Raw genomic sequence first — 144179 nt, 5'->3', positions numbered from 1 at the left:
TGTGCTGACAGTATTTTAACCCAAGCACTGTATTAAATACTATAGTCAGTACAACAGCCAATCTCTCCACTAAGAATTTTCTGTGCATTTCAAGAAAGATAGATATCTGTCAGGTCATACACACAATGCATACATCAGATGAAAGTTGTGGCAGGCTGGGAAAGTTTCCACTGCCTTGAAAAGAGTAAATATAACACACAAACCCACATAAAGGAGGATCCAGAGCACTATAGGCTGGTCAGTCAGTGTAAGGCAAGATCATAGAGCAGATCTCCCTGGAAATTACTCTAAGGCACATGGAAAACAGGGGTTGGTGATGCCAACAAGCCTTCACTAAGGGCAAACCATGGCAGGTGACATTCTACAATGGGATTACAGTATTGGTGGATAAGGGGGAGTGACTGATATAATCTACCTGGACTTGTGCAAAGCATTCAATACTGTCACATAAAATATCTTTAGCCCTAAAATGGAGAGACAAGGATCTGCCAGGTAGAGCACTCAGTGGATAAGGAGTTGTCTAGATCCTCACACTCAAGAATTCCTGTCAATTACTCAGTGTCTGGGTGGAAGGCAGCAATGAGTGCTGTCCCTTTGATTGTTTAACATCTTTGTCAGGAACAAGGACAGTGGGATTGAGTGCACCCTCAGCAAGTTTGTTGGTGACACTAAGGCAAGCAGTCTGGTAGATTCTCTAGAGAGAAGGGATACCATCCAGAAGGACCTTGACAGGCTGGAGATGTGGGCCTGTGAAACCCCAGGAGGTTCAGTAGGGTCAAGTGTATGGTCCTGCATCTGTGCCAGGGCAATCCCAGGCTGGGAATAAGAGAATTGAGAGGGCCCTGTGGAGTAGGGCTTGGGGGAGCAGGTGGATGAGAAATTGAACCTGAGCCAGCAATGTGCACTCACAGCCCAAAAATCCAGCTGCATTCTGGGCTGTGTTGAAGCAGTGTGATCAGCAAGTCGAGGGACATGACTCTGCTCCTCTACCTGCTTTTGTGAGAACCCACCCAGAGTGCTGCATCCAGCTCTGAGGTCCCCAGCACAGGAAAGACATGGACCTGTTTGGGCAAACCCAGAGAAAGGCTGGAGCATCTCTGCTGGGAAGACAGGCTGAGAGACTTGGGCTGTTCATCCTGGGGAAGAGATGGCTCCAGGGAGACCTTACAACACTTTTCTGTACCTAAAGGGAACCTATAAGAAAAATGGGAAAGGACCCTTTATCAGGAATAATATTGACAGAACTAGGAGTAATGGCTTAAAGTGGGAAAGGGTAGATTTAGATTAGATATTAGGAAGAAATTATTTAGAGTGAGGGTGGTGAGGCACTGCACACATTGTCCAGAGAAGTTGTGGATGTCCCATCCCTGTCAGTGTTCAAGACTGGACTGTGTGCTGAACAACATGGTCTAGTCTAAAGTGTGTCTGCCCTCAGTACTAGAAGTAGGTGACCATTGAAACTCTTCCAACCCAAACCACTTTATTATTCCATTCTGTGTTTTCAAATACTCTAGAGGGGGAAAAGAGTCACTTAAATGTGCAAACAACATAGATATTATGTTTACTGAAAAAATTATATGCTGCAGGCACGTTGTCAGCTTCTACAGAGACATTAAAATCTTTTTTAGAAAGCTGATTAATTTAGTTTTACTCTAGACTAAAGTACATAGGCCTTTTTGTTAATGTTACAAAAGCATTATGAGAAAGTGTTTTGAATTAATTTTCTTCTAAAGTGCTACAAGCCAAAGTCTGCTGGCCTGCAGCAGTTGGTCAAACACACTTGTTCCCTTTTTTAAGAGCTATGAGAGAGCTATAAAACTCAGAAACATTAAAAAGAGTAGAATTCATTTCTTTTTTTGGAGATTGCAAATGGGAGGGCATTTCCCATATTCAAAGAGAAGAAAGTAACATCTTCCATGCCCCACGCTGCAGGAATGTCATCTGAAACCTGTCCTCCACTCTAGTCTTGAAGTCAGCAACTGAGGTACTCCTTCAGCATGCAAGTAAGAGGGAAAAGACAACAATTCCTAGAAAGGCAGCAGATTCCTAATTTAAAATTCTGTTTTAGAAGCTTCAATCTATGTCGAGCTAACTGATTTATTTCAAAGACTTTTTCCTTCTTCCTTCTTGAATTCTTGAATACTTTATTACTTCAATATGTTCTTCACATGCATGTGGGAAAGAAGGGAGAGGGAACCAACTAGAGAAACTATCTTTTTTTTTATTTTTAAGGTTTTAAGCAAATCTCAAAAGGAAGTAAATATACCACAAAGCATTTGCTAGGAACAAGCTAGATGGAAGTAAGTAATTGCTAACTAGCTTTATGATATTTTCACTCTGTGGAAAAACAGTCAGGATGCAGATATTTACCACCATGGAAGGAATGAGTAGTTATTTTTGCATTCAGATATCTAGGAACAGTGAGATAGACTCTGTAATATGTAGTGGCAAAGACAGCTTCCTTAATCTAGTATATCTTTTCAAATCAGATTATATTCTCCACAGCAAATTCCCTTGACTCCTTCAAAAACAGCACAGAAACATTAATGAGCCAAGATGTTCAGAGATCTGGTTAATTAATTTGAAAGGCCTAATTTTGGAGACCTATTATCCATAAAATGTGATACTAAACAGATTTCATAAGTACACAAATGGATAATTGCAGGGATGATAGACTGCTGTTGTAAAGTCTTATTGTCAGAGAGATTTTTCTTCATTGTTTTACCCAATAGCTGAATCATTCTCCCCAGACTGAATATTTCAGAAGGAATATGTCAGGTGAGCAATACCAAGCCAGGTATCAACTCTTTCAGCTGTGCCTTTTGCCTCCTGATAGATGATCAGCAGCAGAACAAGACAGGGAATAAGGGCACATTTGCATTGCTCAGCATACCTGCTGCTGATTTGGCTGCATATTTTAACTGGGCTTGCTCACTGCAGAGACTCTAGTCTCACAAATATCCATGGGACTCTGAGCAAAATAGAAACCAAATAAGTTATTGAAGGGAATTTTGCAAGTAATAGACAAAGATATAGCAATAACAGCATTTCCACATAAAAATAAAACCTGAGAAAACAGCACCCTTCTCTACAACCTCTCTTTCATTCTTTTATGTTTCCTCCCTCCTTAAACATTGGCATTGTTTTTAATTCCAGTGGCCTAGTTTTTAACAATGTAAAGTGAATGGAACCCTGCTATTTTCTGGCAACCAGATATGTAACAAAGCGTATTTTTCTCATTCCCAGGTTAAAAAAGTTGCAATAAACAACAGAACATCCAGTGGTACTGCATTCTGATGCACCAGATGAGTGCCATGGGTTGTCTGACAGAAGTGTAGGCTCTGGCAATATGTCTTCATAGTTTCATAGTTCACCCAATAATCACTCATCTGTGTTAAAAAGTTATTAGAAATATTTCATAGGATTATAAAGAATCAAACCCTAATCCTAACTCTAATTTAACCCTAACCCTAATCCTAACCCTAACCCTGACCCCATTACAAGTATGAAGCTGTAAGATTGTTCATACTTGCCTTTTTAAAAAATTCTTCTTCAAGAGGAGGAGATGCTTCAGTCCCTTCATCATCTTTGTGGCCCTTTGCTGGACTCTCTGCAGTGTGTCCATGTCTCCCTTGCTCTGGGGAGCCCAGAACTGGACACAGCACTCCACACACATGTGGCCTCACCAGGGCAGAGCAGAGGAGGAGGATGGTCTCCTTTGACCTGCAGGAAACCCATCTTAACTCAGCCCAGGACACTCTTGGCCTCTGTTGCTGCAAGAGTGCATTTCTGCATGGTGGGCTCATTGAATTACATTTCATTATTGTAATTCCACAGTATCTTTATTCCATTGAAAAGCCATGAGTGTTGCAGACTAATGCACTTCTACTTATCAGCAAAATCCTTTCTTAGAGTAGGCAGAGAGCCTGAAGTGTGATGGGGGCTGTCTGTGATGACAAGATACATGTACCACAAGGATATTCTGATGCACAATAATCTGAATGTTACAAACACCTTGGACCTACACCCTGTTTAGCAGCATTTTAGCTTGGATTAAAAACATAATGAGTTGGTGCCTAATTTGTCCTTTACTTCATTTGTAAAGGTTAGACTTTTAACATTTTTTAGACTTTTTGAAATTTTAGACTTGTTGACTTTTTGACATTTAATTGCCAAATCCCACTCCAAAATAATTAGCTCTGTGAAATTTTAGTTTGCTCATTAACCTTATCTGAAGAATTTCTGCCATGTAAATAAAGAAAAAGGCTTATTTTTTTAGGATTTTCAGTGGTGGATTACAGATAACCTTTATAAAATCATTGTGGCCATTTAGGAATATTGAGGACATTATTCATTCTGTATTATAGTTTAATAAGAAATTGCTACTTAATGGAAGCTCTAAATGCTCTTTGGTAACCTGTTTTGATGACTCAGAAATAAATGACCTTTGGTGAAACATCTCTGATGTAGTTCCATGGTCTGTTGCTATGTCTAATGGTTTAGAGTCTAATGGAATGTGGTTCCAAAAATTTTTAGGTTGAAAATCTCAGGCAACCCCTACAAAGGAGTGATGCAGAGGTTTTAAGTGCCCAGATCTATAATCTTCCTGTGAGTGGAATATATTTCTAGCTGGAATTTCCAATAGCTTCACAGAGAAAAAAAATTACTAAAATAAAAGTAAAAAAAAGTAAAATTTTACTATTGTATAGCCATTTATTAAGACATCTACCCACCACAGTTTGGAATGTCTAAAAAAAGAAAAAATTCCATTTTCTAAAGCAACTAAATAAAGGCAATACAAAAACCTGGGTTCTGTTTTAGCTGGAAGAAATAATTTTATCTTTCTATTCAGTGGTATTTCATTGATTCAGACCTTCTGGCCACCACTTTCTGCAGTAAACAAAAAACTTGCAATAGAGATAAGCAGAGACTCAAGACCTTCTGGAAATCTTTGCATACAAGACATGCTTTTTGGTAATGGTGGAGGTACTTGTTTAATATTCATTTAATCTTTATTACACTGGATTGAATAGGCAAAGACAACTACTGCAGCATTCTACAGCTACAGGAAAAAAAAGATTAGCCATTGAATATATTGTCAGGATTGCTTTATTTTAAATTCTAAGTGTCTGCATATTTTGCTTGACCACTAAATCAGTAATTAAATTAAATAAAATTAAACTACTGAGGCAATTAAAAGTGATTAAAATTACTAAGTAAAATTGCAAATGATTGTAGAGTAGGAGGGAGCTGTCAGCTCTGTCGAGGGAAAGGAAGCCCTGCAGAGAGACCTCAACAAATTAAAGAGATGGGCAATCACCAGCTCTGTGGTGTTCAAAGGGAAGTGCTGGATTCTGCACCAAGGGAATGGTGGGAAGCAGAGGAGATTTAGGTGGGATGTCAGGAGAAAGTTTCCATCCAAAGGGTGGCTGGGCACTGGAACAGGCTCTCCAGAGAAGTGTCACAGCACCAAGCCTGACAGAGTCCAAAAAAGTGACAACACTTGATTTTTGGGGTGTCCTGTGCAGGGCCAGAAATTGGACCCTGTGATCCTCATGGGTCCCTTCCAACTCAGAATAGTCTATGAAAATGAAAAATAATTGCATTTATCTTTGGTGGATTTGAATCATGAGTCTTTATGTACTAAAGATAAAAAAATAGCAAAGTGTTTGGGCTAAAGATTGGTTCAAATGATAAAGTGCAAGTGGTACTGCAAACTTCTTGAAAGTCTGTGGGTTTAAACATTTTTGGTCAGATAGCAGCTCTACAGACCATTTTGTGCAACATTTTCCTTTAATAAAGTAGGGGGGTTTTTGCTAAAGCTCTTTACTGTTTTGCTAAAAAGAGACATGACAAGAGCTAATCTATTAAATAGTTTGGTTGTGTGATGTAGTCTCATGGTTAATATCCGGTAACATTACTAGGACAATAGAAATTTTTGGCATAAATCTTTATTCTTCTTTAGTACCACTAGCAGTGAAGGCAACAATGGTGGAAAAGAAAATGTGTAGGGCCTTAGTCCCTACACAAAGTCATGCTGTGTGACATAACATAGCTGTTTCTCTCAGACTCTTTTGCAGATGCCCTGGAGGGGAATTATGCATAATGGGGCTTTTTTTTATTTACCAATAAAGTAATTTACCTTAGTCCTGACAAGACTAATTATATTTTTGTGATTTGACATTTATTTACCACAACATTTTCCCTTTTATTTGGGCTAAGAACATCTGACTCAAGAGTTCTTTATATATTAAGATCTCATTCTGTAAATTTATAGATAATAAAACAAGCTGTGATCCTTGGTGAGAGTTCAGTTTATCCTAAATAAGCAGCTGGCACATGGCTTCATCAGATAAGAGAGTTTGGAATCTACCTCATGCACAAGATAGAAGTTACTCAACCTGCTTTCCTGCAGCTCCTTATTTGCCCAGGCAACAGGACAGAGGAGATGAATCACATTCCTTACAGGCTTTGCCAGAAAACATCCTTCCTTTCCAGACAGAATATCTCACACAAAGCAGAACCTCTCTTTGCCACAAGAAATCCATCCTGAGTAAATATTTACATATTTAGCTTTTAAAGTAGTGTAAACAAAGGGGCTAGCTGTGATTTAAGAGCTTTATCTGCAGCAGAGAATGACATCAGGTAAAGCATGTTACTGTAGAGGCAGCTTCAAGTTTCACTTCTGCACCAAAGGGTTAATAACTTGGATTTTTTTTTTTTTTTTTTTTTTTTTGCTATTGTTGCAACTTTGTACTATAACTCAAGAAAATAATTCATAAATAAATTGACAAGGAATTGTTACCAGTGCATGGTTTATAGGCCTTCTGTGTTTAGAATGGTTTATTTTTATGACAGTTGCATCCTGCACATGACCTGGGAGGATATCTGCAGAGGTCAGTCACAGTAGATGTGAGAGATAAAAATGGATCAGTATGCACACTTCTGACACATGAACAAAAGGGAAAAAATCTGGGAACTTAGGGAGCTGTGAAGTTCAGACTGATGTAGGCTGAGAGTAGGCTTTGTTTGGAATCACTGATATAGATTATCCTGAAACTCTAACAATTTAATTTATAATGCATTCCTCCACATTACAGAGAATGGGGATCACTAGATCCAGGTGAGTGCAACAATGTCTTGTGGTTATTGACCACCTGAACAACAAAATGAGGAAGGGCATTACACATTCTGTGGCACAACTGACTCCTGCTTTTACCTGGGGGAAGATGCAAACAGCACACAACTCACAGAAGGCAAGGCTGGGATACATTAAGCACTAAATTGTTTTGGCAAAGGAAAATTTCCAGAGATTATAGGTTTTTACTATTGCAGATAAGACTCAAGTCTATCTTGTAGCTGTGGCTATGCATTCTCAAGCACACAGTCTAGTGTGAGATGGGAAATATAAAATCTCATAATCTTATGGTGATTTCAGTTGCATAGCATCCTTGAGAATTATTATTTTATTTTCTTCCCCTGAAAGACAACAATATATTCCCTGCACATAGACCACAAAGCACTTTGGTCCTACACATGTGTCACTTTTTCTGGGTCTGACAACTGTGCTCTCTCCTGCTTTCAGTAACTGCTGAAATTTGTCCATCTTTGACTGAGTTGTTGTGGACACTGTTTGGGGATGGGGAGACAGAATTGAACTTTATAAGCTTTCTGTATTTAGAATGGTTTATTGTTAATGATGCCTACATCCTGCACATAAGAGGACAGATCAGAGATAAAAATGCATTATTATTTTCCACACAGATACTGGAAGTTAAACTGCATTGCTGCTACTCTTGTCATAATCTCATTTACAGCTGGAGTATATTAGATCAGTTTCTGTAGGAACACCATATGGATTCCTAGTAATCATTACTTTCCTGAATTTTATGTAGAATTAAAAGCTTGTTGACCAGCTTTCAAACAATAAACTAAAATTCCTCCTTTCCTTTTTACTGCCTGAAACAGCCCTCCTTTTTACTCCTTGAAATATTCCTACACATTAGAAATGGAAAGATATTACAAAGTGTACATTGAAATAATGAGAAATGTTGATAAATTTATCAAATTATGACTGTAGTGTTTTCATATACTTTATCTTGTACTAAAACAGTGTTCTAGGGAATGTACCCATGAAAATGAGTGATGGTGATTTGACTAGAAAAAGGCTTTTTTTGGTCACCAAATATCTAGCTTTTAACTAATGCATATATAATTTTCCTCTTCAACTTAGAATGCTCTGAGGGAAAAAAACCCAAACAGTAACAAAAAAAAAAAAAAAAAAAAAAACAAAAACAAACAAAAAAAAATAAAAAAAAAAAACCTCCACCAAATAAAATACCCCAATCAAAATAAGGTTAATTTTCCCCTTTCATTTTGTGGACAAATAGACACATGCTTTTTTAATCCTTACACCTTCTATATTCTTCTATATGCACATAGACATCCTTATCCATTTCACAAGCCTTGCACAAGCAAGGCAGCCAGAACCAAATCTTTGAATATAGGGATACAAGCAGCAGGGCAGCATGTACATGTCTTCAAAGATTCTACTCCTGAGTTAACCAGTGCCCCAGAGGTGGCAATAGCATCATCTGAAACATTCACAGCATGAGCAATTCAGCCACTCAAAGCAGTGCTCTGTGCTGGCAGACAGCCCTCCTGGCACAATTACCCTTCAAACCACCTCTGCCAAGAGCAAGACTGAAGCCAAGAGCAGGTGTTAAATGGCTGATATAGCAAAATTCTCCAGCTCAGAGTCTCTGTGCTGAAACTACTAAATGTCTTTGATCATCTTTTCTACACCATGTCAAATTTTAGAGACGTGAGAGCGTACTGCAAATTAAACATGGGGAAGGTCCCAAATCTAAGCACTTCTCTTCCTGACAAGTATTTAGATCTAACAGTGTCTTTCCCAGGAACTCAGACGAATGTTGAAAGATATTCACATATTCATTCAAAATCTTATGTGCTAAAATATGATTTATTCTATTAGCTGGAGCTGCCAGAAGAGCATCCAGAGGAGAACAGAAACGCCTTTCATTGCCTCCATCAGCCATCTGGCAACGGGAACATGCTCAGTCTGAGACAAAAGAAGAATTTGGGAGACCACTACCCAAATGCTTAACAACTCTCAGGGGCTGAGGAGTGTGACCACATGTATTCTGCTCATCTCCTTGGAATCTTGTTTCTGTACCACTGCTGAAACAGCAGGGAGGTGTTACAGAAATCATATGTGCCTGAGCAAGAAAGACAAGAGATGAAGGGACTGAGGAGGGGGAGAGCAGCAGGACCTGTAATGGAGGAGGACTGAGAACCCAAAGAAGCCAGCATGGTTTTGTGAAACTGAATTGAATCAAAAGCCTTGTGCCACCCCAGCTTCAATCAAATCTTGTGAGGCAGAAAATTAACCCCCTGAGCAATAACCTCTTGTTGCTATTGACATTTCAGCTGCAAAAGCCTTCCAGTGCTGAAGATGGGGATGAGGCTCCCTCATGCTTCATTCTTGAAGCTTCTTCACCTGCCTTGCTTCCTTGTATAAACTTGAAATGACTAAATTAGAATGTTCCTTTTCTTTTGCTAATTATCCTTACTATCCTTTGTCTCCCTAATAAATGTTTCTTTGCTGAAATGGATGGTGGCATTCCTGAATAAATCAGAAAAAAATACCTCCCTGCTTCACAGCTGCATTTAGATCACATTTCTGAGTTTATGAGAGTGGGTGACTTGGAGAACTATAAAGAAAAGTTTAATTGTTTTCAAATTTGAAAATAATGGGAACTTGAATCATCCCTCCCTAAATTGACTTTTTGCCACTTCTTTTTGTCCTAACAAATCTGCCAAGTTTTTCAATCTGTTTTTACAGCATTGAATTTGTTACAAAACATTAAAGTGGAATTAAGTGACCATAAGCCTTTTTAGTAAAAAAAAAAATCTTGCTCCAGAATTAAAGCTGTGGTGTTTGATTTGATCCTTAAATATGCACTTGCACATCATTTTGTGCCAAAACAAGCATGCATGCAGAATATCCTGTGTTGCCAAGCAGAGCAGCAGCATGCAAGCCTACCTCCTCTATCAAGAGAATCAAAATTTCAGTTTTCTTCCTTAAAAATTATATGCTGCATGAGGTATTGTTCAAAAAACCATGCAACTAACTCTGTAGTGGCCTGATTGAATAAGTGCCTTCCCAGCCCTGGTGATGAACTCTGTATTTCTTCCACAAGTCATACAGCTGGTTGGTGGGACCTGGATGGAAAGATGGATTCATTTTTATGCTCTTCTGTACCTTCAAGTCACCTTGGGAGGCAGGAGGATCATGCTCCATGGTTGGGACAAATAAAGATTATGTAAGGGAAAAATGTTCTCAGCAGGCAGCAGCTGGGAATATAAACCAATGCTCCAACTGATCCTGTTAGTGTAGGAGGAGAGTACACAGGCAGGACACAAAGCCAATGCAAAGAGAAAATAATAGTGTGTTTGAGTTGGCTAGAGTTTTGTTGAAGAGAGGGCTGCACTCTCATCCTCTGCTTGTTCTCTCATTTCTGAGACTGATTTAGGAAATCTGTCCTTGGGTGAAAAGGGCACTCCCTTTGCTCTCAAAGAAACAAACACTGACCAAGTCTCTCTAATCAAAGTTTACAGAAAATTCTGAAACTTGATTTAATTCCAATTGCAAGCTCTGTTCATGAGGTTTTCTTGTTTTAAGTTAAGAACCACATTTGAGAGATTTAAATGTCACTATCTTCCTTGCTCTTACTGTCCATAAGCTACAAGAATAGAGGGGTTTTTATTATCATACTCTTAATTACTTAATGCAATTACTAAATAAGTGTTCCTTAGAACTTCAGTGAGTTTTCATTTACGACTCCTGTGACAAAGTCAATGCAAGAATAATTTTATAGAGGCAATCTGATATACTGAGATCAAGATTCACAAATGGAGAAAGGAGTATTGCAGACAGCCCTAACAGCTTTGTAGCATAAGCAGGCTGTCTGCTCAACAGCACCTCCTTAGAACAGATGTTCCTTGTACACACAGAGGTCAGGTTTTTCTCATTACACACTTTCAAGGACAAGGAGGGGTCCTGGCTGCAGACCAAGCTGCAAGAACTCCAACTGCTTATCAGCTCTGGATGTGTTTTCTTTCATGTTGCAAGACCCACTAGCCTCCAGCTTCCACCCAGTATTTTCATGGCTATACCACACAACATTTCAAACACTTAGGATGCTTATGTGATGGGGGCACTCTCAAACAACCAAAAAAGTGAGAGCCCTCTTGCCCTCCCTCCATCCCTCCTGGATGTTTCCTTACCACTTCTGAATTTCAGTCTTTGACTCTCAGTAGAGTCTGTGCTCCATTAAGATTAATATCCATGCTTTCTTTGGGGCTGAGCCTAAAGTAGCTGATTGTCCTGTTCTGTGAATTTAAATCCACACCATAGGATTTCTGAGAGGTTTTTATGTATTGTTCCTTTCTCTCTCTCTCCTGTGCTTCACAACTCCTCCTGTTTTGCCTTTATTCTTTCCTCGTTTATCTTCAGGTTCTCATTTAAACCTTCACCCTGAATCATCTGCTGGTTACTTTGATTTTGTTTCTTTTTCAAGCTTAATTGATGTTTACCCTACTCTAACACAATTCTTGATTCTGCTCTATCATGACAGGAGAGTAAACACCTGACAGTACATGAATAAAAGGTAAAAGATTTATTTAGACAGAAAATCCATTTCTCTGTCCCTCTTTCCTTCTCCGTGAGTTTTGAAAAATTTCCTCATCTTCATGGCAACAAAAAACCTCTGTGAAATTGTTGCACTACATGTCAAGGTCAACATGACTGATATTAGGAAACAGCTGTAAAATTAGCTCTTGTGTTTCCTAATACATCTATTAATAGACCAATTATTTTTATATCCAAATGTGTTTGTAAATCAAGCAAATGACACTTATTAAAGCACTTTCATATAAGGAAGCTATTTACCAAACTACTTTTTTTCATATTTCTACCTTTTTTAAGTCCTTTTATGTAGCATCTTGTGTGCAAGTATTTTTAATTCTTTAAGGAATGTGTGATTCAAATTGTTTGGCCAAACCCTGAGGGCTTGGCTCTTTCTTAATGACTCTTAACATCCCAGCTACTAAAGGCTATACTAAATACAAAATATCATAGCACAGCCCAATAAATTGTTGTCAAAGTGTTTGTTCTCTATGGGCTACCATTACTGACCCAATATAAACATACTCTGTATCTCCCTTGGCAGAAACTACATTTAAAGTGTCCTGTTTATATGCTTTGATTTTGAGAACAAAAGAGTGTCCATGTAAATTCCTGTGTTTGTTTAACCTATTTACATGCTAAACAGCCACACTGGTACATAGAGTGAGGCAGAAAACAAGAAGACAAGAAATATCCAAACAAAGCTGCCTTATTTTTGAACCTGTATCCTTTTCTCTGTGGTACAGTCACCAAAAAGCAAAACCCATAACCTGAGGACTTTACCCTTTAGCCCAGTGTTGTCACCACAAGGGAGCAAATGCTGAAACCCTGTCCCTCTCTTGCAGAAAGAATTATGTGTGGTTCCTGTACCTCACAAGGTACATATGATTCCAGATTAGAATAATCCCTGTAAAAACCTATAGAAGAGAAGGAAAATACAGGAATGGAAGTGACCTTTTACAATGACAAACCATCCATAAATGCTGATGTGGTAATCAATGCTTCATATTTCAGAGAAAAAAACACTTGCCTGTAATGTTTGAGACTGCATAAGAGCTAAATTTTTATTCCAAACCACAAAAGCTGGCATTCTCTTTCCCTACCCACTTCCCCAAGACAAGGAAAATCACTAATGGCTACAATTACCTTTTCTCACACACCTGAAAATTCAGATATTCTATCACTGGCACCTACACAAACCAGAGTGGGAGATTTTCAGGCATTTAGACACCAAGTAGTTGCCACAGTTTATGATAGCCTATTACTCAAGGAAAGAACAGTTTACAGTGTCTATTGGCTAAACTCTTAATGTCCTGGATTTCTTAAGCAAAGACTGGCAGGTTTTAAAGATTAGTTACACATTTGCCTTCGTGGTGGGGATTATCACCTTCCCTGATAGAGGAACTCACCCAATATTTGCCTTCACCACTCTAGTGAAACATCAGGGGCACAGTGTTATTGTAAGGACTCAGAGAACCAAGAAATTCAGTAGATGACACATTTTCTCCCCTGCAAGATATGTGTGGTTTAACAGGAGCAGATAACTCAGAATGAATGTTACCAACTTTATCCACAAAATGTCAAGAGTGTCTGAAACAAGTGGAGCTAAGCCAATATAAATTCATCATTATTCTATCCAAGTTTCCTGATATTTTCAGTTATTTGTTTTCTGTATTACTGGAGCTTTGAATAAAGAATGCTTAGGTTAATATTTAATTCTCTAGGTCTGAGTCTCATGTGGCCTGCATAATATATGTATACCTTTATGTGTATTTTAGAGTAGTGTGCAATCACAAAGCAAAAATCAGTGAAAGACTTCATCCAAAGACACTGCAAATTCAGGAGTTTTGCAGTTTTTCTATCTAATATGTATTTCTCTTTTAGAAGCCATCCAAAGTGACTCTTATTTGCCCTCTAAAATTAACTGTCTCCTCGTTATACACTATGAAAATTATTTTTCACTCACCTTACTGTGTTTTTTTTTTTTTTTCATTTCTTAATTTAACAAGGTGCTAAATATCATTAAGAACTGATGAAAACTTCAGGCATCACACATCTGGCCTCTGTGGCATACTGAGAAGTCAGATCACTGTGGGAACTGTACCAAGACAGGCGAAAAAGCCAGTCCCTTGTGACCAAAGCCACGTGCAAAGTAAAAAGCTTCCCACAGTCAGAGTTCAAAGAAAACAAGAGGGGAAGGGTTCCTGGATAGCAGCACTGTTTCTGTTGACGTCTCTGCTGTACCATTTGACACTAGAAAGCACCATGAGGTTTCCCAGAGATAGATCATGGCTTAGTGACAGATCTGATGGTCACTTGGATCTGGCAACGTGACCTGGAGGTGGTGGGCTGAAGAGAAGCAGACTCTGTCACAGTTTTCAGGAAGGAAAGCACAAAAATTGCTTCCTTTGCAGATGAGACTTAGAGAATAAAGAGATTTAGCAGGGGAGTTAACACTGAACTCTTCTGCCAGGCCCTGACTGCAATCCCACTGCTGCCAACATCAATCAAGAACTGTTGTGTTCTGACAGAACATTCAAAACTGAGTTTAAAAGTTGGTGGCACCTGGTTTGCTCGCCAGTGCTGTCAAACAGCAACAAAAATCTTCCCTCCCATTGGAAAAGTAGGGCTTTTTGTTTGAAAGTCCTTTTTGCCCATGTAATAGACCTCTTCTTTTAAGACCTCTGCCATGGCCAATGTCTCACACTGCACACCTTCACCTATCCTACTTTGAACATGAAATTAACATAGCATCCTCTAATAATTAAAGAAGCTGACAAATCTGCTTCAGGATCTTCAAGTTTTCTGTAGAAAAATTCCAGACTGGTTGTATTGTTTGAATTTAAGCACTATAAAAAGGCATATACTGCAGATGCCTCTTAAAAATATATATTGTTTTGCTGTAATATAACAAAAAATATTCCAGATTTTGGAAAAAATTGAAGATTTCACTGTTTTCTTTATCTAGTTATAGATAAAATCATAGGATCATAGAATGGCCTGGGTTGGAAGTTACCTTAAAGATATCTAGTTCCAATTCCCCTGCCAATTACAGGGACAACTTTCACTAAACCAGGTTGCTCAGAGCTCCATTAACCCAGCCTTGACCACCAGATTCTCTGAGCAACCTGTTCCAGTGCCTCACCACCTTCTTAGCAAAGAATTTCTATCTAATATCTAATCCAAACCTACTCTCTGTCAGTTTAGAGCCCTTGTCCTGTCACTACATGCTCTTCTAAAAGGTCCCTCTGTATCTTTCTGGTAGATTCCCTCCTGAATAGCTGGTGTTGGGGACCCAGAGCTGGATGCAGTGCTGCAGCTGGGATCTCAGCAGAGGAAAGTGGGTGGATCACCTCCCCTGCCCTTCTGCCCACACTGCTTTTGATGCAGGATGTGATTGGTTTTCTGGGCTGTGAGCACACATCAATGGCTCATATTCAATTTCTCATCTGCCAGCAACCTCATGTGCTTCTTGGCAGGGCTGCTCTTGCAGCTTTCTGCTCATCCTCCAGGCTGTGCTTATAGCAGGAGTTGCCCCAATTCATGTGCAACACCTTGCATTTGGTCTTGCAAAGCCTCATGAGGTTCCCATGGGCCCACTTCTCTGTCCAGGTCCCTCAGGATGGCATTGCAACCCTCGGGTCTGGCAACTGCATCCCTCAGCTTGGTCTCATCTTCAAACTTGCTGAAGGTGCAGTGAATTCCTTCATCTATACCATTAATGAAGACATTAAATAACACTGTTCCTAATTTGTACCCCACAGGGACACCACTTGTCATTGATTTCCTTTGGGATTCTGAGCCATACAATCACTTCCTTATCCATCTAACAGTCTGCTCATTAAATCCATCTCTCTCCAATTTGGAGAGAAGGGTATTGTAGAAAACCATGTCAAGGGCTTTACAGAATTGATAAATAACATCCACAGCCCTCCCTTTGCCCACTGATGTAGTCACTCCATCATAGAAGGCCACTAGGTTTGAGTTTCTTATGCATTGAAATTAAACTATAATAGTACATAAGCAGTTTCAATGGATGATCTTAGGTCAATTTAGAAATGTTAGGAGGTGATACAAGCTATTAATTTAATATCTGCAAAAAGGTAATTCATAGATAGGGTACTGCTGCTTCAGGTCCCTCACCATAACTGCATCTTGCCCACATCTTTCCACTTGTCTAGCTGTTGCTATTTTCAGTTCTTATCTTCTCTGCACACCTGAAACTGGGTGGAATATTGGTCATTGCACCTTAGGTTAACTCAGCATAACATGCAAAATCCATGTTTACCTCTAGGGATGGGATTTTAATCCTGCTGCATCTTGCCCAGAGATAGGGAACAACCTGTTCCCAGTCACTTTATCATGACATTCCATTAATATCAACTGTAGAGATAAAGCTGTCCAAGCTGTCCAGCTTTCCTAGAAACCACAGGTCTTCTACTTGAGCTTCAGGATTGCCATAGCTCAACATTAGCAAGAGACATTTTTATCAAACAAAAGTCTGTCCTCTGCAGGAAAACATTTCCAGAGGAAGGAGCTATTCATCTTTGCAACTAAAATCTTAACTTCCTTTGTCCTAGGATTAGTTTCACATTCTTTTTCTTTTAGCTTCTGTCTCCATGTTTTTTATTCCCTTAGAAATGGGTTGTCATTGAAAGCTCATATACAACAATTCCACGAAGAACGAAGTAAAATAAGGTATTTTCCTCACCAGTCACTGTTAAAATGAAAATAAGTCAAAACTCAGGTAGCATAAAAATAAAGCAATTTAGTGTTGTTCGCTTTCATCCTAATCTGTAAATAGTGTTAGGGTCAATTTGTTTCCCAAATTCGTAGTGAACTTTCATAGAAATTTCACAAATTATCACTTTGATGCATTATGTTGGATATCAATTTGATATCTTACTCAAGGAAAATGGTTTTGTGACACTGAATGCCAATTCCATTGAGCATGAAGAAATAGATATTCTAGCATCAGTACCAAGAAAAGTATTTAGCAGAACACAGATACCACAACTAGTTTTTTTGTTCTTAATTTAGAGCAACCTAAGGTAAAAGAGTGTCCACTTTAAGATTATCTTTAAAATTTTCTTAGCTATTTCACTGCCCTTCTTAAAAGAAAAATTAGTAAGTTGAACAATCTCATGTTTAATTTTGTTTCCAGAGAAACCAGAGCACACCTTTCATTCCCAGCAGAAGCAAAGCCAAATTGATTATTATACTGATTTCCTCTATAATCAAAGAAAACTTACATTTACACCCTTACAAATGAAATGGGAGATCAGGAATTTTTACGAGGTCTTTTATTACACAGATGTGATTAAACACTAAATGTTTGGCAAAACAATGATTATGTGAATAAATATGTGCCATTTTTAGTTATATACTAGTTTTTTGTCTGATTTAATTGTTTTTGTCACACTATCAAAGAACAGAAGCAGTGCTGTGAGTTACATGACCAATCAACATAATATGGAACAGCTGGAGCGACTTAAACATGTCTGGAAAGTGTTTGTCTTGACTATTGATCAAACATGGCAAACAAATACAACAGTTCAGAAGCAGTTAATTGGCCATTAAGCAAAACCTGTAGCTGGACTTACATTCCAGGTCAAGCTGAGCTGCACAAGATAGGACTTGCTCAGAAAAAAATATTCACTCACATCAAGGCTGGCAGGCAGTCTTGAAAGGGCTCCAACTTCCATCCCACTGGATTACTGAAGATGAAAGTAGTGTTTCAGCCAAGTGTTCTCCCCTGGTGCTGCTCATTTAAAAGAGGTTAGGAGCAGGAATGTATATCCTGTTCAATCTATTCACCATTGGGTGCTAAGCAAATTCCTTTTATGCATAACCCATTTGGCAAACAAATGACACAGAGGTATTCTGAAACCTTCCATCAGCTCTGCTTTCTGCATCTCTTCCTCAAGAGGAGCAATCTCTTTTTATATTCCTGATTGTGCTTATATATATATATATATATATGAATATATAAAAATATTTTCTCATGATATATACATATATATTTGTAACTTCTGTGTATTTTCAGAAACTAGGAATCAAATGCTATTCCCATATTTTATTTAACGGGAAAAAAATTGTTTATCTCATAAAGCTCTGCAAAATAATCAAGAATGCAAGTCTTTGACATTATTGTTGGATAGCTCCTCTTACAGTTTCATTTCATGGCAGTCTAAAGGGTTTCACTAAACTGGTTCAAGATTAAAATTTGCTCAGATGATGCTCCAATGATCAACCTAATTTGCTAAAGTACTTTTCAATTTTAAATGCATTTCCAAGTATTGTGCAGAGAAAATTGCAGAATCTTGTTTATGCTCATTCATTCATCAGTAAACACTTTTCTCTGACTACTCTTCAATGATATCAATGTTTTGTTTTTTCTGAAGCACAGCATTTTAGAGTGAAGACTTCTTTACTATGAATAATCTTCTATCATTACCTGCTTTTTTATATAGCAGCAAAATACATATATTGAATTTTGCAGTTCTTTTTCCCTCTAAACACTTTCAAAAGGGGAAAAATGTATTACTTAACAGCAGCTGAAAGGCTTACTTTTTCACTTTAGACATCTTCTTCATCTCTTTAGTCATAACACAAACACTTTTTTTGTGCTATAGCTACCAGGATCCTTTCCAATCCGAGTTGGACAGGCATCATTCCCAGCTATGACAGGACCACAGTCCTTGCCCTCAAAACTGGTGGGATCATTGTTTTCTTGGGGACCACAAAGTCTCATACCAGCCCTATCTCCCATCTAGCACAGCCAAAAAGGAAATAGAGCATCATTTCCCAGGTCTAACCTCCCATGTACATATTCAAAACAGACAATAAGCCCATTAAAGTCAGTGTGAGAATGGGTCTGCTCCTCAGGGAGACACTGGCTTTTCCCTAGGTACCTCTGCAAACCAACTTGCCCATAGGAAGGGTCCCCATCAAACAAATTGAGAATCAGAATATGCAGGTAATTTTTTATGCATCAGTGTCAGATGCCTTCTTCTTGCACTTGTCCCCCTCCAGAAATACTTACAGGCTTCTCAGAAGCAGAAAGATGCCTCTTCACCTCTGGTGTTAAACATCTGGAATGTCTTTTCCAAAGTCTATCTCTGAATATTGTGAATATTAATTTTTAGTTTAGTCTGAACAGCAAGCCATATTTGTTTATCCCTCTTCCCCTCCAAGGAGAAAGCAAAAAAAAAAGAAAGAAAGAAAGTTCACTCAGAGGTTTGGGTTTTTTTATGATGTTACTTTCTTGCTATCAGAGATTGTCTGAACTGTCATTTTAGAGGTGCTTTGGAGACACAACAAATACCAAATAAAGAACAAAGCTTGTGAAACAAACCAAAAAAGGTTTTTTATTACCTTATCTTCACTGGTGTTAGTAGTGATTATCACATCTTATGAGATGAACAGACTAGAAAAATAATGTTTTACTGCATGGTTCCTTGCCCACTGCCCTCAATTGTCACTATGCTTAACTGCAAAGAATAAACACTGAAGCTTACCAATAATGAGCTGTCCATTCACTGATTTTTTTGAAGTGATGAACTTGTTTTTGACCTCCATCTGTTTAAATTTTCAGTGTAAGGTGGCTACTTCACTGACATTACCATAACAGAAAGAATAAGTGTACCTGACAAGAGAAATTGCTGGTGCAGGGTTGAGCCTGTTGAGCCAGAGTAGGCTGGTGCTTAGGAATTCATTCCCAAGAACAGACATGTCAACAAAACCTAAGCACTTAAATAAACAGAAGATGCAAAAAATATACAAAAGAGGAATGCAAGTTCATTTAAACAAAGGAATAAATATTTCTAGACTGTTTTGCAACTGCTGCCTCCAGTTAACTTTCATCAGAGCTAACACACAGAGGAGCAAAGTGATGAGAATAAATTATCAGTCGAACTCTGAACTGAGAAGTCTTCAGTGCTTGTCTTCATTTCAGAGCAACCTCATTGCACATATTTGGCAGATCTGTTAGACAAAATTATCACGTTCCCTGGACTTCCAGAAAGGTTATGAAAATCAACCTGAAATAATAATAGGAAAAAACACACTCCTCACAGAAACTTCAAAGCAACAATAACAAAAGTTGTGATTTTTCACTATGAGAAAATCAGCCATTGAAGTAATCCTCTCTAGAAGTGGTGGATTCTTCAACATTGGAATCTTTTAAAATTAAGCTGGACAAAGTAGTTCATGTTATCTAGACCATGTTTTTTTACAAGTAAAGTTGGACCAGGTGATCTGTGAGATTTCCTTCCAACCTGGTATTCTGTGACTCTATGAAATAGGGTACGTGTACAAGCTAGAAAACATAAGCCAAAGAATAGTTAAACAACATGTTTTATAGGTGGCATTACATTTCAATATGTTAGTCTTGGCTAAATTCTGACCTCAAGCTGATTTTAACATTTTGAGACAATTCACATAATATATTATTAAACAAACTGAAGCACAATATGCAACACTACTCCTTTTTAAAACCTTGCTTAATACTACATAGATAATATAGTTAGTAAAATGATTTTATCTGGTTTTAACTTTTAACAATAATAATTTTTTTTGCTATTTCCACTGCTGAGTACTAGTATAGTCAGTGAAATTGTCAGAAATCCTATTTGCAGTAGGAGAATATGACAGAATTTACAGAATTTTCATATTCATCTGCTAGAAACGACTTCAGAAAAGACAGTCATGACTTCTCCTAAAAATGAGAGTTAATTTTTTAATCCTTCTAAGTCACTCTCTCCTGGTGTTTCTCTTCATGGATATATTGAATTTCACAGCCCAGTAACTGCTTTGAAATGTCACTGTTCAGTGTGTGACCATTTAACTGCTCTGAAACTTGTGTGAGGCCATGCATCAGGGGTCATCAAGGCTCCTTCTTAGTCACAGTGATCTCAAACTTCATGGACTTCACCCTTGTATTTTTTCTCTTTTAAGCCATTCCACAGGAGGAACTTTCACTCGACACTCCTTCCCCCGCTCCTTCCCCCTGCAGCAAACCCATAGAAAAATAAAATTTCTTTCAACATGGTGTCATACCATAGCAAGACAAGTCTGTGCTGTCTGCTTGCAGGCTTATAAATGTCTCTGTAAGTGTCAAAGTGTTATAAGAGACCTTCTTCTGGCACCACACCTGGTTAAGGTATTTGCACTGGATTTATAAATCCAGATTTCAATAACATCAAGGCAAATGGCAATGCTTTCCAGAAAGGGGCACTAAATTAACATTACAATGTGCAGTTAATGCTCTTCAACCTCTTTATTTACCCAGGTATTCTCAGTGATCATTCTTACTCACATTCAACCCCTTCAGGCAGTGAGAAGCATCATTTTGGAAGATGCTTTCAGTTAAATGAGAACCATGTGTTAGCTGTCTTCATTTCCACTCCTGCTCAACACTGACCCAAAAAATATGGGTAATAATTTGGCTAGTCATCCTCAGGATATGCAGGGTCACATTTGAAAAAGTCCTTCCTCATCAGTGTGCACAACTCTTCTTTCCCTGGCACTCCTACCCAGCATTTGTGGATTACACCAATGTCATCTCTTCCATATGTGTTGAAAAAAAGATGTCTTAAGAAGACTCAATCACAAGGAAAAAGGTGTCCTTTATACTATCCTACACATTGCTCCTGAATTCTACTGGAAGAATAAAGCATAAATTACTGCATATTTAAAAGCATTTAGCCAAGAGTGAAGCAACTGCAGGTCAGCCAAAGGCTTTATTTTCATTTACTTGCCTCTTCCAATAATGAACCCCATCAAGAGTCATAGGGAATCCAAGTTTCTCAGACTAGACTCACCAATGTGATAACCCTTCAAAGGAGAGGGTGCTCTGATCTTTTGGGCAAAGAACAGTAAAATATAATGTTAGGAATCAATACCACCCTTGCTTGTCGTGATCCTGGTGTCCCCCTCTATCTTCAGTGATTCCCACTGATTCAGGCACACAGACACCACAACAAAAGCCTTTCTTTCACACTGTTCTGCTTCATCCTATAACAAAGCATGCTGCAGCATATCCTCTCACTGCCCTGACAGCAAAGCATTTACAGCGAGGAGGCTGTAGCTGCAGTCACTCATCAGGTTGAGGAGATGATTTTATTTTGTGACAGAGGGTTATTTAAAATGTTTTGCAGTAAATGTAGTTTGATGTCAAGACTGTCATTCACTTGGTGGTGATGGTGTCTCTCTACAACAGACAACAGGAGTTATTCTTTGGGCAAATGGACGTGCAGTAAGAATTCCTGAGTGCTCTTGAGAACTCCAGAGTCAAATAAATTATTTCAAGATGTCCTTTCAGCCAAAACATATTACACTAAGTAACATCCCAGATTCCTAAACAGAGTTCTGTTTACACAATTGCCTTGCTCAAGTATAGTTTCATCTTGTTTTTGCCCATCCAACCATCAAGCATTCTTCAAAGGAGTTCTGCAGGCACAAATGTTGAGAATTGTGAAGAAGTATGGGCTTCTCTGCATGCTTTTAAGTTCACTGAAAGAAGACAGCAGAAGAGTAAAAGCTGTGAGACAGCTATGTTTTCATCTGTCACTTCTCTGCTTGCCAGAGAGATACAGATAATCCATCCTAAAGTCTTGGGCTCTCATTCCTGGCAGTACAAGTGTACGCTTCACTCTCTAGCATTAAAGGTTTAGGGATTGGTGAGAGGAAACTGCTTTAAAGAAATCCATTGCTAGTAACACTTGCAGTGTAATTTCCATGTACTCTGCCACTGACATTACGTGGTAGGCTAGTCATGAGAATAAAAACCATCCTCAGGAGGAAAAACAAAGACTTTCAGCATAAATCTATAAAAGGAAAGGGAAATATATTTAAACATGACTATAATTCATAGCCACATCCAAAACCAGCCACAAAAATAAATTTGTCTTTTCTTGATTGAAAGACTTAGTGAGCACAATAAGCTGTTAAAGAAATCTAGATGCTTTTTGTTATGTGCCAAATGTTAATTCTGTTGAACTGAAAGAATAAACTTCCAAAAGAAGCAGAATTTGCTCCTAGGACTATGTTTTCAGAGTAAATTCCAAATCACTGTCTTCATGATACACTACTTCTTGTAGATAGGATGAACTAAGTTCCATTCTGATTTAGTGTTTACTCGATGAAATGTGATTCTCCTTTTCTACAACTTCGTTTTTTAAATTTACTCTATCTCCTCTTTCAATTATTTCATCTATGCCTATTTTTGTCTGCATTGATATTCTTATATTCTGCATTTTTTTGTGGATATAACTCAGCATAGATAAGAGAGTTAAGCCAGCATTATGAGTCAGTTAAAATGCATTTAGCCTTCCAGTAGTCTGATAAGATTTGTATTTGGTACCCAGTTTTGTCTATCTGCTTAGGAAGGTCATTCAGAGCTTTAGGAGAATGATAAAACTGTTTATTCATTTTACAGTGTATCCCAGGCCAGCATCTGTTCCTGATATATGAACCAGTTTTATTGTTTAGGACAGCTATCCAAACACTGTACTGTAAAAATGTAGTTAGAATTTATAGTTGAAATGAGTCATGGTAAGAAACTGATTTTTTTCTGTTTCTGAGGGAGTATTATATAAATATTCTTAAATCAGTGAAGTTCACTCAAATGTAACCCAGAACAACAGAGGCTTTAAATCCAATGAGACATTTGTAGCTTCACTTCCATTCTTATTGCCACTTGGTCTGACCTAGAGGCAACCTAGTGCTCTGAGACACGAGACTGTTCTGAATTTAGCCTTTCTGGGGCAAACCTGTTTTGCCATTACACAATCACTGCATGTATTTGAAACAACACGCATATATTTTGTAAATGCATATTTGAATGATGCATGTGCTTTTGCATTTTCCTCAACACAGCAGGCAACTGCTCCATTTGATAACTGTTGGCTTAACAAGGGCATGAATTTGTCTCAGCAACCTCCCCCAGCAGTGTGAAAGCCAACACTCACCAGCAGCAGTCCAACAAACAGCTCTGTGGGTATTAATCCACTGTCTTTTTGGTAATCCCCTTCCAAAGAGTCACTGTGTAAAAGGGCCAAGTAACTCACATATCTGTCATGGTCTTTCTAACACATAACCAAGGGCAGAGGAAGTGTCTGTCACAGCTTCCAAAGTCCAAAATAAGGAGTCTGGCTAGACTATTTTGGGACTCAAAACCTTCTTCAAGAATGAAAAGTCCTTCCCATAGGAAAAAGGGGAAGGACATGTAATGTATGCTTAAGGAAATAAACCATTCTTACAAAATGTATCACAGTTATGGTCATCTTTAGAAAGGAAACAGAGCATAAAGGGATAGTTCTGTAGATCAGAGCATATGAAAGCTCTGAAACTGAAAGAAACCTCATTTGATGTCAAAAGTGTCTCTATTAATTGTCCTCCTTCAAAGATCACCACCCTCTAACTCTGATCTCAATAAAGTGACAGATCCACACCTGCCTCCAGGAGCTATTACTTACAAAGGCAGCAGCTTTACTAATTAGGTGGAAGTAAAGGAAAAAAAAGAGAAAGAGTGGAGAGGCAGATGTGCACATCCTTACAAGGTAACATCACAAATTATACTTACCAAAACCAATTATTTTTGGTGATTTTTGAAATATTTACAGTTTGTTGTATTCTTTCTAAACACTGAATAACATCAATATGCTTCACAGTTTTCATGCTACCATCCCACATCTCATTCAGTTGCTGTAAATGTTTTTAAAACCCTCATTTTCAAAAGAAAAATACAATAAATCTCTTTCCTTACAGCACCTCCTAAGGGCCATGATGTGTTGTCAGTTTATTTTGGTTGGTCTCCAACGTGCAGGACAGAGAGAAATTTACTTCAGAGTAAAAGTTTTGTTTGAATAGCTAAAAGTCTGGGCTGTCCTACAATGGATTTTAGGTAATTGAATGGAAATATATTTCATCACAATACCCTTTAATGTGTTTTGTATTTGTTACAGTGATGGGCAAAATGGAGAAAACCCCAGCCTGTGATTGAAAGGGAAAAATTTTATAAATCCTTAAGGTTACTAATCAAACTTTTTCTTGGTTTAGTGACATCATTATTTCAAAAAATCAAGTACAATTTCATAAAGTATCTTCAATGCTAAATACAAATGTATAATTCCTTTCCCAATTAAGCTATTTTTAAAAGAATATATTCAGCATTGAATAGATTGCTGCCCACATAGGAGCTTAGTAGACAGTGAGATTTGTTATAATATCTCAAAACAACTACTAGATAATTTATATTTCTCAATGAGCTTGAGAGATGTTAACAGTATTCAAACAATTATTTAAAAACAAAGGTTTATATTATATAATTTATTCAACAATCAGGAATTTCCATATCTTGACAAACAATGATGAACCTAATAATGATCAGACACTTGTAGATTAACTTTCCTATTCTTCAGGCAGCTTCTTCTCTGACTAAGGTCATGAAAATTTTTAAGGGCTTCCAGATCAGAGGACTACCACCACATGCAAAGACTCATTATTAAATTTCTCAATTGTCTTTGAGCTAAAGAAAATAAAGATATAAGTGAAATGACATCTTCAAACTTTTTAATGATATTACATATCCAAGAAGCTGCTATACTTCAAACAGAGCTTTACACAGGAGATTTTGCAAATTGAGAGTGGGAATCTATAAATATCTACATTTGCATATGTGTATTTGTATGTTTATTAAATATCTGTAGCTATAGCTACTGACATAGCACACATTTTTGTTCCAAACAAACACTGCTGTGAAAGTAAGTCTCCTCTATGAGTGGAAGCTATTTCTATTCCCCAAAAGCATTTTACTCTACCTCTTTTCATCCTTGCAGTATGTAATGAATAGCAGTTTGTTAGCACACAGCAGAATATATTCTCTCTGGAACAGTTCCATGCTTGTAAAACATCTCTTTTCCTCTCAAACACCATTAATTCTAGAAATATAAAAGCCTATCACTGGGTGATAACTCTTTATCCCCTAGATTCCCTGTTTGTTATTTCTGGTCTGCAGGAGCTCTGAGCTCTCACACCTGACAGTTCTGTAAAAGCTCTCCTCTAAAAATATGAGCATTGTGAGGCATTCAGAGTGGCCTGACCTGTCTTAAAATTTCAGCTTTCTTTCTGCAATCTATGTGTAAAGGGGGTGGATGACCCCTGTGTTGGACAAAGCATTTAATTTGCCATAAGGTCTCACAGCAAAAACGGCAAAGAAATTATTAGGACGTGCAGTTCTTGGCTTCATTTCCATGTACTAACACTGTGATGACTCCAAAAATCTCCACCCTCTCTCAGATTACCCCATCTCTTCTTCTAATTACTCCTTATTTTCCACTTAGACTCTGATTCTTGTTTTTATCACCCTATCACAGAGGCCTCTGCCCTGTCTTGTGATCTCATTAGCTTCTCTATCCTCAACACTTTCATCTCTGTTGTTCCTCCTCTGTGTTCTTATTTTTTCTCCAATTTTAAACTCTCCCATGTCTTCCTGAGATCCTCTAACCTCCTCTGGTAGTCCTTATCTCTGTCCATGAGTAACCCTGACAGCATGGAGAAGCAGTTCCACCATGTCAGGAGATCCCCAAAAAGTGAAAAAATGGTTTAAAAGGAAAGTACTACTCAGGCCAGCTGCAGATTAGGTTGTTGTGTTAAAGAGAAGATTTGCTCTATGATTGCTGCAGAAGCACCAGGGGAGGATGGAATGTTTGTGCTGCACACATGAATAACACTGAACTTCATTTCTCTCAATTTTTTAACAAACTGGTCAGATTTTTAACAGCTACACTAGGATGATATGATTTTTTTTTTTTTTTTTTGCCTAAGATCAAGATCCTACTTCTACTCTCGTGAATTTAGGTGCTGGAAATTATCAGAATTATTATCCCTTTCCACAAGGCAAAACAAGGCTTGCTTTAGTCCAATCTCAATTTAAGAAACAATCAAGCTAAATTCTCCTTGTCCCACTGTCAGGAGGAGGTAATTTGAGGCAGAGAGCTGCCATGGAAGGTGTGGTGGTGGTACAAATGTTCCATGAGAGCAGAGCCTAAGCTGAGCAGCCACAGGCACTTTGGATGAGAAGCATGGGACTGCATGCCCTTGAGGAGTGCAGAAAGAGAGATGCTTTTCATCCCTCCTGCCTCACACCAGCATCAGCTCTTCACACAGCAAGTCTGAATCCAGAATTTTGTAACCCATCAGCTGCTGGTTTTATGTAAGCACAGCCACTCAGAATATCTGCACTATGCTCTGCTCTCTGTGAGAGCTTGTCAGTTCAAATCTGGTGCTTTGGTGACCAATGTGTGTCCTGGTTTGGAGGACAGGTGTCTGCCAGTAAAGGCAGGGGCTTCTCTTTGAAATGGAGAACGTAGATCCTCTCCCTTCAATTTTCATTTTGAAAATAAGGGGCTCTCAGGCAAAGACATGGAAATTAGGAATAACAGTTCTTTACTAGGAAAATTAAAATAAAAATACAGTATTACAAAGAATGATCCCAAAACACTGACAGAGTCAGAATACAACCTGACACCCTGTCAGTCAGGGTGTTGGTAGCAGTCCCATTAAATGGTGGCTGCATCCTCCTGCAGTGGCAGATGTGGTTCAGCTGAAGCAGTGCTCCTGTAGAAAGTGCAGTTTTCCTCTGAAGGTCCAGGGATGATGTGGAAAGGTCTGGCTTTCCTCTGGAGTCCAATGTAAAGAAGGTATCTTGCTGTCCAAAATCTCAGTTTTTATCTAGGTAGGAAAGGCTTCGCTCCTCCCCCTGGCTGGAGCATCTCCCAGTGGGATGATGTAATTTTATCAGTCACACAGTGGGACTCAGTGGCCCAGCAGCAGATGATCTCTTCCTGGAGGGAGGATGGGTTGTGGAAAAGATAAAGATGACTGCCCCACCTTGTTTTAAAGATGGCCCATTAGCAGATAATATGTGCCGTGGAGATGAGGATCACTGCCACACCCGGCTTCAAGAGATGGTGATAGAATACACTTTTCTGGTCACATCTTGTATTGCAAGCCAAGACAATGTGCTAGTAGGACCAGTGTGTCAGAAAGCACAGGCACTGAACAGGTTCTCTGGGTGCAACTCTTGGCAGCTGCACCTCAGCTAAATCCTGTTGGAGCCATGTTAAATCCCTTCAGTGCCTGCACGTACCTCTGCTTCTTAGTGGCAGTATCATCACCCTTTCCTGTCCTTTCAGCAGTGCCAAAGTTACCCACATTTTTCACCTAATTTTTTTCCAACCTTTATACCCCAGCACTGAATAATCTGGCTTAGATTCTAAATCAATGCAACTAATTAAAATTTCATGGGATAGAATCTAAGAAATCCACTTTATTTTTAAGAGAATGTTCTGATCATGCAGTCATTGAGGCTTTTTTGCCCATTAAAATATCACTTTGCTTTCAATTCTTCCATGAGGTAAAATGATAGCTGTATTTTACCTCATCCATTTCTCCTACTAGGTGAATCCTGAAAATACTGGGAGTTCACCCTAACTTTTTACACCATTCTTCATGCTACAAACATCAGGGCACAATTTCTCCATTCAGCAAAGTTAATTTCTTCGTGATATAAGCAAATGCAATTCCCTGCAGATTTAGTGAAACTGTCAAATCCATTACTGCCAAGTCTGGATAAATTCAGCTTTGGATAAAGAAGGTAATGGGAGAGTACAAAAAAAGAAAGTCATGAGGGGCATATTTCAAGCAAACATACTAAGATGCTAACAATTAATAAGCAATATGGGCTGTCATGAATAGGGTGATTTTGTATTTGGTTCAATCATCCTATCATCTGTGATAAACAGTCCAACTCTAGAATAAGTAGATCAGTTCAACTTTTAAATGGAGTGTGGTGGCAAAGATGTTCAACAGAACTGGAGAGACTTGAAATGATTGACAGCCAAAGCTTCCACTGAAAATTCAGAGAAAATTAAAATTTCCTTGAAGAAAGTTAAAGAAACATTCTCTGAAGTACATGTAGCTCCAAATTATGTAAGGTTTTGTTCTGTTTTTCACATCTTCCTATAACAAATCTTGAGAAACAGGGCACTTGAGAACAGAAAATTTGACACTTTGGAAGGAGGAGAAAATGAAGCCTGTTTGAGAACTAGTGGAAAACTTTTGTATGCTTGGAAAGGGAGAGAAATCAAGAAGCATAACTTAAATGTTTTGGTTTCAGTAGGCAGAAAGAAATTACTTCAGTAAGAAACTGAGAAAAAGCCACAAGTTACTCCAGTAACTGCAGATTTAAAGAAGGAAAAGTGAAGGTAATATAGAGTGGTAAAGGTCAGCTTTTTCTCAAAGAATGCTTCCCAGAATTCAGCTAAAAATGAATGTATTAATATTACTTCTTTCTCTTTTGACAAGGGATGAGGACATGGAAGAGGAGGAACTGAGGTTGGCAGTAGTTCCTAATTGCTTTGTGCAAGAAGTTGGGAGAGCTTCTGAACTTAGGGAGATGATAGATGATGGAAAAAAAATAAGATGTAGCATTAGCATCCAGTCTTATAATCCTCAAGGCCAAATATCCTGACATGTTAGCAAGCCCTGGTATCACTGGGATAAAATACTGTTTCTTGAGTAACTCTGGAAAGAAAAGAATTTTTAAACAAAGGGGGTTTTTTCTTATTGTAATGAGTTATGGCTTTGGACAAATCTTCAAATTCAAGTTGCACACTGCTCAGTCTACTTATCATCTTTGAAAGAGTTCTTGGTCCTTCTTCCTTTTTAGTATATAGATCAGCTGGTCTTAATTAACAAATAAAAACTATTTGTCTTAAGCTTTTATTTGCAATATCCCCACCTCCTGGAGTCCTGAACACTTAAAGCAGACAGGTTGGTAATTATCCTGCCCAGTTCTCCACATATGGACCTGCATGCAGAGCCCCAGACGTGTTCTGTACAGCACCAGCGACAGAAAACCAGGAAAACTGGTACCAGAGCTCTCTCTTTCACTCCACACATATTCCAGAACAATATCTGGGATCTGAATCTCACTCCCTTCCAGGAGACTGATGGTCAGTGAATAAAAAGTCAGAACAAAGTCAACCTCAAAAGCTAAAGGGTTTTTTTTTTCTTAGCAAACAAAACTTTTAAAATAACACGTTTCATGTGATTTCTAGCCGGGTGCATCCAAGTTAATTTAAAACATTTGTGAACCCTAACAACCCTTTTAACAAACACAGTTAAGTTTGTTAAGAAACCTAAAGGAGGCAAGCTTCACTTGATTTTTAGCAGAAGTTTGGCTGAATCTCAAACACAACTTCACGATGCACGTAACAGCAGTGACAAAGGCATAAAACATCAGGGTTTCAAAACAGTCTTGTGACTCTGCTGCTCAGTTTTCCCATTTTTACAAAATCAATAGCAAAATTTAAGTTCTGATCCTTCCTTGGTCTCCAATCTCATCTTCTTTTTATCTTCTTCGTTTCATCACAATATAAGATATTTATTCCTGAATATCTCACAAGTCTTATACTTTGAGATTTCTAGACCAGAAGAAAAATTTCAGCATTTTAGATCCCTTAGAGAAGCACCTTTATTGAAACTGAATAGACAGCAGGCAGTTCATACACATTAGTCTTCATTAATTTGTTTTCCCATATTTCTTCTTACTGTTGAATCTGGGAATAATTCCCAGTCACATTTTAGGTACTATTCCAAACTAGAGCTTAAAAATTATCACTGAATCCAATTGTTCAAAATACATACATAAATCTATTGTCCTACCAAAAATTCTGCTTGTATTTGCAAGATATACATAAGTAGGTGATTTATATAGAAAAACTGGCAATTTTAATTTTAAAAGTTAATTTCTTACCATGATTTCTATACCAGACCTTGAGAGTTTCTCATCATCTATATGATGGAAAATTAAGTATAAGAGATAACTTAGGCCATAAGAAAGAAAGAAGTTCATTTTGAAAAGACAGACTTTCTATCAATATTAATTTTATTCTTTAGAATTAATTCTGAGGATTTCTTCACTTTTGTTGCTGAACATAGTGAGTTTTCTGACTTTTGAGTGAATGGTTTTTAATTTAAAAACATTGTGTCCTTCCAGTGTTCAAATAGTTCTTTCAAGAAACACCTCACTTCTATTTGAAGGATTACAGTTCTCCAGTGATTCAATCTTGCATTTATGTCTCTATAAGCTGTATAAAAAATTATTACAGTGTAATAAATACTGGACTCCTTTATGTCTGAAATGCATAAATATTTTTGTTATCCCAGTATTATAATGAATTGTTTTCAAGACTTTTGACTAATCACCAGCCTCACTGAAAACATCTGAAACTGCATGCCATTTTCAGACAATTTGACAGACAGATAGTAGCTCTGAAAGCAAACTTCATGATGCCTATTTCCTCTGACCAGGCAAGAAGCATGTTTATACTCTTCCATTAATATTTAGGTTATATAGGGAATAGTATATAGAATAAAGGATGAATTTGGAAATTAATACTGTGAGATGAGGGAGAAACATTGACTTCTTAAAATATAAATATACATATATTTCTGTCCCTTGGACATTGTTTGTTTCTTCAGTCACTCAGCACTGCTTCTTCAGTTATGGGTGATTGCAGACAGGGAGAGTGCCCAGACAAATGGCATAAAAGGGGCAAGGAATATGCATTTTTACAGAAAACAAGGGATGAGAGAAAACAGATAATTGCTTAGATTATTCTAAACACTACTTATTTGAGCTCAAATTACCAAGATAATCATGTTAGGAATTAGTGTTTATATCATAATTTCAAACTGAATCTTTCCCATTCTTTATCTATTGCATGCATTTGTGTCTGGGCTCATGATAATCTGAGACCTTAAAACCACTCAGAATCTGCAGCAGCACCACAATAGCTGAGTAGCTCATACCACACTGAGAACTTCAGCAAACTGAAACCAAGTCATTTCCTTGAGATTCTGCACAAAGTCTTGCTCCCCAAGTCCCAAACTAAGAATTTAAATCGGGAAACAATGCACTTCATTAAATTCTTCCATTTAAGTCCCTGGAGTTAAGAGAATTATTTTGAGCCACTGTGAAAATGCCTCATTTTAACACACATTTAAAACATTAGTGCATGTTAAAAAGAGAACAGCCAATCCCATGTTCATCCCATTTGTGGTAGCTAGACTGAACCTTTGGTCCATGCTCCCTGATCACGGGTCTTACTGCAGAGCCTATTGCACTGTGTGTACAAGTGAGATTCTGGAGAGAGCACTGGAGGGTTTTCTTGCTGTCCTAGTCAATGAGGAGGTCAGAACTTCAAATATTTCCTAATTAGATGTCACATTTTGACTAGAGCTTGAGTTTCACTACTATAACACATTAGCACCTCTTTACATTCCTCAAAATTGGCAAAACTTCTGGTGAAGACCAGAAAACATCCTGAGCAAAAGGGTAATTGATACTTTATAGGCATTTAAACTGAAGAAATGTTAACAAGCCACTGCCAAAAAAAATATGCAAACATGGGGACTGTACCTGAAATCCAGTCTTATACACTTATGAAAATAGAAACAAGGAAGGGCCTCATGGAAAACTTCCACTGTGGACTAATAGTACATCTAGGTTTTGTAGAGGTCTGAGAGTTAAAACAGGGCCCTTGGGGCAATTACACATGGTACAGAAGTATTTGCTGTGTTTTCCTATTGCTCTTATTTTTTCTTTCTTCTTAACCACCACCTCTTTGCAGTGTAGCATCATCTCTTTCCCACCTTGTCTAGCATCTGTCAGAAAGTTATATCAAATCAGTCATTCTTTAAAAATATTTTCTACCTCTCTTTCTGGTCCTCCCTTCCCCAGTCTCAATAATCCTTCAAATATTTCATCAGTTGTTTCTTCAGATAATTCTTCTGAATTCAATTAAGTGCCATGGTAGACCCTCAAGCCTTGAGAAAAGAAGTGATGCCCTGAAGTATTTTCTGCAAGATGAAAAGGAAAAATCTAGTAGCCTAACAAACTCCTGCAGTCATATAGGCAGGGAATGGGCAGTCTCTGGATATGGCTTCCTTTTGATCATCAAAACATAGATTTATGGTTTCACTTACCAATTTTAGGGGGTGGATTTGTTGAGAAAATGTACAACTTGTTACCTAGATTTGTTGATACGACTTTTTGATTCACAAAAATCTCCTTGTCTTTGCCCTATAAAAGCAATCCACATACTTCCTATGAAGTAGATTCTGAATTTTGAATTTTTCATCCACAAACTCTCCCAAGTCCTTTTCCTCAGGACTGCTCTCAATTCATTATCCACCCAGCCTGTATTTGTGCTTGGGATTGCCCCAACCCAGGTGCTGGATCTGGCATTTTGTTTCATTGGACTCCATGAGGTTTCACAGTGCCACCTCCCCAGCCTGCCAAGGTCCCTCTGGATGCCATCCCTTCCCTCCAGTGTGTCAGCTGCACCAGGTGCCTGGTCAGGTGCCTGTTGGTCAAAGCCCCTTCCATGGATTTGTTAATTTGTTCAGCTTTGTTCATCTTGATCAGCCTTCTGTTATTTGCTTGCCCACAATCAAACTGTGTGGCCCAACAGAGCCAACATGCAAATTCAAATGCTCAAATTATCAAACCCTTCTAAACTACTCTGTTGCTTCAGCAACTTCAAACCTATAGAAACTGCTCATCCTAGTCACTGTGAAGAAAATTAACTACCCCAGAGCAAACTGGCACACTGGGAAAGCTGCAGGCTGCCTACTGAAGGATCAGGAAAGTGCCTGGGCTGCCATGGTGCGTGGCAGAAACCAGCTCAGCTCAGATCTGCATCCCAGGGGACACCCTTAGATCCCAGCTAACAGAGGCTAACAGAGCCAGGCAGATCTCAGCAATTTGTACCCAGCACAGAATCTCCTCCTTGCACAGGAACGAGTGCAGAAGTTGTGGTGTGTAGGAGGGATGAGCTCTGATCCCATGGCAGCTTGTTTTTGGAAGTGGGGGAGAAAATCAGTGTATCAGCCATCAGTTATTTCCTTGAACACCCATATTCCAGCATCAAAAGGATGCTAGAGAACTCCTCTGTCACCTGCCCCATGGTGTACAGCTCCAGCCTGAGTGTGTGGCTGCAGGGTGGCTGCAGGAGCAGCTGGTAGAAGATTCTATTCTCATAGACACTCACAGGTGCCATCCATCCCAGTGGCTGGCTGCATCTCTGGCATTAAACTGCTTTTGCAAAACACTCAGCAGACACCAAGAAGGTCCCACACCAGGTTCTTCAGATCCTTACAGTTACAGTAGTACCTGTATTGGCAATAGGATGGGCCAAGGACCTGACACCACTGTGTGCTCCACTGAAGATTTCCTCCTCGTTGTTCTCCTCACTGCTGCTGGAGCTGTTAGAGACAAGCTTCATTTTCCTGGTCCAAATTGACCACTGCGGCCACACAGAGAGGAGTGTATCTTCTTCCACAGGCCTGCCCTGCTCAGTATCCTGCAGCAGCCACCTTGTCTCCTGGTGCAGTGACCTCCTGCTCAGCATTTGTTGGGTACGTGGGTCAGGTGTTGGTGCTCCAGCCTGGGCAGGAAGGCCAGCACAGCCAGGAAGAGTGCTGTTGACACAGCATGGCCACCCAAGCAGCTTTTTTCTACTGGATTCCAGAGAAAAACTGGACCTTTTCTACATCTCTGGACCTTCAGAGGAAAACTGCACCTTCAGCTGAACCACATCTGCCACTGCAGGAGGATGCAGCCACCATTTAATGGGATTGCTACCAACACCCTGACTGACAGGGTGTCAGGTTGTATTCTGTCAGTAGTTTTTCTTTTGTACTATTGCATGTATTTTATTTTTCTATTTTTTCCTATTAAATTGTATTTCTGACTTGGAGTCTCTCACTGGTTTTGCTTTCAAAACCATTACAACACCTATTTTTAATTTTAGCCTTGGCCTTCAAATTGACATTGATGTTTAAAGTAGAAGTCAATATGATTTGAGTAAAGGACAGATTTTTTTCACAATTACTCAAAACAAAGTGGTACTTTACATCACCACTAAACCTCATTGAATATGTGACTGAGCATCAGTAGGAAAGGGTGACAGAAACCCAACCTGGTCCTTCAACAAGCAGCTTCCCACAAAGTTTTTCTGACAGGTTTACTTATCCAGGCACACAAATAACCCAAAGCTAAGGCTAATACTAGATGCTTTTTCAGAGCAATATCCAGTACCATATTTTTAATGTAAATATATTAATATAAACAGTGATATTTAAAATATATAGCACCTCTTTTTTTCATGTTTCAAAATCAAACAAAAACAGTGTCTGCTTTTTCACATTCCCAGACTTTGTGCTTTCAGAGATAAAGTATTGTACAAAACCTTATCCTTTTGCCAAACAATGCAATGGTGTGAGAACAACAAAGCTGGCAACTAATGCAGGCTTTCTGAGCCAGAGATATTGCCACCCATTACTAATTGTTGGGATGGTGCTGCTCATAGCCCTGAGAGAAAAATGTGAAAGCACTAATGATATTTTTTCCATAAGGATAGACAAAATTAGCAATTAGCACAGGCTCTGAATTTTGCTGGTGGCACTAATAGGGCACTTTTACTATTCATGTTTAGGAACAGAAAAGCTCCAAGAAAAACTGATAATGAGCACTCATCTCTGAAATATGAATATGAAGTGTTTCACAATGTCTAGCATCTCCCTGCTCCCTTTAATGTCTTCCTGAACCACTTTTCTTCCCATCTCACTACCCATCACTTATTTCTACATCCTAACTCTTACCACCTCCATTTACTTTCTTCTTGACCTTGTGTCCCTATCCTTCATTTTTTTTTCTATCCCCAACATTATCACCCTCTTTCAACACCCCAGTATTTAGTCTTTCATTTTACCTTTCTGAAGTTGCCATAATTCCTACATTCATAACATTTTAACATCTCTCTTTTTCTAACACAGGTTACAGGATTCCAAATGCCCAAAACACGATGACAACAGACAATCATATGATCACAGGCAATTTCAGGTTGGAAAGGTCTCATGGCCATCCTTTTACTCACAGCAGTCTGAGATCAGATTGGGTTGCTCCAGGCTCTCTCCACCTGTACCTGGAAAACCTCCAAAGATTATGCAGCATCTCTGAGCAACCTGTTCCACTGCCTGTTCCTCCTTGTGGGAAAATGATTTCCTTATATCCACTGCAAAGCTCACTTCTTTCAACTTACACTTGTCATTTCACATTCTCCTGTCCTGCAGCACAGTGATGAGCCTGGCTGCAGCTGCTCCATGACATCCCCACAGCCCCAGGGGGCTGCTGTCATATTCCATGAAGCTCTGTCTTCTCCAGGCTGCACAAGCCCTGGCACATCCCGAGGTGTTTCCTTAGACCTGAGATCACCTCTGGAGGACATGCAGGTGGTTTGGAACCCAGCTCTTTCCAATGCCTAAAGATGAGAGACTGCAGGAGGCTGTTCTTAGAGGTTTTCATGGTTGTTTATTCTTCCTTATCTCAGGAATGCTTTGTCCAGCTGACAGCAGTCTGCTCGCCAGACGTCCAGGGCAGAATCTGCCTGAGAAAGGCAGGACTTATCTTTTACACTCTAAATTAGATACTAGGTATTTACAAATGACCCCCAATACAATACAATCTTGTTACATGGTCCAGCTCTGTCCTCATCCAATCTGAAAGTGCCAGCATGTCACCCAGCATGGATGACACGGAGAAGAAGGAGGAATAAATATCCACGCCCCAAATTCTCCATGTTGGCCACTGTGTCCCTTATCACAAACATTCTAGAAATCTGCTAATTCTACATTCTAACAGTCTAATTTACACTCTATTTATTTTTGCGGCTTGCATTTCTTCTCTCAATGTTGGTAAATTGTTCCAAGCAGCTAAATCCAGCCCCTGAGACACCTGGGTCTCATTCCAGGGTCTTTGGGGACCCCACCAGGGGAGTCTTAAACCTCCCAGGGAAGCCAGAGGAATACTCTGGACTCCCACAAAAGCCCAGGTCTCCCAGCCTCACCTGACAGGAAAATTCCTCTGCCCCTTCCAACCTGCAGACCAGGGTCTTTGCCACAGAGATGCTTTCTAAACAGGCAGTCTTCAGAGAGAAAAAGAGTCTGAAAAGTGTTCATGCATACCAGGGGTAGCACTTGCCATCTGTCAGTGCTGACTTCCAAAATGTTCTTGTCAATCCATCCTCTGGCCTGCCCACATGCTGAGGTGGGAGGCACAGAAGAAGCAAGAGGAGCAATGCAGAGCAGCCTGCCCAGGGCTGAGCCCCATAATCCAGCCCAGCGTTTGGGGTACAGAAATGTACAGCATGCCAACATTTTTCATGTACACCTCTAACCATCAAGGACAGAAACTCAAGAAACAAAGATGAAATACCACTGCTCAGAGTGATGAGATGGCAGCAGGGCTGCAGCATGCCCTGCAAGACTTGTCAGCACTGAGCACTGTCCATGTTCAGACCTAGTCAAACACATCCAGACCACCAAGAACAGGGGAGTCAATCACTCTGCAGGAAATTTGCACATTCCCTAGGAAAATAAAGACCTGCAACCAGTTCAGATTGAGGGTCCAGGGAATGGCAGAGAAAAAGAAATGCTGGAAACATTCAAAGGTTCAGATATCCAAATTCTTATCTAATTTGAAATAGTAATCTGGAAAAAAATGGAAAACTGCAATTTCTGGGAACTGACATCAGTGCCCTGTTACCAATAAATTATTAACTATGTGGGAGAAAAAAAAAAAAAAAAAAGAAAAAGAAAAAACCAGCTATTTTTTAATGTGTGCAGTAAAAGCACCACTGGCAGGTTCTAAGGAGATATCTTGGAAGAAAGAAGGGATTCATTAGGCATTTACAGCCAGAACTTGCATTAGCACAGCTGTCCTGATTGTGCTTTTCCTATGTATGCACTCTCATCCCTTTCCAGATACAATAATTACTTGTTTGTACTTTATTTATTTTGTAATCATAGATTTCAAGATACCAGATAGATGAGCCAGTCATGTAAACATCCTAGAAGGCTCAAAATTGAAAACATAAATCAGAGATAGGATATAATCCTCCATGCCTTTAATAACAATTCCAAGCAAAATGGCATCTGTTCATGCCAAGATAAGGTTAAGATCTTGTGACCAATTTGATCAAAGTTTCATGGGCCAAAATATTTGCATGAACATTTTTATTTGCATTTATCCAATTTCTGCACTGTGCTCACAGAATTGCATCTAGCTTTATTCAGTAATTAATTCACTAATTACAATTATTAATCTATCAGCCATTTAGTGAAGGAAATATTCTCAGACAAAGTTGCTGTAAAGCTTCTCAAGTCTTTCTGTAATTTAACAACCTAGATCTACATTTTCAGAGCCTACTTTGAAAATACTGTTAATCACCTAAACTCCACAACATATTTGAACTACTGCATTACTTCTGTTCTCAGAGCTTTTAGAAGTTTCTATATTGTGCATGCTCAGGCTTTTAAATGGTTAGGGATGCCCATAAAGCACCTAATGAGACTGGTACACAATTAAGTGGAACATTCTTTCAAAATTCAAACCACAAGGTTATATTTTTTAAAAGATCCAAAGGCAGTTCTGCCTGCAAGTTGGCAGAAACTCACCCCTGAGCAAAGCAGGGTATTTCTGCCAACTGCTGAGGCACCGTGGCTGCAGGCACTCTTGGATGGGAGGCTCTATGCAAAACAATTACTAGTTTTACTCAGCAGGTCCAGGGGCTGTATTTATATGCAGGAGGCAGAAGCTCTGCAGGAAACTCTTTAAATGGACCAAGAAGAATCTATGAAGTGCTCTATCAAGTGCAATAGCCATGATGAGCATTTTACAGTGTCATGCAGGCTCTATCCCCACGAGTTTTATTATTGCTGTTGTCATTATTATTTCGCTGTACTGGCCAGAAATAAGAAATGAAGAGAGAAAAAAAAAGAAAAGGTGACAGGAGGGGTGCAGGGAACCCTGATTCTGTGTCCCCTCAACAAAGCAAAGCACAGCAAGGACAGATCACATTAAATTAACAGGGTTAGGAAGGTCAGAGGTGGGGAGATGCTCAAGCCTGAAAATAGACAAATGCTGAAGATCCTGCTGGAATTGTTGAACAGACCTCAGTTTATGACAGAATACAGTCCAAAATGACTGCTGCACCACATTTTAATCCTCCAAGAGATTCTTTCCAGAAAATGGACTACTCTGTTTGGGAGTAGGTTGCAAGAGATGACATAAATCATTAATTAAAATAGAAAATAATTTCATTTTTTCACAAGTGAGGTTCCTGGGCCCCTGGGAAGATGGGGATCTCAGGCAAGGCTGGTCAGGGCCTTAGGACATGTCAGAGTCCTGATAGTTTTCTCACAATTTATGGTATTTTAATTTCAAGTTAATAGCAATGTTTCTTTCTATTTTCAATACATATGGTTATTATTATTTACTGCTATAATCAAGAAATTATGTAGATTTTCAGCACTAGAAAAAGGATCATTAATTCAGAGTTTAAGTAAATTTAAAAAAGAAAAGAGAAAATTGTCCGTAATTTCCTTCAAGATGAGAAAAAGGGGGAAAAATTATACTCCTGGCTAGGGGTTAGAACAGTGATCTCTGAAGTGGGGTGAACACACACCCTAGAGTCTGTGCCAGACAAGCCATTCAGGTCTGGGAAGTAAATATTCCTTGTCCTGTAAAGTAAAGTAAAATAAACTTTATTAAAATAAAGTAAGTAAAATAAACTAAGATACATTTTTTAAATTGTGTTTATTTCATCCTTATCCACTTCAAATTTCCATTTTGGGTGTATTTTTTAAAGTGCAAAATAGGAACCAATTACCATTTTTTGTGATTTGCCTGACAACAATAACCATAGCAAGGTTGACCTGATCTCTGCAAAACCCTTCTGGGACTGATCTCTTCTCTTCTCTTTTCTTCTCTTCTCTTCTCTTCTCTTCTCTTCTCTTCTCTTCTCATCTGAAACAGCAATTCAGGTTAGGATGAAAGTCTGGGACCTTTCAGTAGGGGAAAAAAACAATCTGGGAATGGATAGGATAGCATTTTGTATATGGATGTTCTGAGGCTTATGAAAATTTTAAATTAGGAGCTATAACTTCAACACTAATTATAGGAAGACAATCTTGGAAATACAATTTTTTGGAAATGGTTGCATGCATAATTTCTCTTAGGGGTCAGAGAGAAGCTTCCAGTAAAACATCACTGCTCCTGAGAACAAATTGCAAGAAAAATTTTTCTCCCAGTATTTCAACTGAGTCATGAAGTTAAATTCTTTCCATCACTTGCCACTGCATTTTTCCTCATAAGATGGCCTAGGTTAAAAGCAGCTCCATGTGAAAAACATTTACTGGTGTCTTTTTCAGATGAGTTTTCAGAAGGGTGGGGGTGTGTGGAGTAATGTGTTATGATTTGGGGACTGCTCCAAGTGAATCCTCAGCATGAATACTGACAGGATTTTCTGTTCTTCCAGTTCAGGTTTTGTCTAAGAATCCAAAATCCACCATTTATTGTATACTTTCCCCTTAAAATGGATTCCATGACAGAAGAGCTTCTGTTCTTGTCATGTCATAACATTGTTTTAGATTTTCTCCTTTACCTGGACTTCCTAAAGAAGCTTGAAAAGAGCATTTATTAAAAGCACATGCCATGAAGTTACTGCAAATCAGATGCTACTTTTCTATCTGTACTTTTCTATCTGTATCCTAACAATCTAAGAAATGAAGCTTCTATATAAAATCTTGCACTTTTTTTCTGCTAAAATCTATATGAACAGATGCCTAATCCAAAACTCAAATGAGTTCAAAGTTGGTCACCTGAGTTTGAGACCAGACAAAAAAAAAAACTTCCCTTAAGCTGCTCGGCTGAGATAAGAAGTTTTATGTCATAAAGACTCAGTAAGACTCATAACTTCAGTTGTTCCTCCCAGGGATCACTGATTTTATTGCTTTTGATCTTCTTGGTCATTTTTGCAGCTTTCTCTCTTGGAATAAAGAGATCTTTCCCTCAGAGGTCAGATTATTTTGCATGCTCATTTTCACTTTTCTGTGCTGCATTTTTCAGAACATCTGATGCCTTGGTACTATCAGGCAGCACCTGCTGAAAGTGATTACTTCATGTGACACTGACAAAGATCTGAGCTCTGACCTCCATATTTGCTTGAGAAGAGAGAAATATGGTGATCCATATTTCTTAAATTTGACTGTTTATTTGTATATCTAATTTTTTTCAGAAATTTGAATTAAATAATCATCATTCAGGTGGCCAGAGGGTTAGCAACTGTGACTCCTCAGACTTAGCTGGATAGGTCTTTCCAAGTGAACTAGTCTGCACAATTCTGCTAACAATTTCAGGCAAATGAAGGGAGCTCTCCAAAAGAAAGCACTTTCAGCTGAAAGTGCCAACTATCTATTATCTCTGTTCATTTAACTTCCAGATACAATATTTAATAGATACAATAGAATCAGCAACTCATAAAGTCTCTGGAAAGACTTTCCAAGTACATTGGGCTTCAGCAGTGTCAGCAAGGCAGTGCATAACACACCAATCCATCAGTGTGAAATGAAATTTTCAACTTGAAAAAGGATCATAACACCCATGAGAGGGCAGCTCCATTTCAAGAGTGCCCTGAAAGATGAAAGTAGCTGAACAAGTGTTAGGAAAATGCAGTCAAGAAATTCAAAAATGTAAATATTCTATTCTCTTTCTTACTGTCTCTAGGCAAAAGATTTCATGTGAAACTGTTAAAAATTAATAGTGAGTTACTGTGTCTCACCAAGAAACATTAGCTTGATGATCAAGCTGGTTTTAATTTCCTGATGCCATCCCATTCTTATTAATGACAAGTCCTCCAACTCCCCTCAGTCATTTATTTATACAAATAGTTACCAATAGTTTTATATCTCCACTTAATCATTAATAAGTCAACAATATAAATTCATTCCTTTTAATATGCTTCATCAAATAATTGTAATCAGTGATTGCACAAGACTGGAAGAAGGAGAGAAAAACTGGTTTTCTGTCCCACAGGAATGTGAAAATCTCCTAGCCCTAATTTGGAATGGGAAGCCAAAATCTCAGCAGAAATACTAACAGTGAGATAGCTCTTAAGTGTTTTGCTGTGTTTCTATTTTACAAAAATAAACAGTTAAACTAAGCCTGACTGTTTATACCAAAACTTCAGATAAAAGTTATCAGCATGGTCTTTTCCTGTATTTGAACAGTAAACAAATAGTAGTTGAAACTAGCCTTTTCCTACAGGAAATTGACTTCAGCAGCTCAGCAGTTTCATATGAAAAAAAAAGCTTTGTCCAAGCCTGTCTTGGGTCAACATTTGCACTTTAAGTGAAACCTCCTTTCTTGGAGGCATGTTGCTGCAAAGACATGAGCATGAAATGATACCAAGAGTCAGTGTCAGTGGATTCCAATTGTGCAGAGCAGACTTGGAGGTTTGAGCTGATAATTTCTGCAGATAAGCAAAATGCATTCAGAAATAATTGAAATAGAATTGGTCACAATATAAGCAATGGAAATTTCCTCAAAGGCTTCCAGCACAACTTCTAGCTAAGCAGCTAACAAAAATAAACACTGTCACTCTGAATATGAAGACAGCAGAGAGCAATCACAGGAGTCAAATCAAGCTGGTGAAATATATTTAAAGCTCAGGAGAAGACTCCCTGTCTCCTAGAAATGCAACTCGGAGTTTTGCCAAACAATTCAGAGTATAAATTTACTTTCCCTCTTCACCTTCCTGTAGAATGGTTCCTTTTGGTGAAAGATATTAAAAACAAAATTCTTGATATCACCTCATGGTGCTGATAGACCATCACACACCATCTTTATCAGTGAAGCTCTGTTTCTTATACTAAATTTTGTGCTCATTACTCCTGCCAGACACATCTATTCCCATCTTCTCTGTTTTCTTCCTTCTCTTTTGGCAAGCTGTGCTCCAGTGATGGTCAGGACTCATGCTTCCTTTCAAACCACTGGTCTAAACCCCTGTTCAGTGAGATGTTTTAAAGCTCATTTTTAAATGTCAGTTGTGCAGTGAGCTTCACTTGTTTGAAATGTTAAAGCTGTGTCAGTACCCAGATGTGTTCATGCTCCAGTGATTCATGGAGGAGGTTCAGGGAGCTAGCTGGGGGCTAGCTTTACTTTGAAATAACACCAAATCTATGGGATTAACTAATATAATATACTGGTTTAATCTAGTCCCACAAATCATACATTCTCGTATTTTAACAAATTCTGATTTATTGTTGCAAACAGAATAAAGTCCAAAGATATATATATATATATATATATATATATATATATATATATAAACTCTCCATGTGAAATGCATTTAAGCATATTTCAGGCTTTTAAAGGGCCAGTCACAGAAAGCAGGAAAGAGCTGAGAGAATCAGCTGAGAGTTCAAATATTGAAATGGGAATAATCAAAGAGAACTATTTTAAATCATTTCTCTACACAAATAGCCTGCAAAGGAGAACTAGACCATACCACTTAAGAAACTTAGTTTTGCCTGAGTGTATCCAGAAAAATTGATAAATTCTTGGTGCATTACTAGATGGAAGTGTCAGAATTGAGAATTGCATTAAACAAAGGGTGGAGGTGTACATGATATGGGCATTCTGTGATCCAGACATAGCACACAATGTCACTCATGTTCCAACAGTTCCAAATTTTACATGATTACTTTAAGGAGGTCTTCTTCAGTTAACCAGTCCAAGTATCTTTTATCTAAGACATCAAAAATGCTGACATATTCTCTGAATTATTCTGTTGTTGATTTTCAGGATTTGATCATCAGAGGAGCTCAAGAGGCCTGGCAGGAAATAATATGCTGATATACAAAGGAGGTAAAAACCTAGAAAAGCTGATCTGGTCACTTGAGTAAGTGATGTGACCTAGTGAATTCTGTATTGTGAGTATTGACCCTTTGCAATTTAATATTACAATTCATAACTGAGAAGAATATGAAAATCATTACATAACTAATGATATAGAGGTTGTATGACACAAAAACTGAAGGATGATTGCACATATGGAGGGAGCAGATGAGACAGTTGTACAGCCAGAGGACTCTGGTCAGTTGTGAAACTGAATGCAGTCAAGAAAAGAGCTCTTTTTCTGAAAAGGATATGTGAAATTTTATATATTATAGGAAGAATAAAGGAAATTTTTAGTTACAAGGAATCCTCTCAGTTGCAATAAATATAAAAGATATTTTGAGTAATGTTTATTGATTATCTAAATACAAATTGTAGGTGTGATATTGTTGCTAAAAGATAAAAAAGTGATATTTGATACACACAGGGAAAATAATGAGTAGAGACAGAACTTCTGATCCTTTTACTACCTCTGAACAATAATTAGTACTGCAAAATCTTTTTTGAAACTGAAAATGTCTATAAGGAAGGAGAAGAATGTTTATAGGTTAAGGAAACCTGCCTTGTAGAGAAAGACACAGAAACAAATTAAGTGAAGAAAGAAAACACATGGAAGCCTAAATCCCAGCAAAAGGAACACAGATTTGACAGTGTGACCCTGCAGCCCAGCACTGACAAAAGCTTGACAAGTTCAGGATTTTTTTTTCATTTTTTTCCAGAAATATAGTGACTGAAGAGAGCAACCTACTGTGGTCTTTTCTGTGTCCTTCATCACTCAGCATTTTAAAATAAATGTTAGGCTTTTTTTCATAAAATATGTGCCATATATGCCATGGTTAAAAAAGGAATTAATGCTGTAATGATGCAATCACCTGCATCAAACCACCTAATCCAAAGTATCCTGTTATTTTGCAATGAGAATGCATTTCTGGGCAACCATTTTATCATTGTCTCCTGGATATATCTAGAGAAAATGCAGCCAGAGGGACATATAGAAGGATCTTGTTCTCCTTCACACAACATATTTCTGTATCTTAACTGGGCTTTGCTCCAAATGACCCCAAATGCTCAGAGCAAAACTAAGGTTTAAGCTAATGAGGAGGAACTAGTCTTGTGTCAGGAAGGGTCTGTACTGCCACCCACTTTACTGAACACAAACTATCCTCCAAGATGCTAAATCTCCACCTTGATGAATCTGAAGGTAGATTTCTGAACCTATATGATTAATACCTGTCATTTCCATCACTGACATCAAAGTACTTGTTGATGAAACATTTTCCTACTAGATTACAGGATCACTCAACAAGTGTTTATAAATTATGGACAACATATCTCAAGGGTTTAGTGAAGAGGGGAACATGAAGATTTTGCCTCTGAAATGTCTTGTCTTCATTTTAAAACTTTTGTGCCATTCTTTCAGCTTGATTGAAAACTGAACAGTTTCTATAGCATGATCCTTTCTGATTAATCACTCAATCTTATTTTCCTCTTCTGAATTGCAATAGGTTGTCAGAGAGATTCATTCTAGCTTCATTTCCATCTTGAGGACTAGCTGTAATTAGTTTTGAAGTGTTTGTGCCTTTTTTGTGAACTTGCTCCGTTTTCTTGTTTTTCTTTTTTTTAATATCAACTCATTTAACTCAAAAGCAATCAAATGAGCACTCACAATATTAATTGGACTTTAGAGGCATTAAGGTGTTTTATTCCTGGTAGTAGTATTTTACCATTTTATTTTTTCCATTTAGAAAACAGTGGCAGCCTGCAGTACAGTTATTGAGAGCTAGAATCCTACAGAAGCACTATTCCATGGGGGTTTTTTTGTTGCTTTTGTTGGGTTTTTTTTTTCTGAATAGTGGAGAACACTGCCCTTGATCATGTTGAAGAATCACAGAATGACTGAGGTTGGAAGGGACCTCAGAGGTCACATAGTCCCAATACCCCTGATCAATCAGGGTCACCAAGAGTCAGCTGCACAGGACCATGACCAGATGGCTTTTTAATATCTCCAGGGAGGGACACTCTAACACCTCCCTCAGCCTGTGACAGTTTTTGGTTACCCTCAGAGTGAAAAAGTGTTTTTTGATGTTCAGATGGAACCTCCCATGTTTCAGTCTGTCCATTCCTCTGGTCCTGTCTATGGGCATCACTGGAAAGAGCCTGGCTCTCTCTTCTTTGCACCCTCCATTCACATGAATAGTCATTGATAAGATCCCCCAGAGCTTCTCTTCTCCAGGCTGCACAGTCCCAGCTCTCTCAGCCTTTCCTCATCAAGAGATGCTCCTGTCCCTTTATCACCTTCATGCTCCTTCCCTAGACTCTCTCCAGCATGTCCACATCTCTCTTGCACTTGAGACCTCAAAATTGGTCACAACACTCCAGGTGTGGCATCACTGAGTGGAGGGGAAGGATCCCTTCCCTAAACCTGCTGGAAATACTTTGCTCAGTGCAGCCCAGGACACCGGCATTGTGGCAAGAGAACATTTTTTGCACATGGTCAGCTTGGTCTTTGTGGGGCTCTGTCCTGCCACACTCCTTTCCAGATGGATGGGCCCCAGTGCTTGGGGCTGTTGCTGTCATAGAGGAGGACTTTGCACTTCTCCTTGCTGAACCTCATGAGGTTCTTGTCAGCCCATTCCTGTGGTGCACTGAGGTGACTCCAGCAGGCAGCAGAGCCCTCTGGTGTACCAGCCACCCCTCCCAGTCTTGTGGCAGCAGCACTTGTGTCACCTATGTACTTAGAGAAGCCCTTTTTGTTGTCTTTGACATCTCTCACCAGATTCACTGCCAGTAGGGATTTAGCTCTCCTAATCATCTCTCTGCATGCTTCTATGGTGTCTCTGTATTCCTTCCAGGTTACCTGTCCCAGTTTTACCCTTTGTATGCTCCCTTCCTTTGTGTTTAAGTTTGGACAGGATCTTCTTGTTCACCCACATAGGCTTCCCAGCATTTGCACCTGACCTTCTACTCACTGGGATGGACTTCTATTTGAGCAGGAGAAGGTGATCCCTGAATATTAACCAGCTATCTCAGGCAACTTTTCTCTCCAGAGTATCATCCCTTGAGACTCTTCCAAGCAGACATTTGAAGAAGTCAAAATCTGCTCTCCTGAAGTCTAGCACTGTCACTTTGCTGTCTGCCCTATTCCCTGCCTACAGGATCCTGAACTTCACCATTTCATAGACTGGTCTTATCACCCCCAACAAAACCCTCCTTGATACTGAGTACAAGGTCCAGCAACACCCTCTCCTCATTTGCTCCTCTTTCACATGAGTCACCTGTCATCAGTCCTTCCCAAGACCAGTCACTTGTGGCCCTCTGTGCTGTCCCCTGCGGGAGTCTTTGTGGTAGAATAGGTCGCCAGGGACAAAACTCATTCACTCTGTACAAGCTAAAAGTTACTGTTACATTTATTGTAAGAGTGAAAGTACAGAGAGTCCCACTGAGTGTTGCTAGCTGCAGCACAGAGTAGGACAAGGAGTGAGAGGGGCTTAGAGAAAGAGCAATGGGATAAAAGGGTGATGGGGTAAGAGAAGAAGGGAGAGAGGAAGAGGAAGAGGTAATAGAGGTAAGAGAGGAGCAAGACAGAGAAAGAAGAACGATTTCCCCTTTACAATACAATAAATTTTCTTCTATGATGAATATTCTAATTTCCACTAACCAATGTAATACAAGATACAAATTCTGTAGCATTTACATACAGCCTATAGGAATCCTTACATTACCATAGTGTGTTACACTTTAAACTCTGAAAACTACTCTTTGGACCCTAGCAAAGTCTTCTCTGACCTTTGGATCTGCTCTCCAGCAGAAGACATTGTTCTATCAAGAGGGGATTACCCCTAGCTGGCTATCCCATTGTTTCATGGTAATTCAGTAACTAAGGCTTGGCATCTCAAAAGTGGCTTTCATTTCAATCTCGTTCATGGTTTCAGAACATATTTGTAAGGTTTCCCTGCTTCATCTTCCCCAACAGTCCCCTCAACAGATATTGGGGTGTTTGAAATCATTTGGAATCATTTGGAAATTAAGCTTTCCAAGAACCATGGAGAGATGTGGACTATTAGGTGTGATTGGATATACTCAAGTGGGCAGCAAAATTAAGTTTTGCTTAGTTTAATTAGAGTTAATTAGAAGGCAACACTGATGTGCATGTTGGCTTGCTCTTCCAGATCAGAGGGGATGTAAGAAAAGTCTATCAACATTATATTGCTGCTGTCATCAGGGTTCCAAATGTCCCCATCAAGACAATACTTTTGTAAGGTATTGAATGCACACTCACAACTGAGTAACTGAGGTCTGAAAGATTAATTTCAGATTGTCCAGGTATCTGTGGTGCAGCAGGCATGTTTCTAACATTCCAGGTTACTGTTACAACTACTAAAGTTTTCCTTCTTTCCTGTAATTGCATATTCCATCATTGCCACACAGATCAGTTCTCCAATCACCAGCCTTTCACTTTGATACATGCTCAGAAGAAATATGCATGGTAGAATACTGCTGGGACCTTCTGAATGATGGAAATGGCATCCAAATACACTTAATAATAGCTAAAATGCTTCTTTTCACTTACAATAGAAAAGACCAGTTGCTCACAGCTGAAAGAGCAACAGAAAATAACAGTAGTCATACTCCACAGGCATTACAAGAATATGTAAATTTTTCCACTCTCATCTCCTCCACAAATTTTTTTTAGAAATTGTCTAGAAAGGAAGCAGCTCTCAGATAAATTTTTTGTCCAACATCTTTTCATGCAATTGCATAAATATATACAATAGGAAACAAATCTATGAGCTGCTATTTTTACATTATAATTTTAAGGAAAGTTTGTCACATGAAAGCAGAATTTAAAGATCCTGTCTATAACTTCAAGTGCTTTTTCCTTATGCTCTCTTTCTTAAATTTTTCTGCTTTATGACTGCTTTGGCCATGCTGTACTCTCCTGAGGAAACCTGATCCACCCTCAAGCCTGAAGATAATTTGTGAAATTATTAGGTACTATGCAGAGTTATACTTCTTGGACATGTAGCAGGTCTGATTACATGCTCACTGGTCTGCAGTGGAACTAACACACAGATGATTCATGTAGATTATTGCTTCATTTCTAATCCACCTAATAAGTCTGCCTCTGTGGATACATATGCAAACAGTAAGAAAATATACCACACCCTTTTAAAGGATCCCTTTTGGGAAACAAAGGTTTTGCCTGCTCAAGACAACCCTTTTAGTATGACTAGGCTCACACAATCCTAGTGGAAGTGTGTAACTAAGAAAACAGGCCAGTCAGTTCAGGAAATGTTATCAAACTGAAACCAGCAGAGCTCACCCTGTCTTTGGTCTTTCCTCATTTTGATTTAAAGAAGGGAGCCACAAGGGCAGTGCTTTAATTCCCAGAAGTTTCTAGGGAGCCAGGCAAATGAAAAGGGAAGTACACAATACAGCTTTTTGTTTGCTGTTTAACTCGATTTGTCAGGCACATCCCAAGAAAAAAAAATACTAATATGATTTCCAGTTCACTTTGTTTTGCCTATTGCTCTTTTTTTTTTTTTTTTTTTTTGTTCATGTATATATGAATAAGAGTCTTTAGACAAGATTATTAACATTTTTTGATCTACATTCTAATCATTAAAAAGTTAATGCTGTTCTACTCAATTACCCACAGAAGCATTTGGGAAGGTATTGCAGAACTCTGCCGTATCACACACTTGTCTCAGGAGTACTACACACATCCCCAAGGTGCCTGGAATCAAACAGTCTGCTGCAAATACCTTTTACAATACCCTTCATTGGGCAGGATGCTGGGCCATCTTTTCCAGACCATGCTTTTGCCAAGAAAGGTTGGACCAGATGACCCTTGAGGTCCTCTTCCAATCTGGTGTTCCATGAAATATTGTACAAACATCAATGCAATGGCATGATCTTGGCAGCTACAAACTTCATCCAATACTTAAATCCTCCAGAGTGTGACACAGAGCTACTTCCTCCCAAAGCCTGTGACTGTTATTAATGGCTCATCCTCACTTCTTGAGGAAAGAAATAAAATTTTATTTGTCAGTGGCATGTAACCCAGAGATTTTACACTCTTTTTTACAAAGTAAATTGGTAGAGTCAGCTGAGATGTCTTCACACAGTCAGTGGGATCTTGCCACCTTTTCAGAACAAGGACTGATAACTATGTTGGGACTTTCTTGCCTTTCTAAACAGCATTCCTCTGTGTGTCTGTGTGTGTGTATAAAGAGTACGAGGTTCCCTGCATGGAAATGTGTTCAGGGAACATAATGATGGATGATTTTTGGATCACAGAAGGAAGTGGGGAAGGGCATTGCTTCTTACACAGGCTAGAAGGGAGGTACCAAAGGAGCCTGTCAACTGAAGACAAAAGGGAGGATAACCTTAGGAGCTGTGGGAAGAACACAAAGTCAGGAACTCTAATTTAAGAAGGGACATAGAGAAAGTGATCTGACAGCTTTTGAAAGGAGAGAACTGAAAATCAAACAGCAATCCTCCTGCCCTGCTTCATATCTTGCCTTTCCAAACCACACAGTTTTGCATAGCATAGCTTTCTTGTTCCCTCCCTTTCTATCCACTCCTTGCAGTTTTACCCACTATCTTTTCATTCTTCCCCTCTTTTCCTTGCTTACCTGCTTCACTCCTCTTCATTTGCTTCCTACAAACATTAATCCTTTCAGATTTCCCAAGGACCCTGCAGAACTGCATGACTGTGAAGCAACCTGGATTTGGGTGGCCTCACCCCCTGGAACAGATTGTTTGCAAGCAAGAGTAACCTTCCATGGGTCTGTCCTTGTTTTGATTGAGGGAGTGTTAATTTTGTCATTAGTAGCTCCTACAGGATTTGAATTCAGCATGAGACTGATGTTGATAACACACTGATGGCTCAGTTGTTGCTCTGCAGTGCTTACCCTGAGCCAGGGTTTTCAGGTTCCTGTGCTCTGCCAGTGAGGAGCTGCACAAGGACCTGGGAGGGAGCATGGCCAGGACAGCTGACCCAAACTGCCCAAAGGGATATTCTGGACCACAGAACATCATGTGCAGTATTTAAACTAGGGGGAATTGGCTCAGAGGGGCTGATTGCTACTGGGGAACAAGCTGAGTATTGTTAATGGGTAGTGAGAAGCTTGACTGTACATCACTTATTTCTCTATGGTTTAATTTCTCTTTCTCTCTTCGTTATTATTGTTATTACAATTAGTATTATTAGTGGTACTCTTATGTTTTATTTTGTTTCATTTATTTAACTGTTCTTAACTCAATTCATGAGGTACAGCCTTTTTCCCTTCAATTTTCCTTCCTGACAGGGTGGAGGAATGAGCATGTTTCTTCATGGTACTTGTCAGCTGGAGTAATAAAATGACTGAGCCTTATGCAGTGAGCCATCTGCTTTTCTGCCCTGGCTTTCCCAAGCCATTCCCACAGGTTTCACTTATTAACATTTCTTAACTCATGGTTTCTATTTCCCCAGTTCCCCAGTTTCTTTCTTTCTCCTTCTGGACAATTTTTTTGTCAAATTTATACCAAAATTACACCAAAAAACACCTCCTGGATGTTTTTGTGCTGCCAGTGTTTCCTTATTGGACCTACAGCTGAAAAGTAGGATTTACATGCTGCTTAGGTCTTACCAAATGCAAACCTCAGTGAGGCTGGTCCCACCACACTGACCCCGCAGGGAGCTCCATAAAACATGAGCATTGCATTCAAAGTCTGACTGCCTGATAGTTTACCCACTACAATACAAGGTTCTTTCTCCTTTCTGAAATAAAAAGGGTTTCATTTGAAAGCATCTCACCTAAAGGGATTTCACCAGCTTTAAAAGAGCCTTTTCTAAAAGAAAGGTTTTTATGTGACAGCAGCCCGTTCTGTGCCTTATGAAAGCGCTTGCAGTGTTGCAGACCTCAGGTTTTAAACCACCACCTGCAAAACCTCAGAAGATGTGATTTAAAAATAGAGTTTAGCTGTCATTCTGTAGTCTCATTCACATTTGCCTGAATCTGTGCTCATAGGCTACAGTGAGACCAGAGAAGGTTTTTCTGTGGAACAGGAGCAACTGGTAAAAACAGATAGTTATTTAATTTCTAGGGACTATTAGGTCCTCTTACATTCATACAAGATCAGTAGGTCTTTGATTTAGGTGTATGAAGAACAACAAAAACTGGGAATTCTACCCTTTACTCTTGCTGGGCATGTTTTTCATCTCTCCTCCTTTATGAGAGGAGCCCAATAACCAAGAGGTGACTTCCATCACACTAGGGAAGACATCATCTTAGGTATTTTTAATCAGCTTGAATGCACAAGGAATCCCCTCCCACCTTGAAAACCACAGTCTTACTCTGTCACTTTTCCCTCTAATTCTCATCAAAGCAATCCCAGAGCCTTCCAAAAACTTGTTTTCAAGCTGATTCTTTCTACTCCTTTCTTCCTTTTATCCCTGTCTGCCCTGCACTTCACAAAGGATGACCAGAACTTGTTTTCAGCCAACTCTTTTTACAGTTATTTAAAAACAGCACCTCAGATGTGCTAATATGAACTTTTAGAAACAGCAAGTCCTGGAATAATACTATAATCCTGAAAGCCCTCAGCTATGGGGTACCATTTTGAAATTCTCATATGATACAACAATCAATTAGATCACCACACATATAAGCTCATTTCAAACAAAAACTCCTGCTTAGGAATTCATTTTCATTCTGGAGCAAGAAAATATGTTGAGAAATGTCCCCAGGAAAAAAAAAAAGTTCATATGGCTAGAAATACCTGAATCATTCTATTCTCATTTTTCCTTATTTTACATGATGTTGTAATCTATAACAAATGTGTGAAATTCATTTCAGTACAAAAAGAAAAATAAATTCTTTTGCTATAGGTGAAAGGTGGGATTTTTTTTCCCTAATTTTAATGTTGTCACGTTGATATGGAAAACTTATTTTAGATGAACACTAAAATAATTTGGAGGAAAACTGTCCATCAGAAATATTTTGACTGCTGTAGATCTCAACCAAACAAGTGCACCCCTTGCCAGAGTCTCTGGGCAAGGCATCAAGTTAGGGACTGTATTGTCTGGATCTTTTGGAACACAGGATGGAACCACCCATACTTTAACAATTAAGAATTGGTAATGAGCAGAAAAGCACTACATTTCTCCTCAGAGAAACTGCACAGAACTGAGGTGATTTCTCCAATTAAAAAAAAAAAGCAGGAAGCAAATAATTGAATACAATAAAGGTGCCCAGAACATGGCATTATGTCAAGGATGGAAGCCTCCAGGAAAGAAATTACTTGAAGAAAAAAACAAACATGCAAATGCTTGCTATTTACAAAAACATGTCCACCTGGACTGCAAAAGTTCTTAGTGAATTACACTCCTCATCTTTCAGATAAGTGTGCTCCAAATTTTACATGGAAATGCAGATTTTCAGGGATATAATTCAAATAAATTGATTTAACCACTTATTTAATTGCTTAGAGGACTACAGCCAGAGTTTGGGATTTTTTGTGAGCCCAAGGGATTTGTTAGCTGAAATCCTGTTTACAGCTTTGTGATCTTTTAAGAAGCTCATCCTAAATATATACTTGAATTATAACTCGAGTTCTTTTTGAACCTGAGCTCTAACTAGGAAGTGTGAGAGGCTGAGGGTTCCCATGCTTTGTTGAAACCTCAAAATCAGACAGCTAACCTCTGTCTCCAGAAATGGCATAGTAATAATGGAAGAATCATTCTTCCCATGAGAGTTTTTCATTTGGGAACAAAACCAGGAAATGCAAAAGAAGTGGAGGTTTGGAACAACTCAGAAGTGATGCCTGATTTGATCCCTTACTCTCTCCAAAAGCATCAAGTATTTGGTCACTTTATCTGTCATCTGCCATCACACCTAAATGCACCTCATCCATATGCAGGACAGTACTGTAGGTATCCATGCCATTTAATCATTTTCTGGATACAATCAATGACAAAATTAGAGGACTTGTTGATCTGATTCTACAGTTTGGCAAATATGTGCTCAGCTGCCTAGTGTGGCTTTTCTCTAACATTTTACAAAACCAAACCAAACCAAAGAAACCACCACCAATAACAAAAAACCTCCGCCAGAAACACGAAGCACCACATAAAGAAAAAACAAGAAGAAGCCACAAACAAACAAAAAATCCCCCACCACATCAGAGTAATCCTTAATTACTTTCATTATGGTAACATTCCTGGCCCCAGCCTCTGGTCTCTCCTGCAATGGGTTTTTGCTGTAATTCCAGAAGGCATAATAGGTCTCAGCTGAAACCCTGAACAAGCTCCTCTATGTCCAGCTATCTGCACCAGCCTATATCTATTTGAATCAATATTTAGATCAGCCAAAAAAACATTTTCATTAATGAGCCCCCACTGGATTTTCCTCTCTATCACTTGTACTGTGATAAAACAAAATTAATTTTACAAACCATTCCATCTGGCAACCATACCATTTTAAACAATTTTATTACAATAACACTGAACACTTGAATACCTTTAAACTTTGCTTGTGAAAAATTTAATACAGCACACAGCATCTGGAAGAGAAATAGGGAGGCTATCAGGAGGTAGCAACACCTTTGTGCCAACATCCAGGTCTGCCAAGGGTACCCAGCCAGCATTTCAGGACACTAAAATAACACCAGTGCTGTTGTTTGGGGCTATGTGGAAAAAAGGTGTTTGATTAGGCAAACTTTTAGCTATATATACCAGAGCTAAGGAGTGATACAGAAACATTTCTTTAATTTGTTTCTGTCCCAGGTTGAAGCAAGTCATAAAGAACTGCTTAGGTAAATTACATTTTAATTGCATCTGCCCAGTTCTAACTGGGAAGAATCCAGAAGCAGCTAGAAAACTAAAGAAACACAAGAACTTTTCAAAGTCAGCTACAGCTATAAAGCAATTTCGTGATGCATTTGAAGTGGGAGAGCAGAACATGAGAGAAATCTCAAGTGACATTTCTGATTGACCTTGTATAGGGAGAAAATCAAAGAAATCGTCCCAGAACTGTGTCATCAGGGAGACAATTTGCAGCCTGTGTCAACAGTACAGTATAGAAAGTAATAAATAGTGGGGACAGAGAACCCATGGGGAGGGGTGGGAAGAAGAGAAACACACATACACAGGCACCTGACATCATTTGACAGGCTGAGTCCAAAGTGGAATTCCTACAGGGGCCAACCTGCCAGCCAGAACTTTACATCAAGAGGTTTTAAGTCTTCTCTCTGCCTGGGTCAAAGATGCCAGGCTGGATTGCATTAGAGGGGCAGGGGCTTGACTTCTGCAACTGAGTGACAGTGCTGTACAACCAAAATCATTATTTGCTTGCAATACCCACACCTCAAGGAAATTTTCAATTTTATCCTACTTGGTGTTAGTTCTTTTCTTCTGTCTACTCCACCTAAATTCCCTTCATTAACATCTTCAAAGAGGAAAGTTTTCCAGACTATGAGAAATAACAGGCTTAATGGTTAAGTCTGAAGGCCAACATCCTTTGACAAAGTAAACCCTTAAATCTCAAACATGCTTGTTAGGTGAAGCAGCTACTGATATTGTTGATAGAGCTAGCTAGAAAATGTCTTCAATGCATACTTCCACCTGCTTTTGCCTTTCTTCCAAAATACTTCTAAAATAGGCTGGGATGGAGAGTTAAGCTATTGATTTTCCATTCAGTTTTCCATCTTTTTAGAGTAAAAAAGAGCCAGGCAGTTCTGCCATCTGCCCCACTAGACAGTGCTGCTCAGGCACTGCCAGCCAGGTGTGATGGTGCATGCACCTCATCTGGGAGGTCATGGCCCAAGATGACTCAAAAGTGCCAGGTCTTTGCTGCTTCCACTCAAACTGCATCATTGCTGAGGCTCTGCAGCTTATTAACAAAACCTGCCCCACTGTTAGGCAGGGAACCAAGTTTCCTAGGGAACTCAGGAACCATGAATCAGTTTATAACAGCTTTACCCCAGTTTTAGATCTCTTTGTTCAGGTCCATATGTTCTACTGTTTTATTTTACATAGTTCAGTTGGGTTTGTCACACCCCCACACATGCTCACACCTCCCCCACAAAAAAGCAAACACTATTGGAGGAAAAAGAGGCTTTGTTTCCTTAATTTCATGGGAAACCCCGCAGCTTCCAGTTCCCAAAACACTGCCTTTGTTGTGTGTCAATACTCTTACTGGGGTGTAAATCCCAAGGGAGAGAATTCCCCTATTGCAGGGGAACCTGGAAGAGCAGCAGCAATTTCAGCTTTTTTCTCACTTCTTTCACAAGTCTGCCCATACTTTGGCATTGTAGTCAAAATGGTGAAGCCTCTTTTGTCAGTATTAAGTACTCTCCCTTATGATGAGGGGATGATAAGACACCATCCTTTACAAACTCAAAAGGTAAATCAGTGTTCTCAAACCTGTAGCTTTGTCTTCTTATCCCTGTATCCAGGGAAACAAAACAAGTAGCTCTTGAGGCTGACTTCAAAGCAACAAGCATTGCAGAGGATTTGTTTCCCTTTGTGATTGTCCATACACGATGGCAACATTCAACTTGAGTTGTCAAATCCGAGGAGAGGTTTTCTCAGTTAAAGAGGTTTTTCTTATTTTCTGGCTTTTCTGTGTGTAGTCCTTGCTGTAACTTTTGTTGATGATGGTGGAACCATTTTTTGGTGAAACCTGCATAATGGATATATGTAGGGATCACTTGGCTGTAATTTGCTCACTTAACATATCAAAAAGTTTGTAAGTGATTTGGCTTTGCTTTTAGGTGAGATTGAGTTTCAAGAAGGCAGAGTTTCATTGTTAAGAATCTTAAAAGGTCATAATACTGAATACTGAATCTGTAGAAACAGCAATCACATAATATCATCAACTGGCAATATCAATAAATCACTTAATTTCAATTAAATTCTCCTCCCCAAATTCTACAGCATTTAAAAAGACAAAAAAAAATCTCATTCTTTAGGCTTAAGCTAAATGCTTGATTTTCAGGCAATTGGACTAATCATTTATTGGCTTATAAAACTATTTTTCAGCCTGGCAATGATGATTTTCTAAATCAGACCACTAACATGATTAGCCAAAAAACCTCTGTGTAAAAAATCAGCAAATTTACTCTTCCCAACAAGCACATACACCAAAATGATATTTATATGTTTTGAAATAGCTCTATTCAAGCCAGTAGAGTGGTAGCAACATAAAATCAATGCAATTCAAAGCACTCAGACCTCAGCTGCATTATAAAAATTGACATTATATCCTCACCCTGCTCCTGCAAGCTTATCTTTGGATAGGTACAGTGCTGGTCACAGTGAGATTACTGAGAACCTCTCTCCCTGAGTGACTGACTGGCACCATCTCAGTGGTAACTTGAGTTGCATTTCCTAGTGCTGGGCCACTGTCTGGAGAGAGTGCTGGATGCTTTCTATCAGCTTTAACACATCTAGCCAAACCCTTAGTCTTTGTAAGTTAAAAAAAATTAATTGGTTTGCACCACTCATCTTCTAAGCCTTTTTAATAAAAACCTCTTTGGGACATTCTATTACTTCATTTGGAAACCACAAAAGCTTTACTTGCCTTTAATTTCTAGGTAGCAAATGCACATTTAGTAGAAGCCAACATGTAGGTACTGCACTCAACATGTTTATTATTTGAAAATCATTGCCTCAAGATATCACTGTATCGACATTTGGGAAAGCTTATAGAAAGAAATGAACATTCAGGTAAGTCTTAGTTAGGTAAGTGATGTCAGCATTTGTACTTAGATTTATTAAAAAGCCAATAAACCTCTATTTTCAAAGTCATAAATTAAGCTAACTTCCTCTGTGCTGGTTATTCCCTAACACTGCATACTTCCCTCCAGCTCATGTGTTGTGTTAAAATAACTTACTTCTCATCTCTATACACAGGAATGCACTTCCACTTTCCCAGAATTCAAACTGGTCAAACTATTTAAAAAAAAAAAATATTTCTTTGAAGGTGCAACCATTTCTAGTCCCAATCCATTTTCAAGTAAAATTCTGTAATTGACTGTACAATCACAAACCTTAGTGTCATCTAGGAAGTCTTGTTTCATGGCCCTGTTTCATATGGCTTTCTTTGTTTATTCAGAGAGATATGATAAGTTCTAACTAAGTGGAATTGTTGATACCCAAAACTTATCCAGCATCAAATTTAGATTTGTTTTCTAGTTCTAAGTGTCTGCCTTTGCTCAATCATGAAGAGAATTCTTGTTTTTTTTTTTTCCCAGCTGTCTTGTATATAAGTAGTTTCAAACAGTTATAAACAGGTTTCTGCCTGGTTTTAGCACAGCTTGTTCAAAGCTTCCCAAAGCAATTAATTACTAGTCTTTGATATTTAAAAAGCTCCTCATACAGGATGTGTCATACCTTGCATCCATAATGTGCTTTCATCCAGGAGATGTGATGGATTTTACAATGTCTGTATCTTCATGCCAGAAGCTGGGAATTATTTTTAGCCTCCTTTTCCTCATATTTCATCTAGTTTTGACCAACATTTTACTAGAAAACAAAAAGGAATTTGGCAGACATTTTTCTTTCTATCACTCTGAGACATATAAATGGAATACATATAATGAATACAGATGCAAAAGAATAAAGGTATTGTAGGCAGCAAAGTATGCAATTAGTAGTGCCACTTAGGCAACTTGTGAAACTGGGATTTCCAAGTGCAAGTTTCTTTTAATTTGCCTGGCACTAAGCCACAGAAGATGAAATATTTTTGAAAGTTCTTATGCAGGATCCACCAAACAAATGCAATATTCAGTGATACTACTTACTTTTGAAAATCCTAGGTGCTAATTGCTGCAGTGTTGATGTGATGATTTCAGTTTGTTCCAATGTCAGCTTTGAATATGTTTTTTTCATGATGACAGAGTCCTATTTTTGAATGACACATGTTTATTTGTTGGGGGATGGAAGACAATTTTCAACATTTACTCTTCAAATCCATGCAAGGTCATTGGATGGAACATCAATATTATTACAAACTGTGGTTATAATTAAATTATTTTCAGTTGAGAATATGGAATAAAAAACAAAAGTTCAGAAATTAATAGCCAGTAATTGTCATCTGAGAGCAAGTAATTCAGTAAGTATCTGATATCCAAAGTAGGGAAAACACCATGATTAATGAATGTACCTGATGAAGCTTTGTTTATCCCATGTGCCACAAATTGGGACTGTCACAGCAAGACATTGGTTCCATGCTGAACTGCTGATGCTTCCACTGTAATCCTCTATGATACTAAAAGACATGAGGAAGAAAAAGTAGAGGAAAATGAGTAACATTTATAATGTTCTTGCTGAAATTCATGTGAAGGGCTACACAGAACCCACTAGTGTAGGAGGTAGGTAGGAGATAAGTAAACTGTGGATGAGGGACTGTAGTGACATAGAGTCCCCAGGCAAGGTCAAAGAAGAGCCCCTTTATTGCAAAAACCAGGACTTTTTAAGCAGTTACATAGTTTGAAATCACAACAAGCATGATCCAACCAAGCACCATACACCACAATGTGAACACACAATGGATGTATAACTTGCTTTTCTACCTCTAATTCAGCTGAGTCTCTTTCCCACCATCCTTTTCTACTTAGCCAAAGTAACAGGCCTGAGCCATGGTTTTACAAAGCCTTCCTTTTGTAAGGTTTTACCCACATGCAACAATAAACAGTGAACTATATCATCATAAACTGATTTTTTATAAAGGAGAAGTTGTGGAGCAGAATAACTAATAAAGAACTGCTCAACCATATAAAAAAAATTATCTCTCGGCATTGAGGAATATATCATCAGTAAGGTTTTCTTCTTCCCTGCAAAAATCACAAGCAAACTCTTTTGTAGTCATCAGCTACTCATGTAGGTGGCACAGCTATAATTTTTCAGGATTCATAGTGTTTTAATTTAGTCATTAACCCTACCGTTAGTACTTAACAAAAAAAAAGTAATCATCAGATTTTTATACTACTGAATTTTTAAATAACCTAATCCCACACTGAACTTACACTGGCAAATAAGAACCATGGTTATCAGCAAGTCTAAATTGCAGAAATCTTTACCTATTTATATAAAGAAAAAAATATATAAATTAAATACAAATGCAAGTGTATTAATAACTTATTCATGCTAAATGTCAACCCTCCCCATCCACTAAAAAAAATAACACAAATATTAGGAAAGATACATACCTGAAGGTTATAAAGAGTCAAAGAAACAGAAGAAGTGCACCATATATTGAAGTTCTGAAACACAGATTGTCCAGGCCAGTGTATCACCAATAAGTGATTGTGCATGTAAACAGATGAGAAAATAGTAATGGTGACAAAGAAAGGGCACAAGGTACACATGCTGTTCTTGTCAGTTGCTGTACAGGCTTGATGAAAATGAAATTTAAAAGAAATGCCCAAAGGGGTAGAAGATTATTCTTCAAGAAAATTGTTACAACAACTGTAGCAGCCACAACTTATTTTTCTTATAGGAGATTTGGCACATTTTAAAGGACCACTTATATGAGTGTCACATTAAAGCAATTTCAAAAACATGGGGCAAAGCACATTCTTCCACAGACAAGATGGCACACAGATTGTGTCCTAGAAAGTCTGAAGCCCGTATAGAGAATCACAGGATGATTTGGGTTGGAAGGGAGCTTAAAGATCATCTCATTCCAACCATAGGAAGGAACACCTTGCACTATCCCAGGTTGCTCAGAGTCCCATCCAGCCTGGCCTTGAACACTGCCAGTGATGGTCACCCGCTACTTCTCTGGGCAACCTGTGTCTCACCATCCTCCCAATTAATTTTTTTTACCTAATATCTAATCTAAACCTATTCCCTTTTAGCTTCAAGCCATTCTTTCTTGTCCTGTCACTACATACTCTTGTAGTCTTTCTCCATTTTTCTTGTTGGCTCCCTTTAGGTACTGAAAGCCCACAGATTTTTTATCACTTCTGTCCTTTCTTTTCTATCAGTACAAAATGTCAGAGGTGACCTGGTAGCTCAGTGAATCAGAGAACAGCACAGAGTACAAACTGTTCTGAAGAGTTACATAAAGAGTTGCAAAGGATATTTTTGGTCTCCATACATTCACTTCAGTGATTAAAATATTATCTACTGCAGACTGGAAGGAAAAAAAAAACATGAGAAATTATAACTCTTGGTTAAGGGATGAACTGATGAACTTTGCATAGGCAATGAAGAGGCACATGCAAATACACTAGCTAAGTCACCAGCTGTGGAACTTGCTCCTTTCTGTCAGCCTCTAAGAATTTGATTTTATCAGATATGGAAAGTCTCATCACCTTGCAAGTCTGGATCACAAGATTTACTTTTTCAAATCCTGTTCAGTGAAAAAGGGACAGAAAGAGAGATAATTTCCCTCTTTCACTTTTTCAAAGTCAGTTTATTATATGCATAGCTTTGAGTCAATATGATGTAAACACAGTCAGGTGAGCAAAGGGAATCCTTCATATCCCGAGCAGGCAACAAAATGGAAACAGATGAAACAGGAAAGGCATAACATTGGAATGGTCCGAGACACCTGAGAGCCACTAACACCCTCAATCCCTAATCATTAGCAAATTACTCCTTATGAACATTGTCTCTTTATATTACTGAGAAGAAAGAAACCTTCCTGAGGCTACATTACAGAATAAAAAGAAGAGCTCCCATATATTCAACCAACAGACAGCACAAAAACACCAGGTTATTAATTTGTTAATCAGTTCAGCACTGATACTGATGTGGTGCTATTTCCTTAGTGTATTTTTTTATACATCCATTATTCACTTCATAAGTATATAAGGTCTCATGTTAAACTGCTATTCTTTTTATAATGAGAATAACCAACACTGAGAACTTTTTTGGAAAGGAAGTTTGATGTTGCCAAAGGAAAGTCTTACATCTTAACTAACAGATATATAATGTTTTCTCCTCAATGCACTCCAAAACAATTCTGAAACATCTCTGTAATGTGCAGTAGATATGAGGTAAAAGATCATGCTTTGCTTTGGGATTTGCTAGGCTTCATATTTTTGAGCTTTCATTTTTACTATTGTCTGTGAATTGCTTGGAAGGAAGAATGGATTGCAAGTGTTTCAAACTACATAAAACCAATATGTAAATACACTATTCCAGTATAACCAGAAGATTAGGAAGATGTTCTCCAGTATGGTCCCTCTTGTCAAGATTGCAATCTCTTATACACCTAATTGACAAAAGTTTCATAAGAATATTTTTTAGCTTTTCATCTCCCAAGGTAAAAAACATCTAAGACACAGTGCTAGGTAAAAAAGGCATTAAATTCTACTGTAGACAGCTCAGCACACCAGGCAAAGCACCAGCCAAAACAAGAATTGTTCAAATCTGAGCATCACAGTTTGGGACAGATCATCAGCAGCTGTAAATCCTTGGAAATAATTTGCATCAACTAAGAGCTGTGTTGGAAACATTGTTCAGTTCATGTTTAAACCTTTCCCTCTGTCTTTGTTTATGAAGCAAAGCACAAACTCTAAGAAGCAAAGCAAAATTGTGATCAGCAAAGTACCTGTCCTTCATATTATCAGCTTCTGATATCAAAGGTTTCCACTGGTCTCCATCCAGAAATAAAACTGAGAGTGTGTTCATGTAAAACAAACCCTCTTATTTGTCAGTCACAATTCCAATGCTCAGGACTAGTAGGAATGCAAGATACCCAGTCTGTGGGCAGAAAGCTGAGAATTTGCATTTGAACATAATTGTAGACTTAGAAATAAAGCACATTTTCTGAAAAAAGATCCTCTTCATCTTAAATTGCTTCTTGTCTGTAGAGCAATTTGAGAGGATAAAACTGCAATACTTTGCAAAAAAAAAAAAAAAAAATTTAAAAAAGAAAGCTATTTATGTTTTCATCACTACTATGAATTTTCATTTACTATTTACTTTCCTTCTGTGGCTATTTGCGTCCTTTAACTCTCTTTGCCTCTCACTGGTTTTGCCTACTTCAGATTGTAATATCTTTAAGACTAGTGCTTAACACTCTGCAGCTTCATTCCTTAACACTCTGTGGTCCTACAATCTCCAAGGTTACAAATGTTCCATAATGTCAAGACTAATTATCCGAGCTGTTTCTGTTTAAAATAGATGCAAGGATTATTTTTCAACTAATGTAAAATACTTGCCGGTCTCTGTCATGGATACAGAGACAAAATATTTTGCATCAATCTGTTTTTGCAAAGACCACATTTTACCTGATGAGTGTAACTTGCATTGGTCTTAGGGTAAATTGCTCTTAAGTACAGCTAGACAGACAGGTAGGGTGGGAAAAATCAAAGTGTGGCTCTTCTGCTGGTTTTGCCATTTAAAAACTCCAAAAAAATGTGCATATTTAAGAGAGCAGGTACTTTGGATTTTAGTGCTTGCTACTCCAAGAGCAATGGTTACCTCTCCACACCAAATTTAGTAGTGAGAACACTGCATTCAGCTCTTCAGGACGTTTGGACAGGTTTCCATTTCAGCCCTGGCCTTTCCCTTAGCTGTAAAAAGGGCACTCATGCCCCAGTCTCACAGCAGCTCAACAGTCTTCACTCTGAAACATTTGCCTTTGCTAGCACTGCAGACACATTTTTGCCAGCCTTTCAACTCCTTAGCTTTCTTCCACTTCCATTTGCTGTCACATCTCAACACCCAGAGGTGCAATGACTTACACTGGCACATCTGCAGGGACTGTCAGAACTTTGAAACAAATCTCCCCATCCTTGAGGAGGACTTGTTGTCCTTGAGTGAAGATGATTTTACGAGGATTCTAACTGTGAATAGCTCCTGAAAGCATTAAAATTGAAACAAGGTTTCCCTTTTATGTTTTGAAGTTTTAGCTTTTGGCAGTTTAAGTATTTGAACCAAGCCAGATGTTAAATATTCTCAAAGGGAAATAACCACATTACCTTTGGATCTGGATTTTCTGAGAAAACATTTTGCTGGACCAAGACCATAAAGAGGGAGTAAAATCTGGACTTCAAATATGAAATATGCAGTACAGATGCAAATGGTGTTCTAATTCTCAGACAGACTTTGTAATTATGTTAATGATTTGACTCTGCTGTTCTAACAAGACAGATTCTGGGTTTGTGTGCAATTGCAGGGCATATTTCAGTCAATTCTAACACTTCCTAGATAATAGGAAATTATAGAAATTCTGACCTTTTTTAAATTGTGCCTTGAATAACATACACAGATGTGGCCCAGGAGGAAGCTATTAATGAAAAGTCTTCTTAATAGAGGAAAGGAGGTAATTTCTAGAAATTAACAAAGAGCCAAACAACTAAAAATATTGTCAGATGTACAAGGTATCTATTCTAGAGGTAGGTAAAGGTATAATGTGACCACACTACATGTGGAATAGTTGCAACAGAGATTTCTTCGATAATATCTAAGAATTTTAAGTTTTCTTTTTCTAAATAACCCTTCCTTTTTACATTGCTGATGATTTCTCTTTTTTATAGCTCTATAAACAAAGCCTGAAAAATGGTAAATAAAATTAACCAATTAATTTCATTCCAGATTTTTCCTAAAAAAATCTAATTAGCTATATCATTTGCATATATCTGAATTTAAGTGAAAGTGTACTGTTGAAATAAGGAGAAAAATCAAAGAATCAGTGCATCACCCTGGTTGGAAGATACCTCTGGATACTCTCTGGTCCAAACTTCTAGTTCAAAACTTGATCAGCAGGTTACTGAGGACCAAGTACCTAATCATATTGTTTGATACCAGTTGAGTTGTAATTACTTGAAAGTCTTGGTTAACAAGAGACCAGATTTTACAGATTTTACTTTATATAAAGTAAAATACTGAAATTAAAACATGGATCCTGAACATAGGAATTTGTTTTTCTTTTAATAGTCATCACAATTCTTACATGGAATACATGAATGTTCAAGAAGTGCTAACTGGAAAAGCAACAAATTAAATAGTCAAGACTCCTTGCATTTTAAAATTGGGTTTCCATATTAAAATCAGCTTTTGATGTGGCCATGATTTTGTTTTACCAAACATGAGGCAAGCTTCAAGCTGCAAACAGGAGAGAATCTGTATTTATTTTTATAGATAGATTATTATACCCACACCCATATATTTGCTGACAATCAGAGTAACAGGTAATCCTCACCATGGGCCAAATCAATCTATAAATCCATAAGATATTGCTCTTTGATTGGATCACATTTCCACACATTTTCTGTGTCAAAACCCAGAGACTGTGCTGTATTTTGCAGCATGTATAGCCAGGCTATGGCAATGGCAGGAGTGCTGTACTTGTGCACAGAGCTGCCTCTAAGCACCCCCCATGCACTCCTGAAAGAGCAACCTCTAGTTACTGAGCAGCTGCTCAATACAGCCATGGAGGAGCAGGAAGACTGTTTCTGATTTTAAAGACTGGAAATTTGGAGCTATAAACAATAAATGCAACAAATCTGGCCAACTCCTTGATTAGGAGAGGCTATGTAATTTAGACAGAACATACACTTGGATCAGTTGCTACTCAGGAAAAGAGGAGTCAACCTATTCCAATTTAATTTCTGTACTAATCTTAAGTAATAACAGCCATTTAGGATGAGGATATACAGAAAGTCTTCCAGTCTCTTCAGTGAACAATATATGTAGATTCTAAATAGTAAGCTTTCAAAATAGCCTTGGTTTGAGTGTGTTATATGTTTTGATACAGGGAGCTGACTTCATATGCTGCTAAAAGAAGGCTAATCTGATTTCTACCACAGTACTATAAAAAGCTATATCAGGTTAGAGCCACTACAGACTCTAATGATATCCTGGAACATCCACATTTCTGTAAAATCTTTTTTCACCTATGTTGTCACAGTTCTATCAAAAAAAAAAGAAAAAAATAAAAAGGACTGCAAGTGCAGCCATATGAAATCATTTTACTTTGGAAGAAGCAGGATGGAAATCTCTAGGATGTAGCTGGAAGTGTAGGGGTTTACACTGTAAGAAAGTGAATTGAATTTTCTTATACAGCCTGCTTTTCATCTAACTTAAGTCAGTTTGTTCTGAGGGTCTGGGCCCAATTATCAAAATGCAGTTTGGACTTTTGCATACTCTTCTCTGCTGATCACCTCCTGTAAATAAACTCAGTAGAAAGGAAACACCCTCTTGCATACAATTAGTATTTTCTTTCACTAGTTCTCCCATTCATATTTCACCTCCTGTTATGCAAGGAGATTTGTTGTGTATTTAAAGAAAAAGAGAGACACAGAATAAATATGTCTGGCATTGCTTTGCTCCCAGCAGTAAAAACAATTACTATAATTCTCTGTTACACATTACAATAGGAGTGTAGTCATTGCATCATTTCACTATTCCATATCCAGTGATGTCTGATAAAGAATAATTTTTCCAGTCCATGATTCAAACATCGATTTAGTTCAGAAGAACTTGTTCTTGTTTACATGTTTGTTTAAACAGAACAACAGCATTGCTTATCTTTGCAACATTTGTTCAAGAGAACAATGGTCCTGTAGGTAATGCACTATCTATCTAACTTGGTTATACTGCAGGAAGCACTAAAAAAGAAAGTAGTTGTTTGAGTCTGATGAAGGAGATAATATCATATATTATAAAATATAAGATAATATATATATTTATATTATCATATATTTTATTGCTATACAATATTAATGAAATAACATATTTAATATTATGATTCCTTAATATTAATTTTAATTTATTTATTTATAATTCATTATAACATTTATTACATAATTGTAATGTATTATTAATTGTAAATTGTATTAAATTTAATTTTTGTTATTTAATATTTTAATTCTATTAATATATAATAAATTATATTATCAATAAGAACATCATGGGTCTTTTGTTCCTTTACTCCCCTGATAATTCAATCAGAATGTAAACCTCTCCTAGTAGTAAACTAGCATAGGCTCCAGTGCCAACAGCAAGTCTGGCTTTTTGAAGACACCACGTTATCAGGCATACAGAGGAATTGAGCATTGCAAACAGGGATTCAATCAAACAGGATGTTGCTATCCTTATCTATAGATCTAAAGATACTAAAATGATTCAGTTTTGCTGAAGGTTTAATCCTTTTGGAATTAATTTCCACAGGGAGACAGGGATAAGATACGTGATAGGGACATAATTTCTTTTCTAACTTGGTGCTAAAAGAAAATACCTAAGTTTGTTACTAGCCTGAGAAATATTTATTTTCTTCTTTTTTTGACAAGTTTCCTTACAACCACAAAGCTGTCCTTTCCATTAAAAAAAAAAAAACAACCCATTGGAAATGTTATTGTGGCAACTTTGTTGTGCCACTACACATCAGAATTTTCCTGTGCTATTGTTCTGAACATTTGGGAGTAATAGGTCAGTTATAAACATTTATTGTTCCACCCTCACAGTCCTTAAAGTGGCTCAATAGCTATGGGATACTGTCTGTTCGTGTGCTGGAGTTGAGTGCATTCAGAAAGTCTGGAATATTGACAATGGACAAATGTATGAGCATGTTTCCTTTTGGGAACAAAACTGAACAATACAAGTAGACTCAAGTTCAGAGGGGTCAGAGATCACCACTTTGTGTCTACCTAACCAGAACAACATCTTTGCCATGCAGTAAACATAAAGTATTTTCATACAATAAACAATAAATAAAAGTTCTTCAGTTATTTAAAAATACTTTTGTCCCTTAGATAAGGGAAATCTAAAGCAGACACTGTCCTATTCAGGATCATACATTCATTGTGAGACTTTTGTGTAATCATCCTGCAACCCACTGAGCCAATTCCAATTTCATTGACGTTGTAAGCTTCTATAAATTGCAATACTTCCCCTTTTTTCTTTGCTATATTTTTCCATTTACATTGTTGCCATATGGTCTTATACTCCATAATGTGATGGCATGTACTGTGTTCTTTATTACCCCATAGAGTCCAATGGGTTTCATTTTGATTTCTGTAGCTGTTTTTAACTTGGACTGTTTCCATTGCTCTTCTGATATGGCAGTATTCTTTGTATGTGTATTAATTATGATAATGTCATCACTTATACTTTTGTAATGCAACCAAACATTCCCCATTCCTTTTATCTTGCTGAATCATTTGATTTTGATTAGAAAACTTAATTCTAAAGCAGAGAGACAGGAATTTGTGATAAGGGTACATATGTCTGTGGCCTCTTCATCTGTTCTGACTTAATATCTACCCCTCAGATTGTATAGTGCTGTAGTAATACAATGAGAAAGCAATGAGACATTATTCTAGAACACCTAAGTAACACTCAACCAAAAAACTCAATGATTTTTATTGACTGATAAAGTAAAAAATCGTGCAATTGCTTGAAGTTGCTAATGGTTTACATCTTTTTCCCCTGTAACTTTACCCTATAAAATCCTGTGTTTTAGTAGATACCAGGTAGTAGAATGTTTTTCTAAAGTCAAGTAAAATTTAGATAACTCACTAGTTCACAGAACTGATCTTTAAGACAGATCTTACTTAAATTTATGATTCCTTCATTCAGCTTTGACTGTGAATTTTTTAAAATTAAATATTTTCCTGTTTCTGGAAAACGAGGATGTGATTCATAAACAAAAGTGCAACATTTCCACTCCCCATATGATAGCTAGGAACTATACTGGGGTCTCCAGTTTCACATAAAATGAACAGAGCCCAAAGCCAAACATCATGCTTGGATCCATATACTCAGCAGGCCACTGAAAACCTTTCCAAAATGTAATGTTTTTCCTTGCAGACTCTATGACAAAATTAAAGTTGATCTATACAGCAGTCTGAGCACAGGATTTAAAGCTTATTTTACAGCTACTTCTGCCCAGCTATGAACTGAAAAAATAAAGCAGCTGTTGTGTAGCATTTTCTAAAAGAGAATGGGTTCCAAATCAAAGATACTGTAAACTCCCGGAGAACAGTGAAATATAGTCAAATTACATTTGGATCCAGCTTTTCCATTACAAATCCCATAGGAAATTATAGCTTGCAGATGGAAACTAAATGTCTCAATGAGATGTGATCTAAGTGGTCCAGAGAGAGATTTTTATGAGAAGAGCAACTAAAAAAAAATAACAAAGATATTATTGATTTTTTTCTTAATTCCTGTTTCTCTCTCACACTCATTCAAAGTCTTACTCTAATTCATAAAGCAACCATTACTTTCCAGGGATGTTTTAGATACTATTTTACAAAAGAAATGAGGTAATTTTTTTACTGACATGATATCCTTACGATGTATCAAACAATATGTTTCATTTAATGAACCAAAATCCAGATGTGGAATGAATCTTTTTCAAAGATTGCCCTACTGCTGTCTTCACAGATTCAGAGAAGTCATCTTGTGTTGTTGAAGTCATTGCACACACCCAGTCATAGTGGTCAGTCAAGTCATGTGCTGGAATCTCAATCAAGTTGTCAAGCACTTGCATCAAAAATATGTCAGGATTATTGTAAGTGGAAGACTTGCAAAGATCTGCTTTATTCAAAGTCCTTTAACTGCTTTTGCTCATGAATACCCAAACTTACTTCAGTTTGGTACCACCAGGGATAAGAGTGGCAACAGCATCTTTACTTTCCTTTACTACTCTCTTCAGCTTTATAATTTCTCAAACCATAAGCTCATGTTCACTAAGCAATTGTTGTGTTATACCTCCAAAGTTTCCAAACAAGGACTCTTCTCCACTAAATCAACATTTCAACAAATGTATACATCACTGCCCTGTCTTTGTTCATCACTTAGCTTCTCTTGATTATTGCAGCAATTTCTTGCAGACTAACTATGCACAGGGGAGTTACTGCTTTATTTACTTTGGGTCCATAAAGCAAGTACATGTTTTTCCACACAATTACTCATGCTTATGATTCAAACATCATCCTAGGTACGTAATAAAGATACATTCATGAGCTTTCCAAGGGGAAAAAAATAGATCAGGCAGATGCAGATGAAGAATTCATCTCAGAAACTGCTAGACCAAACATGTCCTTTTTACAGAAAGTTCATTGCCTTGCTTTTATGCAAGAGGAAGTGAGCACATGGAAGACTGTAGCATGCAGTAACCCATTGGTACACAGCATATTTTATCCTCAGTCCCCTACCCAGGGTTATCCAATGCAAGAAAAAGCCAAAGTTTGCATCAAACCAAATAGATTTTTCCAAAGTCCAAATAAATTTTGGATTATGTGTCTTTCGTGGCACAGAAGCTGACAATGTCTGTGTCCTTGTCAGGAAAAGGCCTGCAACCCAAAACTCTGCCTCCCAGGGAAGACAAAATTCAGTTCTGCCCCTGAATGCAAACTGTGAATATCAGGATTCTGCACCACACACAAGTATAAAATGCCAAAGGATTTCTCAACAGGTAACTAAAATGCTGTAAAGAACTGGAACATGAACAAACCCATAAAAATCTTCAGCATGCAACAGAAGGGAACATAATGAAGCCTAAAGATTAAGAATAGGATGCATGCCTTGTAAGACCTACATTTTTAATTTTTGACACATTTTTAATTTTCTTCCCTGTACAGTTTGCAACATAAATTTGGATGTGAGCAGTTCTGTGTATAGCAATGGAAAATATCCATTGAATTGTCCATCCAAGTCATAATAACTGTTGTTATCTGTACACAACACTTTTCATCAATTATCTGGCACTGTTAGCTTAAGTTGTCATACCTTTACTGATTCCCAGAAGATGACATTGGTGGAGTAAGACATATCACAGTAAGACATATCATTCCTCATTTATGGCTATGGCAAAGAAGAGAATGTTTTTTTGAAACCATTCAAATATTGCTTCTTTTTTTAATAATAATGTAGCATTGTTTGTTAACAGTCCAAGGGAATTTTTGTTTTGTTTCTACATAACTGAATCCATACAGCCAACTAGTAAAACACAGCTGTCCTCATTTGGGGGACCACCTCAGTAGACAAGCCTACAAAATTAGTGTGCTCTTTGGGTAAGCAAAGCAGAAGCCAAATGAGTGTTTCAGCTATTAGAAACATAAAGTCAGAAAGAGTCAATTGTCAAGCTTATTTGCTTAAGTTAAATTCATTTTCCAATTGAAAACTAATTCACAAGAGGAAGGTGAATTAGAACATAAAGGACATGTCTGTATCCAAGAGGAAGTGAAATCATTGAAGTAGTACAACAGGGTAAAAATTTGCAGAGCTAAAAAATCAATTGGAATACACAACGAACAGCCAAGGGAAGATGATCCTGGGGACAGGGCACTAGACATAAGTTCAGAGGCTTTGTTTCTACTATTAGCCTTAAAGGACCCTGGTTTTAGGAAATACTGAGTGTCCAGACTCTGAGAAGTTGGCCAGTTTAAGGTAATAGGAAATCACAGACCACATTAGTTGATTCTGGAAGTTCCCTCTTTGCTTACAGGAACAAAGTATGCCCAAGATACAGTTCTGAGTTCATTAAAGTATAATCCCTTCCCAAGCTCTGCTCCATGTACCTCTTTCCCAAAAGACATATTAATTTATTTCCAAAGGGATCCTGAGAGAGGCAAGAATGTCAACAGCAGTACTGCAAAGCAAATAATTCATTGAGCTATCCAATCCAACCCTCTACACTCTAAAGCTTTTCTTTTAAATGCTGCCAGATTTGCATCTTTTACAGTCATGGAAAGCATGTTTCCACACATAACTACTCTGTGAAGAACAAACTTTATTTACTATTTAACTTTTATATTCAGAAAATTAAAAAAAAACAAAAAAAAAAAAACGTAATTCATCACCACTGATATTTATTTCAGAGTTGCTCAGTCAAATTACTGGATATATGCAGAATAAAATTGGCATTGTGATCATGAATCAAATTCTTAGTCTGATAATTTCAGTTTATTTGTGGCCAGTGAAATGGCAACTGCTTAGAAAATCACTGTAGCAATCAAATATTGACCTTGGTTTCCCTGTAATTTGCAGCATGATTTAGAAAAAAAATCAATTGGAAAAGGAAATTTAGGCAGGTATTAATCTAAAGGGAAATGAGGATCATTTAGATTAGGTTATGTAAGCAAGCCTGTGACCAGGCAACAAAGAAATAACCCTCACAATTCATGACAAAAAAAAAGAAAAAATTCAGTTGCCTTACTGAGAAGTTTTGAAAATAGTGAATGAAAAGCTTAAAAAGAAAGTCAGTACCTGATGCACAGTCATACAGGGTTTACATTCTTCCAAAATCTAAGGTACATTCCTCTTGTAAACATTGTTTCATGTAATAGAGTATCAGCATAAATATCTTGGGGAATTTGGTAGTTTGTTTAAACTGAGGCAGTCCAGGATCATACATATGAAATCATCAAACCCCTTGATTCACTATATATCTATCTATATCTAGATCTAGATCTATATATCTAGATCTAGATCTAGATCTAGATCTAGATATATAGATTAAATAGATATAGATATAGATGATATAGATATAGATATAGATATAGATATAGATATAGATATAGATATAGATATAGATATAGATATAGATATAGATTAGATATAGATAGATAGATATAGATATAGATATAGATATAGATATAGATATAGATATAGATATAGATAGATATAGATATAGATATAGATGATATAGATATAGATAGATATAGATAGATATAGATAGATATAGATAGAAATAGATATAGATTTTTTTTGGTTTTTTTATCTCAGCCAGCCACTTCACAGTCAGACAGGGCTTGGATGTGTCCAGATTGTTTTGTTTTGCTTTTTTTTTACTGTCAGTAGCTTTTCTTTTGGAAAAGCAGGGGAAGGTTTGAGGATGTGTTTGTTAAGAACTCTTTTCCCCTTCTCTAATCCTTCCTTTCACCCTCACAGAAATCTCCTCTGGCCAATGAGCTAAAAAAGCTCCTTCAGGGAAAATTTCACTTCAATTTCATGTGCAATTTTCTCTAGACTAAATGACAGTTCCTTATTTTCTTCTCTGAGGTCATACTCAGGAAAGCTAGTAGTTCTTCTAAAATGCCTTCTCAATATCCAGCAGTCAATATATTTATTTGACTAGGGAAAAGAACACAAATATATTATATATTAAAGAGACCAAATGGAAGTTGAAAGTTATACATTAATTACAAGAAGCATTCACACAATTTGCTTCAGCTTCAAAGCCACTCTCTGCATTATACATTTTTTTTATTTAGATTTTGAATCAGAAGCATACATGGACTCCAAAATTATCAATTATTCCTGTATGCTTTGGTAACATTAACATTCTTGATTTCCATACAGTAAGTCTGGTTTTTGCTGCTGCTATCTATCTCAACAAATTCCTGGGGCAATAAGTTCCACACTCTAATCATGTTTTGTGTGAAGAAGCTCACCAGATTCAAATTTTCTACCTAATTAAATCTACTTAATATTTCCAGAGCCTATGTTACCCACCAGAGAAAATGTGATTAATAAAAAACTAATTGGAAACCAAAGACTCTTCACAGCACTTACTGCATTTCATACAAAAGTTATGATGTATTCTTTTCCACCACTCTGTCATAAGTGGTTTAAAAACACTTGGACAGAAACATGAATGGAGATTTTTTTTTTTTACCAATAACATGAATATACTTCCTTCTAACTGAAAATAACTTTGTTTCAAACAAAATCAAGCAAATTATGACTAATTACTGCCAAATCTACTGTGTGCTTTTGCTTCAATTCAGCTAAGCTTACTGATCTATGACATCCTCATAATTCATAAAGACTAATTCCCAAAGACTATGACTATGTAGTTCTCATCTTTTGATCACCAAAAAACACTCCCCAGAAAAACAAAAATTTTTTTCAGTGTCATTGTACTGTGCCACTCTTGTACTATTGCTTATATATTTGTTAAGTGGCAAATTACTTCTGCAGACTTTTATTTTAAAATAATTATCACAGGCAAACAATTCATTTATTATTTTAGGGAGTTTTGGTACAAATTTCCATCCCCTTAGAGCTGTGTTTCAGTAATGGATTATCTTGGTTCATCTCAAAATTCTCCAGTGTTCATAACTGTGAGATTGTTGCACACAAACACTCACACATATAGCACACCAGGACTCTACTACTCTACTTTTTGGCCATGGTTTTCAGCCAAATAATAGCAGTTCATGCTTTGCAGTAGCCACACCAGTTTACATGCATGATGTGAAAGCATCAAGCATGATCAGTGCTGCGTGGCCACTTTTCTTTTTTTTCCCCTTATGTAAGAAATAATGTTGGAAGAGAATTTAACCAGGGATATAACCAGTTATCTTCACAGAGCATCCAAAAGAATTTGTGTGGCTCTAATAATGTATGTACAGATGCAGAACTCCCACTACCCAGACTTATAAAGTCAATAGAAAGTGGTAGACTATTCTAATAATTTGCAGTGGGTTTATAACCTGGGTGCCACCCCTCAATACTGACTGTATTGGCAGAGATCCAAAACATGGTACCTTATTGAGAAAGGATCAAATCACTCCCCTGAGCTCAATAGTTACATTACACACCTTAAAGCAAAGTTATTTTCAGGCACCACAGTGAATAAAGAGTCAAACATATCCACCAGGCCAATATTCCATCTTGGTCCACATGGACAAACTGATGTGTGGGAAACCTGGGGAGTGCCTGGTTTGCACTCAAGCATCAGTGCAGGGAATCCACACCAAGCATGGCCATTCACATTAAGCATCAGTTCAGTCTCTTGTGCATGATGTGGTCAGAGTGAACTTGCCTGGGATGACTCTTCTTCCTTGGAACCTCCCATTCAAAATACAAGCCAACTGAAATAAAAATGTCCTAACTTTCTTCTGAATTACATTATAAGCCAGCTGCAGTAAAAGTGACCCTATGCCATCATGTAGGTTTCTTATGAACTGCATTGTCCTTGTCAAATGCTTGACTTGCTGTCAGTCTAATCCCAGTCTCAAAGGAGGGCTATAAATAGAGAGCAGTTACTGCACACTTCTGATCCACTGCAGCAGCCAGGAGCCCTGCAGTTTCTTAAGAGAGAAACACACAACACAAAGCTATAAATATTTCTATTTTCTTTTTTTCTCAGGCATTTTTTCCACCCCAGAGAGTGGAAACAAAACTGATGAAGCTGATCATATGACCCTGGGAGAACTGAAATCATTGCTCTGATATGTACAGTCTTTGGTAGGAGCCTAAGGAACAGTATGCACAGGTGACACTGGCAGCAGTCATTAACTTCTGGTCCTGATCATCAGCCCCAGGTAATCTGTGGCTTGCAGCATGCCTCATATTTACTGCTGCTGGTCTAATACATGGTTTACCACTACAATCTTCCATTTGGGAAGGTCTGTGGCTGTCTCAGATACATCATGTTTAGTTGGAGAATTTAACAAGAACTTGTACTCAGTGTTTGAAAAAAGGAGAAATGTTTGACACAGATTTCTGTGATTTCAGGTGTATTTTCTGTAACTATCTGTAAAACTGTAAGACAAGATATTGTAAGGGACCATATAGCTTCAGTTAATTTTTTCAGCCCTTTTTTCTATTACTTTTAAATCTCTTGTATTTTTTCCTTCAAAAACAGAACTCTTTAATAGACTAGTGTCTACATAATGACTACCAGCACACAGACTAATAATTTCCACAGTGACTGATGACTAATGCAAGAAGAAGGTATCTGGTTGAAAGTTCTTCTGCAGCTGGAAATATTCCCTTGCCTTTCAGCCCCACAATATTTGGAGCTGAATTTATGATGGCATTCAAAGACCAAGTTGAGGTTACTAACATTGAATCAAAAATTAAACATCAGTCAAAATCAAACCTTATCTTGGCATTGCTCTTTCTCTTCCATCAGTTTCAGAGCTGGATCCAAATTTTGCCCTGTACATGTCATAGTTCTGGCATAATTCAGACAAAAGCAGGTCAGCAGATCAACTCAACTGACTTCACTGGTGCTCAAGGAGATTCTGAAGTCATTTAAGAAAAGTCAGGAAAAAACCATGGAAATGTACAAGCTTACAACTAATTGAATCCATCAAAGACACTAAAAGTTAGAGCAAAAATAAACAACTTCCCAGATCAAGGATTATATGCCAGCCTTGAAGTACTGACTGGTGGATTGCATTGTAATAGATTGCACTTTAATGCAGGTTTGTTTTCTGGCATCCATTCAATTAAAACTCTCCCAGGTTACCCAGGCAATTTAGCTTTACTGCTCTTATTACCATTAACTTATAAACATTAAGTGACATTTGCCCTGGAGGCTGCTCTTGTGTTACATACTGCTAATGCATTCTTTCACTCAGATTTGTAGGGGTTTCTTTCATGGAATGGAATGGGATAGAAGCATGTCACTGCTGTTGATAATCACAGGCTTGTGAGAATGGTGTCATGTCATTTTGAGGCATGAAAGTGTGTATAAGAAGTCAATCAGTGTTTCCCTGGTGTCCAGGTGTCAGGGAGCAAGGGCAAGGCAGTGCACCCTAATTCCTGTGGCACATAACCAGGTGTGGTGTCAGGGACCCACCAGGCTGCAGGGACATGCCTGGAATGTGACCTGGCTGCAAGCTATGGTGGCAGGAAAGACCTTTTACGAAAAACTTTACTCTTAATGTCATACTTGGTTTTCATCAAGGATGAATATTCTCCAGCCTGGCTAACAGTGAAAGGTGACACTTCCCTGAAGTCATACTTTAAAAATTGACTTGGAAAACCTAGTGCAAGAATTGCAAGTGACTGCCATCTACCCTAAGAAGCAGATTAATTCTCCATAAATAAAGTGCATAGCACAAGTGCAAAACAGTGCCAACTTCTGTTGGTTGCTCATCACACTGTATTGTCTGGCCATTTTCAAATTCCACCAGTTAGGCATCAATTCCCTTGCCTATAGCCTTGAACTGAAATAATACTTCAAAAGAGACACCATTAACTGTATTTTTTTTATTATTATTCCAAGGCTTTTACTTTGGACAGTACTTTACAGAAGGGTAAATGGTACATTCCATTTATAACAAACATTTGGAAGGACAACAGCCACATTTTTCCCTCCAACTCTCTATCCCCATGAGCAAGAATAGCATATATTCAAAAAAGAGAATTATGCTCTATTTTTGTCTGTGAGCTGGGTGGCCCAATTGGTTGCTGCATTGGCCTTTCTTCTCAGAACACTTTGATTTTAATAATAGCTTTGGGCACAACAGAATATGAGTATGACAAATTCATCCTATGTGTCCTGACTAGTGTTACAAAACCCTTGTGCAGTGCAGAAAACCCCTCTATACAGTGTACTTTAATATACTGGGGAAATTAGAAACCAAGGGAAAACATTTGTCTGTAACTTCTGCATAAATTAATTTTGCAAATATAACAAAAATGTAAATGAATACTTACATCAATTATATGATTTTGATACCACACTTATTACTGGTACTGTAAAATGTTTTCAAGTTTTACTTCATCTGGAAACTGTCATTTTTTTCTCAAGACAATGCATCTGTTACCTTTTACTTCTCCTTATATGCACCTTTCTAGCCTATCTAGAAGCCAAGATAAAGAGGAATAGATAATATTTTCCATTTGCTAACATTTATAAGTACCAGCAGCATTTTAAAGGAACCTTAAATGCTACTTGGTGTATTTCTGAAGAGCAAATATTCTTAAGACTCTGTAGACTGCACTAAGAATGAAAGAGAATTAAGATATGCAGTGGTGGAGATAATGCTTGACTGACATTTGTTTAAAGCCATTGAGCTAAAATTAATGTTCACCTGATTAAAGGAAACTGTTAGGGCAGGCACATGCTGTGATCCAAAAGGAAATTTCTTGTTCTTTGAATTCTCCAGACTGCAGTACATTCTTGTCATTTGGCTCAAAGGGATTTGAGCCCAACAGAAAGGATGCACTGCTCTGCCCTTCCCACACCTCTCCCTGAAACTTCTTATCATGGCAATTGGAGTGATATTAATTGTCCAAAAAAGGACACCTTGTGTTTCCAGACAGAGAGCTGACCCTTTTTGTTACTCCCCTGAGAGCAAGGGGGTCCAACTCTGATTTCTTACCAAAAGTACATTGGCAGAAAATTAGCTTGTTCATAATGCTCTATAAATGCCATACAACTAGAGAATGCAAAACAGAGTTTGGACCTATACAACTAACCCACCTCTAAGGAAGTGAAACCAAAACTTTCACATTCTCCAGCCTAAAGTGATAAAAAAACTGATGTGGGTTTTTCAAAGCAGAATTGACTGTGTTGTGGTCTCTGGAATACACGTTACTTAAGTTGCACTGTTTTGTAAATTTTACTTAATTGGCTGTGTTTCTTCTCTTGAATTTAATGTTCTTAAGACTTCTGGAACCCAGGACAATTAATCATAGCAATCCACAGCAGAACAAAAACATTTGACAGACTCAAACCAAACACTGTGGACATTTGGGAAACTCCAGCAGCTGACACAGATCTAGGTCTTTGCTTTTCCAAGCGTCCATCTAACTGTATTCCTGCTTGTTACCAGGGTTTGGGTTTCATTTCTTAATGAAAACCTCCACTGGCATCATAAACCATATTGGATCCCTTATATAAGCAAATACTATAATGTTGATTTTCCTCAGCAAAACCCTCCTGTTTCATTAGTATAGTTTTACAGTATTAGAAATATTTGTGACCTATTGCTGCCCTTGATTTGTATTTCTAAACTGTTATCCTAGAGTATACACTGACAGTGCTGCATTTTAAACAAAACACCATATCTTTAATTCTTATAATCTGCCAAAGTATGCAGCCAGAGTCAGAAACATTTTCCTTCACTTTTTGCAGCTACACAAAAATAAATTTCACAATTATTTCAGATTATATACAGCATGCAGATGGAGAGGATCCAGTGATCAGTCACCACATGTGAAGCACTGAAATCATGCTTACTGGTTTCTTCTCCTGAAAAAGAGCATAAGAAAATCAAAATGTATATACTAGATTTATGAGAGCATTTTGTGTTCAGTATTAAGGCTTTAATTATTAGAAGGGACTGCTAGTTCTGCTACTCTGCTCAAGAAAGTACTCCTAAAACATGTTATTTTTGCTAGCAAAACCAAATTATTGGAAGACAGAAAAGCACAGGTAGTCTGCAGATGTTCTGCCAACATGATTGTCAAATACTGGTGTTTCTCCAAATGTTTTAAAAAGTAGTTTTAATGCCCAGATTAATACCTAAAATGGGTGAAATTTACTGTCAGAGCTTTTCACTTTAAAATAAACTGGAACAAATTAGGCAGTCCAGGAGAACTGGGACAGGAAAATTCATTCCAACCACCTCATAAATGTTATACTCTAAGCAATCTCTCTCCTCAGAGACTCAGACTCGAGGGAATGTGCTCATCCAAAATCCCAGCACGGGAATCCCAGCACACAGGTCTCTAAGATGCTGATCCTATAACACTTCTATAAACTGCAACCTCAATCACTAATAGTTGTCCTTAAAAATTATTCCCTTTGTCTAAACACTGCAAACTCAAGTCTTTCCAAGTGAGGCTTTTCAGTCTGCAGAGTGACTCCAGATAGCCCCAAGCAGCACTCTACTGCAGTGCCCCACTAGGACTAAGAAGGTTTCCTTTATAATCCAACTTTATAATCTACCTATAATATTCCTTCAGGTCTGCTGGCTCAGACTGTGACTCTGACACAACTGTGTCCAGTATTGTCATCAAAAATAAAACAGAAAGCAAGGCACCACTTGTCCGTGTTAATTCCTTCATGCCTTTGAAAAATTATCCATGCTGACCTTAAAGAAAGTAACTTACTTTAATACAAAGTCAAAATTGCAAAATAAACCAGACCAATAAAAAATAATTATTTTAATAAATTAGCAAAATTCTTGATACTTCATAAAATAATTTTTTTCCTTACTCTTCTGTCTTCATTCAAGTTAAAATGCAAAGGGCAGAGACCAGCTTAAAAATCAAAGTGTAACTTTGCATGCATTATTTTATCTAGAAGCAAATGTTTTGTTTAATTTGATTTCTACAGCTCACTCAAATCCAAGTCTCACTCATTTCAGTAATTTGAAATAAGAATGACTGAATGTGCTACTGCTTTCAAATTCAGTTCCTATCCAAGTTCCTAACAAAACAACCTGTTTGTTCAACTCTCATAAAAGACATGTCTTGTCTTTTCCAACAATTGACCAATATCATCTACCAAAATCTGAGTATTTTGGTGGTTCAGGAGTCTGATCAGACTCCAAGACTGGTATCAGTTGTTCTCCCCAGGTGTCTTGGTTCTAATGAAGCTTGGCTCATATGTGCCTCCAATGGCTTCTCATGCACATAAACCAGTGGGATTTTCTCTTTGCAGTGACAGGCACCCACATAACATTTTCTGGGTTATATAGAATTTCTTTATGCATCAAATGTTGAGCAGATACACCACTCACACTCAGTCATGGAGTCTCCATAATGCATAAAACAACTATTACCTGGAAAATAGCAGCACATTCCACTTGCAGTTGTGTTACAGTCCTGTTGAAGAGAAGGGAGAAATAAGGTACATATTTACACATATAAGTAGGTTTCTCCAGCTGTTTTTGAATAACAAGATAAGGTTGTTTTTATGAGGTGAGCAATTAAATGTATCATAATTTCTTAGGATTTAAAGTCATTTGTGTCAGTGGAATTATCTGTGTTCCCACTCATTGTCTCTACACCTATGCAGTTCTCTGGTGTGCTCTCCAAGAATAGTTCAGTTAGTTTCCAAGTAACTCAACATATTTCACTTTTAAGCAGCAATGTGCTAAAAAGCTTCCATTGTTGTCATTCTGAATCTTTAATGGTTTTGAAACTGTCAGGCAAAAATTGCATTCTCCTGCAGTTCTGAGCAGCAGGAGAATGAAGATGACAAAAGATCCATGTTAATGTTAAGCATAGATGAGACATATAATGGCATTTTTCAGAAGCTTTGGGCTCTGCTTCAACAGGCACAGGCTCCTTACTTCCCTCCTTCTAGCCCATTAATTTAAAAAAAAAAAATAAGAATAACTGCAAATAAAAGAGGTAACAACAGAAAAACAATTAGCTAAATATGCTGAATCAGGAAAATTCTCCCTGCATGTATTTCCCATTGGTTTTCTAATTGCTGTCATTTTGAATCATTAGATTGTTGTATGTTCTACAACTCAGTATTCTTTAAGTAACTTGTGATCATTCACTTTCTTGTGCTCATAGCATCCTTCCAAGACTATTCCCTACTCAGACAGGGCACTGAAGAACAGAGCTCTGAGGTACCTGGAGCATGATTAACATCCTCTAAAATTTAAATGTCTACTATATTGTAGCTGAGCCTACAGTCAAACTGTCACTAGTATCCATTTGATGGTTCTTTGAGAGCATTTCTGACCATTAATCTCACCAGATATCTATACCCTACGTATAAAAAACTTAAAAAGAAAAAAATATCCCACCATGAAGGATTTAGACAGAACTCCGTTATATCTGAATGTCAAATCTTAAGGAGTAATTCCAGCTATGCTGCTGCCATGCCTGCAAGTTCCAAAGGGAAAATCCAGTAGCCTGGTAGTCCTGTCTGTATACACACACTCCAGGAAACTCTACAAAGGCACACCTATAAACTCATTTGAAGCTGTCTCCAGCAGTCAGGCCATCACATGAGTGATGGATTCTGCAGAAGGAGAAAAAGGGCACATCCCTCAAAACCGAGCCAGGACCACGCTGATGTGTCTCCAGACACTTCTGAGCAGAGTCAGCTCCACAGCAGCTGCAGGGTGGCACCTTTACACTGCCTGTGACCACCTGCTCTGCCTCCACTCCCCAAGGGTTTCAGCACAGTTGGTGTAGACAGATTATGCCTATTATGCAGCATTACTATTTGTGTCCTCTCAAACTGTCCTGCTGAGAGTTCAGCCAAGATAAGGTAGTAGCCTCAATGCTCCTCACATTTCCTACTGTGCACAAAAATTGCTTTTCTTATCAAATCCACAGAGTTATCTGAGGGTCTCAGATTCTTATTTCAAAATTCTGTGAGAGTGGCTGAAACACAGACTCTTTGACTAAAACTCAGTTGCTTTTTCTATGTCCTCTTCTGAGCATTAAGACACCATTGCATGTTCATAGGTATTTCTGTCAAAGCACACAGAGAGCTCCATTCTTCTTGTACTCAGAAGAAATGACAGTCACAAATTGTCCTTATCCTTCCAAACCACCCATGAGCTAAGAAAACACAATGTTTTCTTTTTCTCAGATGGAACTCAGACTTTGCAAATACAGCTTTTATAAAGCTTTTATACCCCATGGAAACACACACTTCCCCAGTTGTTACTGAAAGCAAAAAATCCCAAAACTCACAGCAATTAGAAATCTCAGCTAGCTGTTACTTCTCTTTTGTCCTAAATTTTGCTGGGGATCAACCACTGTTCCAGTTCTAGGAAGGATTTTGAACAAGTTATCTTCTTCTTTTTTGAATATTCTTATTCCTGAGACTCTGTTGGGACATAAAATTAATTTGCAATTAATAAATGAGCCAGATTCTTGGTATCAGATGTGATTTTCCTGCCAATGGAAACAGGCTTTGGGGGAGAGGTAGCAAGGTCCATGCAGCAGAAAATAACCTAACTCCCATTAACACATAGTACAACCTATGTCAAAAGATTCGACACTTGTCATTCTGAGTCCCTATTAATGTATACAACTGTAAAGAACTAACTCCTGCAGCTGCCTTTTTCCTAAAAACACTATAAATATTTCTCAGATTTAAACCACTGAGATTACATCAAATAATTAGTGTGTTTCCCATGAACTGTTTCAACTTCTCTGCCCTTCTTCAGCTATATAAAAAGTAATGGAAGATCACACTTGGATGAGGAAGACACAACAATGATTAAATTTTCAACTGCAAAGCACAGACTAGTGTCAGAATCCTCTACTCCTACTCCATGGCACATGAAATCTATTATTTCTACTTCTTTGGACCTGACATTTTTAAAGACTCTTTGAACTGGATATTTTAAACATGGCATTCTTTTTAAGATCACAGTACACATCTGGTGATATGAAGTCATCAAGCTTTCTTCTTCATTTAGTATCCAGGCCAACTTATTTTATAAATTAAGCTTATGAATCAAGCTGACTGAGATCTCTCAGGTGACCATCAGGTGAACATAATTTCAAATGAGTCAAAAATGGTCCAGAATTTGCCCCAAACATGACAATTAGGTTGAAATGAATGCAGCTTTTCAAAAGTCAAAATTTTTGCTATGTGGTTTCCAAACCAAAGTTTTGAAACTTGCCTTGAAGTTTGCTGAAGTTTAAGTAAAATGAGAATTAAAAGAAAACTCCATGCAGAATATAAGACTGTTTGGTTTTGGCCACATGAAATGCTTAACCAAACAGTATTTTGGATAAAATGAATGGGTTGGGCTCTTTAAGTGACCACTAGCTTTGGTGGTGCAAAGCATCTTAATACAGAAAATAACAGATAAATATAAAATTTAGGCAAAATCCTCAGAACATTATTTCACTCTTCTTTTTTGCAAAGAGCAATTTCTGCTAGCATCTAGAAAATGAGGAAGAGTCTTTGGAAAACCACACAGGAAACACTTTTGAAATTGAATCATGCCAACATTAGTGTAATGAAAAAACAAGTTGCCTTCAACCCTTGTGAAAGGACATGAAAACAAATCAGTACAGCTTACAGGGGTTATTTATTTATCTATATACAATGAATAAATAATCTAGCAAATTGAGCACTTCTAATTCGATTCAAGCATGGAAATGCTTTTCATACTCACAGACCTAAGTATCAAACACAGAGCCTGAATCTTAAATCTAAAGAAAATCTAAAGTATATAAAATGCAATTGCTTAGCCATTTAACTGTATTTTATTTGTGTGCATAAGGTATGGAAAAACAAAAATTCACTTGTATCAGACATTGCACACTTGTCATAGAAGAGCATTGGACTGAAAGGCATGTTGTGAAAGGAAGGCTTGAAACACAAAGTTCTTCTGTTTTGAGCATATGATCTTTATTTCAACTATTACATAACTTGATAGAATAAGATTTCTGAGTTGGATTTTTTTCTCTTTCCTTCTACTTCTATTCCAAGTTTTGATGTTCATACTTTAGTTCCCACACTCTCCACAGGACAAAGAATTATTTATGTACAATACTCTGAAAGGCACCTCAATCAACATGACACCTTTATATTTATTTGTAGGATATCACTTGCACAAATTGAAGTGAGTGTGGGGAGTATACAGTGAACACAAGTCATCAAGAATAATAATTATAAAAGAGGAAAAATAAAGAGTCTGGCATATGAAAGTTTCTTCATTACTTCTCAGTATATTTATAATCAACCAATTTCCTCTCACATTTTCCAGCTCTGTAAAGTAAGACCTGTACATCCTCCCAGAGTTTGTTTGTAAGACATACAGTTCCAAGCAGCCGTGCTTAAAGGAATTTTATAAACTGTTTTATAATGTGGCATGATAATTTCCCTGTGCAGACAGTCACTGGATACATAAATTGTTTCTTTGCCAGAACAATACTTCCCAGTTTTGATAATGATGATCTTGACTAGCTTCTAGGAAAAGCTGCCACCTGGTTATATGCAGGTTAATCAGCTCGTTTGCCAGTGATCTTGCCAAGTTACAGACGAAAACTTCGAGTGTCCTGCACAAAACCTCAAGGGATGTAATTTCCCTCACAGTCAGTATTATGCACATACAGCTTTGCAAAACTTTACCAGCCAGCTTTACCCATAGAAAAGTAACTTTATCCCTTTTGCAGACGGGGGTCCATTTGCCTGGGAACTCTCCTGTTTCTGGGAGCTGCCTGTGAATTCCACACTGATGAGGCTCAATGGAAGTAAAGTTCTCCACCAGCAACACTCATGGTAAGACAGAAGCAGTGACTTGCAACAGCAGCAGGCAGCTCTTCTTTCACAGGAGCATCTCACTGGTTCCATTTCAGCAGATATGAAATCCTTATGCCAAGTTCCTCTCTTCATTCTCTTCTCAGTGTTTAGGGAATAAAGATATGAAGAAAAAGAAAGCCCAGAGGAAGAACTTACACCAGGATATCACTTCTCTTGCTGCACCATACTACCAGTGTTATCATGGCACATGTCAACATGACTGGGATCAAGATGAGTGTTATGAGAATTTCATCCGGTGGATCTTCCCAGTGAACCTTCTCTGAAGTACAGTTTGAAAAGAACTGTTTATGAATTCCAGTGATAAAGCCTTCTGCAAGGGGGTTTGGCCAAAAGCAACTTGCATTGTTGGCTTCACGTTCTGTGCACTGAGTAAAGTTGTCGTAATACCTGGGAAAAGAAGAAAATTAAGAGAAGTTGAAAGAGAATGTACATGCACATTACACTTGGAGAAAGCTATGGAGGGCACAATACAGAATCTCTAAGAGTGTGCTTATTGTGTAGATACTCTGCTGAAGACCTCTAATGGAAGCTGTGGCTACTCCCTACACAGTGAGGCAGAAGCAGAACTGACTTCACATGTGAAGTTCTGAGAGCCCAGATGGACAATAGTCAAACATCAACTACAGCCAGGACCTCTAATGGCACTTCAGTGCAAACACAACTCCCTCACTAGAGACATCTACAGACTCTCTAAAAAACACACACACAAATGTGCCAAGAACAGGACATTTTGAACCAAGTATGGATATTTCATGCCTCAGCTGCCACTGGGCATGGTGTTCTAGTGAAAATTATTATGTTGCCACAGGACTGAACCACAACGTGCAGTACTGTGTAAAAATTTTGGTTCTGTTGCACTCCCATGCAGCAAGAAAATAAAGGGAAAATAAACACACAGAAATTAAGCTTTTGACAAAATTCCTCTTCTTTCCAACTCCAGCAAATGCCCAGTGGGGAATAAATAAATAAACAATTTCTAATTACATGTTTGCTTATGAAAGGCTGGGAATTCCTTGTAATACCTGACACGTGATTTCAATGCTGCATGTGCTAAAATTTACCTGTTTGGGAATAACTTATATTTACAAGAAATGACTACTCCTCAGGGAAAAAAAGGAAACAATAAGCCTAAATGAGTAATCATATGGGCTTTGTGGTGTTATTATAAGCCAAAGAAATTCAGGAAGTGAATGGATATGGGGGAGGAGATCAGAAATTAGGAAGACGAGGAGTGTCTGGTCAGTGCATGAACAGGGCAAGAAACAAGGAAGCTGAATTATTGTCTGTCTCATTTATTTTAGTCCTGCATGACTCAACAAACTCACTTCAAAGGGGAGTTAAAAATAGAAAGGAGGGAGCAAAAATCCACATGACACCTCCAAGGACAGCATCCTTTTATAGCATCTGAAGACCCTACTCTCCCTATAGAGTCCATATAAATATGGCAACTCCTGAAGATTGACTCCTTTTGACATTAAGTCCTACAGGGGACTAATGTTGACTCAAAGCTTTTCTGTAAAGTAAAGAAGAGACATTCAGTGCTTGGGCCACACAATGCTGTGTGTCTGTCAGGAGATACGTCTGCCCACCCATGCTACAAACACACAGGTTGGGAACACAGCCTGCTGAGCATCTAAATTCTCAGAGCTGTGTTCACAGAAGGAGGAAAAGCCTCACAGAAAGGACTTTCTGCAAGTTCCTTGCAGTTCCCATTCTAAGGAGTTTGAGCCAATACTGCCTCATTCATAAGCACTGGACAATCTAACACCAAACTCCAGATGAATATGCACATACACACAATGTATGTATATTTTAAGCAAAGTTACTAGAAAGGAAGCTTTTGTGACATCAGCACCCATTGGAAAACAACAGGAAATAAGCTAAAAATAAAATACAAGTATCAGCTGTTTGCTATTTTAACAGTTTCATTCTTCTGTGTGACCTCATGGCATCCATTCTTTGTGTCCTTGGATTAAATTAGAAGCTGGAGATGTCCAGTTGAATGGGGCAGATACAGTCCCAGAGGACCAGAAGAGCAACAGGTCTGGAGGCAAGGCCACAGGGTTCAGCAGGCTGCAGTGCAGAGATGGAGGAGCATCCAGCTGCCCAGACAGGTCAGTGCTCCATCTGGCACAGGCACCAGCAGGACCCCAAAATGCTGGACCCTGCTCCAGCCTGCTCTGGGCCATGCTCTCATGGCCACCCTTGTGCCATCAACTGCTGTTATAGCCATCTCAGTAAAAAAACCAACAATAAATACATTTTTTCTGCATAAAAGTACCCTAAGCTCAAAGATTTGATGATATAATTATTTTTGCTCTGTGTTTAAAATCCTACAGAAAATTCAGTGTTATACCAAGAATTCTGTAGATTTTTTTTTCTTAAATGTTAGGTGTTGTGAAAAAAAATATTTCCCATTGATTTTTGATTGCAAATACAACACAGTTAGAAAAAGCTGGTTTGAGTGCTGCCAAAAGGCTAGATAAAAATAATTTGTGTCATACACTGTATTTGAAATACTGAATCCCTAAGAGCCAAAGTAGAATAAAAATGTTATCATAATAGTTGGAAATCCTTACAATTTTTCCTTATAACCTTCTCTCATGAAAAGAGGGGAAAAAAAGCTACCTGCACTATAATTCTCAGTTCACACAATTGTGAGAAGGTACATAAACTAAAATCTCAGCTGCTGGAGAATTGCATGTCTGCCAGTAAAGCTGAATTCACTTAAATATTTATGTAGTTTAGTAATTTAGAGTTTCTGCACTGCAACAGGAAGTTCATATTTAAAAAAAAAGATCCTCTGCATGGAACTGTGCATCAGCTGCCTCAGAAGGGAGCAAATGCATCCTCATTACTACAGCAAGGATGTTTTTGTAGCTGACCAATTGGTTTGCAGGTTGTTGGGCTTTTTTAAGAGGAAGATGGGGGTTAATAGGTATTTAATTCCAGTTCAATTATCCTACACTTAGTTCTTTTATGCCTTATGTAATTCTTTGTATTCAGATGGTAAAGGCTGGAACAGAAAACCTTTTCACTCTGTATAATAAAATGGCTGTGACAAAGACATCCTGGCCTCTGACTGGAGATACTGCAAGAGGAGTGCATTGAAGTTACACAATCTGTGAAAGGAAAGAACAAGAAATGGTAGTTTCTACTTTTTCCCAGAATTAATAACTGGAGAGCACATTGGAGCTCAAGCTCCTTCACCTCTCAGTTTATAAGAGGGTGTGGGGAACATTCTTACTCTTTGTGCTGAGACACATTTTCATCTCTTTCAGGCCAGCTACAAGGGACCTAGGTAGTGCTCAGAAAAGGAATATTCAGTGGGAGCCAGGTCACAAGCTTTGTGACAAATGGGCCAAAAAACAACTCAGCTAAGTAGTACAATAGAAAAAAAACAAAATCCAAGCATAGTCTGAGCAGCAAAATTCATATAAAGATGTGCTTTACCCTGATACACCCAGGACAACTGTAGTTGCTATTGAGGAACCAACTCCTTGATCATACTGCACATTATTGAAAATATTTTCAGAGAACACAAAAAATAATTCCTTTCAGAGCAATCTCTGAACTATAACACATTTTTCATGAAAGACAATTTTCAATACTCTAGAACAATACTTCATTTTCAGAGCACACACACACTTTTTCCCCTGTACTCCATCTTTCCACTAAACCAGATAATAACATTTTTGTCACTGGTTTTGGGGTTTTTTTGGTTGAAACTGCAGCAGATTTTATTTTGTGAGTATTTTAGCCATGAGAAAACATATTTTTACCTATTACCCATAACCAAGGACCTGGACAGTAGGCAGTTATTATGAGGAATGGTAGTGGACACATTTGCCTTAATGGGACAGTGTTTCATGTGTATTTAAAAACATGAATACTATTTATTTATTTATTTATTTATTTATTACATCTCATCTATCTCAGGGTACACAGTTGCCTCTCACTCAGGGAACTTCTCAGTCTAAGTGGGGCTTAAATCTCATCTATAGTTTCCCACATCTCCAGGGAGGAATGTGGCAAATTCTTGCTCTTTCTTCCTCAATATCCCTGCACAGGAAAACTGCAGAGATTGTTGGTTTACAAAAGCACAAAACCCACAACCATTTCCTCCACATTTTCTTGAGACTAAGAAAACAAATAAATTGTTTAACTGAGAGTTTTAACAAACAAGCATTTTCCAATGCAAAGTTGTTATCTGAAAGAATCCCAAACAATTCTCAAGAAGCCAAATACCATACAAATGCTACTTAAACATTTGAGGGCATCTTCTGGCTGCAGCCAGGAGACCCACTGTCAGTTCCAATAGGAGAATCTTTCCACCTCTCCAGCACTCATGGATAGACACCACAGAGATATTCAGCACAAAAACAGTCAGCAATGTTTTGCAGATGTTTGATGAGGAGGGCCAGGAATTAAAAACCAAAACATCACACTTTCTCTACCCTGTTTTAAATAAATCAATTTCATGATTACTGATATAATTGTAGTAGGTTAGTACAAGATATATATAATACATTGTGAGTAATTTTTGTTATTTTGAGTCAACTAAGTATTCAGAATACAATGAAAAATCTTTCTAGTATAACTGAGTCTTGATGCAAACTAGGTAATAGATACACCAGGGTCACCCACTCCTGCTAATCTACAATCCCAGACAGCAATCTAGAGGCACTGTTCCAGGACACTATAAGTCATGTGGTGTATTCTAATAAAGATGCTTTAAAACTATTTGCTTTCCCCCAGATTATTGAATCAAAAATCTCTTTATACACCATCACATATAAAATTGAATTATCTCCCTTGTAACCTCCTCCCAGACTGGAATATGAAATGCTGAAATGTAAAAATGTTAAAAAGAAATATAATAAGACGAGAAAGGCTTTTCTTACAGTATTTGCAGATGAAGTGGAGGCAGGAAGTATCAGAAAACTTCACAAAAATAAAAAGCCTATTTTCATGTGAGATGCAGCCAGACTGTTTAGAACTTCAGGGTGCAACAGCCTGGATGAACTTCAAATAAGGACCTGAACCTTAAAATGATAATTTCCTGAGGTTTCACCACCATGTTAAAAGGACAACTTTAATTTTATAGTGAGTTAGGAGCCTATAAATATGATGGATATTTCTGAGATTTTCTCACTCAACATCTCTCAAACAGATTTGTGTCTGTGTCTCACCATTCCTTTAATCACATATCTTCTGCCAAGGTGAGTATTCTCACAGTCACATTTTTACCTTTTTAATCACATCAGATCTACTGTTGTGCAGCTCCAATACAGAATTCAGTCTCAAGAAAATAAAGTGCTATAAAAACATAAGGAAGGAAATGAATGGGGGAGCGAGAAAAACTGGTTTAATGACAAAATTATAAAGCACAGTTTACTCTCATGTCACTAAATAAAGAACATTGTGACAGATTTGCTCACTTGGGTCAAAAATAATAAATAGATTCTGGTATGCTTTGAAGTAATTATAGATCTTCACCCTTAATTTCACATCAACATCTGTCTGGAAAATGCAAAATGGTTGAATAAACCTAACTAAAGACCCAAAAATGCACAACCATTACTACATTTTTGTTAACTCCCTAAAGATACAGCCAGAAAATGTAAATATAAAGAGCAACTGTAGATGTAATCAGTTACTTTATACACCTGGTAGTAATCTCCAATGAGCAGCAGAAACCACTACATTGCACAAATGTAGAACATTTGTAGTGCCTGGCATCAGGTACTAGGTCATTAAAATAAAATATTTAATAGCACCAGAATTTTACCCAGCCAGAAACTTCTACTGGCAAGCAGGCTTTACCTTCCACCCCTCCTGATCCAGATTTTAATGATTAAGTTGTACACTCAGCCCATTTTTGGAGGACACCCAGTAAGAGAGGAAGCAGGCTCTGAAGCCAGCACTGCATCAGAAGCCAATCCCATAACTCTCTTGAATTAGACAAAAATCAAAAGAGTAATGAAGGCAAATCCTAATCCTACAAACACTTTATCCCACTTAACACTTACATATCCAGCTTCTTATAAGCTCAGTATCCCTTAAGTAGCCATCACTATGATGTGTGGAAGATGTCCTTAACAGCATGAACACAATCATTATACACCTACCCCTCACAGTCAAGGACATCAGGCTTGTGGTTCTGTCACAATTTTAAATTTTAAATCAATTTTAAAACTTCTTGATATGGATCAAGTTTCAGAGTTTTTGTCAAGTTGGGCAACTAGGGAATGTCCTTCATTTTCTTAGGCTTCTCCAAAGGAGACAGAATGTTTCTGGGGGCAAACATTGACACACATCACATGTTTTTGTGCACATCAATATTTGAAATTTTACAACTAAAATTTTAAACCTTGCACTATAACATGTGAAGGGAAGCAGGAAGCACTCCAAAATTCAGATCCAAATTATAAGACCATCTTTTGATCTCCAGTGAACACTTCTCAGTGCTGAAAATGGCAGATGCACAATGTCTGCTACCTCATCTGCTTTTTCTCTATTACAGTCAATTATTTCTCTATTCAATTCAGATTGCTTCACAGTGACAGGGCAAAGGCAATACCTGACTAAGATCTGGATTTTTTTCTTTCCCATCAGCTGTGCATCTCCCCTCAGTGTCATTAAGACAGCCATTAGCATTTTCTGGTGCATATCCTCCTTCAAATGCCAAGCATGACAGAGATGAGAGCCCTGAAAAGCCAATAACATCACTTGAAAGCACATTCCTACTATTTATGGTCATGTTCCATTTTAAATCAAAGTTCTGCATGCTTAGGAACTGTCAGTGGAGACACTGGAATAATTGTAGGGCATGATGCACAAGACAGCTTCCTTTAGGACTCCCCTGCCAAGGAAGGGAGTCCAGGACAATTTGTGAGGATGAGTCCCACTTAGCAAAAGTTCTGCTTAGCAAAAATAAAGCCTCACAAAAAAAAAAAAAAAAAGAATTTAGTAGAGCATTGCACTCAAATCTGCCACTGTAGTGATGGAGAGACAAGCAGTACACTATCCTTGTACCTGTCTCAGCTCAACTCCTTCCCCAAAACATTTCCACCTGAGTCACCACGGATATGCATAATCATCCAGACCTGGGGAGCAGCCAGAGTCAGGAGAGAAGCTGTTAGCCCAGAGCTGCTCTGAGCTCATGGCACATTTCAGCAGCTCAAGGCTTTCCTTTCCATCTAGAGGAACCAAGCTGACAGGTGAACAGAGAAAATGTGGCTGGAATTCAGACAGATGCTGCACAGCTGGGCATCCAGACAGCCACCCAAAACAAGATAATCATTTTTCTGACCAACAGACAAAAACTCACAGGGAAAGAAATAACAGAAGGGCCTTTCTTCAGTCTACATCTACAAACAACTGCTTCATCTTCCATTTTTATGAGTATATTAGAGAGTATTAAAGTGTCACCTGCTGAGTGGAAGCTGTTATTAGATTCCACTTGGACCAAAGCAGCACAAGCCTTTTATAATACCACAGCACTCTTTCTTCAAGTGGAAAGAGGGGAGAGAAATATTTGCTAATATGCAGCTGTGAAATAGAAATCATCAGTTAATCAGGCTTACACTTTGAGAAACACCCACTGTAGCATCTCCACAGATTGAAAAATTAAAAAAAACCAAACCCAACAATTAATCTGCTTCCAAGTTGAACCTTTCATCATCATTTTCATAACCCTCTTCACATAATTTTTATGAGCATTTAAAAAATGCACACTTTTACTGATTATTTACGGAAAATTGGTTTTATATAAACTTAAAAATTCCTGTAAAAAGCCACTTGCTCTGGGAGGAGAGTAGCTGCAAGCAGAGCACAAAAAATGGGAGTCAAAATCAGTCCACTAACTACAGATCTTAAGCTTCAGATTATGTCAGCTACTGGACTAAAGAATAAATCCTTTTTGCAGTCCTGCATAATAAATGAATTATGTGAAATTGCAATCTAAGCACAGACAGTTCACAAACTAGACCAAAATTGATGAAAAATTAACCATAAAATCAGGGGAACAGTAACAACATTAGAAATTGATTTAAAATGAAGCACACAGACCATTAGGGAAGAACCCTATTATATAAAATTCTGCTTATCTACTATTCAAGTACATGATTATGTTAATATAGAACCATCTTAAGATCATTGTGCTTCTTAAGCTATCTTCCTGCATACAAAAATTGGACTCAGCACCTCACTGGTAACTCCCAGTCCCACAGGCAGACATAGAATGCAATTCTAGAGGCCAGCATGCTCATTTTAACATTTCAATGTTTATTTTACAATGATACCTTAATATGAAATTTTAGGAGTCAGTGAAATGCATGAAAGGTATTTGTACATCTGAGAGATAGACAAAACATCAATTTCTTGAATGCTGCAAAGAACTGTGCTCACAATTGTTCATCAATGCACTGTGCTTTGACAACCTTTGATTTCCACTCCTTTTATATTCAGCACTTAGCTCAGAGAAAACTTTTAATTTTACAAAGCTGCCAAATCTCTGTTACTTTTTATAAGCACTACAGGAATCTCATACATTGCCTTCAAGTTTGTCAATGCACCAGCAACGTGTCTGCCTTTGGCAGATTACACAACAGCCTGGAGAAGGTGATTTATCTGCTTAAGAGTGCAGAAAACTGCATTTCTTGTCTTGGAACTACTTTCCAACACTGAGTTATATACTATTCTGTAAAGATAAATAGAAATCCTAGAGCCTTGGCAATTAACCATATAAAACACTTTTTTTAAAAAAAAGTATTATTACATAACAAACTTCTGTAATTGAAACAAGATCCTGAATACAAAACATATTAGTATTAATTCATATCTATTGTGTTTTCAACAGTTAACCACATGAACAATACCACATGTAGCCTGGAGTAAGAAAATCAATTTTTTTGTCTCTGCTGAGTTAATCTCCATTATTGTATGTTTGTGGTTGATCCATTTAGAAAACAAGAATGTAGAAACTGTTTTGCAAACCAGAAGTACCATAAAAGTTGCATTAACTTTTCCTTTCCATAATACATTTAAATTTTTATTTTCACTGCCTCTTAAAATATACTGTCCATTATATATGCATTACATAATTCATACCAATCTATCAAATTATATCATATTATTTTACCACCAAGCAACTTTACCCAGAAATCTTAAGCAATTTTTTTTTAAATGCAGCCTTTAATAATAAGCTCCATGAAGACTGTTTTCAATTATTGATCTTACCACAATACAATTCAAAAAGGTCATGAAAGGTGTTGAAACCCATATCAACTGCCAGTCCTGAGATTTAACAGCAGACTGCTTTCTAACATCACCTCTAAATTCCTTACATTATTTTTTCCAAGTGACTGAAAATTATTATTTTATTATCTTTTTACCTATTTGTTAGTTGATTTGGAAATATGAGCATTGACATTCTGATGCCAGTTTGTGAGTGTAATCTATCACCATTAGTCCAAGACAAGAAGTCCAGGACAAGAAGTCCAAGGTATCTACTGAAGTACACATCAATTTGACTCACAGCACCCTTGCTAAAATATTGTTACTGAGGTCTTCAGGTGACATCAACTTCAGCAGAGTTGAAAACTCTTCCAAAACTTTAAGAAAATATTGATATTGACTGGCCACTTGGCAAATGCCAGATTTGACTCCCTTTTAGAAAAAAAAAAATACTCAGGACAATATATACATCAAGTGTTAAAAACTTGCTGAAAAAAACACTTGAAAAACTGAAATCTGACATTAAAAACTGAAAAGTTTTCTGCTCTCCATAATGAAAAGGTAATTCTCTTCCAACTTAGCAGCAGGCTCAGAAGATCCTTCTCTTTATTCATACTAAGAATTTTAAAAAGATTTTCAAAATTATTGATAAACTGAAGACAGATTTGAGCTCTTGAAAACCTTGAAAAGATGGATAATAGGTTGAAAAAGCACATTATTCTGGCATGATACATCTCCCATGGTTTAACAAAGAAAGTTATCCATGATGAATAATAAATTCCAGTCATTTTCTCCCTATTCCACAGCATTGGTATCCCTGAATGGTGGCTTTTGTAGACTGTGATTACAACATGTATTGTGATATAAAAAACAAATGCATAATTTTAGTTCACCAAGTCTGAGTTCTTGGTAGTTGGTGTATATAATCCAGAAGCCTCTCAAGATATTGGCAAATTTCTCCTAATCCTCTACAATAAACTCATTTACTGGTTTCAAGAGAACTCTTCAAACCAAAGTTTTGTTTGCAAAAAGCAAGATTTTTCAGTGTCTAAAATGAAAACCCAAGAAATCTCATCAGGTGAAAAACTGATAAGGCTTTGGTAGTTTGTAGCATAGCTATGTCTGCAGAACAAACTGATGGCTTTGCATTTATAAGCAAAGTGGTCTGCAGGTCATCACAGAATTTAGAAATGTCAGGGTTCTTAATATATCATTACAATTCAGAAGTCAGAGTAATTCACTAAAAATTCAACATTCATGAACGTTTCCCACCATCCTTCTGCATCATGTAAGATGGGCACAGCAAGCACAATTTTAGAAATGCATTGCTGTAACTCTGCACTAAAGAGAGAAAAAGTATTAGAAATGAGTATCCAAACATCTCTTATCAAATACAGACCTTCTTTTCACAGCCATGTATTAAACAAAATGTCTGTGCCTCTCCCTTATAGTAAAGGTGACATTTATAACTGCACTAAAGAACCGTATTTCAGCCTCTGTATCCACCAGAAAGAAAGCAGTTATAAGGGAATGAAGTATTCCTGCCTCATGTCAAATTCTGGTGTCTGAATTCAAACTAACCCCTTTATTTATATTCATCAGGACTATTCAATATAAAATAAACCAAACACATTTCATATGAAAGTATGATCAGAAATACAGATCCTATGGAAGATATTCTACTATAGCCCCATTAAGGGGCCAGCTGTGCCTTTGCTTTAACTTCATAGCAACTAGGATGGCTGACCCCAAAACAGCACACCATTGCACCCATTCTCAGCACAGCCCTGAAGTTGGCTACTTCATGAGATCTTATAAAATTCAGGTTTCTTTCATTCCCAGTGTTTTAAATAAGAGAGGGCAAGCAGTATTTCTGCCATGAAAAATTGCTATTGTCAGCTACCAGCATAATGGCAACACAAGTGCTCAAATACAACCATTCTTTTCCATTGTTTTACTTATTCACACCTAATTGATTTGTAAGCTGCTTTGCTTTTGAAAAGAAAGGCATGAGTCACAGAAGGAAAACAGTATGTTCTTGGGGTAACAATTATCAGCCTGGTCTTGCCACTGCTGCCATGACCTGCAGGAGTTTTTAGATAACTTTTAAGTACAAAACTACTGTAAGTTTTGATAAGCAAAGAGGTGGAAGAAATATACAGGTAAAAAGGATAAATATCAGCATCATCTTCATTTCACTGAGAGCTCAAAAAAAAGCACCAGCTGTACCTGCATGAGAAACTCAAAGGAAGAGAATGCTACCAAAGATGTTGAAATGCTGGCATCCACCACACCAGTCCTTTCCCTGTACCCCACTGAACAGTGAATGCTAAATCAGCTACACTGACCTGAGGCCACACAAAGTCCAGGTTTACTCAACCTTCCTTGACAGAAACACTGAGCTGACAAAGAATACTTCCTTCTATAAAATCTGCATTAACAAAACTGGGAGGACTTCCAGCTGGTTTTTGGTTCCCCTTCTCAGTTAGATCTTCAGGGGAAAAGAAGATATTATTCTTCAGACACATACAGAACTTTAGGCAACTGCATAGCAGAAAATTACCCACAGACCAGGCAGTAAGATGGCCTTTTGTTGTGCAAGCACATTTGTGATTTGCAGCATTTTTATCATGACTTTGCCCAAGTAAAGAGACATGAATCCCACCATACATCCCAAAATACAGAGAGCCCCCTCCTAACATGACACAAATAAGGAAGGGTGGAACTCCCTTCAATCAGTACTGTTCTGGATCTAAAATTACATGTGCTGGTCACCCAAACATCCAGTTTCCAGCAGTCCCAGGTTGCCTTTCATGTGAGAAAATCACATGCAAAAATCCAGAAGCAAGACTTTCCTGAAAATATTTAAAAGGACAAAAGAAAGGTGTCAGTTTTCTAATTGTTAGACCATTACCATGGGAACATATTAGCTCACATGAATGAGTGGCTCACCTCAGCTGCAAAACAAACCCAGTGGTTTGTCCAAGATTTTCACTAGGGATTTGTACTGAGATTTGATACTAGGGAATATGCCAACCCTATTGGAAGGAAATGGAAGAGGTGTCTACTCAGGAAATGAGAAGACTGAGGTACTCTAATGACTTTTTTTGCCTTGGTCTTCACTGGAAAACGCTCCAGACCCCCTAACTTGCAGAAGACACAGCAGGAATTTGGAGAATGAGGAACTACCCACAGTAGGAGAAGAGCAGGTTCAAAAATATGTAAGGAACCTGAAGGTCCACAGGACCAGATAAGACGCATTTGCAGATCCAGAAAACCCGGCAGAGGAAGTGGCTAAGTCACTACCATCACATTTGAGATCTCACACCAGTTTAGTGAAGTTCTTGTTGGAAAAGAGGAAAGAACCAGCATTTTTAAAAAGGCAAATTAAAAGGAGCACCTTCCCTCTGAAGACAGGCTGAGATATTTAGGGTTGTTAAGCCTGTAGAAGAGGCTTTGTGAAGACTTTATAGCACCTCCCAATACCTAAAGGGGACTAAAGATAGCTGGGAGGGACAGGAGTGACAAGGGGGAATGGCTTTAAAATGAAAGAAATTAGGTTTGGATTAGATATTAGAAAGAAATTCTTCACTTTCTAGAACAAGTTGCCCAGAAAAGCTGTGGATGCTTCATCTCTGAAAGAATTCAAGGACAGACTGGATGAGGCTTTGAGCAACCTGGTCTAGCAGAGGATGTCCCTGTCCACAGCTTGGAACCAGATGATCTTCAAGGTCCCTTCCCACCCAAAGCACTCAGTGATCCTATGGATTTCACAGAACATTCCTCCTCTGCAGAAGTTTTGTCATTAGCAGCTGGATGCTGATCAGTTTCTAGATTAGGCTTCCTGCAGTAGTCAGTGGGGAAGATGAAAAAACTCAGATAACTGACCAAGAAAAATACTCAGTTTGGAGGGCTCTCACATACACATAGAGCCAGCAGAGGTTCTTAGCTCCAAGCCTCAGAAGTGTGGGCAGGTAATTTCATTTTGGGCAGCACATGTTTCTTCCAGAGTTTGCCTTCCCATTGATGCTAATGTGATCTGGCTTTCTTTTGTGCAATATTTTACTAAGTTTCTCTGAAAACTAGGTACTTTTACAATTAGCTTAGTTGGGCCAAATTCTAACAGGCAAAACTACCACTGACTCTGAAATTGAGCAACAGGATTACTTTTCCAGATTACATCAAATTTAGTCATACAAATTTTTTTTCCTTAATTCTTTTTTGAAATCCTCAGCATCTGTACAGAACATGGGAGGACTCCCCCATCATCTTCAATGGGATAGAAACTGTTTATAGAATTCACATTCCATGTAAAGTGTTGTGGGAAAACTGCACTAAGGCTGCACAGAAAAAAGAATCATTATTTACTCTGGGCACAGACCATGGACCATGCACACAGCAAAGCAGGAAATTTCATCAGGTACACACACACCTGCAATGAATCTGCTTCACACATACAGTTAAGGAAAAAATGAGCCCTCTCCTATTCTGCTATGAACTGAAATTTAAAACATGAGAAAAATCAAGACTTTTAACATCTTCTGGGTACTGTAAAGCAATGTCACACAGCCACTGTCTCACAGAAAATTAGGGATTCCTAGAGCTGTGGAAACAGGTGAAAAGAAATGCAGGGATTGGAGGAAGAAGTTTGTTACAATCACTTCTTTTTCTCAGACAGATCTGACATGTGTTACATGCACTACTTTGCTAGAACTCTCTTCCAAAACACAAATTGCTCTTTCACCCTTGGACTCTAAATCCACAGCTATTCCTTGGCTGGTAAACACAGAATGACTGACTGGGAGCTCCCAAAGGTGTGCAACCCTAACACTTGTGAGATGAGTGCTGTAGCAGCAGTTTTGTCCTGGAATAAGAGAATGCCTCACCTGTAACAGATGGAACCCTCTGTTTATAGATGTGATGGATCAATACTAACATTCCAAATGAAGAGGGGATGCCTTTCCATAATATACTCACTCTTACAGAGTTTAGAATAGTGACTACTGGGCACATTGTGTGGCCTGTATTATGCAACAGTGCAGACATGGCCACAGCCTTCTCTCTGGCCTCAAAATTACCAAAATGCTGGTAACTACACTCAGAAATATTTTGGAAACAGTGATGTAGAAGAGAGAGGACTGGTGCTTGGGAGAAACTTGCTGAAACTTTAACAAGCCACTGAAAATCATCTTTAGTACATTTTGGTCCCACATTTCCATAGGGGTTAGGCCTAGGAGACACACACAGATTTGTTTAGAGACTGTTTGTTCTAGCTAAATTGTTTCCAGGATCCAGTTAGAAGCATTTGAAAAACTGTTTCATGAGCTAAGAATAGAAAATAATCTAAGCAATTACAATAAGGAACATTTTTCCAGGTTCATGTAGGACAGCTCTGGGCACTCCTGTCTTCATCTGGCCACTTGCTTCAGGAATTAGTCATACCTGGCCTCTCAACTGCAGTCCCACACCAGGATTTATCACAGCACACTAAAAAAAAAGTCTGGACTGTTAATAATGAATTTTGGCTTGTGGACAGTAGTTGATTTTACATATTCAGCTGTAGCTGCCAAGTATTAAGAAAATAATACAGAAATATAATTCATAGTTATTATATGTAATGCAGCACTATTAACATATATGTTACTCTAAGCAGACATAACAGAAATATTACACATGAAAAATAAAAACCTGTCTGCAATTTTCATTCTTGCAAATGAAAAATGTATTTGCTTTTGTTAACTCCCCATATAAATTTCATCCACACTTTAGTCTCTGCATATTCACTTGCCATGTACCATAACTTTGAGTCTTTTAAACAACCTCATTGTATTTTCATCTTCAGAGCTCTCTCTTAATAATCTAAATGTCTCAGCAAAACTGTGACTAGGCAAACTCCTTCTCTTCTGGCAAGGAACACCCCTGGCTGTGTATTGAAGGTTTTACCTTTTTTGTAAGCTGTTTCTGGTTGGCCTTCATATTCTGATGTCCAAGCTAGAACCACGTCTATATGACTTAAAATATTTTAAAATCCCACTTTGATCCCTCATCATATTTAAGCTTTCAAGTACCTTTGGACCATTTCACCCAGAGTATTTGCATTCTAATTGTAATTAGGACACTAACTGCAAATCCTCACAGAAATATACAAAAATTAAAAGGGAAACTTTCTTCTACTAGTGCTCCTGTAAATCTTTGCCTGAGAATTTACTGTTTATATGTGATTATTTCACACTTGCAGCAAGATCAATATCAACTGTGGAGGCTAAAACTCTCATATTGGTTTGCAGTACCAGCTGCCACACACAGAAGCCTCGTCTGCTCAAAATCAGTAACAAGGCTGCTTTTTAAAGAGCACAAGTTTGTTAAGAATGTCAGACATGTCAGAAAATCTTACAGTTTAATTAAGTTACAGGAAATGGAGTCACTGCAAATTCTCTCACAAATGTTTGGCCAAACTGTGAAGCTACAGATAATTTCTATTTACAATCCCATAACCAAAGGACAGCCATTTACACTGAAGAGCTAAAACTCCTCCATGAAACAAGACATTTAGAAAATTAGCAGATTTCCATTAACTGTTACATTTCAACACCAGCTACAAAGATTTGTTTCTAAAATGAAAACTGCCATGCAGAAATTACTGCATTACTGAAGAAACAGGTTTTTTTTATACAAAACTCACAGTTTTAACCCATTATCTGATCCAGGCTGATTAATTGTTACTGCTGGAGGCTAGATATAAAATCAGCACAAACTAATACCACCATGTTTAAACATCTGAATTTTAAGTGCCCATGCCTAGATATACCAGGTTTTCAATTAATTTGTCAGATTACTCCAAAGTAAGAAGTGTTTCTGTCCCATCTCGCAGGGCTCCTCCAATGAACTGGAATAAATTAGCCTCTATGTGTCCCTGTCCAAGGCAGGGGGGTTGGAACTCAGGGATCTTTAGTCACTTCCAAACCAGGCCATTCTGTGATTCTATATGCTTCTTATAGAATGCATGACATCAAGTAACAATGTGTATTCTCAAAAGAGTAAAAACCTTAAAGGTAGATGCACATTTGCTGCTTCTTCAGTGCAATGAACCCCTATGGTAAGTTTGTAATCAGATTTCAAATGCTTGATTAATCCTTGATTCAGAAGATAAATTTCAAAACAAATTCCTCCTGCTTCTCTCTCCTAAAGTAGAACTTGAAACATAAAAAAAAAAAAAAAAAAAAGTTTTTTAGAAAATGTGCATTATGTAAAAACGTAGAAGATTTTTCTTCTGTAAGAGCCTTGAATTCTTCTGGTACTGCTTGTGAGGAAAAAAGAGCAAAGCCTCAGACTGACCAATTTCTTCAGGAAAATTTTCTTGTACAGGGAATGAAAACAACAGCAAACTGTGAGCACAACTGGAAAGGATAAAATCAAGGTGGATTCTTAACTCTACTTAACAGTCAAGAAAACTCAAGACACTTCAGTCGTCTCCAAACCTTGAAAAAATCTTGCACCAAAATATGTAAATTATTGAAGAAATTTTGGCAGAAACCTTGCAAAAAGCTGCCTGTTTTTTCACCTTAATTAATAAAGGCATAGCCTAATATTTAGGCTCCTATAAGTACTTTCCATTGCTTCAAGTAATCCCATTAGTTGAGGTCACTTATCAATTCAAACAAGACATCAGCAAACAACTTGTGATTATAAAACAATTACAATGAAGATAAAATGGAGCAAAATTACAGTTTTTCCTTCAAAATAAATAAAACATCTTGTACCTAGATGAGTTATAAAATTAAACTTGCTCCTCCATAACATACAGATATTTTTTTAAAATAAATTTAGTAGTACCAGCACTGCAAGGATTTTCTTTTTCTTTGTATACACACACTTCTCTGTCAGATTTGACTGCAATTTCTTCAAGCTGGTTTAGAAGAGATAACCATCTCTTGCTCTTCCCCACAGCTGGAGAGAGCTGCATGAGTGCATCTTTCACTCCAGTGCCACAGGATTTAAGAATCTACCTTTTAACAGACTGCAAGATTTTAAAGTCATCAAGGTGTGCAAATAAATGTGCTGAGAAGGAATCACATCTAAATTGATAACATGCTGTCAGATATGAAGCATTATCCACATGTGGGGCATTTCAACACAGGTGCTGGTGCCAAGGGAGTCATGGGGAGCAGCTGCAGTCCAGCATTTCATTTTCTGTGATCCTGCTGGTGATGAGCTAGCCAAAGTCTTGCACCACACAACATGACACTAAACAGGACACAAGACCAGTGACCCTACAAGAACATCTGGGGCTCAATGACACCGTAAGAGGTGTGGTGACAGCTGGCTTGGGGCTGCTCTGCCTCGCCAGCAGCCTCCAGAAACAGCACCAGCACAGTTTCAAATGCAGGAAGATGTTCTGCTTTGGGCTGGCTTGTACCATACCAGCTCTTGTTCACTTGAGTCTTGTTTTCTGAAGTGCTGAACACCTGCAGTTTCCCCTGATTTCAGCTGGTGTAGAGGGTACTCAGAGCTTCCAAAAACCAGGCATTATGCATGAGCAGACATGGTCTTAAGAAGATGTTCCACAATGCCAAAAATGCCACCAATTTCACAAACCCTGTGAGTTTTCTCCAGATCAGAATTTGAAGTGTGCAGCTTTATAGAGAGATGTTCAAATATCTCCAGTAACTACGGATCAGGAAAAGAGATTAGAGAATAATAATGCCACCCTCATTACTGTCAGTCTTGCAGTACTTTAGACATCCAAACAGAATGGGTGGTGCTCACTCTCTCCATGCTGGCTGGTAGGCAAAGAAACATGACAGCAGGTTCAATAGACAAATCATTTTAATTTGGATAGGGCAATTTCATATGAGGTGAATTTCTGAAACAGTGTCATTTAACAGAAAAAAGGGAAATCAGAAGAGGGAACTGGATTGCTGTCAAGAGAGAGAACAGCATGATTCTAAAAGCATTATTGCTATAGTGGTTTTACAGAAAAGAAATTCCTTAGGGATTGTTGGTTTAAAAGGCACAGAAATACAGATTAAATTTAAACAGGACTGTCTGAGATAACACAATAGCAACTAGCATTTAATAGCCCACTGGTTAGTTTTCATTAAAGTGGATTATTTTGCACACTGTTTGAGTTAAGAGCTGGGTGTCTCTGTATGCACATGGCCTTACTGCAGGGCTTAAGAGCTATAGCTTACCCCTCTGCAAGTGGCAACAAAAAACAGAAGGTTTTCTGTTTTCTGGAGCAGAAATATTTTATATGCATTATGTGAGAACTATTAAAACCAAAACTAACTCTTACATGATAAATTCTGTCAGGTTGCACCACTTTTTTGAGTCCACTTTCTTCATCATCTCTTCAAAGAATTTCCCACAGGCAGGCAACTTTTCTAACATGAGAGATTCATTGCAGAGCTCAGTCTGTTGACGTGCACCTAGGAAACATCAGAAGCACTTTAATCACAAACACTGAAATAGAAGCACAAACACATCACTCAAATTTGTTCACACAGTCCAACTTGCCACTTACATTCTCATAAGATTAGCATTTAATTTTCTAAGCAATTTTAGAAAATAGACAAAATAAGTATTTACACAAATATGTTAAAAAACATAACTTGGTATAAAAAAACTGAAGGTTACCATATATAGTACTGCCTTTTAAACCTAGCATAGGGGAACCTATCTAATAACTTTTCTAATCTTACTTATCTACTACTCATTCTATCTCATTATCACCCATTTGCATTTTTAGTTAAAAGCTAACTGGATCTCCCCATCCCCCATCTCACTGCAGAAAGCACTTTTCAAGCTTACAAAGATGCACTGCATTCAGCTAACTACAGTACTGTGAAATTACTTTAACATTGGAAATATTTGTATGTCTTACCAGCTAAAGGGTGTGAATTTCCACAGTCACAGCTTTTTCTTTAGTTTAGCTGCTAAAGAAATTGTCTAGAGAAGAAATCCTAAGAGTGGCTGAGGGAGCTGGGGTTGTTTAGGGTGAAGAAAAGGAGGATCAGGGGAGATCTCACTGCTCTCTGCAACTTCCTGAAAGCACCAAGTTGTGCCAGAGGAGGTTTAGATTGGATATTAGGAACAATTTCATTCTCCAAAAGGGGTGGAACAGGCTACTCAGGGAGGTGGTTGAGCCACCACCCCTGGAAGAATTTAAAAGGTGCGTAGATGTAGAACTTAGGGACAAATTTTAGTGGTAGACTTGGCAGTGTTGGAGTAACAGTTGGACTTAGTGATCATAAAGGTCTTTTCCAACAAAAATAATTATATAATTCTATAAATTAATTATATGAATTATCTACAGTTATCAAATGAAATCAAAATTACAGCATATAGCTACTTGCAAAGAAAGAGACTTGACCTTGACTTGAGCAAGCCTGCATCTTTTTCAACCCACAATGGCAACTCCAGTATATTTAGTCAGTCAAATGTTTTTCTCACCAGCACATGCCTGCACTGGAGTACAAAGACAATATTTTGTTGTTTCTTATAAAACTGAAATTCTGAAAAAATTCTCTTCAGACTAATGTGTTTGATTTTGATAAGCCTGAAACATGTTTTTTTTTTTTTACCAAGCCATTAAATATCTTCCTTTACCTCTATAGATGCCACTATTTTGACCATTCCAATGCATAAAAAATGCATTAACATTGAAAATTACCTGTAAATATATGTATGTAAACATCTTGAATACAAATGCCTACATTAAATTAGTCATAAAAAACCTGTGTAATTTTTCCCCTTCACAGCAGCTCAAATCCAAGAAATGTATTTAACCAAACAAACCTGCAACCATAAACTGTGTATGCCCCTAAACTGTGTAAACCCTAACTGGTATATCAGGGAATCCCCCTGAGAACTCTGGAGGAACAGTTGTTTTTTAAGAATAAAGCCAAGGAGAACAGACCATTTACTCCTAGAAAAATTTTTTCACTGAGAACATATTTACACCAGGGAGAGGAGGTATTTCTTTTGCTTCTATTAGCTACTTTGAAAGCAGGATCCTATCACTGCTGACAAGAGCTGGTGGTTCTAATTTTGGGTGGTTACAGCCAAACACACTGCCTGAGGCCAACTGAGGTCAAAATCATGCAGGACTTTGCTTGGCAAGAAGAGAAGTCCTCATGGTCCCATTCCTTACTATCTAGCAAAGAAAACCCCAAACTCTAAGGCAAAATGGCTGGTCTCAGGCTTCACATCATAACCCAGCCATCACTCAGAAGTTTGAGTGTTCCATTTGAAATGAGGCATGTGATTGAGAACCAGGCTTGAGCAAACATCATTTCGCCCAGGAAGGAGCTGGGCAGGAGCGCTCTGCAGTTTAACTCCAGCTGTCACAGCTGACTCCTCAGCTGGTGGTCACTCTCTGTGATGCTCTATGACAAATGACAACCATCTCATCTGGCCAAATAAACACTTTGCTTTCACATATTTGCCAAGAGCAGCAGGCTCATAATGGGACAGCCTATGCTGCACCTGAAATAAGTCTCCAACTTCCTACAGACCACAAACCTCTCCAGGTGTGTGGCTCACTCACTGGGACCTAATCCTTGCTCCTTCATCATGTCTGTCAGTGTTCTTAAAGCTGTCAAGAAGCCTTCATCCATGTCAGCAAAAAGCCAGAACTACAATTAATCACCAGTGACAGAAATGGCAAAAATTACCACACAGGGGCAGCACAACTTTACCCATGAGAAGTTAGCATATTAACATGGATCCTGCCTACTTAACTGCTCCTGCCAATTCATCTGGCAGCTGCAGCAGTTGCCAGCTACACTTTCCTCAGCTAGACCTACAGATGAATGCTAAAACCTGCAGAATTCAAAACCACATGAAAATTGCATAGCTTGCAACTTAAATCCTGCACTGATGCTTTGGCAAAAGTTACACAAAGCTGCTTTTGCTGGCAGGGTGTTGTAAACAGCCAGCTATCATTTGATTTATAACCAAATCCAACAGAGTACAAGTTTTTCTTCCACTACATCATGTGTGATGACAATTTAATCCAGCCCCTTCCCAGCAGGGTGCTTGAATGGATTTTCCATGCCCTTGGTATTTTTGGTTGTTTGTATATAAAAGTGCAATATTTTTCAGGGTCATAGAAAAAAAAAAAAAAAAAAAGCCTCTATCAGAGTCATTTGAGCACGATCTGATGACACAAGAGTTTCTGTCTAAACCCCTGACCAAAAGAGATCAAAATCATGGATGATTCAGCAGTTTTACCATCACTATCGAGAACAACCTTTACAAAACACTACAACACTCTCTGCAGCCAGTGGACAAGACCAGTAGTAAAAAATGCACCACAACTGACTAATTGAAATGAGATAGGATGGAAGGGTTTCTCAAAAGTCAACCATTAGCAAAACAGAAACTGAAATTTGAATTTTTGAAGTAAGACTCACCTGCAAATCCAAGCGTCATTAGACCATTAACTAGAAAGGAAAAAAAGAAAAAAAAGAAAAAAAAAAAGATGAGTTAGAAATTTACACACTCATATAAAAGGATTAGTGCAATTACAAGTAGAGGATAACTACATTTCAACAGAATATTCAAAATGCTTATTCAAACAAGTTTCAGTTTTCTTAAAGAGAGTGTCTGAATGAAATATTGAGCATTTAGAGATTTATGTTTTTTAATTCCTTTTTATCTATCCTTTAAATGGCTGAGTCAGACTTCTTATGGGACTGTATATACCACTCCTTCTTCTAGTTTCTAACATTAAGAATTAGAGACAGGGCTTCAAGCTTCTTAAGGGTGAAAAAGTTCAAGAAGATAACACACTCAAAACATGTACCGCACATTCTAACATGTAGAGCAAAAAAATCCTTTCATTGTTAAGCAAACACAACACAACCATAAGGAAGTGTGTACTCTCTTTGTTAAAAGCATATTGCTGTGTTTAAGTCTCCAGCTTTTGCAGTGAAGTCACACAGTTTCAAAAACATCACAATCAAAACCTGTAAGCTTCTCATGCAGAAGGTACTCTGACACAGGTATGTGCTATATTTGGAAGAGCATCCAAATGGAAACACACCATACCAACAGAAGAAGCCTTCTGATTAGTGATCTGCAGTATATTCAGATGGATTAAATTAACAGAAGCCCTCTGTGTTTGCACAGCTCCAGCCACACCCAGGATATTGTAATAGCTAAGAGGGACATGGCTTCAATTATTCTTGATGTCCCACTGAAAAATAAAAATTGCTGACAAATCTTTATAGCATTAACCTCATATCAGAAATTAAATGAATGATTCAAAACAGATGGGTGCTTCCCTGGCACCCCAGTAAAACAGACCAAGATACACATAGCAGAGTATCAGTACCAACCATTAATCTAGGCCATGGTCACTGGGATGTGCCAAGCTGTCAACTGAGTTAACTGAAAATTATGGTGTACATGCATGCAAGAAGAATTTAGATCCTTCTAAGGAACATATTTTTCTTCCAGAAAAGCATTAATCTCTGTCTTAGTTACTAACGAGCCAGCATGTACTGTGAAGAGCAGGAATCCACACATTGGAAAATTGTCATGCCTCCAAACACACAGAGATGAAACTCCATAATACACTCTGATGGCTGTATGTCTTTCTCAAACAGAGCATTTTTCTCTCCAGGCTATCAGCAGATGGACTAATAAATACACTTGATTCCCTCAGCAGGTTTTTCCTGAATCCTCATTTGAAAAAGTGCCTTATTGACCACAGAAAACTGAAGATCACACTAAAAGCACATGTTTTACAATGAACCCAAACCCACCCATCCTGGGTAAACAGTGTAGGGCACACATAGATACTCCCCTGGAAAATCACAGACTGCACCTCCAATCCTTATTCCATCAGTTCCTATCACTGTGCTCCATATCTTCCAGAGTTATGGCTACAGTGATACTCACAAGACCACAGCAATGCAAATAAAGAGAGGATTTACAACTATGAAGAACCAACTTGCCCCAAGTGTCAGTGAGGAAAGCTGTGAAAAACCAAATAATGAATAAAGGGTTACAGGTTAGTGCTCAAAAATCCTCCTGCCCACAAGAAAATGTGCTTTTTGCATTTTTTGATCAGCTCACAACAAAGTAACACAGGATGTTTTTCAGCTATTCTCAACTCTCAAAAGAGTCCACATACCTTCAGAGAAGGGTAAAACAGCCATTCAGATCATCATGCACCACCCCTCTATTTTCTTTGCTCTGAGATACTCAACTCAAGAAAGATTTCATCAGGATACTACTGCATGCTGGTCATGATAGTTTACAAAAACTTTCCAGTAGTACTTTCAAGATGGGGCAAGCTCAGCTTTTTTCTTGAAAGGCTGATGCCATGACATCTCTCATTAGAAGATTCACAAAAGTAAAATGGGTCAGTGTTGAAAGATGTTACCAAGACCACAAGATAAAACAGTTAGAATACAGTCCCACCTAAACCAACATTTAGGAAGAGAAAAGGAGGCTCAATTTAACTCTACTAGCTGCCTGAACTAACTGCTCACTTTTTTTTTTTCTCCATACACGTTAGCAGCATGTATGATCATCCCTGGCATCAGCTGAATCTGATGGGAACCACCATGTCAGAGCCAGAGCAAGAGGTGAAGCAAAGGATCATCAAATTAAGGATGAGGAAAAATAGGTCTGAAGAGCTTTTGGAAAGAAAAATAGAAGAAAAATAAGGTAGGAGACAGTACTGAATAATAAGAAAACTGAGGAAAATAAACCAATTTTTTTTATTCACAACCTTCCTTAAGATCTTGTATATGAAAAATCTCATCCTAGAACTTCACTAAAACCTGGTATTATCTACTCTCCATCCTCCTTTTGCAAAAAGACATCATTCTGACACTAAAAAGCAAGTTCAAAATGAGATTCACATGAGAAATGGAAAAATATTTCTCAATGCTTATTTTTCTTCTATACTGTTATTATTCATTGATATTTTTCCCAGAGGCTTAAAAGAAGCACTGAATGTCTGTCTTGAAACTATGAATTGCTATGTGTTCTCCCTACTCCACCTTTCTCCTAACATGTTTTAAGAACAATTCTGAAAATCTTGTGTAAATATATGAGTGAAATGCTACAATTTTCACTTGTCTGAATGTTTCTTCAAGATGCTATTACTGATGGTATAGTAAGATATTTTGAGTGGTTCCCATATTTTCTGAGAATAATTCTTATTTTAACAGATAAAACTGTTATGCATGCTTACATGCATCAAACTGTTATGTTATAAAAGGTATGCACCTTTTAGCCAGCAATTACAGCCATGTAATACTGTGCATATTCTTCAAAATTTGTGGTGTTTATTCAAAACCTCATGTTTATCAGCTGTAATTTCATAAGCAAAAAGAACATACAAGGACCTTGAGTTAAACCTCATGTCAAGAGCCTACCTCTGTATCTCTTTTTAAAGGCAATCCTGCCAATCTCCATCATCTAATCTTTATCTACATCAGGACAGATCTCCATTGGAAGTTATGTACTAACCAAACAGCTGCCTCTCTGCAGAACCTGAAGTTTCACTGACAACAGCACACAACTGTGCAAGAACTGCCCTGACATACAGTTCACAAAAGCAAGTAAAACCAGAGTTTGAAATGGGAGTTGCTGCTCTACAATGATGCACATATGATTTGTTGGAAACCTAGGTGAGAGATTAATACCCTATTATTAATATAATCTATATATATCTGTATAATTTTGTCATACTGACCAAATGTCAATACCCCCATTTTCTTATAAAACTGATTTTAAATACTGAAAAAGCCTATCTTACAGCAGTTCCGTGTTTCTCCAGGTATTTAAATGTTGAATAAAGCTACCTGTTGCACAGGATCATGTTAAAAATTCAACAATCTTTCATGCAAACCCCAAGTCACACCATCACAGACACTTCAGGGTATATAAGGCAAAAGAAATTCCCTGTGGAAATTACTTCTCCTATTCTCTCACACAATGTTAAGAGGCATCCTACTACATAAGAAAAAACACCACTGGTTAAATTGGCATAGGGTTTCCTCTTTATTATCTGTTTCCTGGGCATTCATAGTTTTAAGAGATTCATTTCAGTACAGTCTGTCTGAATACAGAAGGACAAGATGAGCTAACACAAGCATTACATGGTTGCCTTCCAAAGCCTTTTTCAAAACTCCTCTATTTGGGTCAGGTCAAATGTACATGGCCAAAACACAACACACTCTGAATAAGCTAAGAAATCCCACAACTTGATGGGAAAGCCCAGAGGCCACTATAAAAGTGGAAGGAAAGGAAAAATAATGCTATTGGTACAAAAACTAAACCACCTGTCACTCTTTAAATAACTCTCTGCACAACATACATGGCTCAGAAGGTCATCTTTTGTTCTTTTGACACTTCTTGTTAAGAGGAGTGGGATGGGGAGAGGGGGACTGGGACAGGACACAAGAACAACATGACATGGTATGAACACAACCAAGGAAATGAGGCAACTCAAGTTCACAGAGTCAGGCAATGACAGGAACTCAACACAAAGGAAGGATGCCAGGAATAAACAGAAGCTTGCAATAAATATAGTACTTGAAAGAAGTGTTACACTTGCATTCAGAAAACAATATGTCTCAGTGTATGGAGTGGCAGGAGCAAGGTAAACCTGTTGGCAGAGTGCACTGATCTGTCTCTGGGTTCAATAAATTTCCTTGAGAGCTAGCATAACAAGGAACTCAGCTTTGCATTATCTCCTGCTTTGATGCTGAATCCTTTTTCAATGCTCTTTTTAATCCCCTTGTGTCAATGGTATGGAAGATGCATATGTAGCCATAGAAATATAATATTCAAAACTAAAAGGGCAGCTCAATGCTTTATCACAGTTTGAGGCCCTACATTATTGTTTTTTAATTGTGAAGGTAATTTCAGACTGTTAACTATTTTGGACATTAGGGTCTTCGTCCTGCAGAGCAAGAAAAGCATGAAAGGAAGTAAATTAAGCCTTTTCATTCCATCAGTAGAAATCAACAGGGAATGCATCTGAGGGCATCAGCTGTTCCAACCCATGCTGGTAAAGAGCTCCCCAGCTTTCCAGTGACTGCTGGAAATGTGGAAATGAAAGGAAATGTGACCATTATTCTGAAATCATGCTTCAACTGAGACTCTTTCAGAGTACCAATACAAATTACTGCCCTTTACATAGTTTTTTTCAAGTTCTTAAATCACTGCTGGCAGCATATTAATAATGAACCACAATTTCTGAACAATCTCTCTACTTCCAGAAGTGGTGGATGGGTTTTCTACTACTTTGAAACTGGTATGCTCTATTTAAATAAATATATAACCAGTACTTTTAATAAAATATTTCTCTATTAATAATTAATAATTTATCAAATAAATAATTAAATTAAACATACCAGTTCAACAACTAATTTGCAAAGGGATTTCTTAGCCATACACTAAGATCTGTACTGTGCTGGAAGTTGCATGGCTCAGTCAAAAATTTAACTATGTTTTCTTCAAGCCTTTTCTGTCCCATTACATTTTTGATGAAGCAGTATGTAACTGAAATGTAAAATACATTTTTTTCAGAACCACTGACTTTCAGACAGTAAATATACTAAAATTTTAAGAGCAGACTCAATTGCTTGAAGTAAACTTTGTTCACACTTTTGTAAAGTGGCATACACAAATGTGATCCTTGATTAGAGATCCATCCTTCTAGAAAGTAAAACTAAGGAAGGGTAAGAGGAGTACATTTGAAAGAAATCTGTGGCATTAGAAACTGTTTAAAGATGGCATTTAGCAACAAGCACAGCATCACCAGCTGGTCCAGGAGGTGCTTGTCCCACTCTATTCTGTGCTGCTGAGGTCTCACCTCAAGTCCTGTGTGCAGCTATGGGCACCTCAACATAAAAAATACATTAAGCTATTAGAAAGCATTGAAAGGAAGGCTGCAGAGATCACAGAACCAGTTAGACTGGAAAAGACCTCTGAGATTATCAAGTCCAACCTATCACCTTGTCAACCAGACCAGAGCAGTAAGTGCCACATCCAGTCTTTCCCTAAACTCTTCCACCATCTCCCTGAGCAGCCCATTCCAGTATCAAATCACCCTTTCTGTGAGGAAATTCTTCCTGATGTCCAAATCTCCACTCCTCCTTTCAGGCAGCTGCAGAGTGATGAGCTCCCTCTGAGCTTCCCTTTCTCCAGGCTAAACACCCCAGCTCCTTCAGCCACTCCTCACAGGACTTACCCTCTAGACCCTTCATCAGCTCCACTGCCCTTCTCTGCACTTCAACATCCTCCTTAAAGTAGAGCCCCAAAACTGAACAGCACTCAAGGTGTGGCCTCACCAGTGCTGAGCACAGGGGGAGAATCACTTCCCTAGTCCTGCTGGTCACACTATTGCTGATACAGGCCAGGATGCCATTGGCCTTCTTGGCCATCCTGGCTCATGTTCAGCTGCTGACCAGCACTCCCAGGTCCTTTTCCAGCAGCAGTTTTCCAACCACTCTGCCCCCACCCTGCAGCACTGCATGAGATTGTTGTGGCCAAAGTGTAGGACTCAGCACTTGGCCTAGTTGAACCTCACACCTATTGATCCAGCCTGCCCAGATCCCTCTGCAAAGCCTTTCCACTCTCCAGCAGATTGACACTTGCATCCAACTCAGTGTCATCCACAAATTCACTAAGTGTAGACATGATCCCCTCACCCAGATCACCAATAAAGATATTAACCTGAGCCCAACACTGATCCCTGGGGAATCCCACTAGAACCAGACACCAATTGGCTGCAGCACCATTCACCACAAAGTGAACACAAAGTGAACACAAAGTCCAAGCTGTCAGCTGCCAGCTTCTCCAGGAGCATGCAAGGTGTCAAAGGCTTTGCTGAAGTCCAGATGGTGAAGGGGATGCCATATGAGGAGCAGCTGAGGTCACTTGGCTTGTTTAGCCTGGAGGAGACTGAGGAGAGACCTCACTGTGCTCTACAACCTCCTCAAGAGTGGAAGCAGAAAGCCTGGCAGTGATCTCTCCTCCTTGGTGCCAGAGACAGGACCTGAGGCAATGCCTGAAGCTGTGCTAGGGATGGTTTAGGTTGGTTATTAGGATAAGGTCCTTTACCTAGAGGATGGCTGGGCACTGAAACAGGCTCCCTCAGGAAATGGTCACAGCACCAAGCCTGAAAGAGTTCAAGAAGCATTTGGACAATACCCTCAGGTACATGGTGTGATTCTTGGGGCTGTCCTGTGCAAGGCCAGGAGCTGGACTTCAAAGATCCTTGTGGATCCCTTCCAATTCAGGTTATTCTATGATATAAGGTGGAAGAGAGTTCCAGATGGTTACACACATCAGAAGGTTCCTCTGGTCAGCAGATACAAGCACAACACTCCTAAAAAACCCAAATTCACTGAACTAACATCTGTGTGTGTTACTTAGGATGTAAGGCAAAGACTGTTATTCACCATGGATCTGTGGGCCTGCCAAAGGCTTTGTACTCCTTGTTTTCATCTAACTTGTGCCTGGGTCTTCTGAGTCTCAGCATACAGCAGTTGCCACAGTGTGTAACATCTAGAACAACCAGACCATTGCTCTTCATGATTTATGACTACAGACAAATGCACTGCTAGCAAATGGAAGTGACAAATCTTTTTTTCACCCCCTGAACATCTCTGCTTCAGGTTCACTACAGCCTTGTGAGGTACTGCTACTGAGGACTCCATTTTAGATGAATTATGGAAATACTGACAGAACTAGTCAGAAGTCTGTCTAAGGTCACAAGCAGAAACCAGCAGCAGTCTAAGCTACAGTGTGAGCCAGCAGCAGTCTGGTGCCAGTACCTATTTCACAACTACCTCCTCTCAGAAAACATTACCAAAGCAACTGAAGAACATGATCTCTCTGCCCAAAAGATAACTGTGCAATATGTAAGCTGTGCAATTTATGGGAAAGGTATGCCAACTAATGAGACAGCATAATTCTCATTCTGTGCCCTCAACAGTGAGAGTCACACACACCCCAGACCACACTAGAACTGTGACAGCCCCTGAAGCTGGCCATCTGCATCCAGGACCAGCTCCACACTCTATCACCTCATCACCTGGAAGCACTAATGGCTGCTCATTATTACAACCCAGATGTCTGTCATTAGTCATAGAGGCAGGAAAACACAAAAGGAAATGTGATGTGATGTAAGGTTTCCCTATACCAAGGAAAAAAGTCAGCATAATACAGACTTTATTCCATACCTAACCACCTGTGAAAGAGTGTGAAAAACCAGTCCCTCAAGGCCAATAGAGGCTGTAGTTTGCTCCTGTGAGGTAGCCTGAAATACAAGTCAAGCAATCTTTTTTTTCTTATTTTTTTTAAATAACTTTGGGAAGGGGAAATGACCCATGAAGATTTCACAGACAAGGGTCACTGCACACTCCCTCCTGAGGAAGTGTTTAAAACCATGGGATACTTGAAGACATTTAAAGTTCCTTCTTCCCTTGACAGGCAGAACATTTAAATCAAGATATTACCATCACAGAAGGCCTGGGAAAATTTTTTCCTTTTCTGACCAGATGACAAAAATTCCCACTCTGCAAATCCACCTTCCCTTGATGTTGCATGCAACCCTCTGGCAGATTCCTAACGCTGTTACATACCATGCATACAACAACATCATTCCATCAGGTGTCTATCAAGCCACTCTATCACAGCCCTCCTCAGCTGGACAGGAGGAGACAAAATATAATGAAAAGCTCATGTGTCAAGGACAGGGAGAAATCACTTAACAGCTGTCATCATGGTCAAGAGACTCAACATGATAAAAGTAATTTAATTTACTGGCAATTAAAATCAGAGTAGGGTAATGAGAAATAAAACCAATTCTTAAACTACGTTCCCCCCCTACCTCTCTCTTCTTCCCAAGCTTCATTTCACTTCTAATTTCTTTATTTCCTCCTCCTGGAGCAGTGCAGGGGGATGGGGAGTGGGGCCTGCATTCAGTTCACCAGGCATTCTCTCTGTCACTCCTCCCTCCTCAGGGGGACAGCTCCTCACACTCCTCCCCTTCTCCAGTGCTGTGCCCCTTCCACAGCAGACAGCCCTCCACAAACTCCTCCAGCTTGCGTCATCCCTGCAGTTCTCCATGAACTGCTCCAGCCTGCATCCTTCCAATGGGTCTCAGGTCCTGCCAGGAGCCTGCAAGCTTCCCACAGGGTCACAGCCTCCTTTGGGCATCCACATGTTTGGGAATGGGGCCCTCCCCCCCCTCTTCTGCACTCACCAGAGGTGCTTCTCTCTCATGCTCTCACTCCACACTTGCAGCTGCTGTTCTGCACAGACTTTTTCCCCCATCATAACTATGTAATCCTAGAAGAGTTCCCACTGCCACTGATGGGCACTGATGGCCTTGGGTGACAGCAGATTCAACTGAACAATATTGATTATTCTCTATTCATCTACAGATCAGGGCTTGCTTAGCTCCAACAGTATCAGTGGGCCTGAAAAACAGTTTACCTAAATCTGCCTGCTTTCACAGTCTCAGAGATGTTCAAAGGTTGATATTTTCTGTGGCTTTGCTACCATATGGCAGGCAAACTTTTTCATCTAAAGCCTGAGCAAAATCCTCCTAAGGATTTTGGAGTCATGCAAGAAATAAGTAGAAAGGAGAGTAGATAAGAGAGTATTCCCTTCCCTCTAGTTTTGCAAATGTGTCAGCAATAGTTTTACTCATGAAGTTATAAAAAGCTTAATTTATTTATACAGCTGTGGAGTGGTACAGTCTGACACCAGAAGGAATCCCTAACATCTTCCAGATCTTTTGTAGAACGAGGTAAAGAAGGTCTTACAATAATTTCTGGACCAAGCCTAGAACATCTGCTCAAAGACAGATATGGTTCATAAAGATTTCTAGTGTACAATTCAAGACTGCAAGAATCCCCCATTTGTGTTTATTTTACATTGTTCCTACCAGCATTTTTTATTTCTTTGACAAGTTTTTGTTTTCTAAACCACTGCATGATAACGTATGAAGTAGCTGGGAGGAAAAAAAAAACCTAAATATTGCACAGGCATGTTTGGCATGGAACAGCACGAGCCATAGAGCATCAGGCATCCTTATGGTGTTGCAGTGCACATTGCACCTGTTCTGTACTGCTCCATCAGAAAGGTAAGACAAAGAGGAGTTAGAAAATACCTTAACTAAAACTCACTGAAAATAGGAAGTGTAAAATGTGACATTACTTCTTTCACACAGAGAGATTTCTCCCCCCATTTTCAAAAATATTTAAATCCAAGAAAAGAGCACTAATATTTCTTTCCAAAAATTTTAAAATACAGAAAGAAAATAAGTATTTTGAGGAGCTTAATTTTCTTTTGACCTTTACTTCACAACACTCTGACTTTTTTACTGTTTCTGGTTTACACTGGAGCCAGTTAAATAGAAACTGGACTGATGGCTATTCCAGCAATATTATCTCTATTTCATTGTGCATCACTAAGTGTTTCATGGTAAAAAATTCTCACCCCAAACATAGCCCTGCAAGTATGCTCAGCAGCCACATTTAATAATGGCAAAGGTTACCATTCCTGAATGCAAATCAATCTGGGTCCACTGGTCAAAAATAAGAGATCTACATTATTTTTTAACATGATACAGTCTGTTCTGACTTTGTGCCAGCTTGAAATACAGACATAGCTAATAAAAACCTAAATATTGATCTGCTTTCTAAAAATAAAACAGATACAGAGGAGATTTCACACATACTGAATGACAATTGATGACTCCATGGAAATAAAGGCTGAAGGCCAAAACAAATTTATTTTTCCTATTTCTCTAGAAAACATAAGCTTAATACTTTATCATTTTAAGGTTACAATGCACATTGCTAAAGACACCTCTTCTAATATTAAATTGGACAAGTTATGTTCTTGGTGCATGGAGATCCTTGAGGAGTAAAGCTGGAACAACTCATGAACTCAAGAGCTGTGGAAAGACAGCATTACACTTGCAGCCACTTGTCAAAAACAAGTTTGAAGAGAAAGACTCTTCCACATCACCCTGTGGCTGTCAGACAGCAAAACCCTGATGTGGAGACTGAGATCCCTTCAAGCACAGGCCACCTCCACCCCAGAGCTACAGAACTGGGTGTCCCAGGGACAGCCACAGCTCCCCAGGCAATTCCAGCTGCAAACACCCACGTGCCTTTCATGCCATCACATCAGCAGAACATTCTGAGGACACTCTTCAGCCACAGAGTGTGCAAGAGAGAAGATTACAGGTCAAAGCTCAAGGCCAAGTGCTGAGGTCTCAGAAGAAACCTGAGCTTTGTGTCCTATTGATGACCACTAGAATAACTTCTATAAGGTTCCATTTCCTGTTCCAGTATCTCCCCATCTCTTCACAACATTTTCTAGCTGTGAAATCTCTTCTACTAAAGGCAGGAGGGCCACTCAGAAAAAAGGCTGCACACCCCGTCAATCTCAAACTATGTCTTTTGAGAAAACAACAACAAGAATTCAAGAATATTTGATAACAATTAGAGTCTCTAGAATGAATCTCTCTGGACACAAAAGGATGCAAAAGGAATCTGTCACTTGTGACATTTGGAAACAAAATGATTTCACATAATAAGTGGCAGTCATTACAGGCCAATGTTAATCACACTACTTATTCTGACACTGCCCACAGATAATGCTCTGCAAAATAAAGGCAAATTAGACACATTTATTAGAGTGTGAAAATCTTAAGACAGATGCTCTATTGTATGGCCAGTGCTTCTGCAGTCCTTTGCTCACCCAGCTTAATCTGGTTAGATGTAAACAAGATGTGCTTTTTTGAGTCTGGTGCTGTGCCAGGGTCTCAGCAGTGCCTACCACATCCTCCTCTTCAGGTGAGAGTAGAGGGGAGCAAGTGACACCTGATCTGCAGAAGGCCATCAGTCTGTCTCCAGAGAGGCAAAATTCTGTATTCCTGGAGACAAGCTGAGGCCAAGGGCTGCTATGCAGGCATGCCCCTTGTCCAAGGCAATATGGTAGCGCATGTTAAGCTGCTCTGAAGACAACAAGAGATCATCCTCTCTACCCTTTGGACCATTTCTAACAGTGCCACTGCATTTTTTTTTTTTTTTTAGGTACTTAGCAAGGAAAAGAGCTGTCTCCTCTTTTCAGACTGTTTTCAAGGAAGCCAACATATGAGGGGAGATTAAGCCTAAAAACTTCTCAAAGGGCACCTTTCTCCTATTCCACTTTGCTACTCCTTTCTTTCCTCATACTTGCACAGTTCCACAGAAGACCTAAGAGTCCTTCAAGCAGCTATCAGGTTGCTCTACATATATATGTTAGTATTAAAATAATGTCAATTTTTTCCCATTTATATTTTCTAGTTTATCTCAATGCAATCCTGTGAAGAGATTCCTATTTTAGAAAAGACAGGCTGTTTCCATAAAACACAAAATAATACACTTCTAAAACTCTGTTCTGAAATAAAATGGTTCATGTGACAGCTTTCACTAAACTAAAAGGGTGTGAATTAAAACAGGTTTCATTATGCTTGTGAAAATTAATCTCTCTGAGCCCCAAATGAAAGCACAGTTTGCTTTTTTCATGTGTCTCTCAAGTACTAATTTCAATAGCCAAGACACAGATGGTAGCAAATGGTGTTTTGTAAGGGACCACTCAGTGCATTTTTTTCCTTGGTAGAGTAAACTGGAAATTGATTCATTTGTCTGCACTTCAAGCCATGAATCATCTCAGTTACCAGTAGATAGGTGGGAGAAACTGAAACACAAACAGTACAAAAACACAACCCAACTGACAAAACCTCCCAAAGCTCCCCTTGAGCTCAGCTCAGGACCCTTTCCTTCAAATCATGCAGTTGTTATCTGCACCTAGAGCAGCACCTGTCTACCTCAGACAGTGTAGAATTCCATCTCCACTTCATAGTCTCTTGTGATTTGCCTCACAGGCAAAACAAACCTACAGGCAAAGCCCTGAGACACCAAAGGTATTTAAAACCTTAATGAGGATGTAGATCTTTCTAATTTAGGAGCAAGACCAGCATTAGATCTCATTGCTGTGCATCAGGATTTAAAAGCCCAATTTCTCCTCCATACTTTCAGCCAGGAAAATTATTCAAAAATGCAGTGCCATTCCTCCTGGGACCAAGGCAGCTGGAGACAGCATTGGATGCTCTGTGCTACCACCTGCAGTCCCCCTGCCACCACAGGGACAGTCCTGCCACCCACCCTCTCAAGGGAACTGCTGTGAACCTGTCCCCTGTTGCACATGTACATCTTAGGAGAGAAGCAACACCTTCCCAACAGAATGAGGAGACACAAACAGGGTGAAGGGTGGTGGGAAGAATGCCTGGATCCAACAGCAAATTGGGACACAGGCTGCATGTACAGCAGGATCTTTGCTTCCAGGATGGATGTTGGTGGGGTCTGCTGCCTGCCTTCCTGCTTGCCTAATGTGGAAAATCACCTCTTTAGAAAATGAAGCACCATTTTGGGAGAGAAGTGTATTTGTTAGAACTCTGTGGTCTGCCTCAGAATAAGATGCTCTGTTTTGCAAAGGTTTGTTTGTTTTACACACACACATTCGCCTGGGTCTATTAAATTCAGAACTCCTACGACAGTATTCCCTTTCTTTGTTCCACCCTTTGCAGCTGCAAAACAGCATGACATTCATAAGAAAATAATGGGAAAAAAATCCCTTGATTCGGTTTTCAAACTTTAACCCACTAAAATTGTTTCCTGTTGGGTATTTATTTTCATCATTTGAATCCAAACTCTCCAGGACTCACATATGCCATGTTTCACACCAGGGGAGTGCAGGACCTCACAGAATTTGGACTTTTATACACAGGTTTTTTTTTCATTATTGTTTGCAGATGAGATACAGTCTTTAAAACAGAAATTAAAAAGGTAATTGGGGCCAGGCTGTTTCCAACTGTCCAGCTGGTCACCTGGGACCAAAGCACTAAGTTTGGCTAACCCCTGTGAAAACAGGATTATGAAATGCAAAAACCTACCAACTATCTTTGAAATCTGCATACAAGAACTGCTCCAGATAAGGATGACACCATCTCCCTTGATATGGGTTTATACAAATATATTGAGAAAGATTACTCTAGAATTTTAAAAATTCCCAGCTTTACTCCGGTAGCATCTTTAACTCAAACACAAATAGTACCACTGAAATGCAGGTGTTACATAAAGAATGAAGGAGAAACATTTGGGCAGGAATTCTGAAACAATGACCTGTGTGAAAAACCCACTTTGTTAAAAAGTCTTGGTCAAGCCCTTATGTTTCTTACCTCAGCTTCCATACATAGAAGTAGAATAAGAGAATTTGCTATGATAATAAATACAACACCATTTCTTAGATTTTTTCTTAGATGCTTTGATTCTACAGTCATAGGTGTCAGATTATTTCTTAGGTGCTTTGATTCCACAGTCAGTAGTTGTCTTCTAAGTATCTACAGCTCTGGGAAGCAAACCAGAGGATTTCACCTGACAGCTGATGTTTCCAGCTCTGCCCCAGGTGTTACCAGCACTTCACAGAACATGACTCTGTACCAAGCACCTCAGCTGATGCTTTCTTTCCCCTGCACACTCAGCAATTCCAGCTTCTCCTACAATCACTGAGTGAACACACAGCCTTTTTTTGCCATCCTCACTAAGCATGGACAACACAACAGGTAGTTATGCACAGAGGTAATGTGTCAAGTGTCCTAGGCAGAAAGACACAGAAAGATACAGAAAGTAGTGGTCTGAGGTTACAGAAGCACAGTCCCACACCCCACCCAGATGGGTTCCCACTGCCTTCAGTGGGCTTAGCTCTGAAGAATGGTGGTTTCACCTTAATGGCAGAGGTCACAGCTCTCTGCTTAATCAAAAGAAGCCATTAAGAATGACCATTCAATTACAGCAAAAATTCTTCCAAAATAACTAGTTTTAAAACTGTGTTTGTATTCCCAAAGAAGAAATTTCATTCTGTGCCACTTTAGGCTTTTCTTATTAAAAAAACCTGATTTCACATCCTTGAACTGTATGGTTTTTCTACTAGGAAATCAGTCTCATTTCATTAGTTCTTGATTATATCTACCCTTTCCAATTCCAAGCAAAAGTAATGCATTATCAGTTAACAGATATTCTTAAAATCTTTTGTGTTTGTGTTATTCTATTAGGAATGGAACTAGCACACTTAAAAATGTCTAGCACAATTGATTTATCTGTGCCTCTCTGGTGAAAAATGTCCTTCTTTAGCTTCCTGAGCCACAGGGACACTGTCCCTCACTCTAGTAAATATCTGAAAATAAATCTCCAGTGGGCAATTGTGCTTTGCAGAAATCACAGTTACATCAAGACATCTTCCCATGCAAAAGGACTATTGCCTAGTTCCCTCAGTCCAAGATTGCATAAATCTTTCATGTGTCCAGACAAGTGCTGGCTATCTTTTTTTTCCTTTTCAGCTGAGGAATAACAGAAATCTGAGCAACTAAGATAAGATTTTAGAAGTCCTCAAGCCAAAGAGGATCAGAAACTTGTGCATGTGACATGTCATTCTTTTGACAGACCAGCTAGGATAATGCTAGTGAACACTGTCAATACAGCTGCCCATTTGTTTGTGGGTCTTTCCACAGAAATATGTGCAGTGCTTACCAGCTTTGTACTTTGGAAGGGGTCTAAAATAGCAAACAAAGCTCAGAAGTCCTCAGACACATCTTCTAAAGCTACCAGGTCTGAATTTTTGTCCCTTAAGTGGGACTTACAGGGAATCATCTACATCTCTTGGCTTAGTGTTGAGTGAAGAGGGTCAGAGCCGACTTCTGGCAACTTTAGATGACTGCAACACATTAAATCTGAGAGCCCTAAAACAACCTTCCTGACAAGGAACAATAAAATAGTTTTTCTAGCAGCCGAGGCACTCTAAGTGAAAGATCTGAAGGATACCTGTGCTTGATAACTCCGTACTTGGAACGCAGCTGCTCCAATAGTAATCAGCCTTCAGAATGCAGGAAAAACCTTCCCCAATAGCCACACGCACCTCTCCAGAATCCATGTGGGATCCAAGACGGAGAGCCTGACTAACGCTAGAAGTTTGGGATGGCTTTCCCTGGTACTGGGTGCCCTGTTCGGGGACACCCCTCGGCGATGTCGGCGCGATGCTGAAGGGGACCAGGACCCGGCCCCGCTGCCCGCCCGGAGCGCTCTCGCCGCCGGCTCGGGATGGAGAGCCGCGCGGGGAAAGAGAGAGATCCCCGCTGCGTCCCGACCCGCCGGCGAGGGATGCCCGGTGACCCCCTCCCAAAGGGATGCTCCAGCCAAAGCGGGGGCGCTCCCACCTCCCCCGAACTTCAGCCCCACGCCGCGGCAGAGAGCGCTGCCCTCGGGGACCGCGCACACGCGAGGATGCTCAGCCGGTGCCGGTGCCGGTGCCGGTGCCGGTGCCGGTGCCGGTGTAGCAGCCCCGCCAGCCCCACCGCGGGACGGGGCAGCCCGGCGGACACTCACCCCAGAGCAGCAGGACGGGCAGCGGCCGCCGGCGGCTGCCCGGCTCCTCCATCCCGGCGCGGGCGGCAGCGGCGGCGAGCGGCCGCGGGGGACGGAGCCCGCATGGGGCGGCCGGTCCGCACCGCTCAGGGCCGAGCCCCAGCCCCAGCCCCAGCCCCAGCCCCAGGCTCGGCCCGCCCGTGGGGAGGCTCCTCTCCGTGCCTCGGCGGCCAGCCCCGGGCGGCGGCGGGGCGGGGGCGGCGCGCAGCGGGGCGGCTCCTCCGCCCCCGGGGCTCCGAGCGGCGGGGCGGACCGGCCGGGCGGGAGCGTGTGAGAGTGAGCTCTGTGAGAGTAAATGTGGGCTCTCTGTGAGTGTGAGCTCCGTGTGAGGTCGGGGAACGTTCTGGCCTTAAGTGTCCGAGGGATTCAGGACTCTTGACCCCTTGCCCTGGGAGCCAGAGCAGCTTCTCCCCTCCTATCACGACATCCCGGCCGTGGGGGTGAAGGCATGAGGAGCTGGAGGGCCACCTCTGTTAGCACACCTTGCGTGGCTTCGAAGTCTTGGCGTGCTCAATACTTACAGCTGAACCTGACCCCACACCGACCCAGAGCAGCCTGGAGTTCTAAGATGCTAAGTGTGTTTTTATGTTGACATTTCGGCTTTGCCTGTCTCTTTTCAGAGATGGTACAGCTCCTGATTTTCATCAATATTTAAAGGCTGTGTTCCTGGAGCTCTCTCTCTAGGAAATTAGCATCTCCACTAGGAAACACCAGACTGGGAAGCTGCTAAAGGCATCTTTTCTTACCTAAAAATAATGGCATTGCTCAGTAACAAAGACACAGAGTGTTCTTTTGGTTACAGGGACACTCCACCTCAATTTAGTAGAACATTAAATCGCTGCCATTATTGAAAGTCAAATGTACCATAAAATTTCAAATTTCAGAAGAGATTTTTCAAGCCACACACACGAACAAAGGGTACTTTTAGGTATGAGTCAGGCTGTTCACATAGACTTGTATGTGTGTTTGCCTAGCACAATGCTTCCAAACACTTTTGAAGAGTGGGACCCCAGCACAGGATCAGAATTATGCATTGCATGTACCTTTATAACCACTGTTTTCAGGACACAACCTTTGTCTGATTTATGCTGTTATCTAGGCTGACAGAAGTGGAAAACTTTGGAAACCACAGAGAAGGCTGGGAATCCAATGTTGAAACAGCTCTGCACACATTTAAGTGTGTCACTTAGAAAGAACCTCCTATACTTGTGTGCTACTTACTCCACTTAGCTGGAAGCAAATCTTGTAAAATACCACAAACCATAAATAAACCATAGCTCAGGGAGATCATCCTTCAGCAGAGGGGCTGCCATTTCTGCTCTGTAAGGAGTGTTTGCAAGCTGCCCCTGCCAGAAGGAACTGCAGTGAAGTGACAAGCATGAAGGCACACACACCACAGACTCCTTATACCATCTATAGTATGCTCTCTAGCAGTGAGACCTTGATTTCCATCACAAATTCCATTCCTTGCAAATCTCAAAATACAGTTAGCATTTCAAATCATTTACACTGATCTCCAGGAGGTTAAGCATCATGCTTCATATGCAATATTATATGTTTAAAATGTTTTAAAAGTACAGTATATTATGCAGTATAAAGGCAATATTTTTCATAGCACATATGGAGATAATGCTGACAGGTCTTTTTACATCAATTGCATTTGTTTTCTTTGCCTGTTTCGGATGAAAAACTGGCAAAGTGAATGTTGCTTTTTCCAGCTCTCAGGATTCAGGAAGCACTGGCCATTTTGTGCTTGTAGCACATAGTTTGAAGGTGCAAACAGTATCTCTGAGATAGAACAAATAGAATTTATAGGTAAAAGCACTAATGCAGCATGTTGCATATCTTCAGCAATGTGTCTAAAATGAGTAAGTCTGATTCACATTTGAGCAAAACCGTGACAGTGTTAGAACAGTCTGTAAAATGGTTCAAAAATTTGGGCTTCTTGCAGTTTTTCAGTAGGACTGCCCACTCCCCCCATGCTCCTTGTATTGCAGTAATGTGAACAGATTCACTCCAGAATGATTGCAAACAACCTTCTTGTTCTGCAAATCTGCCTCAGTAGCATCATGTAGCTAAATCACCAGCAGAAATCCAATTCACCTTCAAATAAGAAATACTATAAATGCCCTAAGCAGTACAAAGCTCTGAATCCCATCCCCAACACACACACTAACTGTGACCTCAGAACCACAGTCTGTTTTAATTTCCAGGCATACAGCCTCCAGAGACCACACTGACACCTTCTCAGGTACCCTGAAGACAGAGCTGCAATCACATTACTTCAGGTATTTTCTAAAATGCTTAAACCTGCTAACAAAGCACTGAGTAAAAGAAAATATAGTGACGGACATGTAGGTAGTTTTTTCAGTATGGCAAGTTCCTGAGGAGTCCATGGTGAGAAGAGATGGAAAAAGTCAAGCTGCCCAGGACAGGTATTATTGCCAGCACTACAGGCAATATGTAATTAAGGATGAGCTAATAATCTTTCCTGCTCCAGAGTTTAACTGATTCAACAGAAACTGAAAAAATAATAATATAAATTAAGAGAAAGCTGAAGACATTACACTATGAAAAGCAGAATCCTTGTCACCTCTAGAACTGGCCCAGAGAGAGAGGCTGCTTGCCTGTATGGAGAGACTTTGCCCAGTGTCAGATGAAAGCTTTCTTCACCTCTTCTTAACACAGCAATTTTGTATAAAAGACACATTAAGTTTTCAAGACCACATTTTAATGCTTGCTGGACTGAGGTTTGAAAAAGTAGATTCTGTTTGCCTGTGATTTTAAACTAAAGTAGGTCATCCTTCCTATTTAGTGCTCCTAGAAGCGTGCCATTCCTGCTCCAGAATCTATTTTTTTTAAAAAAGGATCTCCAGGTTATCAAAATAATTCTTCTCTTTTTACCATCAATATAGGAAATGTAAAAATGTGATAAACCCTACAGTTTAAAAAACAGTTTCTTCCTGCAACTCAGAGGCCCTGCTGTGGTATATTGATTGCACATAATGCCCAAATTTAATTTACATCTGTGAGATCTGATGAGCTGAAACTCTGTATGCCTCTATTACCTGAAGGAGGAGAAAAAAGAACAACTTTTTAAGTAAAGATCTTAGACTTTTTTACATAAGAATACATGAAATACATAAAAATCGTGGAATACAGAAGCAACTAAATAGCTTGACAGCCTTCTAAAGCTTAAATTTGTGGATGTGCTTTGTGATTTCAGCAGGATTTCCATGTTCAGAGCAAAGCATCTAGGGAGTGTTCACATGTTCCAGATTGCACTCTATTTCAAAAGTGCTGAGCTGTGAGTATTTAGCACCTCTAAGACCTCTAAGCACCTCTTATTTTATATACCCAGCTCTGACATGACACCCTTCCCACGGCTTTGTGGGCTTTGTTTGAAGGAAGTGGAATATTCAATTTATTTCCATACTAGTTTCTAGTACAGTAAATTGTCTTGATAATAAAAAAACCACAAAAACCAAGGAAATTCTGTACCCTATGCCATCAACACCAACACCTACCAAATAAAAATTCCCCAAGTGCCATAATGCAGGTCAAGGGACAGCAGGCAGGTTCTATGGAATGATGGCAAACACCTCTTCCCTCTCTCTGGAGAGAAGTTCCCTAGTCAAGGGTCCTCCACCACGGCACCCACCCAGCAGTGCAAAACACTCCCATTGAAGGACCCAAGTGCAAATCTGTAGGAACCAGGATGTCCTGTTCATTCCTCTGATGTTCTTTTACCAACAAGAGTACCCCAAGACCACTGGTGACTGTATGTCCTGCACATCATAATCTTCTCTTCTTGTTGTGCACAGCTATTCTTTTTCAACCCCAGCCAGAAGCTCTGTTACAACAGAAAATCTTTGTAATTTGGCTCAGGGATGGGAAACAAATCATGCCTTCATTTTTAATGTAAATGTAAACATAAGTAAAAGGCACACAATGCCCTATTCCTTCTAGACTAAATAAAGGCAAAATGAATTTTAAAGGTTTTAAACACTTCACTATCAGTTATGTTCTAGAGGCCCTGACTTTCTGCTCAGAAATTAATTTTGTTTTTTGTTGACAGGCTGGCTGAGCAGTTTGGAAGATGCCGGGAAAGAATAAATAGGCTGTCTCCCATACATGGTTGTGTCTCTGAGAAATAACTCAGCTTGGAAAATCAGGGAGAAAGATACAAGAAGAGAAGTTTTTGTTTTTGTTTCCTTTTATTTTGTCCTATTATTTCCTTAGAAGTAATAACACTGTTAGAATTTATTTTGGTACAAAATCTTACAGAGCTGAAGGCTGAGATATATTTGAAGGAACATTCAAGGATGATTTTATAACCATCATAACTCAGTGACTCCACAGAGATTGGTGAGATAGCAACATAAAGCTACTGCAAGAGAAAGCAGCAAAGCCTATTTGAGTTCAGTCTGAGCACAGGATTTCTTATTCCACATGTGGGCTCTGATCAGTGCAGTACTGAACCAGAATCTCCTTACATGAAAACAGACTAACTTTCCTTCCTAGGTGCATGAATGACTGTCTCTAGGGCTGAGCATGACAAATCCAAGGACACTTCTTAAATGAGAAATTCCATAAATCTCCATTCCATGGAAAAATGCAGCACTATATAAAATGGAAGACATTACTACAGTAAATAGAATGCTATTTGGTGGCACAAAATCAGTGCAATACATAACATTTCTTTTATTATCCAGGCATAATATTGTACTATATATGTATATCCAAGTATAATATTGGACTATATACTGTATATCCAAGTATAATTGTCCTTCCAAAATAAAATAGAAAATAAAAAAATAAGTCATAACGTATTTTCATTAAGGCTGAGCTCAACCTGCCATTGCATTCACACATATTTCTACCATAATAAATCATCCTATTTTAATCTTGTCATCTCTACAGCCCCAAGGCAACCCCAGTTCATGCACAGATCACTCACACCTCTTTCCCTGGCACATCTCACAGCGTTTGCTACAAATTGGATAAAATGTGAGAGCAGGCACAGATAGTGCCTTGTGCTGTTCTACTTGACCTATTTCCCTCTGAGTGCCATGGTGCAGAGCCCCAGCTTTCATTACTTGAGGAGAAGACCCAGAGAGCTTCCCCCTTATCATGCATTCACTGTATTAGTACTACCTCCCTTACTCCTGACTGGGAAGAAATACACAGTGCATACTTTCACTCATTAATGAGAAATTTGGAGAAAATTGGTTGGTAGTGTGCCTGAAGAACATCACTGATTTTCATGATTTTCACATCCATTTAAAAAGGGGAAGGAAGGAAAGAAAGGTGGTGTTTCAGAGACACCATTGCTTGTATTTCCATCTCTTTCATAAATCTGCCCAGGGATTGCAGATGTATCCATTCACAAGGGTTCTTTCACTGTTTGACCACATGCTTTCATGTCTTGGGATTCCCTTCAAATGATCTCAGTAAGGAGACCAATTACTTCCCCCACACGGAATGAAATTACTGTTTGCATTTACAAGTGCATCAATTAAAGGTTTAATCGAGTTCATTGCACTTGCAGAAAGGAGAGCATCTGCTCAGGTTCTGCTGACCTCAAATGACAGAGAGTATCTCAGTGTGACAAGTGACTGTAACTCTCATTTGAAAAAATGATGTTTCTCAAACATCTGGGGCAGCACAAAAATTAGAACAGGACATGGGTGGGAACAGTGGGTTGAAGATTTATCCTGGTAGCACTCACTATCCTTGCCCTAGATCAAACAGCAGTGCAGGCTGCTGGGACCAGTGTGCTCAATCTCTGCTTCACAGAGAACCAACCTAAATTTCAAGGAAATTCCTACTATTAAGAAAAGTGTGTATTTATGCATTAGTTAACATAAAATAATATAAATCCTCAAATGAAAGTATAAATTATAGAAGAAAGGAAATAATATCTTTTCAAATGTTTACTTTTCTAAAAGGCTATGTCCATCAAAAATTTCACTTTACAGAATATGCAGCCCTTCACATTTAACTGAATTGCTGTGAACAGCTCTTACTATTTTTGACTCTAATAGTAGAATGATCTGCATGTCATGGAAGCATCAGTTAAATCTTACTCAGGATCTCTTCTTACCATCACTTATTTTTGCCTTAAATTTAGAAAAGATCAAAAACAAAAAAGTGAGATAACAATAGTTCCCATAACAAATTTACTAGATCCTAAATACTTCCATGTAAGGGAAGTGAAATAATATAGATGAGCAAAAGTGCTTTAAATAACCTAGATTAACTGACATATTTTGATGGTAGACATAGATATAAAATATTCCAAAGTTGAACTATCTTTGTCATTGTGTCCAGACATTTCTAAATCAGAGGAAGGATGTGAGTAAGTGGATGACAGGCACAGTAGGTAGTGGCCCACATGCACTTGCCATTTCCAACTACTAAATCAACTACTGAGTTGCAACTCAAAGATTTCAGGTGGAATTTACTGCTTGATCTTACCAGGCACAGTACAGTGCTGCACTAGAAGAAGTGAGAAAACATGAAATCTCTCCCAGCCCAAAAGTCAGACCAAGATTACAAGTTCACTGTAAAGCCAAACAGTGTTTGAGCACATTGAAGGTAGAAGTTTTTTTGCACTGCTGTTGCAAGATTGTCATTTGCCTCAATCACACACTAGAGCTTCACATAAATGTGAGTTTCAAAATCAACTCTAAACAGTATAACCCAGAACAAAAATAAATTATAATATTACATAATTGTAATTCCCCAAAAGTGCTTAAAGCACATTTTGGGGGAAAAAAGGAATCCTAAATATTTAATAAAATAAAAAAAAATCCAACAAAACCTGTTCACACTGTAAATTAGGCAACTACTTTTAAGACAGTATTACCTCCAAATATTTTAAACTTGTTCTGTCCTCTATGTGTATGTGCCAACTCTGTCAGAACCATCACTGTTAACTTTTTTCTACCCTTCAGAACACTGCTATTCTAATTCTGAATAAAGCAGAGGCCTATGACTGAGCTTGTGATGAAAGCTCGGTTCATAGTTTGAGACAGAAAGTCCAATTCTTTAATGAATAAATTTCCTTTTCTGGAAGAAATAAATAAAAGGATCAGTCTTGATTTCTGCTGGGATAGAGTTAATTTTCTTTCCAATAGCCAGTGCAGTGTGATGTTCTGAATTCAGCATGAGACTGATGTTGATAACACACTGATGGCTCAGTTGTTGCTCTGCAGTGCTTACCCTGAGCCAGGGTTTTCAGGTTCCTGTGCTCTGCCAGTGAGGAGCTGCACAAGGACCTGGGAGGGAGCATGGCCAGGACAGCTGACCCAAACTGCCCAAAGGGATATTCTGGACCACAGAACATCATGTGCAGTATCCAGAACAGGGAGAGTTGGCTGGGAGGGGCCGATCACTGCCGGGAGATGGGCAGGGCATCAGTCAGTGGGTGCTGAGCAATGGTATTGTGCATCACTTTTTTCTATTGGGTTTTACTGCTCCTTGTCTCTCTTTTCCATTGCAATTGTCAGTAGTAGTAGTATATTTTATCTTGTCTCCATTAATAAATTGTTCTCATCTCAACCCACGAGCTTTGCCTCTTCTTTCCAACTCTCCTCTGGGGTGAGGATAGCGAAGTAGCTGCTACATGGCTTTTACTTGCTGGCTGGGGTTAAACCACAACAGACATTTTTTGTGCCAATGTAGTGCCCGGAGGATTGAGATAACAAAGATCAGATCCGAGCTTGTTAAAACAAATTACTTTAAGGACGCATTTAATTGGTTTAATCGTCTGGTCACCAGGTTGTTTCATTTGTTCCCTGCATGTGTGCTCACAGGCACATTATAGAACACTTGTTCTTGATGGACATGCTCCCTGAGGTGATGCTGATCGTCGATGGGGTGTGGGCTAAAGTTATAACTCAGCTGTTCTTTGCAGGAGTGGTTTGTGACATGATAGAATGGCTGGAAAGGAACCAAAGCCAGTCTGTGCGCTTGGCGCTGCATCACCGCTGAACCTCGGGAGCCATCTGGTGGGAATTGTTAACAACCGCACCTTTTAGCTGCGGCTCTAGCCTCGAAAGGACCTGACTCTCCTGACCATTTCCTGAATTTGTCCGTTTTGCTGAGTATGAACGTGACAGTTTGCGAGATGAGCTCAGAAAGCCCAAATGGGAGATTGTTCTTCAGGTAAACACTCCCAAGTGTTATTTACATTAAATCCATATGTGTAAGAGATGGGCAGGGATGTTTTCTTTAATAACAACACATAGATTTACTTTTCCCAAATATCTTTTTCTGGAAGCTAAAGACTGTTAATTAATTGATAGTGAGCTTCCACCAAACTCCAAAGATCCTAATCTTCCTTGAGAAACTATGGAATAATGTGCTGTTCAAACAGTAAGAGAGAAGACTTAAGCAGGAAAGCATTAATATTATCTAGACATCATATTAATGAATTTCCTTAATCAAAGAAATCCTTTGAAGATAATTTTCTTCATGAGATAAGAGAAAGTAATTTTCAGTGGGGAGAGGATGTGGGTCACAGCAGAAAGGATGCCATGCTCTACCAGGGAGAGACACCCCGTGGAAACAGCCTGAAATGCCGTTCCTTCAGTCCCCTGCAAAAAAACAGCAGAATGAATCATATGCAGTGATTAAACAATTAAGCCACTCTTTAATAATACAGGTAGCAACAGGACAGATGTGATGTTAAAGTGGCAATTTTGGTTTCCAAAATGCCACTCACAAATCAAAGTGTTGATCTTTTTCGTGCCTTCCTCTCCCCTTGCCTGAGGTGTGACTGTCCATGCAGCTAGAGCTCTCATTCTGTCACATCCTCTAGCAACTCAATTCACAATAAACACTTTTGCCACCAGTGCCAGGCACCCCCACCATCTGATCACATTGAGAAAATCCTATTGCCTACAGTTGTTTTTTTAAAATTTCTTGTCTTCACTTGAAAGATCCTTTAAAGCCCTCCCTGTTGAGGTCTGCTCTGCTCTACTCTGCTGCTCCCACCCAGGGGAGGCTGTGCAGCAGACGTGCCCCAAGAGGCAGCATGTTAACTGGCCCTCTCTGCAATTGAGAAACCAGCTGGGCCCCTGCCAAATTGCTCAAGAGAAGTTCTGCCCTCAGCAGAGCAGAGCAGAGCAGAGCATGTTGCTGCATGCTTCCCTGCAGGTGCCCCAGAAATAGGAGGATCAAGTAGGGCTGCTGCAAGGTAGGTGATTTTTCTAATACAGTCAAAGGGCAGCAAGGAAAATGGGGCATTTTATTCTTTAGAGGGTTTCCTGATGCTTCCCATGTGTGTTGGAAATAAACACTGATTGAGGAACGTTTCATTGGATGTGCATGGTGCTTGTAGCTCTGGAAAGGCAAAAGATAACACTGGTTTACATTTTCTTCCAAATCTACCAGGCCAGCTAAACACACAGCCACTCCCTTGCCTGGTTTTATCAAAATGGGCTTAGCATAAATGGTTTAATCTAATCGAGACAGGAGAAGGAAATGTTAACCTGGATTTAACCTGGACTGTGTTCACAGAAACAGGCTCAAGGACAAGGACATGTGCCTTTATATTGGCAGCTCCATTGGACTGAATCTCAGACTCAGCTGAAACCAATTTGATGGCAACTGAAACACATAAATAGAGAAAAAGCCTCAACACTTAAAGAATCTGGAAAGATTATTTAATTCTCAAAGTATTAAAAAGGTAACTGAAATGTAACTGAAATACATATATTTAAAATTTTCCATTAAATGAGTATCTCTGAACATAAATAGCATCAAGGTAAGCTGTAGTGTAATAAAATCAGATCAAAACATGTGGTTGAGCAGCCTTTTCTGTATTATGTTCTACATAGTAGTGCTTCCAGGTAAGACCATTAACACCACTGACTTAAAATCATCTAACTCATTTAACTTTGTGGCTTGGAATAAATGTCCATCATCTTCCTGAACTACAATGCTAAAACCTCATGCATTATTCCACCCACATTTCTCACCTTTACAGGCAACAGTTGCACACTGAATATATAAATGAGTAAGTAGATTTAGCCCAGTAGTAATGTAAGGAAATACTTACAAGTTAATTTTTGTTTCCCCCTTGTTGAAGAGCTAGGTTTTGAGTTTGCTCTCTTGTAATATCCAGGAATCAAGCATTATGAACCTAATGTTGAATTACCCTAAAGCACAACATCGTAATAGAGGAAGAGGCCAAGACTCACTGCATATTCCTTTAAAAACTCAGTAGAATGCACTGGACTTAAATATTTAAAGAACTTCCAGCAGCATCATGCTGTGATGATGCCACATCAATGTGCTTCAGTGTATATGTTGCACTGATGAATGGCTGCCCCTATATACACCACACCAAAATATCCAACTTCTGCAGAAAACAGCTCCAAAAGCACTTTGAAAGACACAAAGTGCTCTGAGTGGAAGCAGGACTTTATGTTGGTTTATGAAAGAGAATGAGAGCTTAAAAGAATGAGTGAGGATCAATACCAACCACGCACAAAAGAAGAAGCATGTGGTGCCATGGGGCCTTTTTCAAAGTAGGTCATGTATCAAAGACCAGCACGCTTTTTGCCTTCCAAAATGTGCTCTGCCACTGTTTATCTTGGCCAGTGATGCATGGAAAGCAGTCTAGTGCTTGCCCTGCACTTGTGCTGGACACAGGGAGAGCTGGGAAGCAGCAGCAGTGAACAGTGCAGCAAGTCTGGAGCCCTTCCAAGCACAGGCTCTGTAGCACAAGGAAGAACCTCTGGGGAAATGGAGCCAAGGGAATAGCAGAACTCGCTTCTATTCCAAGCTTGCAATGGGCAAGAAAGCCAGAATATCAAGCCACTGAAGAAAATAAAAAAGAAGCAAACAAAAAATAATAGAAATACAACTTTTATTAAGCATTAATGAAGCTTATAGTTCTGCTTCATTAGGAGCAGGTTAGCTGGTGCTCACAATAAAAAGTAAATAATGGGGAGCATAGCCAAGGTTGTCTTTTAGTCTGCAAAAACTTTTACAGCAAACAAATAGAACTCTAACAAGTAAAACCAATGTTGTATGGTGGATCTCAGGCTAAGAGAAACCTTCAGCCCAGTGAAGAAGAGCATGGAAAAGGAAAAGGAAGCAGCTCAGTGCATGATTTCCCACAGTTCACAGCAGAGGCAATAGAAGCAAAAAAAGCACTTCTGACTGGAAGACTGAGAAGGAAGAAAAAAAATTACCACTATGTTCAACATGAATTTTCAGAACAGATATGTGCCTTTAGATGTTTGAATACTCTCAGTTCTGGAATTTAAAATACTTTAAAGTTGAGAACAAGATGGAGATCTGATCATCTTCTACAGAGAGAAATAATTTATCTTTTTTCTGGATAGAAAAGTGGTGTTCCCCTTAAAATCCTGTGATCCTATGTTGCATATAGTCTGCACATTCCACTTGAGATTAAAACTAACTTTAGGATTATTTTGTAAAAATTTATTGGGTAAAGTTAAGCAATATCAATGCAGCTGTACCTTAGACAGCAAACTATCTTTAACCTTAGTACCTAGAAGAATGATAGAGAAGGTCATGCTGGGTGCTATTGAAAGACTTTTAAAAAATAATGTAATCATCAGTCACAACATGTTTTCTTCAAAAGTAAAGCTTCTTTGTCTAGGTATACGACTATTTAAAAAAAAAAATTAAAAAAAAAAAAAACCTTGCTGCTGTTTTTAGGATTAACCAGAGGCAGCTTTCAATCTCTGACCACATGTTCATTGAAAGAGATGTAAAATTTCCATATAAATTATTATCCTACACACAATAATTTTCAGACAGGGTACTTTTACTTTAAGGCAGGATGGAGAGAAGCATTAGGTACAGTGTTCCTTCCCTTGTTTCTTTCTAAGGTAGTTCATGCAGTCCTGCTCTATTGTTGACTGATCTTAAGGAGAGAAAGAGGAGCTTTGTAAGCAAAGTTCATGCTTGTTCAGAAGAATTGACCTGTAGTCCATAACTTTTGAATTTAAGAATATTAATCTGAAAGGTCTAGGATTATATTGGGAAGCTTGTTTCAGTTTCCTGTATGACAACTTTCTTGCAACAGTAGTGTTTATTTGCCTTTTTTCTACTTATAGGCTTTTATGTTGTTGAGATGCTGACTCCAAGAAGCTGCTGTGCTGCTTCTTCCACGGTAAAAATCTTACTATCATCTTTTTTCCTGTTGCTTTTTTTAACTGCTCTGTGTGTGGCTGAAACATAATATGAAACTTAAATTATGAAGAGATGAGATGTAGCAAAGGTCATTTATAAAGACTTCTTACCTGTTCTTCAGTTTCATTAGGTTTGTCAAAGGAGAGTATTTATTTCCTACGTACAAGGTATTTCACTGAACTCAGTACAATTACTGAGTAGGGGAGTTTAGCAATTTCAACATCAGCAAGTTCTTCTGAAAATTCTTACCATGCAAGAGAAAAAGATTTGCAAGTGACTGCTACTGAAAAAATATGTCCCAGTAAATGAAATTAAAATATGCTAAAGAATTAAAAAATACAATATGGTACTGAATAAAGCCGGGTGAATAGAATACAAATTTAACAGTCTCTTTCTTTATACTGGAACTAAAAATTCAGCCTTTAGTTTCCCTGTGCTGCTCATTATTGTATTTTGTGTTTAGAACATTTGCTTGAATATGGTGAGAATGATTTTGGTTTTATCCTGGTTTTGTTTTCCAGAGGTTTTTTTCTACATGCATCTCTTCTGTGTCTTTCACAAAGAAACCTCAAGGGACTTTGAGTATTCTTCTTCAGACACTTAAAGGAACATCATGAGCAGATGTGATAGGACGGAATTGAACACAACTCCATTCACAACACATCAGAGATCTTCACTCCATTGACAGCTGTGTGGTTTCAGTGTTGTGGTAACTCCTGTCCTGTCTCTGTCTGGGCAGCCTTAACTGGAGCTTAGAAGACTGTCTCCACCTCAAGGTGGTATGTAGTCAAGGCTTTGGACAGCTTTCTGGATAGACAGTACAAATGGACTTAGATCTACTCAAGTCTGAACCCAGTGAAGCTGACAATAGTCCCATAAGGAAGAAAAGGGAATACCAAACAGGACTCAATCAGTATGTCTGTACTTGCAAAATATAAGGTAATTTTATATGGCAAGGTCATTGTAGCATTAATCATTCTTCTCTAACAGCTGCATTCCAAGTCCCACACACGTGGAAAAAGGAAGAAAGAGCAGGTCCAAACCATAATCACACTGCTGGGGCAGAAGACATGCAGGAACCCTTCTGAGAGAGGGCAGAAATCCTTGTTGCAGTTGGTCAAGCAAACACCCAAATGCTAAAGCTTGACCTGTATTTGAAACCAACAATAACAACCATAATTAAGAAAGAAACTAAAGAGAAGAAGGTGGTATATTTGAGAGCTAAGCTCTAAAATAGTCATAGTGGTGACCCTCACTTTGCACAAAAACAAAAGCTACACATTTCTGCTGGCCCAGGAGCCAGCACATAGACATGAGACTGAAAATGGAAGAAAGGCTGGAGTTTGTGGGGTTCAGAAAAAGGAGGAACTAAAGTAAAGGGGTGAACTATGACAACAGGAAACCAGAAGGACAGCTACATAGACAGCAGACTTTATAAGGCATCTAATTATTCTGACATAAGAGCTGTCTATTTTGTGTGTACTGAAAAAGGCAAGGACCAACTATTGTAGCACAGCATGTTCCAAAATGGCCAGCCTTCATCTCCAGGTACAACCTGTTAGATTGGAGTACAGTACAGTAAAATACAGTGTCCTCTCCCAGTAAAACTGCCACTACTCATCCCAAAGAGATAGACATTTGGCATGGCAAAATTCAAGTAACTTACATCTGACTAAGAAGTCATGGGTCAAGTCTGAGACTGAAAGAATGGCAAGAGGGAAGAAAAGGTAGAGTACAGGCAAGGATAAAGGAGCATGTAGAATTCTGTCCAAATATAAGCAAGGTTATACGGAATCTAATCCTGTCATTTGCTATTCACAACTCCTTAGCTTAGCAACTTAGCTTATTTTTTTATTTCTTAAGTGTTCTGTAAACATAAACAGGTCATGACCATTCACTTTCAATTTTATCATCATATGTTAATCATTAAATATCTTAGAATGTAAGCTGACATTAAAAATATTTAAATGCATTATGTGGAACCTGTAAGCTCTGCTTAGTACTCAGTCCATTAATTTTTGTTTCATTTTGGGGTTTCTTTTAATAAATTAGGTTAAGAGTTGCTTGCATATTCCTACTGTGAATAAACAGAAAGCTTGACAAATCAGCACTGCCTAAATGAAGGAAGTTTTTTCCTTACCCTCAGAAGATGAGGCCCAGTATTATTTCAAATAAACTGTCCTGGTTATCTTAATGTTGATCCTCAAAATTACAATGACACCTTCAGCTCTTGCTACAAACATGCATTTTCAGTCCTGTTTGATCAAGTTTTCACAAACTGTTAAAGTATATCTAATGGCAGAACATTTTGCATTAACCTGGGCTTTTTTGGTTTTTTTAATTACCCAGAAGCTAACCAAGTCTAGTTTTACAGGTGAGTAGCACTTGTTTACCACTCAGGGCCCATTTATAGATTTATAGTACTCTCCCCAGATGTGTCTTGTGGCCCTTACTGTCCTCACATCCAGCTGGCCCCTTTACCTATGCTCCAATGCTGCGTGTCTGGATTCTGGGGTCACTCTAATACTTCCCTTGCACTAAAGCTTGACAAATAAATGTGATTTTTCCTGATACTGGTTGCGAGTCTGTAGAGAACACACAGTCCTGATGGATGTCTGGCAGTGTTTTACACACATAAACTTCTAGTTACTCAGCAACCAGCCTTGTCCCTTTTCCACATTTTTTAAATTGGCATTGGATTAATTTTCTTTTCATGTTTTTTCAACACTAGTCTTTTTTTCAGTATTACCACAGTCCCAGAGTTTCTTTAAAACAGCTGAAAGGAGCAGGGTACATTCCACCAGCTGAGAAGCTGATTCCAGGGAGTACCTTGGAGATCCCCTGCTGTTCAGCCAACCATTTGGTTTGCTGCCTCCTCAGTATGGAATTTTACTCACCAAGGGCAATGTATAAGACAAATTCTGTTTATTGAGCTTGCCTCTGCAGAAGAAAGAGGCACAGGGATATGGAGGCTGCTACACATCCTCCATTATTGGGAATATACTGCATAAAACACAGATTGGTGAATTCAGGTCATGAGCAGGAAAAAAATCAGTTTAGAGAGCCACATGTGAGGATATGTGCAGAGTCTTTTGAACATCCTGCTGGACTTAGGAAAGGACTTCCCTGTTTTTTCTGCTGGGCTACCAGACCAGCTGACAAATCTAAGGGAACCTGTATAAGAAATCTTTACAAGCTTAAACACCTATTTGATTTACTGAGAAAAAGTGCATTTGTATAAAATCATGCGCTTTTAAGTGTCCTCTCTTTTTTTGTGAGCAAGTAGTGCTTGTGTAAGGTGTATGCAATAGACATAGCATAAGATACAATACCTCAGATGATTAGAGGCCATTCAAACAATAGTAAATTCAGCTGAAAAACTAAAGAAACTTCACAACTGATGATTGAAGGTGCAGTTTCTACAAAAGACTAAAGTTCTGATTTGAGTTCATCTCATCGCTACTTAACAATTTTACCACTTTAACTCATTTTGTTAAATGAAGTACTGAACTTCTCTAAAGTCTCTTTGAAGGACTTGATCAAGTAAGCTCCCAGTTCACTGTTTGTCTCCTGTACAGCTGCATCATAACTCCCAAAGAGTGGTGTTGAAGCCTTCACATCCTCTCTATTTGCTTGGAGTAAAATGAGGTTAAGCTCCTCTGCTACCCTTTCATATTTTTGGTGATCAAATCTGCAAAGACTGGCATCATCAATGGGGTATGTGATGCCAATAGGGTAGCAATCCCTTGGAACTGGGAACTCCACATTTTTCAGCATTGGCAGCTCACAGAGAAATGTGAAAAGGTGTTTAAGTGCTTGGGATGACAGTGGGTTTCCAATAAACTTAAACTCCTGTAGTTTTTGACAAGGGCTTAAACCTAAAATCAACATGTTGACATGAGTGTCCTGGATGTTACAGTCCTCCAGGGTAAGACTCCTGAGCACTGAAGAGCAATGGCTGAGGAGCTTAAAGAATGTTGATGGGTAAAGCTCAGGTATATCATGACCACTCAAGTCCAGGACTTCCAAGTGGTTGGCATGGAAGCTATTGGCTAAAAAGGCCATATCAGCATGGTTCAGGGAGCAGTTAGAAACATCCAGCATCTTCAGGGGAGTTCTTAGTGGGCTGCAGAATTAAAGAGAAAAAAAGTTTTATGGTACAAAATGCTGAAAAGCTACATTTACAAAATTTCATGCATCTAGCCACATTATGAATGCAGCCATCTACCACTTATTTTTTCAAACCTCTCTTGAAAACAGGACCATGTGCCAACAATAGCAAGCATATTTTCCTCCTGAAATTAGTTCCATTAATTATCTCCTTCTTTGCATGACTCCACTGTGCTATTTTAATGGGGATTAGGGTGTTAACATTCTATGTATCCATTTTTTAAGCAGTTATATGTTGTCCAGTGTCTGTGACTTGCTGAATTAACAGCAGATTACTACTACCATAAGATCATTGGAACCTGCTTCTTGAAGAAAGTTGCTATTATTCCAGACATTTAGATCATTTCCATTAAGGAAGGATTCATTCCAATATGAAAGCCAATCAGTGTTCTGACAGTATTCTGCTTTTGTTTCTAGCTGGTTTTCTTCTGCTGCATTTTTAAATGCCCAAGAGGTTTACACATTACAGTGTTCTGGAGTTGCAAAGAGACCTTCTGATGAAGAAGGCTGGAAGAAGTGTAACTGAGATTATATTCTGACATTCACATTAAATATAAAATAATTCTGACAAATGAAAATCAAGAGATTGCTTTCAGCCTTACTACATCTTAGTGAGACTTCTGCCACAGGGCTCAGCTGGATCAAGCTTAGAAACTTGCAATTAATTTCAGTTGCATCAATCAATATATGCAGTATGCTACTCACAAAATTTAAATAAAATGGCTTCTTGTATGGGAAGAATTTTAGACCAAAGTGACTTGTCTGGATGAAACTTTCATCTGCCTTTTTTTTTTTTAGATGCTCTGAAAAGCTTACAATTAACTTATTTCCTGTTCCAATATGAATACTGCTTACTGGTAGTTTGCTAGCTTTTTGCAAATTGCCAGTTGTCCAAAGGAATTCTTAATGAATATTCATGTATCAGCTTGATTTGCAGTACAGAAAAGCATCAGATCTCTCTTGTCTTGACATCAAGAGACACAACAAACAACTGAAATCAAAATCTCAAATGAAAATCTACGATTCCCCTGCCCTCCTTAAAATACAGTATCTGTAGAAAAGTATATTTACTGGCTGTTCTTTAGAGGACAAAAATTCACTAAAGATTATCTAAAAACTACTTGGAATACAACTCGGGACTTGGACCAAAGGCCAATGCAAGCTGATTAATACTTAAGTTCAAATAAAAACTCTCTGGGTATACCAGTCTCTTTTGTGGTAGCTAAAATTATACTCTCACCAGATGGACTCTGGAAGACTAATCAAAATAGACACCTCTTCAAAGTGTATTAGGTATACATTGGCTGCCAATTCTCCCCAACAAATAATCTTTCCCAGCTTCCTGCTGCCCCCTTCCCACGCACACCCCAAGATACACCCACTTTCTTTACTCCCAGAGATTCCCAGCTCACTGGTGGCACAAAGTGCTCTTTCTCACAGTCTGACTGAAAGCAGGATGACCACATTACCTGAGAAGTTTCTGTATTCTTCCAGTGAGTATAGAAAATGACATACTCAGCTCAGTGAGCTGTGACATTTCACCCATCTTTTCTCCAATGTTAGAAAGCATCTGTTCATCTGTAGCTGTGAACCTCCTCACATTAAATGTTCGTGCTGGCAAGGTCAAAGACATCAATAGAGGGAAGTGGATGCTGTTGAAGAGCATTTCCAAGTGTTCCATTTCCAAGTGAACATTATGAACTATTTCCAGTTTACGCAACAAGGAGGGATCAGTGAGTTTTATGATATAGAAGAATTTCTGCAAGGTCAGGTTGTCAGATCTGAATGCTACACAGCAGATTTTCAGTGGACAACTGCATTTCTTCAGCAGGGCCTGCACAACCAGCTCATAGTTCCGCTCTGTAACAAACAAGTCAATTAGCACATTGATACTGATTTCAAAGGTACCTGGATTGCACTGTGCTCGTTGCAGGTAAACCAGCAGTTCTGAACAAAGCTTAGAGAGCAGCTGTGTCCTGGCCCACCTGCCCATGGTCTTCTTGCACTTACAAAACTGAACTTCAACATCTTTTATACCCGTCAGGTCGACCACTTTCAACTTTTTCATGTAGGGAGAAGACTGATTCAGCACATAGTCTCTCAGCCCTGTCAGACAGCTTTCCAAGCACACTGAGCATGTTCTATGGCTCAGGTCTTCCTGGTAGTCCAGAGTAGCTCCCAAAAGTTTTCCCATGTTAAAATCAAAAAGTGGCCAGTTCTCTACCAAGTCGTGAATCACTTCCCCTTGTTCCAGTAAGTAGCTGGCTTTAAAAAGAAGCGGAAAAAGATCATGGGCAACAGCACCGAGACTCTTCCTGGCAAACTCTGCATTTGACACAAATGCTTCGGCGCTAATGAATCGGAGAGACTTCATTGTTGTCCTGGACTCCTTACTGTCATGGAGAGTGACTTCTATATTTAACTGAACTGCTTGCTTACAACCTTCTATTTTTATCTGCAGCTGCTGTTTGCTGCTAGCGGAAGCCTGGGAAGCCAGAGTGAACAGTCACATGCTGCTTTCTATTTTAGAGCTATACTGTGAGTCTGCAGTAATCATCTGTGAGATCTTTAGGCAGACAGCTTTTAAGCCCTCATATATATCAAAGATAAATCAAGTAAATACAGACTGTTACCAAGAAGGAACAGTAAAATCAGTGCAGCACACATACATGAGAATATTGCTGTATCTTTTTTATGCCATACAAAAAACCACTCAGAGTTCCACTTAAATACATAGCAGGATCTGTATTCCACTTCTTTCCATTAAAGATGCTATGCTGAGGATTCACATGGTCATTTCAATGGGGATGATTTCCCAGAGTTAGCATAGAATTCCTCCTAAATACTCTGGCCATAAGGAAAGACTGAGACACTACAGTCATTGAACTACAGCAATGTCCCTCCGTTTTGCCCTCTCTGTCAGCAAGGAATAGCTGATACAGTTGCTGCAGTGGAAAAGACAAAAGGCTCTAGAAGAGCTCAGAGCCTTGGTGATCAGGGCACATGCTTGCAGTAGGAGACTGAAGGCTGATTACAAGACAAGCTGAACAAAACTGAGCACTGTTTAAATTCTCTCCTAACTTCCAAGGCAAGCATCTTACTGCTCTTGCTTTGAGCAACAGATAGTCCTTTCTTTCCTGTTATTTGAGAAATTATGGTTCCATTGTGATACTGAGTGGGAAAACATTCGAAATAGGCTAGGAGAAAAGCCTCTGTCACCCACCTATCACAAGAGCTGAGATGATGCTTCTTTCTTTCAATCTGGCACTTCCAGAGGAAGCAATGATGGACACCTCCCTTAGCTCTCCTATGTTTGCTAGGCAGCCAGTGGGATGGAGACTTACTTCAAGCTGTGCTGATCCTGCTTTTCCAGATAATTCCACATCTGTTTTGCTGTGAAATATTCACGCCACACTTCAAAGATTCAGTTTCTCTTTTCTTTTCAAGCGAATTCCTTACAGAATATTTTATCAAAATTGAAAGAAAAATCCCAAATATGCTGTAAATTACAGTGAAGGGACATCTTTATTAGATTGTTTCATTCTGAGGAAGCTTTTTATTTTTGCAGATTTTTGGTTTGCATTGTTTTAATTTTGCCTTCAAATAGATGAGTGGTAAAAAACATGCAAGGTGAAATAGATAGAAATTGACAAGGTATTGTGTATTTTCCTCTGTTTTTCAACTCCAGTTCATGAGTACCCAATGATGATGATGATGATGTTGGTACTACAATATTTTGTGCAACTTTACAAATGCTGAAAATGGCCACATATAACTGATCCCTGTATGACAGGGAAAATGTACAAATTTTTTGAAACTTTTGTCAGTTTTTTATTGCCTTTCAAAATGGAATAAGCTAGTCATTAAGCTTTTATCTATTTGCCTAGTACATTTAGGTCTCTTTATTTCCCAACTTAGTACACTTGGACCTCTTTATCTGCTTACCTGATATATTTGGACTTGTGGGCCAAAAGTTCCAAGATAAACTACTCTACTATTGTCCCTGATTTTTATTAGAACACAGTAGGAATGCTGCCTGGCTGTGTAGGGATGGGGTCAGAAAGGCCAAGGCTTGGCTGGAGCTGAACTTGGCAAGGGAAAGAACAATAAGAAGAGTTTCTACAGGTATTTCAGCCAAAAAAGAGAGGTTAAAGAAAGTGTACTCCTCTGATAAACACAACTGGGAAGCTGATAATAACAAACTACAAGAAGGCTGAGGTCCAGTTGTTTTGCCTCAGTCCACACTGACAAACCTCTCTTCCCATACCTCTCAAGACAGGGACTGGGGGAGCAAAGTCCCTCCCACTGTAAAAGAAGATTGGCTTGTGACCACCTAAGGAACCTGAGTGTCCAGAAGTCCATGAAACCTGACGAGATGAATCCCAGAGTCCTGAGAGAATTGGCTGATGCACTGCCAAGCCACTCTCCATGATACTTGAAAATTCATGCCAGTCAGGTGAAGTCCCAGGTGACTGGAAAAGGGGAAACGTGCCCATCTTTAAAAACAGCTGGCTTGCCAGCCTCAACCTCTGTGCCTGGGAAGATCCTGGAACAGGTCCTCCTAGGAGCTGTGCTAAGGCATGGGGAGAGCAGGGGACTGATTTGGGACAACCAGCACAGCTTCACCAAGGGTGAGTCCTGCCTGACCAACCTAGTGGGCTTCTATGATGGAGTGACTGCATCAGTGGAAAAGGGAAGGGCTGTGGCTGTTATTTGTCAGGACTTCTGTAAGGCCTTTGACATGGTCCTGGACAAAATCCTTCTCTTTAAATTGTAGAGAGATGGGTTTGATGTGTGGGCTGTTTGGTGGATAAGGAATTGGCTGGACAGCTGTATCCAGAAAGTACTGGTCAAGAGCTGGAGATCAGTGAGAAATGGTGTCCTCAGGGTCCATATTGAGACAAGAACTGTCTCAGTCAATGACATAGTGGCAACCAGTGCATCCTCAGCAAATTTGCAGATGATGTCAAGCTGAGTGTTACAGCTGACATGAGAAAGGGATGAAATGCCATCCAGAAGGGCCTGGAAAAGCTGGAAGTGGGATCATGGGAACCTTATGAGTTTCAACAAGACCAAACATGAGGTGCTGCACCTCGGTTGGGGCAACTCCCTGTATCAGCACAGGCATTAAAGGATTGAGAGCAGCCCTGAAGGGAAGAACTTGGACTGCTGGTGGAGATGAGCCTGCAAGGTGCACTCACAGCCCAAACAGCCAACCATAGCCCGGGTTCCATGAAAAGCAGCAAAGCCAGAGCAAAGGAGAAGATTCTCTCCCTCTCCCCTGGTGAGACCTGACCTGGAGTCTGGACTTTTAATATTTACCTGTCTAGGAGCCCTTATATCCTTATCCAGGCATTTCTTTATGAGAAATCATTCAGCTTCAGCAGTCTGTCTAACCTTCTGTCATGGTTTAAAGCCAGATGGCAATAAACTTCAACGTGGCTGCTCGCTTGCTTCTCCCTCCCCAGGGGCTGGGAAAGAGAATTGTAAAACCCATGGGCTGAGATAAGAACAGTTTATTAACTGAAATAAAGTAAAAAGAAAAAAAAAAAGAAAAAACTAAAAGCAAATAAAAACCAAATCAA

General features: G+C 38.8%; 2 protein-coding genes across 2 annotated transcripts; both read right to left on the bottom strand.

Annotated features, from left to right (window-relative positions):
- Window positions 1-83230: 83230 nt before the first annotated feature.
- Window positions 83231-130233, bottom strand: RAMP3 (receptor activity modifying protein 3). Its single transcript, XM_056482826.1, has 5 exons — window positions 130063-130233; window positions 122206-122527; window positions 106144-106173; window positions 103023-103155; window positions 83231-84874 (listed from the first exon to the last, which is right to left on the bottom strand). Exons 1-5 carry the CDS (start codon window positions 130231-130233, stop codon window positions 84619-84621), a joined length of 912 nt encoding a protein of 303 aa, XP_056338801.1. The 3' UTR covers window positions 83231-84618.
- Window positions 130234-133109: 2876 nt separating this feature from the next.
- Window positions 133110-140986, bottom strand: LRRC14B (leucine rich repeat containing 14B). The gene is made up of 2 exons (XM_056485717.1): window positions 140064-140986; window positions 133110-138550 (listed from the first exon to the last, which is right to left on the bottom strand). Exons 1-2 carry the CDS (start codon window positions 140966-140968, stop codon window positions 137905-137907), a joined length of 1551 nt encoding a protein of 516 aa, XP_056341692.1. The 5' UTR covers window positions 140969-140986; the 3' UTR covers window positions 133110-137904.
- Window positions 140987-144179: the final 3193 nt, after the last annotated feature.

The sequence above is a fragment of the Oenanthe melanoleuca genome, chromosome 2 (assembly GCF_029582105.1).
Source record: "Oenanthe melanoleuca isolate GR-GAL-2019-014 chromosome 2, OMel1.0, whole genome shotgun sequence".
Classification (NCBI taxonomy): Eukaryota; Metazoa; Chordata; class Aves; order Passeriformes; family Muscicapidae; genus Oenanthe; species Oenanthe melanoleuca.
This window is presented reverse-complemented; position numbering and strand designations above follow the sequence as displayed.

Coding starts and splice junctions, on each gene's coding strand:
- RAMP3 (XM_056482826.1), bottom strand. CDS start 130,233: ATGCAGCGCCAAGCGCACAGACTGGCTTTGGTTCCTTTCCAGCCATTC. Junction 103,156..106,143: donor AATGACGCTTGGATTTGCAG/GTGAGTCTTACT, acceptor GATGTTTCCTAG/GTGCACGTCAACAGACTGAG. Junction 84,875..103,022: donor AACCTGACAGAATTTATCAT/GTAAGAGTTAGT, acceptor TTCTTTTCCCAG/GTATTACGACAACTTTACTC.
- LRRC14B (XM_056485717.1), bottom strand. CDS start 140,968: ATGAAGTCTCTCCGATTCATTAGCGCCGAAGCATTTGTGTCAAATGCA. Junction 138,551..140,063: donor AGAATACAGAAACTTCTCAG/GTAATGTGGTCA, acceptor TTAATTCTGCAG/CCCACTAAGAACTCCCCTGA.